General features: G+C 40.0%; 3 protein-coding genes across 3 annotated transcripts; 2 read left to right on the forward strand and 1 right to left on the reverse strand.

Moving 5' to 3' along the window:
- Positions 1 to 4,625: 4,625 nt before the first annotated feature.
- cdo1 (cysteine dioxygenase, type I) lies at positions 4,626 to 10,460 on the reverse strand. Its single transcript, XM_073465683.1, has 5 exons — positions 10,205 to 10,460; positions 8,961 to 9,038; positions 8,089 to 8,246; positions 7,396 to 7,565; positions 4,626 to 5,678 (listed from the first exon to the last, which is right to left on the reverse strand). Exons 1-5 carry the CDS (start codon positions 10,372 to 10,374, stop codon positions 5,649 to 5,651), a joined length of 606 nt encoding a protein of 201 aa, XP_073321784.1. The 5' UTR covers positions 10,375 to 10,460; the 3' UTR covers positions 4,626 to 5,648.
- A 4,139-nt stretch (positions 10,461 to 14,599) lies between these two features.
- On the forward strand, positions 14,600 to 25,258 carry ap3s1 (adaptor related protein complex 3 subunit sigma 1). Its single transcript, XM_073467314.1, has 6 exons — positions 14,600 to 14,875; positions 18,326 to 18,417; positions 18,768 to 18,879; positions 18,980 to 19,051; positions 19,608 to 19,715; positions 24,419 to 25,258. The coding sequence occupies exons 1-6, from the start codon at positions 14,807 to 14,809 to the stop codon at positions 24,545 to 24,547; spliced, it is 582 nt and encodes a 193-aa protein (XP_073323415.1). The 5' UTR covers positions 14,600 to 14,806; the 3' UTR covers positions 24,548 to 25,258.
- A 1,570-nt stretch (positions 25,259 to 26,828) lies between these two features.
- Positions 26,829 to 90,158, forward strand: commd10 (COMM domain containing 10). The gene is made up of 7 exons (XM_073466444.1): positions 26,829 to 26,964; positions 28,760 to 28,850; positions 30,256 to 30,366; positions 31,498 to 31,653; positions 34,484 to 34,594; positions 89,166 to 89,225; positions 89,558 to 90,158. Exons 1-7 carry the CDS (start codon positions 26,936 to 26,938, stop codon positions 89,594 to 89,596), a joined length of 597 nt encoding a protein of 198 aa, XP_073322545.1. The 5' UTR covers positions 26,829 to 26,935; the 3' UTR covers positions 89,597 to 90,158.
- The last annotated feature ends 51,368 nt before the right edge of the window (positions 90,159 to 141,526 follow it).

Below are 141,526 nucleotides of genomic sequence, written 5' to 3' on the forward strand. Positions count from 1 at the left end.
CGTTTGATTTTCTCCTGTTCGTGTTTACTTGGTGTCTTGCAAGGATGCCATGAACATCATAAACTGCTCTGCAAGTTAAAGTTTGCACAAAATGGGCAAGACTTCAGAAGCGGGGACAGTTTCTTTTAGTTGTATTTGCATTTACGTGTACATCAGCAGGGGTGGACTGTGTTGTCCAGGGACATTGTGTAACAGCTGTCTGTGATGTGTGAGGGCATGATAGGAAAACAATGTCACAGTTTATGCACAGTTGCTTTAGCAGCCTGGATCACTGCTGTAGCTGTAGCAGTTATCTTAAAGCAAAATCAAGTGAATCTACTCCATTTTTTTACCTGTCTGTTGGTTGGTTGGTTGGTTTGTCAGCTGGATTACACAAAAATTACTGAGTTTCTCTCTCTTTGTTCAGGCTATGTGCAGACGGATTGTCTGGGGTGACCATTAACTCAAGATATCTCATCAATCAATCAACTGGGTTGCCACGTGTCCTTGAAATCCTGGAAAGTCTGTGAATATGAGGGAGTTTTGTGCAAGAATAGAGGATTAAATTATTTTTTATATTTTTTGCTGCTGTCACGTGTGTCTCTGACAGCACCACTCAACTTAAATAACATTGTTTTGCTGTGCTGTGTTAGCGAAGACTAGAGACCACAGTCCGTCGTCCCTGTTCACACATTCAAGCCTCTCTCTGTTTTGGATTGTTGTCTGTGAGCTTCTTTAAAGCCTGCTGGTTCTCATTATAAAAATTCTCAGTGTTGTAACTGTAATTAATCTTGATCGGTGTCCTGTGTTTTGTGTCCTGGAATTTGAGAAAAATGGGCCTTGAAAGCCCTTTAAAAGTCCTTGAATTTGGTGTTTAAAAGGTGTGGGAACCTTGTCGCAAACTCTAGATAGATATTGCTGTAAAATGGACATTGCTATTTCAGTTTGTTGGGTTGACCTTTCTCTTCTTGTGTTATTGTTACGTAGTGTTTTGGCACTGACCAGCAAAAATAGGGACAAGGAAAGATACAGAGTCAGAGTGAAACTTAACATGTCAAATGTCAGAGCCTCTCAGAGCCTGAGAGCTGTGTTTCCGGCGTCAGACCCAGGCTGGTTTATGGAAACACAGAGGACGATGAAGTCATTGATTGCAGGTTTGCACACTGGGGTGTGGTGCTCCCCGTGGTTTTCTGCAATTTTGTAAGTGAGGACATTTGGTTATAATGAAAGAAAAGTTCCTGCTTTCAGTTTCTCTATTGCTCTTTTTTTTATTATTATCTAAATGTTAAATATTCTATTTTGTCATTTGGAAAAACAAAACACAAATGGAAGCAGCTGAAAAGAACAAAACACCTCATAATTTAATTGTCAAAGGATGTGAATATAAAGTTAATATGGATTGAAAAGCTGAAAGGCCCTGATGGTGTGGAACAAGGCCTTAAAACAATGGGCTGTCATGTTAGTTCAGCAGATGTGCTGTTTGCTTTAAGAATAGGCATTCCACTATCAATGTACTTGAGGACTCGTCGATAAGTGATTTATCAAAGCTATCCCGCGTCTTTCGGTGTCATAGAAGATTCTACAACACTGGCTTATTGTTATCATCACAGGACGCTTTCCCAGACTCTACTTTGTACTTTCAGTCTCAGCGCTGCCAGAACAAAGGAAGGGGTTAGGGAAACAGTGTGAATTGCTATCGTGTTTTATGATCTCCTCTATAACTACAGCTGCTCCACAGATATGGAGATGGCCGCGGCAGAAAACAACAGTGTGTTGGTGGTGAGGGGAAGGGAATGAAGAGAGGAAAAAATCCACAATGAGGGAGCAACAACGGGAACACCACAGGGAAATTGAAACACTTCCAAATATTTCAGGAAAACAAAATCAGTGGACCATTGTCTCTGCTACAAGGCCAGGCTTCTTCCATCTGGGCCAGAGGTATCACCCAAGATCAACATCTATACTGAGAAAATTACATTCTTTCTGTCCAAAGTGACTTACAGTGAGTGCATTCAAACTCCACATGAACAACAAATACATTCCAATGAAATGAAGGAAGCACCACATGAAAAATGAAACTTGACGGACATAGGTGAGCTATATGAGCAGTACTGTGTGTGTGTACAGGTCTGATGACATCTGCTCAGTTTGTCATCTCCAGTAGTGCCAGATGGTGCAGTGCAAAAACTTCAAGTAACTTAAAGGTGCAATACGTATGAATTTTAATTGAAAATACATTGGGAATAACAGTTTTGATGTTATAACACCTATGTATTGTGTTGCAGGGAAATCGACTGAAGTTAGCGTGCTGACCAGCTAGCCCTGTCCTGGTCCAAAGCTCCTGTGCTAGCGGTGTGAGCGCCAACACTTTCCTGGTGCTCTCAGCTCCCAGTCCGGTCCACTAGCTGCATGGCTAACTGAGCTAACAAGCTAATCGTAGCTACAGTCATTTACAGAATACAATTAGCAACATCAATCACATGAAGATATTTGCTCATGTCAGTTGAAACACTGAAAGGACAATGAGTTTTATGGCTGAAAATTGCAATAACTGTGCAGCTTTAGCACTTTGATTACAGTCAGTTGAGAAACAATAGCCGCCGTTTACACCAGTTGACAACCATAAATAAGTAATTACATGCAGAAAAGCAGAAGGGTAGCAATTTTAAAGTATTAACCACAATCATCACCATTAAAACATGTGCAAATGTGCACAATCATGCCCTTAATTGATTTCTAAAGTCAAACTTCCTCAAAATCTGCTGCATGTTCAAATCTTCAGCATTTCTGTAAGCAATCCCTCTGAAAACAGTATTTACTGTTGGATCCCACAGCTGAAGCCAAGTTTATGATTCACATCACACTGTAAAAATATCAAAGTGTAGTATTTTATTCAGAAGAACACCAATGTCGCACAGAAGTAGTGATGTGCCTCGTAAGAGTCCCCTGTAAAGGAAGTGTTTCTGGAGGTTGATACAGATGATATCACTGTAACCTACTGAGAGAAAGGTTGCATTTATAAATCTAAAGAAGCTCAACATCCTTCTGTATTATTCCTGTTAATGGATCAACAGTCAGCAGTGTTCCAACACTGGATTGTTCTTGTTTTATTGAAGGATAAATAAATGATATTTATCATCAGATGGAGATAAAAGTCTCCAGGAAGAGCCTCAGTCCAGTCTGGGACACGGTAATCATGTCCTCTTATAAAACAGGTGTTTTGTTGGGGGCAGTTAAAGCTGTTGCTTCACTGTTGCATAACACTGGCTGCAGGCCATCCCATGGTTGACCTGGTACTGGGAAAACCTGAGGAGATTCAGCAAACATATCTCTGCGACACGCTGTGTGGTTTCAGTAGAGGCAAATAATGATGAAATGCGACAAGTGACGTCTGTTTGTTTTTTGTCCAAACCGTCCAAAGAGGCTGGAACTTAAAGAAACTGTCACGAAGAAGTGGGATTAGTAAAAGCTGTGCGTGTGTTTAACGCATTCTGGATGAGTAGATATATAACGGTAAATAAATTCCCTTGTGGTCAGTACAGACTTTATTCTTAAACATGTATTTATTTTTTGCAAATAAAAAAATGAAAAACAGTTACTGTCCAGTTTACCAGCAAAGCAATGCCAAAGACAATTAGGCAGTCTGATTGAAAATCAAATGCAGGCTGATATAGCTAAAAATCCTTCATTATTTTAATGGATACTCCGATACTATTCAACCTCTGTCCTCATCCTCAGAGAGCACCTGATACTTTACACCTACATCACTCCATTATTACTCCTGACACAGTTCAGCACTTGCCTTATTTTTTCATCGCTAAAAATGATGATCAATGCGAGCTTACTGTCCAAATACAGTTAGTTTTGCATATCAAAGCACATTTAAAAAGCCCCTTTTTTCATATATGCAAACAAGTAGAGTAAAAAACAGAAAAAAACATATAATGGATGAGACCATAGGTTTTTTCAGTGGACATCCCAAAATACACTTTAAAGGAACAGATTTAAGTCTCACTGGATATATATATATATATATATATAGTGTCAATAGTTATAGTCACTGTAGCCGCAACCATTATGTGTTTTTTGTACTAGAACACGGAGACTTGTTCGTCAGGCCTTATCTTTCAAATTCATTCAGTAATACACACACTCCACGACTCACTTAACACACTTGTTTGCTTGTCAAAGAGATGCCAGTCATGCACAGACGTCAGACAGATATCTGGTACTTTAATACCGTTATCAGTGCACTATTAACATAATCTATTTACTGGTCAAGGTAATGACCGATCAATAGTCCCCTCAAGACAAAGTACAGATAGAGAATCACGTATTAGTTCGCTTGCCAGCCAGGCTGAGGCCTGACGGAGCTTATCTGTTAATAAATTGTGGCATTTCCGCAATTACTCTAATGTACCTTTATATGACCATCAATGAACCATTATGGCTTGTTGGCCAATAATCACTGATTAAATATTAATAAGAGGAACAGCAACAGACACACATGTATCAACTCTCTCTTTTGCAGAGCTGTAGCTGAAGTTTATTGCTTGTTGCATTCAGTATGAGACGCATAATGGATTATAAGTGTTTCTGATTACATAAGTATAAAAGACAAAAAATGAAGACAACACAAATCCAAGTTCTGTGAAAGTATAATGGTGTTTAATGGTCTAGTTATGGCCAGATTTATATTTACTGCATCACAGGAATCATGCATGCATTTGACAGTTCTATGAGAGGTGCTAGCTGTCCAAACTACACACTATATAAATATAGCTACAATTAAAATATGCCAGAATCCTCCTGAGAAAAAAAGTATGAGCTTTACCTACACATACTTTCTGCTAGTAATACAAAATAGTCCCTCTCTTGGTCAAAACTTGAGTATGAACACATTCAGGAGTAACAGGGTCGCTTGCTGATTTAAGCACTCCTCCTGCTAATAAATTACAACCATTGCACTTTAAAAAAAAAAAAACAACAACCAACAACACAACTCTAAAGCTTTACATTTCTTTTTTTGTTTTCCAAATGCAAATGGAACAAACGTCTTTTAATCAGATTATACAAACAATGTTACATTTCATCACAATTTTCAACAGGTGTTAAGACAATTTTGAGTGGTATAAATCGACGCTAAATACAGCTATAAAGGTGCTCCACTGTTAACAAAACTCGATTGCAGAACTGTTTTCCGTTTCTTGAGATATACAATTTAAGAGAAACTCTACAACAGCAATATTTTCCGCCTTTTTTTTTCTTCTTTTTTTTAAACGCTAAAGCTCTATTTTTTGACTACCGGCCATAACTTTACAAAAGTGTGGTTACGCAGGTCGTGGATAGACAGGAATGTTGTTATTGGAAAAGGGTCTCCTCAGGCCCAGCAAACAAAAGGCAGATTCTATCCATGTCCAAGCCTATTCATGCATTCGTCCTGTGCTCATCAGTATTTGCCAAGCTCACACTGGGCAGCGATAAAGCCATTCTAATTACTGGGTTGTCCTTTTGAACCGGCCCGCTGCTGATTTTTAAATGGGTGCTTAGTCATAGTAGGTCCACATTTCGCTTCCCCAGCAGTTTCCCTTGAATCATTTTCACAAACAATGTCATGTTTTTAAAAAAATGCAACTGTCTTCGTCACCTGCAGCTTCCTTTGGTGATGACTAGTTGTTCTCTTGTGAAACTGTGGTCTCCTAAGAAAAGCGTGAGAAACAGAACATGTTAGGTTGTTGTCAAACCAGAATTATTCATACTCAGGTTCTTTATTTAGACTTGAATTCACTTTTCCAAACTAATATAGCACTTGATGGGTCATCCATTCAGAAAAACAACCTCAGACCACAACAACTGCGGTGCTCTGGGGGCGTATGGTGAGTTAAGTTCGCTGTGTACTCACTTACGTGCTTCCACTATCTTATCTCCTCCGTTTGGTGTTGCAATCCAATGCATCAACTTGACAGTGTTATGGTCAAGGTATGCTTATACAACTTGTAGATTTCAGATAAGATCTATGTTGTTGGCAGGTTGGCTAAAGAAGGCAGAGGTCCAATACTTGTTTATCATTATCACAATGTATTTTAACATGTGCACGTAAAAGGTTAATCGGACCTAAATCTTCTCTCCCTGAAGACACGGTCAATAATTAACATTTCTTGTTCAGTCGAAACAGCTGCAAATGGAAACACATTTAATGGATATGAAATGGAAACTTTCAGCTGAATTCCTGAATCTTCAAGGGGTGCTGCTTTGGTTGCTTAATGTGAGCAGCAAGACACTATAAAAACTTCCCACTTCCTGCCCATAATTAAGGCAAGGGGGTGAGGAAGTCTGTGTGTTCAATTAACTGTTTGTAGTAAGCCTGTGTGTGAAAAATGACGACATTAGCAGGTGTGTACTTTTGTGTGCTGACGTGTTGATTTGAACTCTCACAATATGCATTTTATGCAGACGTATATAAACTTTATAACTTTATAATTATAATTCTTTATAATTAGTCTATGAATTGAATCAGTTATCTTCAACAAGAGAGGTTTGAAGAAGCGTATCTTTGTCGCTCTCTTCAGTTGTTACATATATAGTTAAACTACGAGCCTGTTTTGAATGCAATGCTATAATTTAAGGGTACAATGCTATGATTTAAAGGTGCAATGCTATGATTTAAAGGTGCAATGCTATAATTTAAGGGCACAATGCTATAATTTAAAGGTGCAATGCTATGATTTAAAGGTGCAATGCTGTGATTTAAAGGTGTTTGTTGTTCGAATCATCTGTCTGTGCACTAACTTACGTTGCTAACGCTCGCTAAAATGGAAAGTGTTGGCTAGTAAATGTTAGCTAACGTGGCTACTGCTGTTAGCAAATGTTAATGTTGCTACTGCTGGCTAACGTTGCTCTCGCTAGTTAGCTAACATTAGTGCAGTGTCGTATGCAGGGTGCATACTGTAGAAATGAGCCATTCTTTTGGGGGGGTTTTCCCACAAACTGGCAACTACCAAGACTCTTAGTGGCTGACGAAACACAGATACCACGTGATACCAATGCCGTTATACTAATGGCTCACAATCGTTGGTAGAAGCTGGAACCATACTCAGATTTCTTACACAGAGAGAAACATTTTAAAATGAATGATTAACAATTAGGAAAATAGTTTTTTTTATTCTGCACCTTTCTATAAGCTCTGTAGCTGTAGATGTATTATTTTTAAAAACCTGTTTTGCCTACATAAAAATGTTATCAACATGAGCTTTAAAAAGTTTCATAACTCATAACTTTCACCTACAGAATTTGACTTGCAAAGACCAATAATTACTCAAGGTAAGGGTTTTTTCTATTCTTTTCAAAGCTTGAGTCATTAGAACAGATTTTTCATTTTCTATGTATTAAAGTCATTCAAAATAAAAAGTCTCTTACAAATGGAGTCCTCTCTCCGTATTTGCTCCAGAAGGTCATCTTGACAGTGTTCTTGTGCCCCGTCCTCTGGTCAAAGGTCTGGCAGGTTTGGAAAGGGGGGCTGTACAGGTGCAAGCTGGCTGCGCACTCTGTGTGGCTGACATTTTCCACACGATGCAGGCCAATGGAGTCTAAAATATGCACACAAAAAAACTTTTAGACAGACAGACGGTGTATGCCGCTGGAATGCTGTGAAATGAGGCTCACAGGCAGTTACTGGCAGAGCTGTAACCAACAACTGAGACCAAACATCACACCAGGGCTCTGTTGGCTTTGGGGAGAAACTCAGTCAGCAGAGATTTGGGGAGAGACCTGAATACTTTTCATTGTGAACTGGCTGTTAACTCCTATGAGACCAATCTGACATTACATAAGTGCAGCGTTTTGAAACTTTGGTTTAACTGTGCCGACGCAGACACAGTCATTTCTGAATCACATCAGCCTATCTCATGTGGGACAGAACATGTGAAGGATGTTTGTTCTGTTGTACTGAACACAGCATGATTATGTTTCACTGCATTAAGAACCAGTTTCTCAACTTGCCCCCGCACACAAACATACCAGTATTAATAGCACTAAGTGGTATTAATAAAGGTTGGGCTAAACTCTAATTAAAAAGAAACAAGAGAATGAGAACACAGTCTCCTTTCTCACCATTTATGTAAGCAACCTTGTTTTCCTGGAGGATTCTCTGTGACTTCTGGACCATGTCTCCGTGTGATTTATTGTCGGGCCATTCGAACAGCGTCTCCTTCAGCTGACCCTGCAGCAGCTTCATGAAACAGTGGGAGTCCGTGTGGTCGTGGATGCTACTGTAAATCGTAAAGAACACACAAGCCGACAATGTCAGAAATGTGCCCTCTTTAATGACCCCCAGGGCAAAAGCAACATTACAAATCTGTGCTGTAAAGTTTCAGCCAAATGGATCAGACGCTCTGGATCTTCTCTTCTTGTTTCATGAAATTCAAACTGTTTTTCTTGACTGGTTGATACTAGATTCGTGCATAATGCCATTTGTAGTGCCAAAAAAAGGCAGAAAACTTGTTTGGCAGAAGCAAAGATACATGTTTGGACCTGGTAAAACAAATTCTATCTTTGTGAAAAAACAGCTGTTAGTCAAATAATCATATGAAGACATCAAATTTAACATCTTGATATCATCAGACTATATCAATTTCAAATGAATCTCCTCTATTTCTGTGGGCTTTCATGTGTTCAGGAGACATTTGCTGACATGGTGCGACATACGACAGATATCATCATCAAATAATGTCCGTCCGTAGCACATTGGACTCTCTTATCTCTATTTACTCGTTACATTTGCCAGAGAATATCACCTGAATATACAGCCTGTAACATCTACAGGAAGTGCTGGGCCGGTTACATAACGGGTCTGATAGGTTTAAATCTACGGTGGGAATCTTTGAGACCTCGCTGACACAAAATAAAAATTAGCAGAAGGCGGTGATTATATTAAAGCTCGGTCTGTCAAATAAACTATTAGCTTGCACGCTGGAGCTTCTCACCTGCCGTGGCCTTCTCCCCAGCACAGAATCATGAGATTGAACTTCCCGTTGCCCTCATCAACCAAGTTTCGAGTGTACCTGCAAAAAAGAAAACAGCTTGTTAAATCATCAACAGGACATGATGTCGACGTCGTTCCACTGAGTTATACAAAATAGTTCAGGGGAGGACTTGTGGTGGCAGAAATGTGACTGGAATGGAAAAAATGTAGGGTAGACGAGGTTTTTGGAAAAATGGAGACATGAACCGGCTAAAGAATCAGAAGAGAAATCTGAGTAATATGAGTAATATTTTCACACATAATGACGTTTATTTGATTTGAATGCCTATCATAATTTCATTTTAGAGATGCCAGAGAAGATATGATCTAAGCTGGACCCCACACGGGCATCAGCGGGGTCACTGGTATTGAAAATCCCCACCACTCCCCTTTGAGTCACAGCCAAGTGGTCGCTACTGGGCACGTTGTCCAAATGTTTTCGAGGACAGTCAACACCACAAGCATCCATCCCTGCACTGATCAGCGGGTGTGTATCCGCTCTCGCTGTTGATTGGACGGCTCGCGCCCCCTCCCTCCATTGACCCCTCACTAATCAAAACACTGAGACACGGCAGCTTTAGAAAGACTTGTGGAGACGAAAGCCATATTTTGTGGCGGGGAGGCCTTTTTTTTCCACTGCGGGAATAAACATATAGGAGGAGCTGTTGTGTAGGAGTCCCCAGTAGGCTCTAAGTGGCGTTTATAAACAGTCTGCATTGATATAAAAGATGCAAATACGTTGTTTTTTTCATTATTCAAATGAGGTGTGACGAAACCTGCTGGCCAATTCTGAATGGAAACAACAGCTGGTTTTCATTCAAATAAAATCATGTTTTTTAAAGGCTGCACTTTTTTTAAAAAAACAAAAAACTGATTGATTGATTTGAAAACTACTTTATAACATTATAAAATCATAAATTCACGTTTTTTCTCCACTTTTCATTTTCTAGAGCAGTCATCATCAAGTGTTTTTAGCAATTAAAAGCAAGAGAATGACCATGAAATGCAAACAAAATGTTAACGAAAGTTGAAAGAAAACATGACTGGAAAAATAATAAAATGGTTGAACCCAAATAAAAAAACAAAAAAAACACACACACTATATAGGCCAAGGTGACAGACAAGGCTACAGAACAAGAGTGCAAAGTGCATCAGCAGCCTAATAAACCAGTAATATCTGATTAGTTATGAAACGATGTGTTTTACCTGTACTGGTCAAACTTTGCAAACTTCATCCACTCCTGAGGGTTGCTCTCATATGCTTCCATTATGTTTTGGACCTCCTCAACATTGATGCTGTCACTCTCGAAGATGTTATGCAGGATTTTTATCAGGTCATCCAGAGTTTCTGGCTTCACTACCTCGGTTTGCTCCATCTCTGATGCTGTCCTGAAGGCTATGTATTTTTTTCTTTCTTCTTCTTTTCCAGATATTTGTTGTCCAGTTAAAACAACAGGTTTTCTCCTTCCAACTTTGTGCAGACGTTTACTTTTTATAGGCCAGCGCTGCAATTTGGGGGCGAGCTGGTGACGGACTGTACCATTTTGGGAGGAGGTGACCGCCCACAGCTCATAGTCTAATTGAAATTAATTATGTTATGAGCGCATGATGAAATATTGCAAAAGAGACGTGGCCGCACTTTCACCACACTTCATCCATAGAGATTATACACGTTTTGTTTTCCATTTTGCACCTTTTAATCAGTCATGTCGCACATTAAGAACTTGGACTAATCCTCTTTGAATCCAGTTCCACCACGTTGTCAGAAACATAACCTCCCCCTTCCCCTCTCTCTTTCTCACTGAGGCATTTCTCCAACAATAGCTGTGCAGCCTCTTTTTGTGAGCTCTCTCCTCAGAAACTCAGATCATCAACACGATGTTTAAGGTGTGCACAAACCACAGGCTCACAAACAAGTGAGGATGGAAGAGAGAAACGTGGGAAAATAAAAGTTTGAATGGGATCAAGAATGCTTTGGGAAACACAAGATTGTGTTCTGGTTGGATATTGTTTATTTTTAGGCATTTAATCACCCTTGTTCCCCTGTTTTGGTTTGCGTTAAATCAGTGATTATAGCAATGCATGAAAGAATAGATGCAGACGTATTCGACTATGCATGTGAACTTATTAGAGCCAAGGCGGAAAATGCTTAGTATTAAGGAAAGGATCTAAAAAATAATTTGTCTTTCTCCATTCACTGCCATGCATATCTTTCCAAAATAAGCTCAGTTAGCCATAAAGCTAGAACTGGAAAAAACTCCTGCACACTGTTCACTTCAATTGCAATGAATTTTAACAACAGCGTTTTGGCACTCAGAACCTTCACCAGGTTGATGATGAGGGTCTGAGTACCAAAAACATTGTAATAAAGTTGTTTTTACTGCTTTTGTCGGCCCTTGGTCATCTCATACGCACCTGTAAATCCACAGGTGTCCAAAAGCTGTACTCTGTGAATGCTTTCAACTATAATTCTTACATTTTGCCCCTTTCATACCGCAGATAGCCTCCCTAATGTTTTACTAAACTGAAGACGGCCATAACTTTGGGGGGACATAGAGGTTTTGTAGGTGTGAATCATTAGTGGAAAGCTACATAAGTAAGTTGGCCTGTGTTTTGATAGGACAATAGTTAACTCAAAAGAGATCATCATCTTTTCAGTTGCTGATCATTCAGTAAGGGGTGAAATGACAATGATTTTGTAAGATGACCCACATTTATATGACTTCCAACCTGGGACACAGCAACAGGACACTAGAGCTTCCCACCCTGAATGTGACGTCAGAGGTAAATGGTGATTTTGAAACAATTTTGCCCATAAAAAGTGCTTGAAAAGTCCTTGAGTTGTATCATTTCAAAAGAGTAACAACACTGGTTGTACTAAAACATAACTTCTGACATGTTTTCTGGACCTACTGTAGTTTGCCAGTGACATTATCCCCACAACTTTTCAACAAAAAGTGACGCCATTGTCTAAAAAAGTGAACTGTTTCTGAAATGTGGTAAAGGTTTACAGATCAAAATTCTCCAGTAAAGTACAGCCTCAGATGTCAGCCTCAATTATACCTCAGATCAGTAAACAACAGCAGGCAGATTGAGCAAATGCCCTGACTTTCCACCTACCTGTGCATGTGTGCATCATAAGTGAAAAAACAACTGTTAGACTTAGAACCAGACACAGACAGACTGTCAGACACAAGGTGAGGTGCTTTTATCTAAGTTTTTCATGTCCTGTCCAACATCATCTGAAAGGGATTTTCTTGCAGATGTGTGTCAGCCTGCTCTTTCAACTAATCATATATCATTTATCTGAATGTAATGCATTCCTCTACTACAGGCCATTCACTCATGGAGATCCACCCATTTCCCTCAGATAAAAGAAGAAGACTCACCATGAAGAAAAACAACATGTCAGTGGAAGCCCATACAGTAGTTCAGGGTATTTTTGGTCACATAAGGTGCAGATAAAATGTACAAAGTGTTTGTTTTTGCAGGCCCGTGAGCAGCAGTGGCTCAGAAACACAGCATATCAAGTAGATAAACAGATGTCATAGTGTTGCAACTTCGAGTACAGGGCCTTACTAAAGGACACTTCGCAGGCGCACTTTTCAGATACAGATAAGGTAAAATTGTCTGAATGTTACGGCCAATCTAACCACAGCTGATCTGGGATATTCCAGCAGCAAAACTCTGCATTTGTTTACAGCCTGCCAACATGATCCAGTCTGCCAAAGGAAAATCCTCTCTGGCAGACAGAAGATATTCAGGCCTTCATGTTTACCAGCAGCATAAAAAGTGGAGAATGTTCTTTGAATCAGAGGTTGTGGCAAGTTTTCATCTGAGCTGCCACATCATCAATAGCAGATGTGCTGTTGCTCCACCTTGTGGCTCAAACTTAAACCGACCTTGCCCAGCTAATAGATGTGATGTGGTATAAAACTGATGCTCTTTTAAGGACAGTAATTAATATCAACAGGCTTAAATGAAAATTTCCTTTGAACAAGGTTGCACAACATTAATATAACATTTGTATCGTTTTTTTATGATTGATTAGCAAATATTATGGAACTGATGATGAAAGGGAAAACTGCGTCTCAAATGGTTTTGTCTTAAATCTACTCTATAGGCTGTGAGCCAATTTATACAATACAGATAAATCATTTAGTCTCAATCTACACTCAAGATTTAATGTCAACTAATCCACAGTTGTTGACTTGTGGGAAACCATCATTATCCATAAATCAAAGATCAACAAAAAGTATTCCAAACTTCAGATATTTGACAATTTATAAACCATCTCCATCTGCCACAAAAAAAGCATCAACAAATGCCACTCTGCTGGGACACATTGTGAAGAACATTTGATGTTTTATTAATTGTATTTCATAATTTAAATTATCATCGTTATTATTATTATTATTATTATTATTTTAAATGTAGTATTAGGCACAATTGAGCCACGGTGTGTTTATTGTGAATGCAGACTTTTGTCTATTTGTTCCACTGTTACACGATGTTTGATCATTGTTATATTATTATTTCCCTACCAGTAGTAGTAGAAATAAGTAATAATAGTTCCTAGCAGTATATTGTCTAGCACATTTCATAAACACAATGCTCAAAGTGTTTGCATCCAACAGCAGCTTCTGTTGTAATAAACACTAAAGAATGAGACCAAGATCAAAAGTGTAATAAAGTGACTGCATGTGTCCCTTTTAAAAGATGAAATCTTCGCTTTAGCAAAAAATGTCTTTTCAAAACACTTTGGGATGGGATATATTTTTTAAGGGTTTAAGTCCCCATTTACTTCTGTTGTTTAGGACAATGCTGCAACACTGTTTTGCTGTGAAGCTCCAGAAATGTTTTGTGAACTACGACACTTCACATGACTTTTCATCGGCCTGGGGCTCAGCAGATAATGACTGACTTTTCATTTTTGTGTGAACTTATTCTTTAAGAACAGTAGCGATTCTGAAATACTCTGTTACAGATAAAAATTATGCATTTACAGTTTTTTCTAAAGCAAATGCACACAAGTATTGGTATTATGATATCCCTTAAATACCAAAAGTAAAAGTACTCATCATGCAGAATGGGATATCTCCAAAAAATAAATGAATATTATATCAGGTTATTAGATTATAATTATTTATTAAGGTTTATAGCTACTTTATGTAGTGTGTCTGCTAAATAGCTTGTGTATTTCATCTTGGGGATCAATTAAGGTTTATCTTCATCTATAAAATAACATAATAATAATAATAATAATAACATTTAAACTAATGTTGCAAAGTCACCACTAACTAAATGTAGAGGAGTTAAATGTAAAATATTCAGGTGTAAAGGTGTAAAGAAGCAGAAAATGTCCCTGAGTACGTTTGAGTATTTTCACAGTGTGGTAAAATTACTTTTACTGAAATACTTCCTCTGTCACTGCCCTTGAAAAGCATGTATTTCTTCAATCTGACGCCACTGCCCGGATGACTCGAGTATAGCAGAACATAAACAACAAATCACTTTTCTTCCTCTGTGGTTTCCAGCAGCGGCGGACGGCGGAAGTTTGTCCCACCGCGGCTGCCGTAGCGGGAGGAGGAGGCGAGTGACTGGTCCTTTGACGTGGAATATTTCCGTAAAGAGACGATGGAGGAGTAGCAGCGTGCACCTGAAAGCTATCCCGTATTAACCTTACACCGAGACGGGGTTTAGCCGTGAATCCCGGTCAGGTCTGGGTTCACGGGAGTCGACGGACAACAGTCTTTCACAGACTGATCCCGTTTTTGTTCCCCCGCCTCCCTCCGTTCAGCTACAATCATGATTAAAGCCATTTTAATATTCAACAACCATGGGAAACCGAGGCTGTCTAAATTCTACGAGCATTATGTGAGTAACAGGGGATTTATTGCACTGCTTTGTACATATTGTGCTGTTTGTTTTGTGTGATCGATGGGCCAGGATGTAAAAGTCAATCCGAAATATGAATGTGTGGCTGTTATGATACTTTGTTTAATGTTTTCTCATGCAGCAGAGCCCTCTGCAACACTGCACACGTCCTGATGTTGTTGCACACAGTTTGAATGGGTGAAGGTGTTGACTTCAAACAGCCCAGCGATGCGCAGTTTGTTTCAGATCTGCTGTATATAAGATGTCAGTCTGAGCCCACTGTCCTTTTAAATATGAATAATTGAACGTGTGCAAGCCGAAGCGAGGCTATCCTATTCCTGCCGAGCCTGTGTGAACTGGACCGAGCCCACTTTTATTCCTTTAGATCCAGCTGTGCTGACGCTGGACTCACAGTTGACTCTGTTTGTGTCACATGACTTTAACAACGCCCTTGTGAGTGACTCGTGCTCATTCATTCAAACCTCTCACCACTGCTGGCTCAATGAGCTTTACTGTCATTAACTTACCTACATGTCCTGTCAGAAAACACAAAGAATAAGCTCCATGTAGGTAGCTAATGACAGGTTATGTAATATCCTTTCACTGGGCAAGCTGTGTTGGCTTGTTCTCATAATTGGATTTATATCTCAAGGTTGGCCGCCTGCCCCCCTTCTTTAATATTGCTGCTACAATAGCAAGGTGCCCCAGCCAGGCAGTTTCATTAACTCTCTGCCCCCTTTACCAACGTGTCACATGTGAATTTTGGCCTTTTCACACGTGAAAAATCACTATTTTATTTCACGTGGATTGAAAAGGTTCACGTGTGATTGTGTGAAAGTGTAAGAATGTCACATGTGAACTGGACACTCTCACACATGATCGGCTTTTTACACATGAGAAATTTGTGAATTTAAAGCCCACCTGATACATGATTTTTGGGCCGATGCTAATATCGACATCAGGGACTGAAAAATTCTGATAGATACAAGGTACAAGGTAATTTATTAGTCATTATACAACACAGGATTGCACACACACACACACACACACACACACACACAGACATATATACATATATATATATATATATATATATATATATATATATATATATATATATATATACACTTAGTGCATCTTTTGAATCTGCGTCAGGTTGAATGTAAACAGCAGCAACACGATGGTGATGATAATGTAGTCGGCATCTTCATATCAAAAGTTCGACTTTGGGGCGATTTCCAGCCAAGATGTTGGTAATGAAACCTTGTGAGATGTTCAGCCTGCTTTTTGGCACCAACAAGCAGGTGTTTTAATCCAAAACAAGATCTATTCCTAACCCTAACCAAGTGGTTTTTGGACAGTAGGTCGAGTAAATCAAGATGTTTAAAGATGTCATCTTTAGGAAACAGTGCTGATAATTTCACAATGTTTTTACATTTTAGAGATTAATCAATATTGTAAACATTGGTTAGTTGCAGTCCTGCTGTCTGCAGTCAAAACAGTGTTGCTTTATTTAGCCTGTTGCATTGTCTATTGAGATTGCCATGGCTGTATTTGTATTTCAGTAGGATGAATTGAAATTGATTGGATTATAAGAAGGCTGTATGCAGACACCATCTGTTATATTAAAAGCTGAGGTGTAGGCTTAATGGCTGCATGGCAGGATATAATATTTCACACATGCTGCTAGCTGTGAAACCGTCTTTAGTGTTCAGTTTATTTAAGTAAGTTTATTGTTGAGACTGAGGGCCTGCTTTAGAAGCTGTGCAGACAATATGAGTGTGTGTGTGTGTGTGTGTGTGTGTGTGTGTGTGTGTGTGTGTGTGTGTGAGAGTCTTGTCTGTGTGTGCGTTGTGTTGAGAAGAGGCGTTGTCTTGTTAGTTGGAGCCGGTCTGCTGGCTCCGACCTAAAGGTTAAGCATCCGTCTGATATAAGGGCGACATGTTGGGCGGAGAGGAAAGTGAAATATGTACACACACAAGTGTCCGCAGTGCCCATTCAAAACATGCTGTTCAGCATAGATTATCTGATAGTGATATACTGATATTATCTGGGCCGCCTTGTTAATATCACACATGTTTGTGTTTTGTTTAGGGTTGTTTATTTTAAATCTGGATGATTACCTCTGTATTTTCTAAGCCTGGTCACAACAGCTATTGAGAGAGGCATCCTGCAGCTGACGGTGCTGCCAAGCAACAGTAAACATTCTAGCTCTTGATGCTAACATTAGCGACCATACTACTGTTGACAGAAACTTAAACTCTCACCTCCAGCTTTTGCTTTGCTTTTTTTTTTTAGTTACTGCAGTGTGTAACTACAGCAAGATGTTGCACCATGCAAATCTCCATTTTGTTTAAGTCTGCTTCCCCATGACGTCACAGGAGAGGGCTCACATGTGACCTCAGCTTCAGTCGGTAGACCCTTGAAGCAAGAAGTGTAAATAAACCAAAAGAAGAAATCTGAAAAATCTGAAAAATAACTCAACCACGTAAAAACAGATAATGAATGAAAATGTAGCCAAACATAGTTGCAAACATAAGAGAGGTGTCACTGCTATTAATACTTTGCCAAAATTTACGGGAAATCTGCATGTCCAGAATACCAAATGTAGTTAGTGTGTAGGAACCACTAAAACAACACCAAAAACATCTTTAATGAGAAGTTTTAAAAGACGCTCCTGTTGTGCTTAAAAATGTGAGTAACCCTGCTGGTGGCATGCTACAGGTCACATGACTGATTCGGCCTTCCAGCCAGCCTCGTACTGGGCAACCTCTTCTCTCCTTGTGCTCACTGACCTGTTATGCTCTCCTAGGGGGTCATTAGCGCTCTTTGGTGAGACTGAGTCAGTGTTTCTGTTTCTTTTGATTGAGGATTTTGAGGTCAGACCATGTGTGTTTGGAAGCTGGGTCTGCATTTTCATTTTCTTTTTTATTATCGAAAATATATCTGCCTGTTTAGCCCTAAAGCAGTCTAACGCAGCAGTCGGATATTTATAAACTTGGTGTATTCTAGCTTGTTTTGTGGCCCTCTATTAGTTCAGGAAATGTTCAATTTTGATCTGCTCTTAAAGCCTTTTAGTGAATGCTTGCAAACACGCCTACAGCTATTTGAGGGTTTTAAACAGAATCTCATCCATTAGCAAACAATAAGATAAGCCTGCCTCGATTCAGCGTCTACAATGAACTGATTGCCTCTGTAGCCTGCAGGCATTAGTGTATGTTTCAATATGACAAGGAGAATGGTTGGTGTATAAATCCTGCTTCTTCGCTCAGAACTAATACATGTATTCAAGAAAAGGAGAGGTGTGTTGAACCATTACTTTAGCTGTCGGCCCAGTCTGCTGGCTGGAAGTAATGAGATTGTTCATGGGAGGGTATTAAGCGCACAAACAACACATTATTTACCCTCTTCTCTTTGTCTAACAATCTGTTTTCTCATTTCCTCCCGCAGTCTGAAGACACAGAGCAACAGATCATCAGGGAAACCTTCCACTTGGTCTCAAAAAGAGACGAGAACGTCTGTAATTTCCTCGAAGGTGGAATGTAAGTTGTGAGGTCTGAGTGTGCTATTGTCAAGCGAGTGTGTCTAAGTGTCAGTGGAAGTAAATACTCAAGTAGATAATTTACTCTGGAGCAGCATTGCAGGATTTTGTTAAGGAAAGCTCAGAGGGCTTTTTGAATCCCCATCAGTAGTAACTGTGTCTCAAAGGTTATTTATCATTCATGAATGAGGAGCGGATCAGGTGTCGTTTTACTCCGATTGCTCTTGCACTTCCTCCCTCTGAACAGTCTCTGTCATATGGAGTTGTGTGACGACAAAGCCACATGGTTTCCGACATGTATCCAGTCAGGACAGGTGCTGGTGTGATGTTTCCTTGTCCCCTGTGTTTCAGGTTGATTGGAGGATCAGACTACAAGCTGATCTACAGACACTACGCCACACTGTACTTTGTGTTTTGTGTGGACTCCTCAGAGAGTGAACTAGGAATTTTAGACTTAATCCAGGTAAAAGCCTGGGAATACATTGTGCATCTTTTGCTCCCTTGCAGTATACTTTTAGTGTCTTTCTTTCTTTTTTTAAACAATAAATTCTTTCCATTTTCAGGTATTTGTGGAAACGCTGGACAAATGCTTTGAGAATGTCTGTGAGCTTGACTTAATTTTCCATGTAGACAAGGTAGGAAATACTCTTGAATCCGTTTGCCTCTTTTTGATGTTACCTATCTATAATACTAATTGATGGTTTAATCCCATAAACTTTTAGGAAATCAAGAATCAGTTGCAATATTCTGCCTGAGCCGTTATTGCCTCATATTATAGTGACACACTCATCTGATGACCTAACCGGTGACTTCCCATATTTTGTTTTCAGGTCATGATTGGCCTGGCCTCTTATAAAGGAACTTGAATATATGATACTGAAAGAATTAGCCCTTTAATTGATTAATTAATTACAGTCATTTTAGCTCCTCAAATGTGATCAAATAATCTGCATATTAATCAATAATTAATTATATATATATATTTTTTAACAACGGCCTTACTGCAGTTTTGATTTCAGCACTTTTTAAAATATCATTATATCAGCTTACTGTGTAAATAAAGCTCTTTATAAGCCATTTATAAAATATTTGAAGACTCCTTACAGCTATTGTAAATGCTAGATAGGTGTACTTGAAAAACATGCAGTTCTATATTTGTTTAATGAATGAAAACGTCTTATTTTTCTTTAGGTCCACAACATTCTGGCAGAGATGGTGATGGGCGGGATGGTCCTAGAGACCAACATGAACGAAATCATCACACAGGTGGATGCCCAGAACAAGATGGAGAAGTCTGAGGTAAGCCTGTCCCTGCGCGTCCTGTACTGTATGTATGACTTGACTCCTCCTCCATACTCTCGGAGGTATCGTATGCAGTATGCAGGCATGTGTGTATGCTGCACCCTGCATGCTACTCTCAAGTGACCTTGTGGATGCTCCCTACCTACTCTTGAGTGTTTGTGCTCTTTTTTCGGCCTCTCCTCTCGCTGCTGCACTGCTCAGTCCCGACACAGGGTCTCAACATATCCTCTCCTGTATCCCTCAGTATAAAGTACAGTATCATAGTCATCACTTTTGTCATTATTATGGAGACTTAACTGTATCATTGTCCAGTGCATCTCTGGCCATTGAGTCGCTCAACCACCATCTTATAATCGACCATATATCCATGATAACAGGCTGGTTGTAGGTTGTGTTTTACATTCTTATTATTCTAGTGAAGAATGTGAATTTATACAAGCTGTCCATGTTGGCGTAAATGCTTTTCCAATCTGTTTTGTAACATCTATAAGCCAGTGTCCTTGCTTAGATATTTGCTCTGTGCAAGGACATTGCTTTGCTTTCCATACAGCTTCTGCGAGCAGATAAAAACATTCATTTTACTCATCGGAACATTTTTAGACAGCCAGAGACAATTTGATGAAATCATTTCTGTTTTCCACAATGTGGATTTTAGCCTCTGATAGTCCAAAAACGTAAAGATTCGGCTCTGTTTAATATCGAAACATTGAGGTGATGAGCCCCTCTAACTTTTGCAATGACAATCGCTGACAGAAAGTCACAAAGTTGTGCAAATCTGTTGCCAAGACAACAGTGAAGGGTTATGTCGTCACTGACATCAATTGTGTGCTCTGACATTTGAATTGTAAAAGCTTCAGTGTTAACGAACTACACTTTTTTCTAATAACCTAAGCTGCATTTTGTGCTTTTGACGAGACAGAATCTTCTTTTTCGATTGATGTTCTGTAAGCAGAGTATTTTACTGTTCTACAATCATCAGAGCTGCTCTGTCTTTCCCTCTTGGACCTACCCTAGACCGCAATGTGTGTTCACTCACGCTGATGCTAATTCAAAACGACATTGTCCATTTATAGGGCAGTCTCTGGGGAACAAGGAATGAGCTGTTCTCCTTCCAATCTGACTGATTAGGTGGCATTACTGTTCTTACATCAAACTTTCTCAATCTTTTTATTTTGTTTTTAGCTGTGAAAATAAATGTGAGAGATGCTTTAAATCATTTTGTTTGCTTTAAAGATGTGGTCTATGATAGGTCCTATCACTTTTTTTCTGTGGAGATAAACTGTAATTACTTTAATCTGCTTTAACATTCCTCATTCCTCTTTTTCCTGACCCTGTCTAGTTCTTTCCATTCTTCTCTCTCTTTACAGACGTTTATCTTTCAGTCTACCAGGCAGGACAGGTAGACACAGGTACTGCTAAATTTACAACCAAGTACTGTAACCTTAACTGAAGTTTACTTCCCCCCCAAGTCTCTCCATATGGCCCTCCATGTAATAGCAAGCTGACGTCACTAACATACAGTAGGAATCTTTAATGGCAGACCCAAAAATGTTCCCGTTCCTCTTCAAAACTCACAATAGTTCTTATCACTTTGGTGAATGTACACAGGGTGGGCTGAATAATAGAAACAGCACACAGTATAATGCAATCTATTACACTAGATTTGTAAATGTTGAGACTGCCAGAGAGGTAAGCGTTCAACGCTATAATCATTTCTGAAGCTGCAGTTTGTCGTGTTGCATTAACGGTATTGTCAGGTGTACCTATTATATTGTAAATCCAACAGGCTACAGACTTTATTCTCATGAAATCATATTCTGATTTCTGTAACGCGACTTCAGAACACAATATTTTAATGTGATTTGTCTCTTTGTGTGATAATCACATGTAACTGTGACACTGTGTCATAAATTCTCTGGCCTCTCATCTGTTTTCTTGCAGAGAGTTAGATGAGAGGATCGATACCACTCTGGTATCTGTATGGTAGATATGTAGCAGGAGCTAATAGCAGGATAGCTTAGTTTAGCCTAGCTCAGCATAAAGGATGGAAACAGGAAGAAACAGCAAGCTGTGCTTAGGTAACAAAATCTACCTACGACGACCCTAAAGCTTAAAGTGTAAAAAGTACAACTTGTCATTTTTGGGGAGTTGTGTGTCAGTGTATTTGTCGGCCAGGACCGGTTGCCAATCAGCAAGTGGAAACAGGAAGTTACTAGTCCTGGCAAAGAAATAGTTTGACACATAACCCTTGGTAAAATGGCAAATTCTTCTTTGTACACTTTGGTGTTTGTGCAGGTTTAACAAAGACATATAGCCTGTTTATTTGTGTTCTTTAGGGTTTTTTTAAAAAAAAAAAATTTTTTTTGACACAACCAGGCTAGCTGTTTCCAGTTTTTGTGCTAAGGTAAGATGAGTGGCTGCGAGCTACAGCTACGTATTTACCATACACACCTAAGAGTGATATCGAGTTCTCATCTAACTCCCTGCAAAAAAGCCAATAAGCGTATTATCCGAAATTATGCGTTTTCCTTTAAAGATCTCACCCACTAAAACACACACAGCTGTGAAATAAAAGCCCTCTACTGTCGTCATTTATCACGTTTTATTTTTAGGGGTACTGCTCCAGCCTTTAAAAGGCTCTCTGACTTAACATAGACCAGAGAATCAAGCCATTGTTGTGTGTTTCACAGCTGGTGTTACTATTTCTGTACATATTAGCCACCCAGCGTTTGATTAAAAACCAGGCTTCCCACTGAGAGGCAAAAGTATCTGGAGTCTGACAGTCAGCATTCCTCTCAGTTAACGCCACGGTCATCTTTCCGTCCAACACAAGTCTCCTTCAGTCTTGGCGGAGGGAGGAATGCCCACAAGACAAACGGTCCATTGAAATAACCTTGTGAAACTACGTGAAGTGGATGAATGTACATTCCAGACATACTTTGTGTGCCATATCGCTAAATGATTTACGAGGGTTTGTCCTCACAGAGCCAGTGAACATACAGTTCTGCTGTGCCTCAAACATTTTGGTCATTTTTGGGTCTTTCTGCTAAAGATTCAGTCGGGGGGGTGAGGGATCTCTAACCGCAGTGATTCTCAAATGTCTGCTCACACTTGAGATGAAAACATCAAATCATTCACTCTCTGCAGATGTGTATTATTGTTTCAAAAGAGCTAAACTACCTTGGTACATTACTTCAAAAAAAATGCTGAATTGCTTTTATACAGTTTTGCATTGAGATTCATTGTGTTAGAGTTAAGTGCCTCCTCTGTCCCTGAGAATAGATCTCCCATTGTAGTTTAGCACTACTAGACTTACAACCTCCTCATGTCATCAGTAGTTACACTGTAGACGTGTAAATGACACCATATTTGGTAACGCTTCATATTAAGGTAATGAGCATTAGTTAATAGGAAATCAGGACCTTATGAGTCTTTTAAGGTGCTTATTGATATTATTAAAACTATATAAGTGTTAACAACAGCATGATAAACAGACTTACTGTTAGTTTATATATATGACATTTATAAACACTCAGAAACACAAAAGAGGAATGAAAGGAAAAAGGTTTTTTAGAAGATGATAAAATATACATTTTACAAGTTCATGTAACTAAATGAACAATCCCAGTTCATAAACAAAGATGCAGTTGTTCTTCCTCTTCCTCATAATAAAATCTAATGAAATAAAAATAATAAAAATTAAGCAGTGATTTTATAGAATATTCTTATTTCTTTTTTTTTTTTAACTCTTAGCTATGCCTTTTCCAGCTCCCCATCTGGAATGAACGCTGCACGTGGTCAAGGTTGATAAAATGTGGATAAATATTACATATAAATACAAAATTTTTTAGCAGTGAAGCGCAAAACCAACATTAATACAGTTTAGTAGTGCTTATAAATCTAACAATGAATGTGTTTATTGTGCTATAATTAACACCTGTAGTCTTTTTAATGTCTATAAGTTTCTTATTATAAGGACTTAATTTTGCCTATTGACTAACAGACTATTAATATAAAGCGTTACCCAATATTCTTGTTCCTGTGTTCACAAATATGTATTTAGACAGTCATGCGTAGTCTGTCCAGAAGTAACTCAACCCACGAGAAGAGCAGAATCATCTGTATTATTATGTACTAACATTACGTTGACATGTTCCCTTGAAATTTGACGCACACATTCTATACACACCTATCTATCCAAACATCATTTCCGTCTTCATATCCAAAATCCATTTTTTCTGCTTTACCCAATTCTCTCCATGCATTTTTACCCTTATCGGTCCTCAAGAGTCCGGTGGGTTCACTTTCCAAGCAATGCTGCCTTTTGTCCATTTGATGAATGTCCAGTACTGCTCAGTATATCCAAATTAGTGAATGGTCTAGTACAGTGTGTCCTCACAGTTGATTCATAATTGGCTCTGGTTGTGGTGTAAATCATTATAGAACCAAATAATGCATGTGCATATGAAGCTATGAAGGCATCTGAATGTACATTTTGCACATGTTGTCTGTCCGAGTAGCTGTCAGTGCTTTTGCATTTTGTCAGCAGTTGTTTGTCTCTGTTTAGCACTGTGTGTGTATGTGTGTCCAATGTTCACTGTTCAGTGTGTGTGAGTGTCGTGTACAGCATGATTTTTGATTTACTGATTTGTATCTTATCATCCCCTCCATGTGTGTTTTGTGTGTGTATGTGTGTGCAGGCCGGTATTGCAGGAGCGCCTGCTCGTGCCGTATCAGCTGTAAAGAACATGAACCTCCCGGAAATGCCCAGAAACATCAACATTGGTGACATCAGCATAAAAGTGCCAAATTTACCCTCCTTCAAATAGTGGCAGCGAGATCCTGAGCCTGCAGATGTCAGCCAATGTTTACCGTGATGCAATCTGTTTACCAAAACCTCAAATTACTAACTTTTATCAAAACTATACATCTTGAAGGTACTGTGTGATTTGACACTCCTTGTTCTGGTGGTATCTCTTTGTTTTTCCTTAAAAAAAAAAGAAGTGTTTTATGTGATTTTTTTTTCTGTTGGAAGGAAAAATTAACTATTTATTTATCAGTGGTACATTCCTTCTGCCTCGATGGGGGTTGGCCCTTGACGTTTAGCTGCTACAGTACAGATCTGTGTCAGTTTGTAACTGAAATTATTTCACTGACAATTGTTTACTTAAAAGAGAAAGTGTGGCAGGTGGTGACGTTTTGGGAAAGACTTATTGTTTTGGTATTCCAGGCTTGAGAAATCAACTAGCGGAGGAAAGAGCATGAAACCATTTCGAATACCAAATTGGAACAGGTCTGCTACAGTATTGAAAGTCATAATTACAGCTCGCTGGTAAAATCAGTAAACAATATTATTATATTGCAGATATGCTGTGTGATAGAAATATGAATATATGCTGAAATGATTTTGTTCTTTTCTTATTTGTATGCAAAATATTTTTAAATGATTTATCATGTCTTATCAAATATTTCTCTTAATTTTAATCTGTGCATGAACTTTTTTCTCTTCTTTTTCAACATAATAAACTGTCGAAACTCAACCAGTGTGTTCGTCTTTTTTCATTATTACTATTGTTTGATATTGTCAATATGTGTATGATACAGTACATTTAACAAATAGTCGAAGATGCACATATCATTATTTTGTCCTTGGAGATGTTTCACTAATGAGATCTTGTTTAAAAATTCATCATGTGGCAGGCCATTACTTAAGATATGGATCATGTAGTGAAATAAATGTAAGTGGTGACTGTAGTAACGTAAAAAAAATAAATGCTGATGCTTTACAGAACACTTAAAAGCAGTTAAGTCAAATTTTTGCTTGTGAAAAGTCTATTCCTGTTTTGACTATTTGACCACTTATTCCAAGGAAACGGCTGCAGGTGATCTGCTTGTTAACACCTGGTTAACATGGTTCACTTAACACCAGTGGTGTCACAACATGCCGATAATGACGATAACCGTGATATTAAAAATGTAATATTGATATTGTGCTGATAACACACATATGATAAGATCATGTGAATAGTCCTGTGCAGATGTTATGCCTTGTGGATCTCTTTTTTATCAGTTCATGGTTGCCTTCTCACAATTAAGTGTAATTGGGGTTTTTTTGTGCACTTTTTTTTTACAGTTGTGGTTACAGACTCTCTCTGCCTCCGTAGCCTCGAATTTTGGGTAGTGTTTGTGAGATTTATAACTGCGAGATACAAACAAACAGTAAGGAAAGTTAAAGATTTTTTGTCATAATTTTTATTGATATCGCAATAATATCGTTATCATGAATTTGTTTGGACATGAAAATCATCTGATATCACGGCAGCCCTGCTTTACATGTTACATTAACCCAAGTCTAATGACTATTATTTTGCACATTTTATGTATTCGTTATCCTGTGATTAATGACACAATCCTTTGTCCATATTTTACACACGGCGTCCTCTTTGTTTTCAAATGCTACTACTATTTTCACAGAAATAAATAAAATAATTCATTATTCATATCTTGTTATTATAAGTTTCTATTTTATATTCATGACTCTTGCCTTGCAGTACTTGTTTTTTCTTTTTCTTTTCTCTTGCTGTGTTTATTTTGACCGTTATGCATAAAATACAATGGCAAATGCTTTAATATTTTATTTATTTATTTATTTATTTATTGACAATATATAAATAGTCTATATAATATATATATTATTTTATTATATTATTTATACTACTACCTACTTCTGAATCTTATACCATAATAAAAGCATTGGTTATATAGTATAAACTTTATAAAGGGTTCCCTGTCAGAGTGTGGGTGTAAGCAGCAGTAGACTAATGCTTTTGCCTGCGCGTTTGTCGCCGGCTCTGTTTGTCCATTCCGTGTTCCGTACTTACTCTTGTGGTAGAAGCGTTGTTTGTGCGCAGCTTTTACGCAAACACCGCGCCAACGGATTCAGCTGTATGGTCACAGTTACTGTGAAATTGATTGACATATTATTCTGGACACTGTTGTGTTAGGGTATTAAGTGACACTTAATTATCTTATCAGTAATTACCTGTAATTCGTTCTTCACTGCGCATGCTCGCCGCAGCTTTGACGGTCACATGAACCGCTGTCTGTCTCGTGACAACAGGAAGGAGGAATGACAACAGTGAGAGGATGCTGCTGCTGCTGCTTTAACACTTTGACACAACTCTTCATTTTTCATTCATAGAAAACAACAGACAACAATGACTTCAATTATCAAAGAAACACAAAGGTGGGCGGCTTCTTTCTTTAATTCCGACACAAAGAGTATTTCCAGTAACTAACGTCAAGCTAAGTTACCTGTAGCCTAACGCAGCTTTATGAACGTTCTCGATATTTTGATGTGGTGCATACATGAACATTAGCAAACACCAAGAACTAGCTTGAGAATGATTTATGTTTCTGCTGCCATCGTTAAGCTGCGTCATTATCACCCTTTATTCCTCTTTTTGAGGGGAAAATGTGCCCTGTGTAGCTTCCTTCTTCCACTTTCTTCTAACAAACCTGTGCTGTCATTGTTGTGGAGTGAAGTAGCTACATGCTTTAGTGAGATATTGACAGTCCACTATTGTCTTCTAGTAAGACTCGGTACAATAACAATACTGCCCTACATTTGAGAAGAAAATGGGTAACACTGTATAATAACCATCATTAAGAAATGGCAAATTTATACTTAATTAAACAGGAGTTAATCGTTTTTTTAGTCTTACCTGCAGTATCTGGTCTTTATAAATACCAAAGACAAGTTATTAGATGCTCTCTGTTAGTGATATTATAGGCTAATTTATCAAACCTGCAAAAATATGACAATAAATTGAATTAGTATTATAATTATTGATATCCAGTGATGTAAATTAAATAAAAAAGTGAATAATTTTATTGAAGCTTATTTATTAAATCATTTCTTCATTGGTCACTTTTAAACTGTAAAATACTGATAGCCAGACCATTTATTTTCTATCAACTCAAGGTACACCGCATCAAAACAGTGGCTGAGTCCAAGTCACAATGACTCACATCTCTCGGTAGTGCTACTTCTTTGCAGTGCTACTGTAGGTTTACTGTGACCTTTTTTTAACTGGTGGAAAAAAAATATTACAAGAGAGTTTATAATCATTAGTCAAGAAGGTAAATCACTGTCCAAAAAAGGAAGATAGAGTATATACATGCGTACTCACATAGTCTTAACTGTAAAACCAGTGAGCTATTATGTAATAGGGAGGTTGCAATATACTGGTATTGACAATAAGCTTGAGATTTAAAAATTAGATATTGATATTGTATCAATTATGATAATATTGTGTAAATAATCCAGCACCTCTTAAATTATTTCAGTTTCATTCTGTCCTTGCTTTGTCATGACCTAATTTGTAATTTATTTGGCAAAAAAAGAGACAAAACACACAATAAACAGTTAAAGTTAAAGATCAATTTGACTGATAGCATCCGTATTTGTTTTACATTTTCTATAGATATCACGATAATATCCTCTCCATGAATTCTTTAAGCCAAGATAATTGCGTAGTGAAAATCTGATATGACATGAAAACATAACTGTCATATAAGATGCACAAACTCGACCTAAAAACCACTATTCTTCAGAACTGGTCATTGTAAATAAGCAGTACTTAGGTTTTTGTAAAATTTAACTCAAGTAAAATCTGGAAAGTTCTCTTTTGATGGATATTATGAGGTTTGGTTACTTTGGCTGTGTGTGTGTGATAGTATGTCCACACACAACTTCATTTCAGGCTGCCATTCAGTCTTCACACAGATGGTCTTATTTATTCTGTGGAAACCTACTGTCTGCTGATGCTGTATGTTGTCACTGGGATATGTTTGTATGTGTCTTTGTTGTCATATATACATTGCAGTTACCTTTGAAATTCACTGACAGCTAGAGTGAAATGCCTTTCATCTACGACATGACACTTGGTCCGTAAAGTCTTATTCTGTTTGTTAACTGAAGGATCTGAGTACTTTCCACACCGCTGTCATCAACGTTCATGACTCTTCTTTCCAAACAGCATAAAAGAAGCGGTGACTTTCATCAACGCAATTGATGCGAACAAATTCTCCAGGCTGATCTCCCGCATCATTCAGAAGCTTCATTTGAAGGTACAGAGACTTCACAGTGCTACCTGTGACAAAGACAAGAGGCTTTTGAGGCTTTTGCAGAAAAGCTGTAGTGCCAGAGAGAGCAGTGCATGCATAACGACTTATCGGAGCATCAGTCAGACTTGCTCTAATGAATGTGCACTCATGCCTGGCCCTGTTGACCATTCGGGTTTTTCATTAGACTTAGCTGGTTGTTAAAAGGTGTCAGCCATTCATTCTGAGAACAATTAGTCTGTTTGATTAGATTTTTTTGACTTGCTAAATGAAATTAATTTTGTTTAATGATAATATGTCATTTGAAAAATATCTTGACATGTCAAATAATAATAATGATAAAGAACAGATGTATCTTATGACTTTTATAATGACTGTTACATGATTGCTCACTGACATGGCTTCCTAGTTGATGGAATGGAGCCACTGTTACGTTTTCACCTGTGTCCATTTGTTGCTTGGTTGGTTTGTCAGCAGGGTTACACAAAAACTAAAGAATAGATTTTCACCAAACTTGGATTGGGGATGTGTCTCGGCCCAGAATAGACCCCATTAACTTTTGGGGCGGATCCAGATAAAGGGATGAATCCAGGAATTTTCTCTCACTTTCTTTAACAGTGTGAGATTTTTTTAACATTGTAGGGAAAAATGCATAGATTATGATGATAAAAAAACAGATTTATAATTTTTGATAAGGCTTGATTCAATTAAAGGGGACTGTGGGGCCTATGCGGAGGTATGCTCTCTACTCAGTGTCATTCTAGTTGATGTTAATTGTTTAACCTTTGCTTTTGCTGGTCTGACAAGCCCAATTGTCTGCTGTGAATAACCTGTGACATTGGGTCAATTATTTAGTTTTACTGTAATTTATGAGATGAAAAGATGAAAGTTGCCTGATATAAGTTAGTCGAGCCTTAAGTTTTATCCTAATATATATATATAAGAGATTTCTTACTTTACTGCAAAGGCCCATTGTATTCTTTTCTCTACAGTGTCATTTAACAATAAGAATAGAGACTCAAACTCAGCATTTTTCATGATGTAACTTGATGCTGTAACTAAATATTGGGTAATTTTACTTGATTATTGACCATAATGAGAAATTGATTATCCAAAAACTACTTGGTCAAGATTAGATAATCATATGCTGCTTGTGAGTACACAAGCGCCTACCAGTGAAAACAACCCTTGACACATTGATTAAATTTAATTTGAATGGTTCCTCTCATAACATGGCTCTTGATACCCACATGGTCCATTCTTAAACTGTTTCCTAGTTTTATTTTTAAAAAGTTGTTGATCCAAAATCAGAAAGAAGCTTTTTTGTTTATTCTTCAGCTCCTGAAAACAGTGATTGTGCGATGACCTTTTCACACTGACACAGTAAATTATGTTGTTTTTATTTTCACAGGGAGAGCGGACATTCAGTGAAGAAGAGGAGGAAAAGCTTCAGGCTGCTCTCTCGTTGGATAAACAGGCTCTTAATCTAGTCCTGGAAACTGCTGCCTTTATACTAGAGCAGGTGAGTGGAGGTCATCAGACATTAGTATAAGGGTTTTACCTGATTTTTGTTTATAACATGATTTGAAATACAGATTTTTCTAGGTTACCATTTCTTTTATAAAAAGCCTTTTTTCTTCAAGAAAATTCAATAATTTTAAGTGGTTGACATTAGGTTTTAGATGTGATGGAGAAGGCCAAGTAAGAAAAAGGCTCTGCCTGAAGGTTTCCATTGATTTAGATGTGGAAACGAAGAAATATGATAAGCCCAACCCATTTAGATATGTTACAAAATAGTCTTGCTTGACACTAAGTGGTGTAGATAACTATGGAAAGTTATTCCTCAAGCACATGGGCAATCTAACAGACCAATGCATATCAACTCTAGGTCTTCATCACCTGGAGACCAAGAAGACCTAGAGCTGATCCACCTAGAGTCGATGGGTAGAATCCTAGAGTTGACATGTGTTGGTCTGTTTATATGCATGACAATTTCTTTCCCCCATGGTTGTCAGCACCACTTAGTGTCAAGCAAGAGTTCCAGGTTTTTTTTTACTCTTACCTGCTCCCCCAATGAGCACCTGTCGGATCAGTTACTGGAGCCATGCAGTGCATCCATCTTCCATATGTTATTTCAGTGCAGAGAGAGACTTTTCCGTCCAGTTTACATTTTACCTTCTTGGGTTGCAAAACACTAAAACAAAAACAAAAAGAACCTGCACTAATTGACCGTACAAAATCACTATTATTATCTCCAGGAGCTGTGCGGATGCTCCCAAGACAATTTATGATGACATAGGACACAGTTTACAAATGCACTGTATGCATCGCTTTGCCTGCCATAACCATGAAGAGAGACATTACCATAGATAGAAAACATTTGTGCAGGGGGAATACTTTGAATAACTCAATATGTCATCAAATCTTAAAGAAAGATAAAAATTGTATCCGTACAGTAGTTGGATTTATAGCTTTAGTGTGAATCACATCATGAGCCTATTTCTCCAGCTGGGGTCACTGTTGCATTGTGAAATGTTGTATTGAAACAATGCCGAGTTGAGCGTTGGCAGTAAATAGGAACAAGACTGTAAGAATGATCTGTTACACCTGTAAAACATGGTTAATGGTAGCATTTGTCTCCTCTCCCCTGCAGGCAGTGTATCATAATATGAAGCCAGCCTCTCTGCAGCAACAGCTGGAGACAGTTCATCTAAACCCAGAGAAGGCTGAGATGTTCTCTCAGGCCTGGGCCTCAGCTGGACCTGAGCTGGTGGAGAAACTGAAGCACAATGTCTTTGCCCCAAAGAAGGTAAGGCTGATACATAAGTTTATTTTTTGGCACCAACTCTGAACTTTTTTTCTACACCTGCCATGACTCCGCTTTAACCAAAACCCGACAGTGTCTCGAAAGTACAAGATGAATCCACTCACAGACACTAATGTAATTGTGGCCTTCATTACAAAGAGTTTTTCACAGCTCACACAATTTGTCACCTTAATTTTAAAACTTGTTCCTCTCTAAAACTTCATTAAGCAGTGACACCTCAAACAGTGTTCCTTTCATAGTCAGGGGAATTAATATCCAACACTCAGTAAATAAGCAGCATGTACGCATCGGTCACATTATGCTGGAGTTGTTGCTGCTGTTGTACATCAACACATCTCACCTGTCAGGATCTCGCAAGTCATCTTCCTCTCCCTCATGAATTTGTTGCTGCCGGCAGAAGGTGGTGACAGCCATTGATTGTCAAGACGACCTCTGCTACTGCTTTGACTTTGGGCTATAGTCAAGTCACTGAAGAGATCGTAAATAACTGGCATGTATACAGTGTATGTTTACATTTACATATACAATATATGTATACATATACTTAAACTTTGCTATTTTACAGGTTTTTGCCATGCAACACACCAGCAAACACACTAATTACCACCTTCTTGTTTCTTCGACATATTATGCGAGCATGATGTGTCACGAAAATCTCACCCATTTTCCCACCAGCCAGCAACACTATCAATTACAGGCATACAGGTTGTGATCACACTAAAGGTGAACTATGAAGAGCAGTGAGTCTCTATACTGGTGATAAAAGCATATATTTAATGATCTAAAGAAAAGGAGATTCATAAATGTGTTTCACAATTTGTGATTGATTTATTGTGTCCACAGATGCATTCAGCCTGCATACGAATACCAACGTATTTAAACAAATGCAAAACAATTTTACAAAGTGAGTGAGTTTTGAGACTCTTTCTACAGCCTCCGATCTACAAATTCATGTTGGGTTTAAGTGTTTGGTGGAAGACTTAAACTTCCAGATTTGACGCACTTTGATGTATCACCAGTATTGTTTTTTTTATATTACATAAAACCAAGGCTATGGTGTAAATATTGTAGCTTAGAGCTCGTTTTTCTATACGGGGACCGTATTGTGCAACAGCCTTCCACTTAGCATCAAACTATTCGAATCCAGAGGGGTTTTTAGAGGTCAGGTCTCAGCTCACATAAGGTTTTAATGATGCAATGATTGTGACTAAAAAAAGGGACGTGCTAGGTCAGGGATTGCAGTTTGTGGATCCTTGTTGTTTATTTTAAAGGAATCTATAAATGATATGTGTTGTTGTCTGTCCTGTTTCATGACCATGTTAGAAACAAGTCTTCTCACCTTTATTTGTTATCCCTTGGATTCATTTTCATCTATATCCATAAATGTAAACAATAAATCAATCACTGACTCTTGTTTGGGCCTTTCTGCGTTTGACATGTTTTTAGCGTCCACCGTAGTTTCTCTATGTGCTTGATGAGACGAGGGATGTTTAGCTGGTTGCAATCTGGAACACTGCTAGCCGCATGAAATCCTATGCACCTGACCTTTTAAAATGAGGGAACATCTGCTGATTGCTGTAAGTGCTAGACCACACATCTACCAAAAAATATTAACATTTACTGAAGCAGAAAATACATAATTAAATTAGATGGGTAATACATTAATAAGATTCTGTACAATTTGCTTTATGACTCATCATTACTTTATGTATTTCCATATTACCAAAATACAGTTTATTAATTTGTGTTAACGATTCATTTGCATATACTGAAAGGAAAATGGGATGTTTATTCTTGCTGGTGTGGATGTTGTTCCAGTTGTGAATAATGAGGCCCAGCCCTTCCCCGCCTCACACCTGTCCTCAGATACTGCAGACGCATCCAGACCCAATAAGTCACACATGGTTTATTATTATGGCCTCTCGCTGCATCATAAAACACTTAACTGCCCTGCCTTGACTCCGTGCTGCTAATCTATCACCCTGCTACAGCTGACTAAGACTGAGAGTAATAGTCTGACCACCTGCAGCTCAGAGGCAAGTTAACTTAAACTTTGAAGAGATTAAGCAAAGTTCTCCAGTAGTAAATATTGTTATGTCTATCACAATTATCATATTTATTGTGACAATACAGTGACTTCTACTAATCATGTTGACTATAGGTCCGCAAACAAGCCATTTATTACTTGTGCAGATGCAATTTTCAGCTAAAGAAACTAGTTATTCTTATTAGACTGGGTTTGTAATCTCTTTTTTCATAAAAATAGTGGCACAACAGTGAGAAAGTTACAACTGATTATAAATAAACCAAGAGAAGGTCAAGAAAATGTAGAACAAATTAATTAGTTGATGAATCAGTTAGTCAGCTGAAAGAAAAATTGAGTTCTGCAACTATTACGATATTTAGTTTGATTGGCAGTGTTTCTTTTTTCCTTTCTCATTTATAATAATTATATTACGATAAAGTTGATAATAAAGCACATGTCAACTCAATGACTACAAAGTGCTTTTTAAACATGAAACAATTAAAAAACTATCAAAATAATCCAGTGAAAAATCTAGGTCAAGCACTGAGAGTATAATGAGGATAAAGGATGAATAAAATATCAGTATACGCATAAATACACACAAAACTAGATATTTCTTAAGAAATTCTGCCTCCACTTGTATTTTGTGGGAAAAGTGCCATCTTAGAGTTTTTTCATGGAGTCTTTGAAAATGTGTCTGGGGCATTAATTAAATGAAAGTGAGAGACTTTATTGAAATAGCGTTTAATATTAAAGAAAGCCTGACTCGGTTTGTGTGTGTTTCAGCTGGAGTATGTCGGCTGGCAGCTAAACCTGCAGATGGCCCAGTCCAGCCAAGCCAGACTGAAGTCTCCCAGTGCTGTCCTCCAACTGGGGCTCCGCAGGGAAGAATCTGAGGTGTGAACAGATTCTTACACACACACACACACACACACACACACATACACATACACATACACATACACATACACACACACATACACATACACATACAGCACAGTGTGCACGATTGTCATTATTTGTCTTGGTCTGCTTCTCCTACCATTCAATCAGTTCAACAGTTATTACCGACTGTAATCAGAGAACTGTTTTGTGTTCATGCCAAATGAGAAGCAGCTCCAATCTGTCCCTCTTTCTTGGCTAATAGATGGTAATCCCACTGGTGTCTGTCTTGACCCAGAGGTAGACGTACATCTGGCTCCAGAGTAACTGTAGTGTAAAAGACCAGAGATCAGGGAGCTTGTTATCTGAAACCTCCAGGGTCTCTTTCTCCTCTTGAGAGACCAACTCTGTGGCTAGAATTGGAACTAGCATTGAACTGTGTCAATTTAAGCACAGTATCCAGGCTTGTTTACGATATGTTTTTGATTTAGTCTGGATGTCTGCCTTATTCAGGTCATTAGCATTTAGTTATGGTTTCCCTATAAATATAAGTAACATAAAGGATTTTGGTGCAACTTCCTAATGAGGCCGAGCCATGAATATTTGTATCTATAAAGAAAAAAACTCCAAGAAACATAATACAAATATGGTCTTTACTTCCACTGTAGCGTTTCTGTGCTTCCATTCATCTGTATTCAGAGTTTGTTTGGATCCCAATTAGCTAATGCCATGTAGTTACTCTAATAGCCGAGACCTCATGAGCCTCCCTCGCTCATTTCTTTCTTTTCCACTGGGATAAGGATTGCTCTGTTGTTGTGGCAAAAAAAGGAGTGAGAACTCAAAAGACACATTTTTTTCACATTAAATGGTTTTTCAACCTTTGAAGTATGTGATTTGAATGAAATAGTCCATTGAGACTTGATTCTTCTAACAACCTCAAATGTGAACACATACTAGTGAGATAAGATTAATCAAGTGCTGTTGATGTTCGACAAATATTTGAAAGATTGTAAATGCTATAATACACAGGACTGCAGTTTGTTGGCATGGATACTGAAAATTCCAGTTATGACCTTCAGGCACTGGTTTTGTTTAAAGCAGTTTTTGTCTCAGAATGGTGGGACTGATTATCCCTCAAGCCTGGATAGTGTTGTTCCAGCTGACTAGTCAAGTGTCTTTCTTGCATGCTGCTTTGTATTCAGTCCCTGGAGAATGCCGGCTCAGCCTAAATGTGGAATTAGGCATGACATATTCAAATTGCTGCCTTCTTAAATGTAGGCCTATAGGCGTAAGCCAGAAAAAAAATGTATGTTTTTCTTTATCTTTGTGAGTGCCAAAGCAGTAGGATATATATATATTTTTTTTGTTTTAGACTATTTTCTGCTGTGTTTTCCCTAGGCTTGCAAAAGAGGCATTAATTTATTTAAATCCACTTACACAATTCCCCTTGTGGGAGGAGATAGCTTGGGGGGGGGGGGGGGCTAAAACAAGGCTGGTTAAAAGTGTAGAGGGATCAACTTCACTTAAGATACTGAGGTGCACATCCTCTGGTGGGCTGCAGGGGGCACTGTTGTCTCACAGGTTGGAAAGCGTCCCCTCAGGGGCAGCAAAGTATCTGAGAGATGGATAGGATACCTCGTTTAACTTTGTATTAAAGCAGTTTTGTGTGGGCACAGTTTTTTTTTTAAATTTCCATCGGTGTTTCCTGACAGGAAGTTTGTTTTCTTCCAAACTCTCTGAAAAATTTCACAGCACAACTTCTGCAATGTCAAAACATAGCGATGACTGAGAACTAAATTAGTTGCGAGTAGAAGTGAAATTCAGCTTCAAGTGTCATACTAATTGCAGCGCAGATTTATAACAGCGTCAGTGAGAGGGGAAGGCAAAACTGCAAATATGAGAAATTACAGGATTAAAGGTGACAGAGGTCAGGGAACAGGAGGGAGGGGAGGTGGAGAGGAGGTGAAAAACAAATAAAAAAAGGCATAAGGGAGTAAAATAATGAAGATGAAGGAGGATAAACGAAAGAAAATGAAAGAGAAGGAGAGGAAGGCGAGGGTGACCGCCTGTATATTATTGATTGCTTGGAACCCAAGTGGAGAGTTACAGACTCTCCCATCTGACCAGCCTCCTGCTTCATTAGCACTCTCCCTGAGGAGGAGGAGGAGGAGGAGGAGGACTGGCAGGGAGCGTCTTCACCAAACAATATGTGACATACAGTATATCTACAGTACAGTGGGGGAGATTGTAGACGACATATTTGGAGCAGTGAGTGGACTGCTTTTTAGGATATTTGGATTTTTTATTCCTGCTTTCATTAAAATATTTACTGAAAGATTTATTTCATAAAATGTCCTCCTCTGCCTCCTCAAAATGTGCTGTATAACATAAAATGAGATTATACATCACTGGTTGTGCCTCGATGCAGCAGTCAGTGTGGCACCCCAACCAGAGGAGCTGCTATTTCCCTAAAATGAATTTGTATCGGATTCAGGGGAAAGTTGCTATTTCCTTTATGAAAAGTGTACTGAGGAAGCACTGCAGTTCATCTGAGCACAGGCACATGTCCTCACACTCACCCCCAGTTCCATTTCAAGACTGGGTTTATCCTCATAAGGATGCAAGGTTCCCACAGTTCCTTGAAATCCTTGAAAGTTTGAGCAAAAACCCACGCTTCAAAAGTTATTGAAAATAGACAGAAATATTAATGGACCATTGAAAGTGCCTGAGTTTATATATTTTGTACGAGAATAGAAATTAAAGTTTTTTGATACTGATTTTTGATATTTTTTTACTTAACATTTACAAATAGGCTACACACTGCTGCATCACTGTTTCACATGCTACCTGCCCAAAGCAAGTGTGTCCAGCTTGCAAAAATACATTATTTGTTGTATTATAATTGTATTTGTATTGTTTTGGGACTAGACCTTCAGGCCTGATGAAGTTAGACAGTGTGCAGGAGTTTGCTTGCGACTTTAGATAAAATTTCTACCTTCTGACCTCCAAGCGTTTCAGGTGCATGACGCCAAAAGTAAACAACCGTAACAAAAGGATGTCTCTTTGGCAAGTGTATAGACAGTTGAAGCCTCTACAGTGCCGCTTCCTTACATACATGCATGAAAAAGAAGAGGAAAACGACACATGAAGTAACAAACACTGTTACACATTGTATTTTACTGCACTTTTATATTTGAAAATGGATCTAAATATTTCATTCATTAGCCTAACACAAATTATTTTGTCTACATACACATCCTACCACCTTCTCATGGGTGCTGCCATTGTTGTGTGACGTCAGACAACTGCTTCTTCATGGATTTGCCTCGAGCTTACAAGTAGGCATCCCGACTGTGAGTGGCGTTCCATTGTACTTTTTCAAGTAGGAGTTCGGAAATTTTCAAGTTCCAAGTTGCCTGGAATGCAGCATAAGTCTCTGTCTCTATCCCTCTACTCACACAGTGTATTGTTTTGCGGTGCTGAGTTAGAGAAGACAAGAGACCGCATAGTCTGTCTTCACTGTAACACAGCAGCACAACTGAGAATTGTTCACACAGTCAAGTTAACTCTCTGTTTTTATTTGTTGTCTGTGAGTTTCTCTAAAGCCTGCTAGTTTACATTCTAAAAATGATCAGTGTTGTAGCAGTCATTAACTAACTAACCATGTTGGGTCCTTAAATTTGATGGAACTGGGTCTGGAAAAGTCCTTGAAGAGTCCCTGAAGTTGATGTTCAAGAACGTGTGGGAAACCCAAAGAAGCATCATTCAGTGTAGGTGTGAGATGAGACTTGTGGCACAGCTTGTTTGTTATTCCGAAGGAGGAGCAGCTGAGACCAAAAAAGACTTAAGTGTTCTGCTCTCTATAGCTAAAAAAAGTTAGAAAAGAAACAGGATCTGAGCAGGGGGTTGAAGCAAGAAGACAAGGACGCAGGGGAAGGTGATAAGAAGGACGAAATGTAGCTGGAAGAAGAGGAGAAAAAAAGGAGAATGACAACTGAGAGATGACAGTGGGAGAGGATGAAGATGAAGAGAAGGATGGGGGAGGTGACAGCAAAGATTAAACATGTAGAGCAGAGTGGGGGATTCCTCCAAAAAACCTTTGCGATTCATTTTTTGTGGTAAGAATAATAGTGGGCATCAGTTGCAGTTATTAATGGTGCCCACAGATTCCCATTCATCGACACACAAAAAAAGCACCAAAAACTGCTTTTATCTCTATTTTAATAGGGGTTCTGCTAAGCATGCTATCCACACTGCAGATAACCAGGTTTAATTCTCTTCCGAACATGCAGACCTTGAAATAGTACACAATCCTTACCATTGTAATTGTGAGGTTTTGTCTGTAGAGGTTTATGTGGGATAAATCTGTGCTTGGAGAGAAGCAAGGGAAAACACCAATACAGGTGGCTTTCTGGACCTGCTGGAGTGTCGAGCACAGACATCTGCTCTACACTCAATCTGAAGTTGCTGTGTAGATTAATACTTGTTGCTTAAGGTCTCTGGCTGAGGTACAGACCACTGCAGAATATGACGCACAAGAATGATTCAAGAGATAAAAACTGAGAGAAAATTACTGGTTGTGTAATTTTAGATGTTCGCTCCTGTGGTGAAATTGCCAAGAAACACAATAAGTGGGTAGTTGAAAAAAGTGAGTGGGTGTCAGATTAAGTCTTTGCAACTCACATGTCCTTAAAATTGGGCTACACCATGTAAAAGCCTACATTTTGGAATGAGTAATATAGTAAACATGCATTTACTGATATTAAGACAATCACTGTCTTTTTGTGATCAGCTTCATTGAACATTAAAAACTTTGAACATAAAGAGAACTAGAGCTGCAATTAACTTATGTGTATATTATATTATTGATTAACCCTCTTATTAATCATTAAGTCGTTAATCACAATTTCTGAGAGACCAAAGTTACGTCTTTAAATTGCTTCCTTTGTCCCACCAACACTCCAAAATATTTGCATTTCAGAAGCAAATGTTTGACATTTCTCCTTGAAAAATGACCGACCACAAATTCATATAGTTTCCAAACATTGTTTTGATTGACTAATTGATTAACTAACTAATCGCTGCAGCTCTAAGTAAAAAATCTGTTTCCAGCCTCTTCAATGTGAATATTTGCTGTTTTTCTTCTGTGATAGTAAACTGAATATGGTCAAACAAAACAACCTAAAAAAACCTTGAAATTCTGATGTGCATTTTGTTTTTTATATTTTTGTTTTGACTTTTTATTGACCAAATAATGACTCGATGTTTTGAGATAATTACTTATTTTGAATTTTGAAGCCTTAGATATTATATATTTTTCCCACCATTTCCTCTCTGTCCACCTGTTTTATTTCAATTTTAAATGCTTTTCTTTATTCATTCCCCTTATCGTCTCTTTTCACTTTCGATCAATTAAGGGACTAATTGTTTCAGCTCTATAGAAAACAAAGCTTTTGGAGAACAAAGATTAAAAGAATTCTAAATTTTAAAAAAAGCAATATTTGATTGTTGTCAGCTATTACAGGACCATTAGTCATATTTCAAAATATTTGGCCACAGCTTAGTGTTCATAATATATTCAGTTTCATCATTAATTTGTGCAGTGGAAAGCTCCAGGTGTAGTATATATGACAGGCAGGGAGAGGATGAGGAGTCTTTTGATGAATGGATATCTTATTTTTAGCATTACTTAAAGCAGCTAGCACAATCTGTCTTTGTTGTGCTGCCTGGCGTTGACATATCATTGGGGGGAAAACGGATATGGTTGTGGGCACCGTCATGGACTACAGTTGACATCTTAAGAGCTACTTTGTTCCAGAAATATGCAAAAGGAGTCATCAAGCTCAGTGGTTCCCAACCTTTTTGGCTTGTAAACAAGATGTAAAAGTCATAACCACTCATCAAACATCAAAGGTTACATATTTCTGTTTTACCTTTTCAGCCTCTAAGTTTTAGAGGCCTGACCAGGTAAAGCTGCAAAGTACATTAGAAGAGAAAAAGATGTTTTCTTCTAACCTGTGGATCATATTGAGACCATTCACAAGCTCAGTTTCTCTCTCCGTTCATCACATTTGTGTCCCTCTCCGACTATCATTTTAGCCCTCTTTCCCCCAGAGTAATCATCTCCTTTTTTATTCATAAACATGCAACTAGACACATGTCGCTTTGATGAGTCTGAAAGTTTAAATCCCTCGCTACTGATGGTGTCTCTCTCGCTGTGTCTCTGTCCTGTGGCATTAGAAAGAGCCGCCGCTCCACCGACCAAGGCTAGGGTGACATTTATAATACAGAACATCCACTTGCAAGGCAGACACCGCCGATTTCAATATTTATTGTGGACACGCCAGGCTGCAAAGGCAAAGGGCAAAAGCTAGTGAGCTAATGTAGCTTCCACATACCGGCTCGGACTTCAAAGGGTATGTTTAGCTGAAAGCTTCAGACAGACTTGATGAGAACTGATAAAGTACAGCTCTTTGAGTTTCAAACCATGTACTAAAGCAGCTTTTAGACAAAACAGATTTTTATTATGTTTCTCACTTGGCAATAAAGTTGTTGATAATGAATTTGAGAATGATTTTGATTTAAAAAATGATAGTAAGTAATTTGGCAAGCTAGAATGACAACAATTGCTGTTTCTAGCATCTCATGTGAGGATTCTCTGAATTTGTCTGTTTTTTAAGCAGTTTAAATTGAGTATGTTTGGAGACAAAACAAGCTATTTAAATCTTTCGTTCTGGGTTCAGGGAAACTGCGATGGCCATTTTCCACAATTTATCACCTAAGTTTGTTAACTGATGATGAAAATAATTGTAAGTTACAGCCTTAATCCACCACTTGAGACAGAGGTCAGAGAATAAAGGTCAGGGTTAGCGCCTCTGAGCTGGTAGAGATACAGTGTTTGGCTTCAGGTTATCTCAAGATACTTTCAGCCAATGATTTCTGACTCAGAAGCTGGTGCCCTGGACCTGTGGTCAATGTCTGGTTTCCCTTTTGCATAGGGATGGGATAAGATTTTAATGATACCATTGCCTTTCTCGATTCTGCTTATCAGTCCGATTCCCTTATTGACTCCTGAACAATTTGAACTTTGCGTGAACATTTTTTGTTTGCGGGGAGCAGATGGACAAATCAAGCTGGCTGTAGCAACAGTCATTATCTAAAACGGACAAAATTAGAGAATATTTGGACAACATTTATCATCATTTAGGTTTTCATCCTGGCCTGCATGGCTCTAATTATATTATAACATTATTTCAGGTTAATTACCCTTGGTAATGGATGTGCTGCTGAGTTGGAAATCAGTGACACTCATACAGAGTGACAAATAAATGGCATTTTTGGAGTTTAAGGCCCATGTTGCGCAGAAAGATGTTTAAGGATATTGCTGATGTATCCACCCTGACTTGAAATGATCATTTCACAGACATTACAACTAGCACTGTTGCCTTGTTGTCATCTTTCTTCGTGAAGCAACGCTTTGGACTGCTTTTTCCACTCCGCTGTGACTCCTTGGAATTTGATACAAGGACTTGGAGAAATACCTTTCTGATGTATTGGACAATGTGGAACTGGTTCTTGATTCCCGTTTACTTTTGCAACATTTCATCTTTCTTTATTTTAAATGTCATATTGTGCAACCAAATCATTATATGGAAACACAAAACTGTCCATTTCTTGTGGCCCCTGATCAACAAAAATAAGTTTACCTTCCCATCGCTGTATAATACCAAAGTAGTTCAGTATGCTGTCAGTAAAATTGATAAATAGCTCCAGCTGTATCCCACATTTCTCATTGGAGGAGTGTCTGATCGCATAGAAGCCCTGCTGTTAATTGTGCTCATTCATACATAAGTGCCTCCGAATTGTCAGAAAAATCACATTTCTGCCAGATCAGAGCGTAACATCGTCTTTGACGCTTTCACATTTGTGGTTTTCTACTCCAACACATGCACTGCTTCTTTTCCAGTATGTTCAGTATATTAATCCCAAAAATAAATGCCATAACGCAACTCTTCCTTTCTTTTCGTCTAATTGTGACTTATTCATGAGCGACTCTTCCATTCATTGTTTGAAATTTTTGTGTCAAGTTGTCCCCAGCTAGCTCCGAATTATAAGCCAACGAAGTCTAGTTTGTGGAAAACCTGCTTGTTTTTGTTATCAAAGCATCAGACATGAAAGACCTTTCTTCTTGTGATTCTAATTTATTTTCTCTGTTCTGGCTTACAGTGCCAGCTGTAATCATGGAGGAACGGAGGCTCTTTGTTCAAATGCGCACACACTTGAAAACACACAAGCACGTACACACGCACACATTGAGCCTTCCCAGTGAAGGCTGTGACTTTATTTATTAACATCGTGTGATGAGGAAAGCAATTAAACATCCCATTTTGACTTCTGCGAAGAGGTGCTGTGATCAGAGGCTCCCTGAACATTCCTCCCTGCCTCACGTGTCTCTGTCAAACTGGCATCTCAAGCAGTGGGCCAAACTTTGAATGCAACTCAAAGCTTCCCTGAAGAGTTACATAAAGCCGGTTCCTGCCTCCCACATGCTCTTGTCATGTAAACCCAACAAACAACGTTCCCCAAGTAGATCCAACCTTTTCAGTCATCATTTGAGGGATTACATGGCCCAATCAATATATCGGAGAACTCTGATGTAAATGCTGCCGCGTTCAAATCCTTCACACCAAGCCACCCACCAGCCAGGAGGGACAAAGGCAGCTTTGTCTCAATCTCTACTTGCCTTGCTCTACATGTCCCAAGATGCTTTGTTGCTTTGTGCGCACATCTTTTTAAGGGTCTCCCTTTCTCTCTCCATCTCTCTCTCTCTCTCCGTCTCTTTCTCCATCTCTCCCTCGCCCTCCCCCTTTCCCACTGGTGATTTGTTTTTCTCCTGTGGGATTTGGGATCCCATTCATTGAGAGCGCATTGTTCGGCTCTTATCCATTGCAGAGGATGGGCCCCGAGAGGCAGAATGGGTGACTGTGGGTCCTCTCCCTTCTCCCTCCCTCTCTCTCTCTCCCCTCGCCACCCCGCTCCTTGCTCCTTGCCATACGATGATGTCATGGCTTTCATTTGCTCCAGGGGTACCCATTGATTCTCTCTCCGTGTTACACACTCTATATCTCTCTCCTCCAACCCTTCTACCCTCCCTAACCTCAGCTCCTGTTTTCCTCAGCCAGTGCCTTTCCCAGATTCTTTTGCTTCTCAAAAGGCGCCTGGGGGATTTGGGGATGTTTGGATGTTGTTTAGCACACCCACGTTACATGCTCGACACCCAGATAGGGACGCCATCAACCCCACAAATCCAACTGCAACTGCCATTTAAATCTCATTGATTTAACATCCCGCTTTTATTCTCACATCTCTCACTCCTGTGATCAGCTTCTATTTCTCTCCGGTTGTTCAGTCTGTTGTGTTTCACACCCAGTTTGTGAAGTAATCATTAATCCCCTGATAATGTGGTGCCATTTTTTGCCATAGCCGGTAGCGATGCTAAAAGAGTGCTTAAGAATAAGATTTTCAGATGTGTGCGTGTGCGTATGTTTCATTTTTTTTGTTTGGAGTTTATTTTAGAGAGGCTGCTCTGCCTCTTGGCTGAACTATGCCAGGGTGAGGAATCTATTTCAGCTTAAACAAGACGCACTGATTGCAGAAGCACACAGCCAAATCATATCCATTCACTCCAGTGAAAGTTGGCTGATAGGCATACACATGGTAAAAAGAGCTGTTTTTTTGTTCAAATGCCAAATATTTGTAATAGTACAGACAAATTTTCACATCATGAACAGGTCTGGGTCTTTATTAATGTGGCTGGGATTATTTTAGCATTCTTTTGTTTTTTGTTGAATTGTGCTGCATTTCATGTTGACAACAGTTGGCTTTGTCAGCTTGCACGGTGCTGTGACGTGATATAATGGCAGTGAAAGGATATGAGCTATAGGCCTCTTCCCTTTGAAATAATGATTTTAATGAGTGGGTTGGAGCCTGGCACTGTTGTCAACCGACATGCAATGATAGGGCACAGAGAGCTTCCTCCGCCTGTATCAACAAATTGTCACCAGTGTGTAACTGAACACCCAACCTCTTTGATGTGATCCTGGTATTTTTGACTGTTTTGCTGAAAGGTTAAGTATTGCTTTAGAAAACAGCCTCTAGGTTCAGAGAGGCATGCATCTGGTGTAAAAAACTAGATTACCAGGTTACAGTTATGAGCATAAAGTGCAAAAGAATCTAAAAAATACTGTCCCTGTGTCGAAAAGCTGTCTTGATGAAAACAGAAGCGTATCCGTGTAAACAAGACTTTATTATGAGGAATATAAAGATGATTTTCTACAAGAAAACGTTTTTTTTATTTAGAAGAGGGAATCAAACTCCTCAATATCAATTATTGGTTAAACAAAAGCAGCAGTAAAAAACTTTGCCTGAAGAAAAAACTGTCAAAATGTGCAAAATGATTATTTAAAGGAGTGTAGGGTTTGGGGGGATTAAGGGCAGTAATTAAATATAATATTTATAATTATGTTTCCATTAGTGTGTTTTTTTAGTCCTGTTCCTGTGGGCTCCCTGCCCTGCATGTTTGAGATGTTTCCCTGCACCAAAACACCTGATTCAAATTATCAGCTCATCATCAAGCTGTGCTGAAGCCTTATAACGACCCATTCATTTCACCATCAGGTGTGTTGGTGCAGGAACTGGATTAAAAAACACGTGTATAATCACCTGAAACTAAGAATTGTTGTGTTTTTAGTACCTTAGAATGAGTCTTTCATATCTACAGAGGGAGCCAGTCCTCTTCCGCTGAGTCTGCCATGTTGCAACAGTAGCTCAAAACGGACAAACCAAACACTTGATGCCACTAAATCCTATCTGTTGAACCTTCGAATCAGTAAATATCTCATTTAAGGATGAGTAAATTAGACTAAAAATCTGACCAGACATATCATGCCAACTTTTGGTTCTTCATCTTAGTTTTCCAACCGGTGCTGCTCAGTGAACTGACTTTGTATTTTGGCCTGAACTGAACAGTACTGCGAAAAAATGGAAAACATCATTTTCTCTTATCATGACAACAGTATGTTTGTTGATGGCACCATATTGAAGTTTGGCTCTGTGTTGTTGGTTAGTGATGAAATGTTTAGGCTTTATTGGAGGGACAGCTGACGTCGTCTCCTGCAAGCTGTTCTGTAAACTCTCCCTAACTCCCTGTCTCTTTATATCTCTTTCACACACACACACACACATTTCAGTTCTCCCCTCTCACTCTCTCCTTGTGTATGAGAGCGACAGTGTCTGCATACCATGGGGGCACAGGCTGGCTGCCTTGGCAATCTTCTAGCTCTGCCACATAGTGGAAAAAACGGGCCTTACAGTTGTGAATAGCAGCCGTTACTCGTCTTGTTCAAGCACTCTCTCTCTCCTTCACACACACACATACACATGGATACGAACCCACACACGGCTTGGTTGCCTATGACCCCCACTCCAACCTTGTGCCAACCTAATACATTAAAATGCATACTGTTTCAAAATGGAGGTCTTGGCTGCAGGGGTTGAGTGCCACTTATCCTCGAACCTGGCACACCGATGGTTAGTTAAGACTCACACTACAAGATGTTGGCTGGCTTCAGCTCTTATTTAAGTCACCCCACACACATTTAGAAGATTAAGGTTTGACACAGCTTTTTCAGATGCTTTCTCAGAATCACGTTGCAGTAAGCAGAATCAGGTGAATGTGAAGTTTGAAAGAAGAAACTTGTGAAACTTCGGTGTATTCATCACTAGAATAGGCCAGAATGCAAAATGATTATCTCTAGTATGAGGTCACATCATGCAATACTCGATTCAATACCTCGCCGTAACAGCTCTCTCATGGTGGCTGCTCTTCAGTGAGAACATCATTTCTCAGCCCTGTTGGAAAGCAGTCAGAGTTTATGAGCTTGGCAGCTGAGGCTGGTACATGACATGGCACCTTCCCTCTTTCTCCGTATCAGGCAATGGTAACTAGCTGCCACCACCATAATCATCTTGTTATGGCTCACACACGGCTCGTGTTCCTTGGCTTGTGTATCTTGGCGCTGGAGCTGTTGAGTGTCTCCATTCTCTCTGGCTCTGCAGCGTCAAGCTTCCTGAATTAGAGCCTCTTAAACATGAAGATTTATTTTAGGTTTAAAAAAGACCCAGGGATGAATTTTAGGAAATGTTTTACAATATTAGATCAGTAAATGAGTTTCACTTCATTGATTTAAAGGTGATGAACTTTTAAGATCAAACACACACCAGCAAATAGTATTTATGAACATTGATTTTGTTGAATAGTCTCCAGAGTTGATAAAATAATGTTGCGTTTCCTCTGTACTGCTAAATATTACAAGCCATCCCCGCTCTGATAGTACTGCAAAAACGTAAACAGTAATCTTAGCAGCTGATTTTGTTCATTCTTATCATTCTCTCCATCTTCTGACGTGAAAGTGAGCTCATATACATGTAATCTGAACGTAATATGACATGTATTGTAGAAATGTCAATATGGCCTGAATTTGAACGTATCTGTAGCTTGCAGAAACACAAGGTGCGAGTATTTAACATGGCATCTGAAAATGAAAGTATGAAATGCTAAAATGGGTCGCCAAATATGCTTGGGTTGCCATTAATATACCTGGACCCTCCACCCAAGCAAAGTCTATGTGTGCGAAACACTCGATTACATGCCTGCATTATCTCCTGTGAATCCCTTGTGCGTGCAAAGACAACCTGAATCCAGTCCATGAATGGCAGACCCTGCCACTACCAATGAAAACGACTATGTAGAGAGATAATCACTGAATGAAAATATATTGATTGGCTATTGCAGAAAAGTTTAGTAAAAATGGTATCAAAAGTGTGGCTTGAGTACAACTTTAAATATCCTACATTAGTTGCTGTACAGCACCGTTTTGTTGCCACTGTTATTTAACTAATGAGAAGGCGGAAGACCGTTTAAGATATTTTGCTGTTGTTCTGATGTTTCTGTGTGAACAGCAAGCTTTTATAAAATGACTAGAATTTGTTAGCCATTATTCCAAAACCTGCTGTACATGTTGAGGGAATTTTCAGATGTATCCTCACTGGTGTGGGCATGGCCTCAATTCAAGAGTTAAAAGGCTTGAGGGTTGAGCGGAAAGTCTTGTAAACAGTAAGCCTTGGATAAATAGTCCGCAGAGGCAGAGCTCCCTCTGCCCACGGATAAAATGCCAGCTCTTGTCATCCCAAATCAGTTCGACAGTTTTTAGGTGCTTAATGTGATTTGTCTCCTTTCAATGTTTGCACCTCCATCGAGGAGGTGTGGGAGGTGTGAACAAACAATGTGAAAGCACCAGGCTATTTCTAGACATTACTCTTTCTTAGCCAGGTGCCATTCAAATAGAACATACTGTACATGTTTCAACCTCAAATCAGTATTTTCCTCCACTTCACCCTGTCTGTAAGTTTTTTTCTTGTTATTCTTGTGTCTCTGTTTATTTCTTTGCTGATGGGCTGTACTCCATCTCTGCTTTGCCTCAATGTTTCTAACAGCCTGATTATGGTTATACATTAAAATATGGCTGTAGCGAGGCCTCCTGGTGGCCCAATGGATTTGGGATGCATAACGTGTAACCACAACAACCCCAGCTCAGTTCTGGCATCAGACCTTTGTCACATGTTGCTATAGGCTCTGACGACAATGTAAGCATTTATTGTTATTCCACATGTATAACGCAAACAGAAGTAGAAGTGTTTAGATTTTCTGAAACAGAAAACCTACATGTAAACAGAACAATAACATTGGCAGCAGATATTGAGTCTGAACCGGAAATAGAGTAGCTTCAGTATGAGGAACACCCATCTATTACGTGTACATAGCCATGATGGTTTCATGCTCAACAATTATTAAACGTAATTCTCTTTCTATTGACGGCATTATATGCCATTTCCTGTGCAAACTCCCAACTTTTCAATTATTCCTCTACCTTCTGTTGCTCATCCTCTGATTGTTGCTCATTGTTTGAGTTGAAGAGAAAATGACTGAGAGGGGAAACATCCTGCGTGTCATTTAGTGAGAAAACTATTTTTGGCCGCTCTGAAGGATGACTCACAGTGACATATGAATAGATAAGAAATGATCCTCCATCAGCTACAAAAAGCCACTTTTCCCACTCAATCATCACCACGTCCACACTGTTTCTTTGTGTCGTTATCCTGCTGCCATCTCTGCCTTCGCTCATCTTTCTTTTATCAACATTACCTCTTTTTTACTGTCTCCACTCTTTTTTTTCTTCTCATCTTAATGAACATCCCCCCCGTCTGCCTGGCTCATTTGTCTCTGTGATAATTGGAGCAAGCGTCACATTGATAGCTAAAACCCATGACAATTTGTGTGTTTAGAGCACCACATGTGTCACCTGCTATTAACAATATGTAGCATTTTAATTACAGCTCACATACATGTCCCACCCATAATGGAGGCATTGAAACTGCGGCTCACAGCAGCAGATGAAAGGTAGGCCCTGTGGAGCCGTCACAACATCTTAATGTACTGAATAAATAGAAGCAACAGCAGAAGCATCTGACAAATGTTGTCAACATGATGAGTAGAGGCTGTTTTATGAAGAAAATGTGGGAATTACAGTTGATGTGTAGTGCACCAGTAGATTTCTTCTAGCAAAGACCTATCTAACATGTTGTGGTGTAGATATAGGGATGCAGTAAATCGAAAGATAGAATTTCTTTATTGTCATCGTATAGGTACAATGAAATTAAGTATGCAGCTTCTGTATTCACTGCTATTAAAAAAAACAATAAATTGGTAAGAATAGAATGAAAAAACAAAACGATAAAATATCAACTAGAATGGCACTCAGTAGTCCGCACATCTCCGAAAGTCCCATTAAATTCAATCAAGCCTAATCCCATATCAAATAAAATATATTTAAATCTGCTTGATCCAGATTTTTATTTGGATCTGCATGAAATTGTACTCACTCATAGATGCCAGCCACCTAAATACGGCTGATTATTAAAACATTTTTTTTTAATCAAGTTCGATGCATTATTCCGCATTATTATAACGCCATCTCGCAATGTTAAAGGAAGTGAGAAAAAAATTCCTCTTTCGGGATCCGCATTAAAAGGGGTCTATTCTAGGAGACCCATCCTCCATCCAAGTTTAAAGGAAATGTGCTCAGTAGTTTTTGTTTAATCCTGCTGACAACCAGCAAAGGGACACAGGGGTGAAAACATAACCTCTTTGGGGAGGAATAAAATAACAATAAGGTATTAAACATTATAAACATAGTCCTGCAGTAGAAAGAAGTTCTCACTAGCAGCATTAGCAGTACAGCAAAGGAATGTAGACCCTTCATCAAAACATTGGATTAAATTTATATATAAAGAAGGGTTTAACAGAATGTAAAAAAAAAATAGCGCTAAGGTATTAAACATCAAAAGCAGCAGAGGGCTGCACAATTAATCAAATTATTACTGAAATCTTAGTATGACCGAGCACAATATCTAAATCACAGAAGCTGCCATTTTTTTTTACAATGGTAAAATATAAGTACTGTTGTGCTACAGAGATGCCCCGACTTACAGATCTTCTTCTCCAGATGTTAGAAAACATCTTTGTTTAGTAGTGACCTCAACAAATGTCACACAACATGATTTATTTTAGTGAAAATATAACAAAAATGAAAATGATTCTCGCTCATTGCAAATCGTATCCCAATCTGAAAAAAAAAGTTTAACCGTCATGCAGCCTTAGTACAGTAACAGTAAATAGCGCAATCACATTTTAGAAGCCAGAACCAGCAAATGAAAAGCAGATTTTTTTAGCAATTAACCATGCCCTTGCTTATATTCAGTACTAATCATTTAAGTACTACCGCATAGCCTGAATCACCTTTTATTATATTCAGCCAGCGAGGACTAGGACTCTTTCAACCACCACACTTTTTGGTTTAAAGAAAAGGCACAAAAACACTTTTCCACAGCCATGAGAGGTGAGTATGACTAATTCGACAAGCTTCAGCCCATGTAGCAGACGAGACAAACCTCAACAGACAGCGGGTATAAATGTTGCATCTTTCCTCCGAGAATGATCGGAGCTGGGTTTCTTAATATTGCATGATTGTCCTCTTAGTGAGTGTGGGGTGATTATAGGTGTCTATCACAACAAAAGAAAATTAGGGCGGCATTGAAAGAGCCTTTGTTTCAGTGTAGACAGCACACTGAGTCATATTGGGACCTGTTTACATGTCGGCCTGTCTGTTTCCTGATAATGTGGGTCAGAGAAAACCCATCTAGGCAGAGAGAAAAAGAGAGAGAGAGCGAAAAATGTATCCCTTATTCCACATGTGGCTGTCAGCATGCCTGCCTGTCAGTGTGTGCACTCTTTTCTACTATCACAGTCTGTAATGCCTCTTATTTGCTCCAGGTCCTTGCTATCCAGCTATATTTTGTTTGCAGCTTTAGCAACCGTGTCGGTTCCCCTGCAGCATGTCTGATGGGGCCCGAACACTCTGTTCTTTGTTTAGAGCCTGCACTATGAATTATAGATAGAGGAAGCTGCTCCGATATGTCACTTTCTTAGGCTTGGTAGAACACACACACACACTTGAGAATGCTAGAAATGCAGGCATGCATACACACATACACGCATATGGAAAGGTATACAATTTGATGTGAATGTTTAGAAAATGAGCCATATTCATGTAGATGGAAGATGACAAATACACATGGATCAAACACAGAAACACACACCAGGTGGCATCCTGAAAAACTGATCTGTTTTTTATTCTGAAGGCTTTTCAGAGTTGCCCACAGCGCTGCAAATACATGCACCCCTGGAAATCTACTCTGTGCTTCGGTTGCCTTACTGCTGTTGTCAGATCCATATTCACTACAAGCGCGCACACACACACACACACAAACCTGCATGTGTAGGCTGTTATTGACTCTTATCTAAAAGAGCACATAGGCTCACTTGCAATATAATAATGATATTGTCACATTAGCCTATAGGGAAGATAGTCAAGTCTGTGCTATCTTGTTTTCAACTGTTTCTTGTGTTTTTTTCTGAACAATAGAGAAACCTCACACACATTCTCAGCAGGAGGTTTTCACACATATTTTCACAAACTGAGATATGGCCCATGGTGTGTTCTGGTGTCTACTGAGATGTTAATTGGTCATTGCTCACTCTGCGTCTCCTCTGCCATACTACCTGTGTGTGGGTGTGTACCCATATGCGCGTGTGTGTTGCCGGAAGTTAATCAGTGCATGTTGGTCCAAAAAGGGGAAATTCCTTGGTCTTATTCTCCTAGTTTTTCCCATCATTCCTCTTGAAAAAAATTATAACACTGTAGGCTACTCGCCGAGTGAATTGCTGAGACTTGGGAATTTGGCACAATCACTAAAAACTGAACGTTTTTGAATGTGATAAGAAAAGCAAACTTATTATTAGATTAGAAACAGATTGTTAGAGCTGTTACTACCTTTATTTTCTCGATTAATTAGTGAATTGTTTAGTCTGTAAAATATTAGGAAATGATTAAAGACAAAGACCTTAGTGATGTCTTCGGTTTGCTTATTTTGCAGGAGTAACAGTAAAAAATGTTAAAGGTGACATATTTTGCTAATTCTTAGGTTCATATTGTATTTTAGTAAACTAAAATAGCCTTTAGTATCCTGTCTCTTTAAAAGCCCCTCTCCTGAATACCCAGCGCTGATTGGTCAGCTCACACATACCTGAGCGAGCACTGCTAACAGCAACAGAGCAGCTGTGCTTAATTTATTCTTATATGCCAAACTAGCCGCTAGGCATAAATTATGTTAATGTGTGACTTTGTGATGTAGTGTAATGCTACCAAGTCACAGAATTAAAGGCGGGACTACCGACGAGGTGTTTCAGGCACTTCAGGAGCAGTCTTCTTGCATTAGAACCTATATAATACATAGAAGGAAAAAAAAACAGATAAAGCTGAATAGATCTCCTTCAAGATATTTGATTATCTGTCATATATCACACAGAAAAACAGCAAATTGTCACATTTTAGAAGCTGGAACTAGGGTATGTTTGGCATTTTAGCTTGAAAAATAATGAAACAAATAATTGCTGATCAAAATAGTTGCATATTAATTTCCTTCCAATTGGCTTGTCAATTAATCGATTAATTGACTAATCATTGCAGCGCTAAAGTTTGCTAAAAACTGTCTACAATGTCCTTGTTCAGCTTTGACCCACCATAGTTGCTATAACTGTGCATGCACAGTTTTCCGGTGTAATAAATGAGTATCATTGACCTTTTAGACACATTCACATTTGCTTTTTCCTCCAAATAAAGTGTTTTTAATAAACTGACCCAACTTTTGGCTTGTTTACAACCGATCTGATCGCCTGACTGCTTGTGCTTTTGTGTTTTTATTTTTACTGTTGTTTTTGTTTCGCAACAAAAAAATTCAACAGAGGGACGACGGACAGGGTCATCATTGGCGAGATGAAAAACTGGCAGTGAAAGGGAGGCTTGGTTACATCGCAATGTTCATGATTATCCTTGTAATCGTAGAGGGATCTTATGATTCACATGAGTTGTGTAAACTGCTTCTGTTTTTTATGCCCCATCAGAAATCAATGAACCAGTGAGCACATTGCTGTCATAGCCAGCCAAAACTATAAAAATAAGACCCACATTTTAACAAAGTGGAATTTTTCTTCAAGGAGGATCTCCTCTCAGTTTATTCCTGTGTGTTAGACCTTTGGTCAAACAGACACCAGTCTATACTTGGAAACATGAGGAAAACACTCCCCTAAAGCCTGAACTGAGTGAACTTAGCCTCAACTACATGATGTCACCAGGTGTCCAATCTGGATCTTCTCCAAAGATAATAATTTAGAGATGATAAATGCGTCTGGAAAATCACCCAGGGGCATTTTCTGGGAACACAGATACATGTTTTGGTTGAGAACTGCCAAAACTCACTAGGTATGAAATCTCAAACAAAGCAGCTGTGAGCCCGTAATAGGAAACTCAATCCTGAGAGCAACTCTAGGCCTCCACATGTCTGACAAGTCTGAACTGTTTCTTCATTTCTGTTTTTAATTTGGCATCTAGTTGTGGAGTATGATCAAAAATATTCATTGGAGCTAGGTAGAGAAGCGAAACAACAAATACATTCTTAAATGTACTTATGTCCGCACAAATTGAGTAATGATAAGTGTTGCTTACTTTGGCAGGGGTAATATTGTACGGCCATTAACCGGCCATGATCTGCTCCTGCACTGCGACTGTTTTCTAAATGATATAGGAGGAGTGCGGGGAGAACGGAGGAGTAAGCACTTTTGTTATCGTCTCCTTGTCAGATCCTCACAACCACAGCCCTCTATTACGCTGCTAATAATAGAGGCAGGCTTTATCGCTCAGAGCACAATCGCAGTAGTAAAGGCAGGGAGAATGAAAGAGAGGCTCCTCTGCGATATTGACAAATCTCATATTGTGATTCTTTTCTTGCAGAATATTATAAAGAAGAAAGGAAACAGACAGGCAGGTAGAGAGAGATGTTGTTGTTGAAAGTCCAAAAGTATGTTGTTATGAATGTTTGATTGGCAACCTGGAGAGGAGACATAGCCTGGGATAAAAGAGTATGCGTGCGTGCGTTTGCAGTCTTTGTTGTGTGTAGCTGAACATGTGTGGGTGGGAATTGTTGGAGCCAGGTTCTCTCCTGGTTTGAGCTGTATCCAGTAGTGCCAGTCTGGTAGAGATTGCGTACCATCAAACAAGAAAAACCGGATTCAGATAGGAGCAGATAGCTTTGCCCCACTGAGGCCCCCCGTATCAAAGCCAGACTCGATCTCTTATTCTATCTGGTGTAGCCTTGATGGCATTTAGGGCAGGTGCTGTAGGCAGAGATTAGTGGAGATGGAGATATGTGTTTGGTCAAAACAAAGCTCGGCTGCAGATGCACTCATGGAAGGAAGGAAAGGCTCGCTGTTTGTTGTGGTTTTAGTTGTTTCTTCCGATGTTAGCTGACATCTTGATGTGAAAGAGGCTGAGCAGGAGGCTGTTTGTTTAGCTGTGTGAGGAGTTCTTGAAGTTTGGCCTATTTGTGGAGCTGGAAAAGTCATATTGAGGCAACCGAGAGCTCAGGAACATGTTTTTACTGTTTGTTCTAGGCTTTGTGTCAAACGCTTGCGTGATTTAAATTTAACATTTAAGCCTCCGAGTCCATTATGTGTTTGACGTTTATTTTCGTGCACAACAAAGTTTAACAAGAATTTATGAGCCTATTTTTAATGGCTGGGATTATGCAGTGATGTTTCCTTGGGTTATTCTGCAACTTTGATCACTAGCATGAGCCTTTTCTGTATTGTTTGGAGCAAAAACTCCCACAGAACTTGTATCAGTGTTTGTACTTCTGCACTGTCAGAACAGTTGTGCAGAGTCTGTGCAGAGGCGAGATATGAAGGCTTTGAACACGCACACACACGCTCACATGCACACACATTAAGTCTGTCTGTCTCTTTTTGAAACACAGATGCAAACACACACTGTCCATCTCCCTTTGCAAACACACACATCCACAGATGCTCACACACAGGCACCCTTTGGTCATATATTCTCTTTGCTGTGTCAGGGTGTGCTGGCTGACTTGCCCCTCTTTGAATGCTCTGCTACACTGTGTGTGTGTGTGTGTGTGTGTGTGTGTGTGTGTGTGTGTGTGTGTGTGTGTGTGTGTGTGTGTGTGTGAGTGTGTGAGAGTGTGTGAGAGCAGAGGAAGTGGGCATATGTGATCACCTAAGAGTTCCTACAGAATTTGTCTGCGTGTACTCTTGTCTGGATCCTCGTCTGTATATCTGAGAATTTCATAAAGTTTGCTAGTCAGTTATAAATAATAGAGAGAGCAGAATCTGAAAGAGAAAGTAGTCAAACTGACAGTCGCGTCTTTGATGGTTTGGTCTTTTAAACACTGCAAACCAATTAGGTGGGTCAGGGGCCTGGGGAGCACGACAGAAAAGAAGCCACTGCCACCGTTCTGTCATCGGCAGCTTCAATCAACACTCAGGGACGGCTAACACACTCTTTACTTCTCAAACACACACACAGACTCGCGCATAAAAGAGGTTTTTACACACACACTCAGGAGCGACGACAGCATTGAACAGTTTAGTTATCTGGGTGGCTCTGTAGCTATGTTTTCATTCAGCTGTCAAGCAAATTAAATGGGAGCTTTTGAAATGTAAGAAAAAGTAAAATGTAAATTAGATTTCTGTCAGCTGGATTTAGTCATTTAAGTCGATGTCCTCATGGCACACGGTGCGGCTTCGACGGAAAATAACTGTGAAAACAAAACCAAGGAACACCTTCAAGAATGGAGCCGTTTTGTTTTCTTGTGCTGCTTTTGGAAACAAAGAAATGCATTTATTATTCAATATCTTAATGCACAATTGATTTGGCTGTGCCTTTATGATGCCCGCCCAATACCAACAGCACAGCTGACATTTTCTTGAGGAAGTCAGATATTGCTTTTTCTGGGTTGCCCTTTCTTGCAGTCTTACAGAATATCAAAAGCCACTTTGAGCTTTTGTGACACTGAGCTGTTTATGAAGCCCATCATTTCACACAATTGTCAACTCTTTTCTGCATACTTTATCAATAGTAACATTAATCTTATCAAATTGATTGTGTGAAAGTACTTGAGTGAAGCCACAAAAAGTGACTGTGACAAAGAATCTTAATCAAAGACACTTGCAGATTTACACAGGATTCATTTTCACTTTACCAGGGAAATCAATTTCTAAATTCTTTCTTTTCATTTTGACTCACTCTTTGTAAATATTGTATAGCCACACTAGACAATGTTGTAATGAGGTTTTCCAGCCAGAATAAATTGATGGCATCATATGCTTCTGCAGACCACAGATACCATTACATTTGTACGTGTCACATGTATCTAATCAACATTTCATCACACTTTCCCATTACATGTTTTTAAGCTGACTTTGGTGTCAGGAGCTGAAGTTACAGGCGAGAAGGCTGCCAAGCCAAAGACTACAGTTTGAGACAACATTTCAACATTAGTAAGCATGAAACCACTGGAAATTTTTTGATGAGACTTCAGGTGAGCCAGAAAATGATCTTTTCCTAACCCTATCCAAGTGGTTTCAGCATGCTTCCCTTTGGAGGATTTCCTGGCATGACCAACTGTGAGGAGACCCCGGGGAAGACCCAGAACTTTGTGGAGAGATTATAGGTCTCATCTGGACTTGGAAAAGCTTGGGATCCCCCAGGAGGAGCTGGAAAGAGTTATTGGGTCGAAAGACGTCTGGAATACCTTGCTAAGTCTGTTGCCAGCAACGAGCTGACGATGGATGGACGCATGAATGGATGGATGGATGGATGGATGGATGGATGGATGGATGCATGAATGGATGAATGGATGGATGGATGGATGGATGTTCAAGAGATGAAAATGGAGAAAGTTCAGTATTTCTGACACATTGCAGTCGTTGCAAGTGTGATCAGGTAAAGACCTGCACAGTCACTACAAAACCATTGTCTAATATCTGCTGAGCAGCTGAGATATCATTAGCCTTCTCTCTTTCTTCCTCAGCTGTTAACTTTGTCTAATTTGCTACTATTTTTAAAGAGGTTATTTGTCACTGACTCCTGGGAGCGGTGCAGGCTCCTTCTTCAAAATCTTTCACCGCGAGGACAGTTGTTGGAATCTTAATGATAACCTGCACTATGTTAACTTTGGTCGCCTCTGAGGTGAGCTGGGTGAAAGCCCAGTAGGTTGCGTGATAAGGCCCAGCCTCCAGACAAAGCCAGTGAACCGACTACACCCTGAGCTGCTGAGATAGCAGTGGCCTTTTTCCTCTTTCCTCAAGCTGTGTCAGTTTGACCATTCAGCCGGCCAAATGTGCCAACCTCATCAAGGTGCTCAGCTTTGCCCTTTTCAATAATTCATCCCCAAATTTGCAGGGAGGAGTCGAGGTTTGTCTAACAGCTTGCCATACAGGGGAGAGTTTCTCCTAATTGGAGTGACATGCAATCCCTATCGGTCAGCTCCAAATGTCATTAGAGTCAACAGCCAAATACCACGTGCTGTTTGAGGCTAAGTCACTGCTGCTGGATCGGAAGTGGCTGAGTGCAACAAGTGCAACAATCACGTACACTCACTGCCAGGCACACTTTATAAACATGAGCCATTCACTCGTGTTCACTCATACAAATACAGCATAAGCCTGTGAGCACGCATATTTCATAATGTTGTCTTTCTCTTTTCTCCCTTTCTCTCACATGTTTTGCATGTATCTTTATTCACAGACACACACACACACACACACACACACACACACACACACACACACACACACACACACACACACACACACACACACACACACACAAAACCACTCAAATTCTAATGAACCAAGGCATTTTGAGCCCTGCGCTGCCTCCTTCATCCACAGCTCTAACTAATGCTGCTCTTTAATAGCCACTGCTATTCTCTTGGAGCTAATTAGAGCGTATACAAACACAGACACACACACATACACACACACGCACACAATGCACACAAGTACATACATGTAAACTGCACCCATAGTGCCGTGGAGAGGTGTAATTACAAAGTCTAATTCCTGCATCGTTTTACATTATTTATGAAGTAGTGTTGCTGGTGTCACACTGACCTTCCTCTAATGATGCTACACACACACACACACACACACACACACACACACACACACACATGCACTCTCATGTTGTACAAGCTTCATGTGGAATCAGATGTGCAACACACAAACGCACTCACACAACTGCATCCGCAGTGATCTGAATACATCCCCACTTTTTAAACCAACTTTAAAAACCCTCCAAGTTGCTCCCAGCTGTGACTTGGTGGTGGTTCAACAGCTTGAAGGTTGCATTCATTTTCAGTTTGAATAATGTGTTGTTTGGAGCATAATAAAACTGACAGTGCTGCTTTGGAGACAACCTAAAACTTATTGTTTTAAGATGGGTGGTCGCTGTTGGCACTGCGTTTGAACATTAGCATTAGCATTGTGCATTTGATGGGAATGGTGACGGACTACCGTTGAAGATACCTGACAGTGGCGCTGAGGCATACAGCTCTATATTTGATACAGTAACACCAGTGTAGGTAGATTCAATACAAATGTCTTTTGCTCGGCTGTTCAGATGGTTGCCAATGGCAGAGATTATACACTGCAGTGTGACGTTTTGTCTTAAATCTGTGTTATTCTCCTACACAAACAGTTTTTGTTCGTACCATTTGTGACGATGCAATAGCACAGTGGGAACAATGCTTAAGATGACAGCCTGTCAGATAGGCCAGAACATGCCAGTGGTGGTGGGTGTAGAGAAATAATCCTCATTGTTCGAAGTCCTAGTACAAGTGTCAGAACCCACTTGTTTATGTAGGCGTCATCTGCCTCGATGTTTCAGAGGCTTTGGCCCCATCGTATACATATGGAAGAGTGTGTGTGCAACAACACAGAAATACTAATACACACTCTTTCTTGAACTCGTACCATATATATGTGATATCGGTGCTCTCATACAAACATCTCCACTGATGCATCCTGCAGGTGATTTCCATCCCATCCTGTTGTGTGTATCGGGGCAGCTGCACTCTATGCAATGTAAAACAGCTGGGATTTAGCTTTGCCCGCAGCTGTCTGAGAAAATCCACAGAAAACAAAGGTTAACAGAGGTAAATGTCACACGCATCGACTCACTAAGGCAATATTTTTCTTATTTTGGATACAGTGAGTATTTTTTCATTTTTGTCTGAGAAGAAACTCTCAAATATATATAGTCTCTGCTATATTCCCAGTTTAAAATAAGCATTGAGAGAAGACTCACAAGCTTGTTGATCATGCAGGATGGATCAAGAGCAAAAGGAGGACAAATAGAGGAAGAAAAGTGTGAAACATCTTTTGCACAACATTTTTTGGAACTGATCTTGTTCTCCCTGCATTTGCTGCCTTTTGTCTGGGTGTGCTATTTTCTTCTACCCCAAAATGATATTGGGAATACTCCTGCTGTTGCCCTTGACCAAGGAGGTGAAGTTGGCCACTGGGTGCTGCGCTGCAAGTGCCTGCTGCTTCTAATTAGTTAGGATGGGTCAAATGAAGAGGAATGAATTTCCCCGAGGGGAGGTGTAACATATCTAGCATTGCTTAAAGCCTTATGGAGTCTCTAATGATTTCACACATCTTATAAATGTTAACTTAAATTAAAGTCTCTTCATATTAGGAGATGTTCTCAGCCAGGAAACCTTCATGTCAGTAAGATATAGATTGATGACCCCTGGCTGATCTTTCTGGCATGCTTTTACATTTTTAGATGCTATCTGCTAACCGTAGCTCATTTTCGGGTGTAGGGAATTTTAATATGTGGAAATGTGTTTATCCGTCATGCTACGGCACACCCATCTTTTCCTCCTTCCGACCCTCACACCCTCCACTGACACACAAATCTTTCTCATGTAGTTTTGCATACTTTAACAAGAGAGCAGTGAAATGTCTTCTACTCCAAGCACTTAATAAGTTATTCAGTGTGTTTGTGTGTGTGTGCATTCGATTCTTTGGTCACCAGTTAAAACAATGGGGGTGGTTCATGTTGTTGGTCTGCTAGTCACACCTGCAGAAAGAGAACAATGGACAAAGAACTAAACAGCCTGCATGTCTTTTCACGTCGCCCATCCCGTCTGTCACCGATCTTACGCAAATTTGATATGCTGGAATGTTGTTTTAAATATCTGATGGCTCACCGCACAGTCTAGGTTAACTGCTCTTCAACAATAAACAGTCGCCGTTTGTCGATAGTGTTCTTGTCTAGGACAGTTCGCAGAGAAATGACTGGGGGAAAGTATGAAAAACAAATAGCTTTGTGGTTGCTTTATGATTACAAAACAGTTGTTGACAGATTGAAAATTTATTATTGTTTATGTAACAGTGAAAGATGAAAGCACATTTAGCAAGGTAGCTGTTCATTTAAAGACCAATCCAATATAATCATTTATTACTTAAAATCACTTTGGCAATAATGCACTTCATATGCATCGCCTGGATAGGATTTAGATGTGTTCAGCATCTTATTTGAATAAGCTGTCAGCTTGTTGTCAGCTTCACCCAGTCTCTATTTACTGGTCTGGTTCCTCTTGACAGTTACCATAAAGCATTTTTACAATTATGTCCATTAAGCACAATTTTTCTTTCAGCTGCAGCCCTGTAGGAAAATGACTCCAGTCTAAACCAGACTTTTGTTTGGGGATGATAAACCTGTGTGTGTGCGCATTTATTTCCATGTGTATCTGTGTAAATGTGCTTGCTTGAGTATGCATGTCGGCCTCATTGTGACTGCCACGGGGCTGATAGCAGAGAGTGGGGTTGACAGTAGCTTCTACTCATCCTTGCCCGTAGACCTGGGGAGCCTCGATAAGACACCCAGTCTCTGAAGCCTCTAAAAAGACACATCGGTGTGGAGAGCAGAATGAAGAGATAGGGTAGTGAGGAGGAGGAGGGAGAAGACATGAACAAGAAGGGAGGAAGGTGGGCTAGGGATGGTGAGGATGTTAAAAAAAAAAATCCTCCCCTGCCTTTTGGCTCCCAACGAAGTTTTCTCTCTCAGCCATTACGTCAAAAATCCCCACAATCCTTTTAGTCACAGCAGGGATGGGAGAAGCCCTCAAAGGGAGACAGTTAACCATACACACACACACACACACACACACACACACACACACACACACACACACACACACACACACACACACACACACACACACACACCTTTTTAAGGGTTCATCTTTGTCATGAATGGTTTGTAACTTGGTTAATTCTATCTGAAGGCATGTTTCAGTCTTGCCAGCGGCTGCGTTACTCATGCGGTTTTAAAACTCAAAATTATCATGAATATCCCAAATTAGGTTTTTCTACCATTAGAAGGGGGTTTTGGTTCACATACCTCTAACATAGGATGGAGTTTATTATTACTCAAGCGCCACTAACAGTTTTAAATTTAGATGGCACCTTACCGTACCCCCACAGGTAAATGGAAAAGCTTCAAGCTTGGAATTGCATCTCGAGCGAGGCACTTAAGTCGACAAAAGTCATCCATTTTTGAGAGGAGACAGCACGCAACCTCGACTTGAAACATCGGAGCACCTTGCACAGACCTTTCCAAAGTTTGCAAGACGATGAGCTTCCTTCAGCAGAAAAGCATTTTGACCTGAGAAAGTGAAAGCTTGACTCAAAAACAACTCTTGCGTTTGAGCAGGCTTGGCAGAGGCCATGCCTCCACTGTCTCTCACATCCTGGTGGCTATTACGACTTGAGTGTGGAGACGGGAAGGGTTAAAGGTGGTGATGATGTCTGTCGGTGTATGTGTTCGTATGTGTGCAGGTATGTGTAATATTTGTGTAATCCCAGCATGCGCATGAGTGTGTGTATGCTTTCGGGTTAGAAAAACATGCGTTGATGGATGGATGGAGGAGCAGGGGCAGGGGGAGAGGCAGTAAAGGGGTTGACAATGAAGACGAGAGACGCTGGGTATGTTTTGATTTGGTCATGAAAGACTAAAGGATGGCTGTGGAATCTAGATGACACCTGAAGCTTCTTTTCCACCGTTTTTTCCCCCCTTCTTTCGCTCTCTTTGCTGTGGCTTCGTTTACTTTTTCACACTTCAAGGATAAAGTACAATCAAAGCTTTCATATGTGTTTTTTTCCCCTCTGTGAGATGTTGAAAGAGAGAAGAAGAATCTAGGCTACTGCATTGGGATGAGTTAGGTCTGTGATGTTATTTCACAGGGTTGGATTTTATTTCAGGAATGCATTATAGCATCCAGATACAGTGCCTATTGCTGCCACAAAAGTGTGACTTATGTTCATGTGACTAGTTTAAATGATGGAAATTATGTTTCGTCTTACATAGGGTTGTTGCAATTCACCAATAACAGTGATATTAAACAATTAAATATTGATATTATGTTCACAATACACATGTAATAAAATCGTGTGAATAATCCAGTGCAGATGTCAGGCCTTGTGGATATTGTGTTCAACACACAGTAAACAAAGTTAAGGGCGAATTTGACCCATAGGATTTTTTTCAAATTTTTCTGATATTGTGACAGTCCTACTTTTACACGCGGGCTTGCTAAAATGGTTGAATCTGGGTTAGGGGCGCCTCTAAAGCTCATAGATTTAAGTCATACACAAACAGGAAAATAAAAATGACATTTGTGGTTTTATGGAGAGTTGTGGGCTCGAACAACCAGTCAGACAGTGCTAGATGGAAAAGTGGGTTTCCCAAAATGTCTAACTATTCCTTCACTCTTACACAACATGACAGGTCTGCATGATTTCTTGCTTCTACCTCAATTGACAGCTCAGTGGCTGACTCTGACACCTAAGATATACTGCAGGCTAATAAGAGGTGATTGTTTCACATGTGACTGAGCCTCACAGCACAGGTTGAGCTCATTATGCTGTAATTCAGTGTTCTCACTGCCCGTAATGCTCCTGTCTGTAAGGTTCATTTATTATTTAATCCTTTCTGTAGCCATACCGACATACTGTACTGTACAGGTGTTTTAAGGAGAGGAGGGCAGTAGTGTACGAGAGGAGTAGTTAGTTCATTCATTCAAGCATGAGTAGAAAGTGTTAGTAAAAGGCATATTATATACATTTTAATTATAGCTATGTAAATCACCACAATCTTCTAATGAGTTGTAGTTGGTACGTTTGGTAACACAACATTAATAAATACTGTGTAGTTCATCTACAGTGACCTCACTACTAACTTATATATAACTATATATTTACCATTTATTAAAGGGGCTCTGTGGAACTTCTGTGTTGTGCTGGAAGCTGGTCGTTTGTTTATGTTAATGGGCTCCATTTCTAAACTAACGTTAGCTACTGTTGCTCTCTGGCAGCAGCGCGGAGAGGATGAGGCACGCAAAATTGTGCATAAAGTGACATTGTTTTGACTGTCGTGGAAAATCCAACCCAAGTCCTTCACAAAGAAATCCACAGTCCAGCAGCTTTAAACAAGCTAAACAAATTGTCCACGGATGGGGAAGGTCTAATTATTCATGTCACGTTACAGTCTGCTCACATATGGGCAATAAAAAAGTTATCAATTCATGTTAATTGCCACAAATTGTGACATAGAGCCCCTTTAATGTTGGGTATTATAAAGTGCTATGTACATTTTGTATATTGCACATTAATTGCATGCTGTAGCAAAGTGTCACCTTGCTCCAGATGTATTATCTCTTGCCTTGGTGTGTCAATTTGACAGTTTTGGTGTCATTTAAATTTACTCAGATATCTCGCTGGTTAGATGAGTAGCCTCCTTTTAAATCTGCTCAGAATTATTCCAAACACCAAAGACTCTTGGGGCATGTTGATTTTTTTTTTTTATTCCAAAACCAACATTTGAAAGTCAATATCGAAAAAATTGGTAAAAATTGGATGACAAATAAATAATGCAAAATACTGGAGGGAAAATCGGACTGTTTTGAAGGGGAGAAATTTTGATAATTTCACTGTTTATTGCATTTTTAATGACTCAGAGGGTTTATCCAGACCATCATTTTTCTCCCTAATTTTCTTCTTTTCATTCTTCATTCAAAGTAACATGTTACATTAGTGGATTAGTTCTTTGAGACAAGGCATGCTGTAGCAGCTCTGTCCGATATTGTACACACTGTGTCACCACTTGTCTCAATCCAGTAAAACCCTAAACTTATTTCTTTGCTTCTATCTCATGTTCGACCTTTGTTCTTAGTTTAGACTTAAGTAAAACCTGTGTCAAGGTATTCATTTCAGAGAAAAAGTGAAATTGTGACAGATTTTCCATGGCAATATGACTCTCCTGTAAGGTTAATATAAGATTGAGTTCACAGAGCTCTGACACCTTTTCTTTTCTTTATAGAGTGAAGCACAGCTCATTAGCCCAGAGCACATTGCTCAGTCCGAGTGCCTCCTGCCAAAGTCCGCTCAGACTGTGTAGGTAATAATCACCTCTCCAACCTTTAGATAATCGGCGACCCCCCAAAGAGCCCAGGAAGGAGAAAAAGACATGGTGTCAGTCGCATACAGGTGGACACAGGAAAAAAGGGCAATGTATTGTATGACGAGATGGGGAACTATATTATTTAATAACAGCAGGGGACAAGAGATGAAAGAGAGGGATTAATGTATAGGCTTCCCATGGTTTCTTTTATTTGTTGGATTCTGGAGGCAAACTGTTTCACTAATTAGATCCAATCAAAGGTCAAGATATTAAAAAATAAAGATTTTTTGTTTCACTTTGCATCAGGATAATTCAGGATACAGGTATAAGTAGGAGAGGATGTAGGACAAGTAAAAATCTTCCTAATTGTAATGAGATGGAGTGTGACAGGATGTCTCTCCCTAATTAAACACCTTTGAAAGGTTAAAATATTTAGTTTTGTGAGAGTCAAAAGTTACAATACAAAGTTCGAGGTTAGTTAAGTTCATTTCTCCCTCTCTCCATGGAAGTGTCCTATTGCAGGTAGCTTTCCTAATTGGACACGTCTTCAAGTTAAGTTTTGTTTTTATTCAGTGAGATTCAGGATATTTTTTGCCTTCTTATGACAGGTAGTTTGACTAATTAGGCCCAATAAATCTAAAGGTTAAAAACACTTCATTGGAATTTATGACTTAGAGATTAGGACATGAAGAGGTGAAGGGCAGGGGAACAGTGCTGGAATTCGTTGCACACAATGTCCAAACGTATTTGGAGAATTAGCTTGAGAATCCCTAATCACAATGTTTCTCAGAGGCTCTGTTTGACCATTTTGCTCTTTTTTTCAAACTCTTGCACTGCTGCAAAAGGCTAATTAATCTTTTCTGCAGAACTTGCTTCATGATCTCTGACTTTTGAATCTGAAGAGACAGAGCTACCGCATTACAGTTGGCATGTTTTCCAACTTAAATGAACATCAAATCATCTTCTTAAATGCATTCTTGGTGTAGTTTAAGGAGCTTATTATAAATAAACTTTTGGATTCGTGGCTTTAGTTTGACCTGCCCTGCCAGCAGGTTGACTTCTTTGAAAGCCGGTTCATTGTTCAGCACACTGTCCTACTGGGTCTCCCTCCCCTTTAGCACCAGGCTAATTAGGAAAAGGGAAGTCTGGCTTTGTTGATTGCGGGTGGTACAGGGACTTATGGTATTAGAAAAAAAGGACCAATACATGCCAGGGCAACCACTCTCATTCTCTTCTAACTAATATAATGAAGCCCTGTCAGGCCTCTTTCTGAGAAGCAAGGGGCAGTGGGAATAAAAGACGGATTGACAAAGAAATGAAATAAATATGGGCACAGACAGACAAAGAGGTAACTCTCTTGCACAATCACGTTCAGAGACATTCAGGAAACCTTAATAGCAAATTTTATACCGTACATCGATTTTTATCTTTCTCCAAATTGAGTCCATCTTTTCCCCACCACTTATCTCTAACTCTGGTCTTTGCCTGCCTTTTAGACTGTGAAATGGAGAGTGGTAATTTCCCCCGCTTCTTCTCTGTATGTTAATGAAGCGCTAATCTGTTCCTGAGCGAGTGCCTTAATGAGGGCGACGTGCCCCTCGCTCAGGCGGCTAGCTCCCGTTAAGCTACCATTATGGAAATAGCTCGGCACCGCGCGTCGTCCTGGGACCGGACTGAAATGTATGCCTTATTTCCACTTTTAAAGCTTTCTTCTCCCTCCTTAACAAGGCTGGGTGTTCCTCTGAGGGAGCGAGCAGTAGATAAACAAACATGGTAATGACGAGCACGGGGAGAGGCTTCACGCACTTTAAGGTCTGGTCGTTTTTAAGATTCTGGATGTTGGTCGGGCTAAATAGGCCACATAGGACAGATTGTTGGAGATAGAGAGCACAGTGTGAGCCACGTATCAAACCTTTACTCTCAGATATAGACCCCAGTCAGCGGCTTTATTATTAATCAACACAGTTGTGTTTGTATTTTATTGTTCTCGCAGGTGCTGCTCTATGCATGGCCTCTGACAGTCACTGTAAATACTGAAAGAAATTAAGTTAAAAGGGATTATTGACCTTATTTTCCACCAAATTAGTGCATTCCATTGATCACGTCCAATCCTTGGATCCATAACGCCTGCTGATGATGATAATACTTGGCTGTATTTAGAGGAACACCCTAACCAGATTAAAAGGAGGAACAGATGCTGCTCAGAGCTGAACACGTTTCAAAGACTTGTATCAAAGGATATTATGGCTTTATTCATTTTGCATGTATCTAGGCCAGCCCAGCCCCTGCCACTCCCACAGACCACATATGAAGGGCGGTGTGGTGGGATGACTATGAAATGGATTAACTTCTCTCGCTTGCTTCGCTCTTGAAATGAAATTGCTCATCTTTAGGCCTCTCTCTTTGTCCCCCCTCTCATTTTGTTCTCCCATATTCTTGTGTCCTTTCCCATCATCTTCCTTGTTCTGTCGTTGTCATTTTTCCAGTATTTAATGTTTTGAACTGTATTCAAATACTGCACTTAGTTATTTGTAGGACTGCAACTAACAATTATCAATCATAATGACCAGTTTCCACACGATAAGATATTAGTCTGCCATGTTACAATCACTAGAGACTATATCATCTGCCCATTTAACACAATCACTTACAGAAGAAGCTGCCACCACTTTCTTTTCTGCTTTTGGTTATAAAGAAAATAATAATACATAAATAATTGTATCCAGAGAAGTGCAGTATTGTTTACTTTAAACTGACTCCACTAACACACATTAAACATAGCTTAACAACAAGAACATTTAACTAAAGTATAAAATACAGCTCAATAATAACTGTCAACGTTGCTCGGTTGTCACGATTGTTAGCTAAAGCCTATGGCATTTAACATTTCATAAATTGGCCTAGCGACTAGCAGATGTTTTCCCGTCCAAACGCACATTTTTTCAGCCGAACATTGAAGAAACAGATCAGCTGATATTGCCGTAGCGAGAGCAACAAGTTAGCACACTTCTGAGTGAGACTCTGTTTGACTTTTCTATGAAATCCAAATTATTTCTGCACTGCTGATTTATTCCAGAGAGTGGAGTAAATATCCTTGTTGTCTTTTTTGCCTGCTTGGCACTAGAGCTGTTTGAATGTTTTGGAAGGAGGTACGCTTCGATGGAAAAAAGTGATGCACACATGGCCGGGGGGAATTTCAAAATAAAGGCATCACCTAAAGAAGACTTTGCATTGATGGTATTAGATCATTGCGTATCGGTGGATTGTTGCACCCCTACCGATCATTTTCACAATTATTTTTAATTACTCATTTAGTCTCTAAAATGTCAAATGTGAATAAAAGCTCATTACAATTCCTTACATTCAGGAAGCTGGAACCAGAAAATGTCCTAGTTATGGATTGATTGAGTAATCGTTGCAGGTCTTGTCTATGGGAGTCACTTTGTTAAATAAATGTTGAAAAGGAGGTCAGGTGCGGACAAGCTCCTTTATAGTTATCGCCCTTATTTTTCACAGAGACTACCTGATGCTGAAAGATGAGATTACTCTCATGTTAAGCTGGCACTGAGCTGACTTTCTTATCTAGAGCAACTTCCCATCAATGCACAGCTTTTTGTGAATCCCTGAGTCATAAGCACCACGGGAGTAAAACTGCATGCCTGTGTATAACACACTGAGAGTAAAATTTGTACGTTTTTTGAGAAGAAACAAGTGGGAGGTTAGGATGGATGTGGGAGAGAGGTGTATCAAAAAAAAATGGTGCACTCTGCTGCTCACATTACACAAATTCACTACAGAGGCTGAAACCTCAGGATTCCTCTTAAGATGATGAAAAGATGTCTGAGCCTTGTCTCAGATGAGTTTTTAAGGGTGTGCTTGGATTTAAAGACTCTCTGGAGGCTTTTGTTACAAGTTTTCAAGTTCATACATCAATGAAATAGTCATGAACTGCGGCAGTTTGTCAGATTAAGATTGTCAAGCTTAGGTGGTTGGTGGACTGGTTTGATGTTGGCAAAGCTTAATGGCTTGCACTGCTTCCTTCCTCCACCCCATATGGAGAGGTTTAATCAGAAATCCAAAAAGACTCCTACGTGTAATTCCTTTTGTTATGAGTAGTTATCAGTCATGCATCATGTGTGTGGCTACAAAAGGTGAAATGCGCCCAGAACAGAATTCAGACGTGCTACAATAGAAAGCGTGGAATATATGTATTATATATAAAGCTGTTGGGGACAGTTTTGATGTCAAACATCAATAAGTATCTCTGAGTCCTCTAAAAGATGAAGAAAGTGCCCCAGATTCCCTTATTAAAAATTTACAAACTGTTTTGTTCATGGCATGGTGTGTGTCAGTCACGTCTTGGCGCTGTTGGCTCAGCTTTGGGCAATGCTGGCTGCATCTGTAATAGAACCTGGCAGATACATGAAGCTGGATCTAAGAGTGGTTATTAGTAGAGAAAATGACTGAGAAAAAACTCAACCAACCTTAACTGAGTGAGTGGTGTTTATTTAAGTAAAATACTCACGATTTAAAGCTTGAATGATTGATTTCTGTCAGAATCTTCAGGCACCAGAAGTACGTATTGACATGAGCCAGTGGCGATGCATCGAATAAATGAGAGGAGCATTTATTCCACATACGTGTATTGGTTTAGGCTTTTAGGCTGTGAGGCCATGGAGAAACCAGCAACCGCAGCATATGGCAGATGACGCATTGCAGACGCGCCGACTAGAGGGCTGATCTGAACCAGACTCTGTTTCTGTTCAGTGCTGACCACAGTAGGGAGAAAGAGCACAGAGGGGTTGAGGAGCTGTCATAATTCCCCCGGGAAGGGAGGGAAGGATTCCCGTGTGGTTGAAAAATAATGTGGCTCTGCCTCACTAGAGAGAAGTTGGACAGAGCGTGGCTCAGAGAGGGAGGAGAAGAATTGGTCATAGAGCATTTGTCATAGAAGTTCAGAAGTGTCACTGGCACCACAAAACCTCTCCAGTGCCTTTAACTCCATAATATTTGGTTGTGTGCGTGCATACGTCTTTTATATGTAAGTGTTTTTCATTACAGTTAGCGAGAGGCTAGCATGGAGGATGTGGCAGTGGTGCGGTAGTCCCAGTCATCGTCAGTTAGCTCACAGAGGCCACTGATGAGCGCAGATGGTATCATGCTGCTTCTAAAGCACCACAAAAGCACGCACCCAACAAGATGTAAGCCAGATTTATCCCAAATTATAGCTTGACACTCGCCCTGACTAACAATATATTAAAACGCCTAAGTGTGGAGGAAATGAGAATGTTTTTCTACTGAATTTGGTGGTTTGTTTAGTGTGACTTTTATATGAAAACCAGTTGAAACCAATAGTCTCATCACTAGTTGACAAATGTCTCTTTTAGAGCTCGTATTTATCTTGGTGTGAAATCCAAATTGCACTTTTGTACCCACGAGCTACAGCTTCAACTTATTTTTGGAAATGCTGAAGTCAGATCTTTCCGATCAAGTCAGTACACAAAAAGACCCATTGATAATCTGCCTCAAAGGACTCTATATTAGATGGCACCTTTAGTATTAAAACTAGGATTTCTTTAGTAGACTTTTTATTCATTTAACAAAACAATGTGAGCTATTTATAAAGATACCTGCTTGTGGAGTATTTAGGCCTTCAGAAATGAGTTTTGTGGCCAAAATTGTCATTTTTCTGCTTAGAGTTGGTACATTTTGTGACCTGTTTAGAATAATAAGTGTAAACATTGGGCTGGTTCAATTATGAATTATATAAAGTATATATACATTAATTATATGAAGAATAAAGGCAGCCATGTAGAAGTTATTTTGATGGTTTTGTAAATAGCCTACACAGGCGGGTTCACAACAACTGCTTTCAGTTATTTTTCAGTAATGCCACTGTAACTAATGCATTTAAGCAGCAAAACTAGAAGCTGTAGTTAACTTGACAGGAAACAAAATTGAACTTTCATCTTCTGAAATAAATACTTTTAGACAGACAGACGGCGCTCTGGGTTAATCGGGAGGACTGATGCTTCAAGCCAAACTATTTTACTGTATGAATCTGGACTGTGTGTGTGACCTTTTGATGTGTAGAAGAACACAGGACATTATTAACATGAAATACTAACTGATCCTGTCGTTGAGTCAGGACTTATAAGTAATCAGTGAAGTTTATCCGCTGTTCTTCGTGTGCAAATGCGCATGTTAATGGTGAGAAACACATGTTGTTTCTGCTGCTGGACGATCGCTGCAGGTAATTTCATTCATATTTTTCTCACTAAAGGTGACTTCACCCACCTGCATCCCATCTGCTATTGATCAGAATGATAATTTTCATGACTTGTCCCGCCTGATCAACGGACTGAGATCCGTGCATCACTATTATACACAGAGGGACGCACAGCAGCGCTCCTCCTCCTCCTCCTCTTTCTCCTCCTCCTCAATTAAATGTCATTATTACCATTGTTTAACTAGCAACACAGAGTTGGACACTTCCTGAACACACTTGCTCTATTTAGACCAAGTGCCACAGATTGTTTAAATAGGGCCCCATGTCTTCACTTTTGTAAATACAGTTTTGTTGTTGTTAATTCATTTAAACAATATATTTAGTCTAACTCTTGTTTTTTTGTCTTTTGTTATCACATTAATTGACATTGTGGTCCAGTACTGTGTTCACAGTTTCACTTTGCCTCCAGTGAAAACTTCAACTTTATTGGAAGTGTCTTCCGTTTGCTGCATAGCTGTGCACCAACACACATACTGAGGGCAGAAAGGAAAATACTTGACAAAGGTTATATGTTATAAGACTAAACTAGGGGTGTAAGCTGACAGAGGACTTGGAAGAGAAAGGAGGAAGACGTGGAGAGAATGAGAAACACCTTGGAGAAAGAAAGAAGAAGCCTCTTCCTGCAATATAATGCACAAATCAAACACTTAAAAGTCCCGTGTGTGCGCATATTTAAAGGGAATGCAGCACATAACACTTTAAAAATTCAATTACAATAACTGATTGTAACTAATTTGCCTCTCTGGACTATTTATTCATTGTCTACATGTACATTCCCTTTTGGCACAGTGCTATCAGTCCTTAAAGAAACAGGCCATGTTTAAGTGAGAGAGACAAAGAGTTTTTATTTCTGCCATAGTTAATAAAATAAGCAGGACAGAATATTTTATTTAGAAAACAGTAAGGAGCATTTAAATGTTTATCTCTGTGAAGTCCCTGTGTGGTGGCCTCAGCTATTATTTATGAATTAACTGCTAAAAATGCCTCAAAAAATCTCTTTATGAGACTACAGGGGGGACATCAAGCGGAACAGCTGAGCTTGCATCAAACAGCATTTTAACTTTGCAGGAGCTCGATTGCATGCTGATAATAGTAATGTTTAGACAGAAATGGCTCTGTTTGCAACTGAGAATTGAGACCAACCCAAGACACTCGTATGTACCTAAATAACTTGACTGTAGTCTCTTAAAAGTTAGTCAGTCAGTTAGTTAAAAAGTTCCTCAGATAGAACTGAATGTGTTTTTCTAGTTGTGGAGCCCAAAAAGACAGAAAGTTAGCTCTTGAATCTCTGAATTCAGTGTGTATATGTGCATGTGTGTGTGTTCAGCCATGTCTGTAGTGAGCCTGTGCATGTATCTGCATCAGTGCTTCAGTGTGTTTCTGTCATTCTAGTTCAGTTAGTTGCCCACTGGGTGCAGACAAACCCAGCCTTTGTGAGCGTGTCCTGCTGCCATGCTGTGTACTGTACTGAATGGACTCTGGGGAGCAAGGCGTGTGAAAATCCCACCCTTGCCCACCTAGAGACTGTCAGCTGTGTGTTTGTGTGTGTGTGTGTACAAGAGAAAGACAGGCACACAGAGAAAGAGTGTTCTTGTGTGTGTAGGGTGGGAAGTGGTGGGTGAAACGAGACACTGCATCCCGAAACAAAAACTCTCTGTGTCGGACAGTACAGAGAGATTCTTTATTATTCTTTTATTTCATTAACTGGAGAACCTAATGACCTGACGAATGACCCCCAGCAGAGGCCACTCTGTTCTCTCAGTTTCACTGTCGCTGTCTGTCTGTCTGTCTCTTCTCTTTGTCCGTGTGTCCCTCTCCATCTCCTTGCATTGCGCTCGATAATCTGAAAATGCCTTCAGACCATTTTCACAGCAGACTGAATTTGACTTGACATACTGTAGCCTGACATGTGCAGGTGTAACTAATAACATCCATGATGGCTGCATTAAATTAAGGTGTCTCAGTTCCATATGTTCCTTATGTTGTGCTTTAATAGGATGGAGTCATCATTAATGTAATTAGTTACACCTGCTATGACAAGTTGCAGTGATAGGGATGAATATTTTACATACATTACATGTTTTTATTTTAAATATTTACATATCTTCATTCATCTTCATGCGTCTTGTTCCAGTCTATTTTCATATAGTTTTCAATTACATTTGCTTTGAGTAGGATTGATTGACTATTGAAACCTGTTTAACACACATTTGTGCCGTCACCAATCAGTACATAAACTGTTGTTTTTACACAGTATTTATACCAACTGAGCCTGAAAAATATTAGTCTTATCAGTTTTAAAGGTTCTGCACATTGCTACACGTGTTTTTAATTAATCTGGTTGATGAGAACTTTTAGTCAGGTCCAAGTTGTTTGGAGCTGTGCTGGAAAGACGTCACCAAGTCTGTAAATTCATACCAATGCCCAAACAGTGCAACAAAGCTAACAGAAACACAAGGAAGCTGTCAAGTTTGTCCATACAGGCTTGAGAAGAGGTGTAATCAGGCAACATAATTGAGAACACCTTTGTGAGTGGGGAGGCTTTAATTAAGTGTTTGCCACTACCACACTACATTAGACAAAGAATAAATGCTGTGTGTTGATCATGGAAACAGTTTTGAAACATAAGATGTGACTTTGAAGGGAGACTTTTCAAGTTACATGACCCAGGTTTTGTTAAAATAGCTGGAAAGTGCTTGCGTGCCGAGGGCAAGATAACATGCTGCTGAGTGGAATATTTTGGTAAGCTGTCTAAAGCTGCAGCAATTAATCGATTAGTTGTCAACTACTAAATTAATTGGCAATTATTTTGACATCCATTTATCTGTTTGAGTAATATTTTAAGAAAAAAAAGGTCAAAATTCTTTGATTTCAGCTTCTTAAATGTGAATATTTTCTGGTTTCTTTACTCCTCTATGACAGCTTATTGAATATCTTTGGGTTGTGGACAAAACAGTATATTTGAGGACATCTTTTTAGGCTTTAGGAGACATTGATTGTCATTTTTCACCATTTTCTGACACTTTATAGACCAAACAATTAATTGATCAATCGAGAAAATAATCAGCAGGTTAATTAACACTGAAAATAATCGATAATTCAAAGACATTCAGTCACCTTGTACATGCAATAAATGTCCTGTGTTTCATACTGTGGTCTTGCGTGCCAGATGCCATGTACCATGCAAACACTTGTTGCTCTATTAATAACATCTGTGTCTTAAATCATCATGGAACCTTTCCAGAATTGATGCCTGAGTATGAAAGGCAAAAAATAATTACTATAACAGACTGAGGAACCTTTGGGTGTCTCCCTGTCTTCCTGTTTCCTCCCAGTGATTAATACACAAATGGATTTCTCACAGGGAAATCATCATCTTCCATAATGGTCACTCGTGTTCGTGCTGTACTGGTTCTTGCTGCATAGCATGTGAAGAGTCAAGAGGCGGATGTTGGAGCTGTATGCTCTGGTGGAAGCCTAGTCTTGTTCCCATTGTCTCTGACCACAACACAGGATGTGGTGGATTGTAATTGGGGAGGTGGATGGACAATACGCACACACAAACAAATAACGAACAGGCACACACACTCACACTGCACAGACAGGACATAGGTGACCTCATCCATGTGAGACAAAACCAATAGGCAAAACTGTCGTTGTCCTATTTAACCCACCACCGAGGATGTTATTTGTTTAGCCCCGGTAGCTACCTCCTGCTGCTCATAAATGTCAGGCCTCATCATTGAATGAGAGTTTGCTGTACAATTTGACTGTGCAGGGTGTCAAAGTGTGTTTAATGACTTGAATACAAGTGCTGTGTTTTTATTAAGCAAGTTTGTTATGTCTCTTTTATTCACAACACAGTTATTGTCTTCTACCTTAGTCAGAGCAGCCATTTAGCACAGTGGGTAGTGTTCCCATTTCAATGAAAGTTCACTGTTCATTTTGTGTTCCTGGAGGGAGATTGTCCTCAGCAGCTCCACTATTAGTGAGATATGTTCAAACCCTGTCTCACCCTCTTTTTCTTCTCCTCTATTAATTCTCCCTCTGCCTCCATCTCATCCTCAAGCCATCCCTCCGTCTGGCTACCGTGTCTGTTTGGGTGTTTGTGTTTGTGGCCTTGCCTCTACGAGCATGTAGACATATGCCCCGTTCCTCTTCTAATTGGTCCTCTGTATTCATGTGGGGATGCAGAGAGAGGCAGGCAGACTGCAGGCAAAGCTGACTCTTAATAAATGTCAGCCAGCAACCTGGTTACGGATGGACAGCTCACTGATGGGCTGTTTATAAGAAGGCATCACTTAATGCAAGGGGAGACAGCAGCCGAGGTGAAGTTACAGAGATAAAGAACAGGAATACATCAAGAGAGGGTGATGCATCTTACCAACGAGAGACGGAGGAAGGATGAGAGAGGGGAAGGCAGACATAATCACCTCACTGGGAAGAAGGAGACATAGATGAATGATTGTGAAACAGCATGGTGTGTGTGACATGAGGGAGGTCGCAGACAGGAAGCAATGAATATCTGTCTGTGAGTGTGTGTCAAGAAAGCTCAGCTAATTATCTAGTATATTTACATCAACTGCCCATCATCCTGGGTCATACAGCTTATTAACATAACATCTTTTGATTGAGATTGCATACAAACTTGTTAGCAAGCAAGCACAGAAGTTACAATGGTTAGCAAAAAGTTAAGAATAAACAGTTGAAACAGTTGGATAAAGTTAATGGATATGTGGTTCAATTCACCAGCTAAAAGTAGTGTATGGAAGCTGCTGTGAGCGTTGTTGTCCTTTTAGTTTCCTGTCCGTTTAGCAGTTGGCAATCACCTCTCTCCTCTCTGCGTCACCACACTTTCACAACTCCTTTTATTTTTTTGAGGCAGCTGTCTTTGCCTCTTTCTTCTCTTAGGAGGTACCAGAACAGCAGGGATAACAGAAAACACTCTATAACCTTGATTACTGTTGCAATATAGAGCTATTTAACACTCATTTTGAACAGAAAATAATGCTTACAGCTGCTTTAACAGTTGAAGTAGCTAAAAGTAACGGCTAAACAATAAGTAATGATAAATCAAGTAAATAGTTTAAAGGTAATGGATGAAATAGTTAGCTATAAGCAGGCTATTTGATAAACAGTTGAATAGTATCCAAAAATAATGGATAAATGAATGAAATAGTGAGCTAAAAGTAAGCTAGCCTAATTGATAAACAGTTAAAATATTGGATAAAACTAATGGATAAACTGATGAAATTGTTAGCTAAAAGTAGACTAACTGACACAGTTGAATGGCTGGTTTAAAATAATGCATAAACTGGTGACATAGCTAATTAGAGACTGTCTTGTGATGGGATCACACCAGCCACAACGCCATTCAGCATGTTCATGTTCCGACCCCATTAGTACCCAGTAGTCATTACTACATTATTTCATTAGTGCTCAGTCCTGATGGATCTGACCACACCAAGCTTTAATCTCGCCTTCATTTTGATCTCAACTACACCCCTGTGAAGTTTTGTGACTGTATTTTGTGCGGTTGAAATGCTATTGCGCTGACAAAGATCTGTCCACAGACCGACAGAAAGGCAGACAGACGAGTGGGTGTTGAATAATATCCAGTCTAAAGCCTTGTCCAGTCATGAGAACTGATTTGTTACATGCTATATGCACATCGAGTGTATGTTAATGTTTTGTTAATGGGTGTGTGAGCCTTTGTAACTATGTATACTGTACAGTATATGTGCAGCTTTGTGTGTGTGAGTGTGTGAGTCTATGTGTGTGTGTGGGGTGGAGGTGTTGGTGGGGGGTACTTAGTGATGTCTGTGTGTGTTTTGACGAATTCATCCTGTCAGGACTGGAACCTCATCGCTCCTGTCTCCGTACAAAACAAAGCAAAAGCCCCGTTTGTTTATTGTTTTTCCTGCCTTGTTTTTCTTTTGATTGTTGTCAAAGTTCCCACTGTCTCCCCTTGGGTAGCAGCTGACACTCCACTCTTCTATGCTATTATTTACTCCCTGTGGTTTATAGAGTTTAGATTGAATGAGAGCACTATCAAAAGGCCTGTTGGAAAAGGAAGAAAAAGTTAAGAGGGCTAAGATATTCCGACTGATGGAATGTTTCTAGGCCTCTTCTTTCCCAAGTGCTTTTTTCCAAATCATAGAAATGAGAGACACTGAGTGACATGTTGGCCCCTTTACATATATTTGGGAGGCCCTTACTGTACCGGAAGGGTTTTCCATCATGTCACAAGTCGTCTCTTCTCTTCTCTTCTCTTCTCTTCTCTTCTCTTCTCTTCTCTTCTCTTCTCTTCTCTTCTCTTCTCTTCTCTTCTCTTGATATAATTTAGAGAATAGGACAGTATCTGTGTGTCTTTGTGTGGGCCTGCATCTCTGTGCGCACATATCTGCTTTTGCTCATTCCTGTTATAAATACCAGAGGTGATTGACGGTTTCTAGTGTTTGGCTTTGACAGCTCTTATTTGTTGTAGTCGACAGGCTTTTAGTGAATGGCTGACGTTTTGAGGTTCCATGTCTGTCACTGTGTGATGGCTACAGGGCACTCTTGTGGATGCGGATACCAGTTCATGGTGCCCCTCTTTCAGTATCAATGCACAGTGCATATGTGGCTCCTACGGGTCTGTTTTTCTGAACGCCTCTCGGCTCAAAGGGTCATGGGAAGATTAAACATGGTTGTTTTTGAGCTATTGATTTCTTTTTGTTGTTGCTGACTGGCACCAGTGGAGTTTTGTGCAAAGCCACTGGCTACAGTGCTTGTCAAATGATTCCAGGAAACTGACACATAAAAGGGGGTGAATATTGTTGACTGCAAATTTAAAACGAAAGATCCAAAGCTATTGAAGATTGGACTTCAGAACCAATTTTAATGCACACTGGTACATTTTATCAGCCAAATGGATACCCGCCCAAACATTTTGTGCTCGATTTTGTGGATTGGCTACTCTACAGTTTAGTTAGGCATAATTTTACTAATTTTACATTATGCTGATCACGTGTAGGAAAACTAGTCTCTTTCTCTTGATTTGAAAAATGCTCTGTGCTCTTTCCACCTGCATTTAAAGTTAAATGCATCAAGTTCATTCCAGTTTTCTGTGTGTTGCAAAGCATTTTGGGAAATGACAAAACAATCTATACTTATAGTATATAGTTTATAGGCTTTTGATCCTATCACATGATCATTGCAGATGAAGTTTGTCAGGTTACCATGGAAATGTAGATTTCTATTTTTCCTTTTAATTTTTTTTAATAATTGGATTAATTAGACCTTCAGGTGAGATTATTTTGTCTGTAGTTTCACTGTGTAAGAAACCAAAAGTAAAATGGAGAGACTTGAGAAAGGTTAATGGAAAGTGGGTCAAACGAAAAGTAAAGGTAGCCTAATTAAGTGCAGTAACTGCTGGAAAACATAGAGAAACAAATCGAGACGCACGAACATGAGAATAATGAAAACGTTTCTTTCTTGTTCCTACAGTTGAATGTTTGAGCTTCACTGTGTAGAATGATTTATGTGCAGCGTTGTGACAGAATGCTAATTTCACATTCATCTGCTGAAAGCGTAAATTTTGTGTGCTCATTGAAAATATGTTGGTTTGGAAGCTAAGTCCAATACTCAGCATGCACAAGGTGCGATGTGGATACTTGAAGCCTCCGGTGCACAAGACATCTTGTGTTCAGAAGTTAAACTTTTGAACTGAAAATATATTTTCATATTCATATATTCTGGAGTTTTTAATGAGGGAGAAGAAATAGATGCCATACAGAGATGTTGTATTCCTTAATAGATATGAGAAATTGTTATTTAAGGACATTATTTAGACATCAATAATAATAATTGAGCACTAACGTGGAAATTAATCTGAGTTCACACTAAATCCTGATCAAATGCTAATAGTCTCTAGTCTTTATACTGGAGGCACATACCTGTCAGCTAACAGGCTGAGGGGATACCCAGCAGCATGCCAAAGTTTGAGAGATGCAGTTTCTAATCAGTTGTGTCGTTTCAAATGTTTTGGGGGTCAACAGTTACCGTACTGTAATTACCTTCTTATGCCATCCTCTTCCTGTTTGTAAAACGTAGTCAGAGATCATATTAGACGTATGATATATTACATTTACTTTGATTAGTGCACACTAATGAGTAGAAAGCTATTAATTAAAGTCAGCATAATGTTTAGTCCAATTTGGTACCTGTTATTCTCCCCTGATGACCCTTCGACCTGTCTCCAATTCCCCATATGCGTCCCTCCTCCACAGTGAATGAGGTGGCCACAAACTAGCCGATCCTCAACAGTGTTGATGAGGCAAAGACAGATGGATAGAAATGCTCGGGACATAAAAGAGGAGGCAGCACACCTGTAGCACCGAAGCAAACAACAAAAATCTTTATTGAGACATTAAAGGACTGTGTTTTGACAGCACAGCTGCCTTTGTATCTGTTTTTAGTGACAGACAGCTATGCAGCTGAACAAACACGCTCATATACAAACACATGCATCCTCTCAAGCACACCAAACAACCTTATTTACAAGAAAAGGTGCCCTCACATTTGCTTTATGTCTCAGTTTCTCTTTTTACAAATTGAACTGAAATCCAAAAACAAAGCAAAGTCGAGTTGTGAAATACATTTACATCTTCTTCTTACTTCATCTCTGATACTTAATTGGAAAATACTACGCTGTGTCTTCATGCCACAGTTCTGTTTGTGCTGTCACCTGCATGCATGCCCACTGACAGTCAACCGTCCTCATGTCCTCATAAAATAACTCCCGCTGATCATCCTTCAGCAAGATGGCAGAATGCAGCTCAGACAGCCAGGGAAGCTTGTGAATGTAGGCTGGCACAAAGACAGAGAGGAGGACAGGCAGACAGGTTGGCAGACATGTGAGCATTGTAAGCTAACTGACAAACAGTAATGACACACATACTGTGGTAGCTGCGAGCTGACCGACAGACAGAGAGACAGAGAAGCAGTCAAGCATGCAGACGAGTTGATAGAACAGATAGGAAGATAGAGCAGCAGTCAGTCAGTCATCTGGTTTTTGTAAAGATGTGTGTACCCATGGCAACACAACAGTGTGACAACAGGGACTGAAGTTTTTTTATTTTCATTAATACAGGTCAGGATGTGTGGTGAAGCCAAAAAAAACATGTGTGAGTGTGTAAATTACAGTAAAGTAGCAAGGAAAGGAAAAGGAAGGGTGTATTTGTTATGAGTGTGTGTGTGCTGTGCTGTGAGTAGGAGGGATAAGGGGTTGCCACAGTCTGACAGCTCGGCCTCCTGTGCACTCCGTCTCTCTCTCCGTCTCTTTGTCTTTCACTGTCAAGATTTCTCTCCGTCAGGAAAAAAGTCAACGACCAGGCAGCTGCCAGAAAGCTCCAATTGGACAAACTGTCAAAGAGCTCATAGTCAGAGAAGACACATAATGTAGCAAAGTCACAGAAGACCTATAATATACCATATCCTCTCTCTGCAGAGCACTTGAGCTGGGGAAATTACGGTAACCCTTTCTTTTGATGCTGATTTAATGCTGTCCTGGTGTCATATTGATAGGAGCAGAAAAGCGTTTGAGTAGAGTAGGTAGAATAAATATGAGTTTGATTTAAAATTCTCTGCCAAAATGAACGGATTCAGTGCATGTGTTGAAACATTTATGCCATTTGAGGTGCCAAGTGGGATATATCAAGGTCTAAGAAATGAACACGCTTACTGTTGTGTGTAATTAACAGTAGGACGTGGATCTGTTTTTGTTTTTATGCCACTTTTATGCCAAGTATGTTTTTGGGTTGCCAGTCCATACATCTGAAAGTCCCATTTTTGTGAATGTGATATCTCATGAACGTCTCGAGGGAATTTCTTCAAATCTTGCACAAATATCCTCCTTGACACAGGTATGAACTGACTACAATAGAGTGCTGTAGGGATAAAATATTCTTGTAGGTTTATCCGAAAGTTAGCATCGCCCTGGTTCCCTCATCAGGAAAGCCAATGGGATATGCAAATCGGAAATTTGGATTGTACTACACAATTATTATACATGTTTTCCAAGTCGTAAAGTTTGAGGCCTGTAAAGACAGACAAGTGAGTAGATGAGTCTCCGTGTTCGGCATGATGACGTTTAATATCCCTGACAACTTCTGTAGTCTCATTTAGCCACTTGTTAGCAACCGCCGCTTTTTAAGACAAGTAAATATTTTTTAATTCAAACGTGGGGTATTTACTGAGGCATATTATGTCGTAGAACAAACTGTGAAAATCTCTTAAGCTTGTGTTGACCACAGACCTTATTACATTTCATTCATACCATCATCATTACCATCATAATGTTCTGAAATGTTCTTTTCTGACCATTATGTAACACCATAACTCAGGAACAGAAGGAGTGATTGTGACCATAATTCACATGTTGTCAGCCACTGAAGTCGTGACACAAATGTTTGGCTGCCCACCTTGAAACTTGTGATTGTATAGATCTTCTGTGCTGCTGGGGTGAAGATGTGTGTGAAGCATACACATTTCAGAATCAATAATTCCCTCGTGTTCTGTCAAAATCAGCTTTATTGGCCAAGCGTGTGAACAAATACAAATGATTTAACTGATTTTTGCTTCTCCTTTGGACTTCACCACAAGCCCAGTAGTTTTGCTGATACTGAGCCTCAGGTGATTGTCATTGCACCATGTGATGAAGCTCTCTATCAGTCCTCTGTACTCCACAATTCCTGAATTGTGCTGTGTCGACCAGTCAAGAGCATGCAACAGCACATGCTTGGAAGATTCCCTTGCAATATGAACAGCATGTTCCCTGATTAGTTCATTATCATCACTACTTTACATAGTTATGAAATAATTTATAGTGTTTAATAGTATTAGAAATCATTGTCCAGTGTTTTGGTGTCTGATGCCTGAAGCCTCAAACCCAAACTTTTGATCTCCTGACTGCTCGCTGTAGCAACACACCCACACCAATGCTGCCCTTTTCATCCTCTTACTGCAGGGCTATTCACAGTACTAATGCCTGTGTCCTTCCTCCTGGACAAACTGCCTCCTCAGACTAAAAGGAGGTTGGCAGCAACTACAAAAAACTAAAAAAATAACTGCTACATTTATGCAAGCAAACAAACCCTCTTAATGTTTCATAAGTAGAAATTACAGTGTGCTTTCTAGGAAGAAGATAAAACTAGTAGAATTGAACATGAAATGAAAGGTACAGAGCTAAAAGAGAGCCAAAGAAAACTTTATTATAATGATTCTACATCAGCCGCACTAAATGTAAGCTGCAGTAGAGATTGGCTGAACACAAGTACACTACTAAGACCAACAACCCTGGCACACTGAGCACTACACTGTACCCAGTGTCTACCCAAACACTTAGAAAGCCATTAAAGTCATTCCAAAAATGCAAAGGGTTGCGAGAGACTCGGACGTCTCCTTCAACAGGAGGCTTTTTGAATTGATGCCCTCAGGGCCACTTCCTTCCCAGGCCTAAACAAAGAGGGTTTTTTTTGTCATATAGAGCAACGACATATGTGAAACTTTACTGTAATGTTTTACAGTACTATACTGTGTGAGTCCTCTGTGATTCAATATGATTCTTCACTCTCTGTATGCTATCATTATATTTTCCTCTAAGTACTCAATATAATTATAGTCAAAATAGTTTTGATCACTTGTTTTTTTTGACAAACACCACTGAGAGGGATTTATTATGAGTATTTCCACATTGTTGGGTCCTATTAATGTCACATTGTCTCTTAACTTATACTCTTTTGATTTTTGATTTTTGATTGAATATTGACTGTTATTTCTTCTCCTTTCTGCCATTAGGTGTGTGAGTTTTTTAAAGTATACAGTACGTTTGCACTTGTTTTGTTGCTCTTACTATCATGTCTTGTAAGTGGTCTGTTCAAGCACCTAGATGAAGACTCTTAAAGTCTTGGTGCCTCAGATTCCTTTCAGACTGCCAACCAGTACCATGGACTTCATCATAGCACAGTTTCTTATTTTTACTAAAACAATATTGATGTTCTTTAATAATGGTAAAAGAATATGAAAATAAGAGTACACAGCAGAAGCAGTTTCTGAATTCTCAAATGGTGATCTACGCAGCTGATCTACTTTTCTCCAAGCACACATGTCATTTCAGTATACAGCACAGGATTGATTGGCACTTGTTGTCGACACTTGAGCCTGATTTGCTTCACTCTGTGTCTGTCTCTGGTACGAACTTCTCCATGCAATTTTTAAGATTACTTGCAGACAGTTTCACACAGACACTAAAAAATGTCATCCCATTTCTCTTTTCCTCTCTGTGTGAATTTACAGGCAGCCTTGTTGTTATATTAGATTTGATATTACATTTCTACACATAAGACAAATTCCTTCTGTCAGTGAAGTCTTTCTAGTTTGATGTTTCAGATGCTTTTGGTTGTTAGTTACAATGCAAGCTCTCTTGGGTTCCCACGATTTTTCATGATTTTACTTAAGCCCTCATTTTTGTCAGTGTGTTTCTTCACGTTCTCCTCCTCTGTGGCTTTGCCACTCATTTGTGTCATATCTATTTCTCCCCTCCCTTCTTTGTTTTTGTCAATCTCTCTTGCTTGTCATCTTTAACTCACCCTTCCTTTCTTTATTCCCTCCCTGCCTCTTTTTCTTTCATCAGTAAAAAGTAAGAAATTCAGTTCTGAGAAGCACTCAGAAAACTCAGGGAAAAAAATCACTACTTTGACAAGTGTTTCAAATCCACGGTATTCTTTATGCACTGAGGCAAATAATTAATGAAGAGTGCCTTTTTGCGTCCAACCAGCCCCATTCACACATACTCCTCGTGGTATCAGTATGCCGCTGCTCAATGCAGTACACCATGGTCTCATATAAACTGACATTACTGACAGTAACCACTGAATAGGATAAAAGCGCCTTTTATCAATGGTAATACACTGATCGGTCCACTCAAGAACACAAAAAACCTCTTTAAAGTGTAGAATCAGTCTCCTTTTGACATGAAAGCAGCGGTTGCAGGTTGTTCACAGAGATGACATCAGATGAGTTGCTCTGAGCTGGAGACAAAATATACTTTTTCCGTTCTGAACTGCATTTGCATTTATTTTAAAGGAAAATTATCATTTATCATACTGCAACTATAATTTAAGTCGAAACCGTGCAAAACTCATGCACAAAGTCAATGAGACGGGTTTCACAGGTTGAACTAAGCAGGCAATCGGACCGAAACCAACCCTGCATCAAGACAGTGCAGGGGACTACATTGATGAGGGCGAATTGGTGAGATGATTGAATACAATTCAGGAAGTGCAGTTAGTGTAACAGATTAATACATTGTTTTTAATACTATCAGACAGGATTTTACAACTGTTATGACCCCAGAGGTCATATGAACATTTTCATGTTTTCATATTCTTTAGTTTCCTCTGATTTAATCTCTCTGTCTTGTTACCTGTGTGAGTGCGTGATTGGCTGCAGGTGTGTTTGGCTGAGTGAATGGTGAGTGTGTGTAGGTTGTCTGAGGGAGCTGATTGGTTCCAGCCTCCAAGCCAGAAGTTCTAAGGCTGGCTCCTCCCAGTTCACATGATTAAAAATTATAATGGCTGCAACTGTTTTATCCTTAGCCATTACAGTTGTGAAGAAACCATTTGAAAAAAGGGGTATTTGATTGACCAACAGAGCCTGGTTCAACTTCCGGACAATGTCTACAGTTTTTCATCCATCCAGTACCTGGTAAACATTTTGCTAAAAAACAAAATTGTCACCCAATTGGTGGGGCTCGAGGAAAAGTTTGGGAATCAATGAAGACAGAAGGCTTCATCCTCTGGGGACCATGAATGTCTGTAAAATATTTCATGGACAAGTGGTGGACTGAGTGACTGGCCATCAGCTGCATTTACATAGTCCCTTATATTCCACTTATATTCAGAATAATAGCCCAGTGAGAATAAATGCTTGAAGGTAAAGACCTCAGTTGGAAAAAACTCCTCTAATCCAGCCTGATTGAATTTTCAATCGAATTGAGAGAGGTGGTGTGAATTTTTGATAATCCATCAAATAGAAAAATGTAAATGTAAACTCTTAATTTGATGGTTTCTCTCTCCTTAAAAAACATATATTCTTTCTGCACTTGTTCGTCTCACATGGGGGTAATATTAGGTGACATGAATGAGCTTAAGGAAAGGGGAGAACATGGGTAGCAAAACAAGCTGTTCTGTGGCTGATACGTTCTTGATGAGCTGTGAAGGACCTCTTGCACTCTCCCCATCGAAAGATTGCAGGATAAGTACAGTACCTGCTGCTGCGATTGCTGCTTCATTAGAAAGAACAGCAGAAACACAAGCACTGTTCCCAGGACAGGATGTTGGTCCATCTTGAAAACTGTAATAACATGAACCACTTATTTTTCTTTTGTTGTATTTGGCAGATAAGGCGCTTTACAGAGAGGTGGATCCACTTTGTGCATGTCATTAAAGTTATATCATGAATAAATGCTTTGGGCCATGTAGACACACATCTTATCCGATCACTTTTTAAAAGAGCTAAGTTGGAATCTCTGATCAGAAGGATTTCATTCAGGTTGAGGTAATGTTGTCCGTGTAAACACAGCTACTGTTGTCCATCGAGCTGCAGCTCAAAAAGCCACAGTTTGGATGGATTATCCACTGCTTGATTGAGTCTTGAGTAAAACTTGAAGTCAGCACAAACTCTAAATGTCTGTAATAATCTTTATAATCTTTGTTTTCTCTTTCAAATAAGTTTGGATAACCTTGGGGTTTGTTTAAAGCCTGACTCTCTGTGTTTTTCCTCTTGTCAGACGTCTTTTCAGCTTTATTGTAACTCTCACTTCAGAAGATTTCAGAAACCAACTTCATACCCTGGTTGCAATAAACCAGAATTTTCTTAACATTGCTGTATCCTCAGTTTGAGTGTGAGGGCTTATGCTGAAATCCATATAGAGCTTTGACAATTATCCTCCCCTGACTTTGTTGGCTCATCTGGGGAATTGTACGAGTAACCTTGTCGAAAGCTATTAGGTTTATACTGAGGGCTGCAACAGAAGTTTTAGTCCCACTTTTCAGCAATTATTGAAGTTGGGAGTTTTTTTCTATGTTAGTTTATTCTCTCTCATGTGTTGGTTCTCCCTTAGTATGTAGCCTATATTGTAATAATACTCTCTAACATGTAGTGCATGTGGAACACCAGATGCAAGTGAATTCATGATTATCTTCATGTGTTAATCCTATTTTCTGTATCTTGACACACAGGATTTTGGCACTGAGACAGATAAGAATGTGTGGGTGTGTGTGTGTGTGTTTGTGTGTGTGTGTGTGTGCATGATTACTGGTTGTATAGGGCTGTGATGATGAGGATGATGCATCCTATCCCCATTAGTGTTAGCCTAGATCTGTCAGAGCCTTGTTGGGTTACTGCCTGGCAAAATCTCAACCCCGAGGAACAATGGGATGGGCTAAACCCACACATACACACACACACACACACACACACACCCTTGTGCCTACGTTCCCATGACAAAACACTGTTTCCCTGTTTCGCACACACACCCAGCTGTACCTGGAAGTACTCGTCAAAATCCTCCGTCAATCTCACAAATGCGCACATGCACGCAAACACACTTTCATCTTCAACCCCTGTGTAACAGACAGGAAGTGTTACGGCCTGGTTTGTTGTCTTCACTTTATTATTGCTCAGTTCTGATCGACATCACATTTAACGCGCTCAAACTGAATTTTTTGTTGCCCTCAGTCTCACCTCTGTAAGACTACAATGGAGACACATAACTAGTGTTCGTTTCTGTTTCAAACTTTTCTGTTGCTGTTCCTGTGACCCCAGTGCACCAAAGACCATCAGCACAGATAACTGATTATGCAGCACTGGTTTTCTCTCATTAGAATAGTGTTTGCCACAGTGGGGATCAATAGAAAATGGAAAGGAGTGAAGGGGGCCGCCGTTGGAAGCACAGGGTGTGTTCATCGCTCAGCTAATTTAGCTGCACGCTCAGTTCTTAGTTCAAATCAAATAATTTCCTAACTGCAACTTTGTAGATATACTTTGATCTGCATCGTCTTTTCATTAAACACCTTAATAAGTGGTTTCATTACCATCATTCAGAGGCTGTCCTTGCAGCTCTCCCTCTGCCGCAGCCAAATTCAAGGCTGTCCTACATCCTCCTTGTGCCGTGCAGCTGCTGTGGAGTGGAGGCTTTGACAAGAGATAACATTTTCCCTCTGCGCTCTCCTTTATGGACTTTTAACGTTGCTTCTAATTAATATCTCTGTCATTAATTTGCTGTGACACATGGCCTCCTTCTCTTCATCCATCCGCCCGACCAGCGAGCCAGTTAGATTCAAGCCCCAGAGCTCCGTTTAGTCTCCAAGAGCCAAACTGCAGGGAGGAGAGCTGCAGATGGGAGCGCGCAATCAGACAACTCCCATGTGGTTTAGACTTCTTTTCTTTTCTGCTGTTTCTTTGTGTCTTTCTTTCTGCCTTCCCTCATAGTTGGTGCCAGAAGTTCGTTGCTATTACCAACATTCAGCGTGACGGTGCTGAGTGCACTTCTCATTCTGCGCTACCTAAAAAGCATTTCACACATTTTAACGATTTTCTCAAGGATGGTTGTTGATAAATTGTCTTGCTATCAACTCCACTCATGCTGTGGATTATTGTCCAGCTTTCTTTTCTAATGGCTTGATGATGACGATGATGGCAGTCCAGCAATGGTTGCCCTTGTTTTCTTGTGTTTGTCTGCGGAAACTATTTTCCCTCAATAGTTTGTCAAGTCTGCTGTCTAGCAAAAGGCTCCGTGGTAAACCTGTAAGCGTGACACAACATTTGTTATGGTACTGAAAACGATTATAACTAACTTAAATATATTGGAGCAGTGTTCACAAATCTTGATTATAGATCCCACAAGACACAAGCTTCCTTATCCATTCCATTGCTGTAAAAAACTGCTCACCTTTAATTTTTCTTGTCACTGTTGTTATATTAAGTTACTTAATTTTAGCAGATACGTGGGGTTTTACTTTCTGTAGCTCTGATTCAAAGGAGAAAGGGAAAAAGAGACAGGCAGAAGGAAATAAAGAAGTAAAGAGACATTTTTTCTCTGCATCAGACCTGTTTTCATATCCAAAATAGCCTGTTATCTAATCGCTCTGTACATATTTATTTGTGGTTCCCTTTTTATAGGATTTCTTTGGGGTATATAAATTCCCTCTGTATTAGGGAATTAATTTATACAAAGGAAAGGAAGGAAGTAAATTAAGAACTCATTAATAATTGTTGTATAGTTGTATATTGCAATAATTGTTGTAACAGCAAAATCCCAAGGCACACCTGGACTAGCCTCACCACGTCCCCTCAGAGTAACTGTGAGGCAAGAACTGCTCATCACTGCAGTCACCGCTGTTTCCCACTGTCACTCCGACCCATCAATCTCACCCAGCTGAGAAAACTGTCTCCTGTCACCACAGACATACATCTCCTAGCCAAGTTTAAATGGGTCCCCGTCTCTGCACCACATGTCAGTAACTGAAACTGTCTACAGCCACAGAAACTTTAAGCTAGCGATACAGAGGAAGCTAAGCTAAGGATACACAAATAACCACAGCACACTGAGAGAAAAGGAGAGAAAAAGCTGCCTGTAGTAAAGAAACACTGGTGACTTTAAGCCATGGGCTGCACTGGACTAGACAATATGTGTTTAAAGCAGGAAATTAGTTTGCCATAATGTTCCATGTCGGCCTTAATTTTCCATATCACATCGCATGCCTTCGCAAGGCTACTTTTAGTGTCAGTTGTGTTCATGGTGATGACATTCATGCTACATAGCACAGGCTGCACATGATGCAGCCAGTCTCTTTTGAAAGTAATTCAACGAGAACGGAGAACAGAGTGGACAGTGAGTATGCCTTCGGTGTATTTTTAAACACTCTGATGGATAAGACTTAGAGGATTGTCCGTACTGGCCAGAGATCAGTAATAATTAATGAAGGTTTTTATAGAAAGCACAAGACTGGAGAAGGCTTGTTTCATGACTCTTATGCATGTGCTCTTATTGCTGCTTTTTTATCCTCTGCTCCGTCGATCTCCTACATCTCTTTGCTTCTTATTTGTGAGGTTGTTTGTTCCCTTCCGCTTTTATGTCTCTATAGACCTTTTCTAACCCACATCTCTCTCTTTCTCTCTCTCCTTCCAGGTCCAGGAAAATGTCTTTGTTGATTTTAACCACCAGGAGCTCCTTGAGTTCTACAACAAGGTATTGCAATGTTAGTGTGTGTGTGTGTGTGTGTGTGTGTGTGTGTGTGTGTGTGTGTGTGTAAGCACACGTCCTGTTTGTGTCCACTTTGATGTCACGTTGTATATATATCTTTGTATTCAGTGGCTATCTTCCATCGCCTGACAAAGTCCATCTGCCTGCCTGTCACCCCCATACTTTGATACATTTTGTTTCCCTCTTTCGTTTTTTTTGCCTGGCTTCATCTACCCTTTTCCTGTGTGTGTTGTGTGTGTGTGTGTGTGTGTGAGAGAGGACTTCTTTTATGTACTCTTTTCTTCCAAACACTCAACCTTTTCTTCTCCTTCTTCCAGCTTGAAATCGTGCAAGGACAGTTGGATTCCCTGACTTGATGCCTGGTGCTCTTTGTACAACCAAACACACAAACGCTCTCTCTCTCTCTCTCTCTCTCTCTCTCTCTCTCTCTCTCTCTCTCTCTCTCACACACACATTGTTAGTGTTTTGCTGCCAGCTATGCCAGCTGTTGGAGGCCTAGAAAGTCTGTTCTTGCTCTGATTTAGTCTAGAAAAATGTCAAACTTTGGTGTGAAGGACTTTCTTAACCTTCTGATCACCATTTAAATCAGATTTGCGCTCATAACTTAGAGATTCAAGTATTTTTATGTCTCCGTCAAGGAGATGGTGGGAAAATTCACCCTGTCGATATAAATTGTACTGAAACAAGTCTCTCTGTACCATTTTTCTATGTCCTGTAGTGAGTAACTCCATGTATGATTGCTCTGTAAATTAGTTATAATAAGATGTTTAAATATGTGCCAATCGTCAGTGATAATGACAAAGGAAATACAAGGAGATTAAATGTGATCCTGAGCTGAAACAAATGGATTTTTGTAACTTGGTGAATGAACTAGTGTCCATGCCATTCTAATAAAATCTGAAGTGGAGGTGAAATCCATCCAAGCTGTTGTTATTTAGTGAAGGCTCATTATTTCTCATTAAGACCAACCTGGACTGCTGGTTCAACAGATGGGAGTTCTGGGAGGCGCAGCGGACCTCCAGCGAGTTTGTGTGTGTTTGTGTGTGTTTGTGTGTGTATGCATACTCTTGCATGTGTCTGTTGGTAGATGGATGCACACATATGTCCTTGTTCATACATCTGTCCTAACTGTGTGTGTGTGTGTGTGTGTGTGTGTGTGTGTGTGTGTGTTAATAACTTCTCTCTTCCACTCTTTGAATTCAAACTTGACAGGTTCTCAGATTCCCAGGTGTTATTCTCCCATGCTGACAACCCATCTCCATCAGATCTACCCAGCAGCTCTGGTCTTGGTGTACTGTTTCTACTGTTTCTACTGTTTCTATCTGTTATTTTAGGCTTTTTTCTAAAAGAATTGTCCTCTTACCTATGTACAAACACATTACACATACATGCATTCACTCCTAATGTACCCACTGTTACCTATCTACTACCTATTATTACTTTTGCATAAAGTTGTGTTCAAAATACTTTATGCAAACATCCAAACACAAAACAGCTGATTTACATGTGTAAAAACAATCTAAAATACAAAAATGAGTCATGTAAAGATTAAAAGAAAAGAAAATGTTAATAAACACAGGGGTCAATTCATTGCTTACTCACCTGTGTACACTTACTTCCAGACTTGCTACCTACCTACTTTTCGTCACATGAATTTTTCGGATTATTAGTTACTTAATAACATAAGTTTGTGACTTATATGGAAAGAATCTTGAGGTGGAGGGTTATTTTTACCTCATTTGGCACTCTTATGGTTATGCAAGAAAACTACTTGGTTAGGTCTCATCATGGTTTGGGTCAAAATCACTTGGTTACTTCTGTAACTTCCGTTACAAAAGTTACCTAAGTAAGTTACCTTACATCACGTACTGGATGTTAATTCATGTTAGCAAGTTAAAGGAACTGACTGTTGGCTTGTTTTAAACCGGCCATCCATCCCCGACCTCGTCCCTCTACAGGCTTTTCACTCTTTATATGACTACTCACTTCCTCTTTTGAAGCTGTAACACTCACTGCAGCCACTAGAGGACGCCGCCTAACAACAAACTTCAATATGTCGTAAAGCTGCTTGTTTTTCTGATGAGGACAGGCTCAATAAAGTCCCAGTACGTCAAGGTCATGTTCATTAGCAAACCTTACATCAACAGGTGGTCTGTTTCTTGGAGTGTTGGCAGACGCAGACATTTTACGGGGCTCATTTTTAGGCCCTGAGAAACTCAGAAATTTGGAAGGAGCGAATTGAGGTGGTTTGGAGATTGGATGAGGATGCCTCCTGGATGTTTTCTTGACACGTCTTATTAGGAGGCAGAAACAGAAAGTACCAGAGATATTGTATCTCCCGGCAGCCTCTGGATCCCTCTGGAGGAGCTTGAGGTCATGGAGAAGGATATTTAGGCTCCTATTCTTAGCCTGCTGTTTCACAGCTAGATAAGCAAGATGGAAGTATAAGATTATACTGATTTATTCTCCTGTATGGTCTTGGGTCTCCTGCTTTATGAACCTTGAAAGTTGTTTACAAGCTAGATTTTCATTTCAAAAAGTAGAGCAGAGCCACTGTAGATAACTTTCCCATGTGGTTTTGTTACTTTTTATGTCTAACCTTAGCAGGTGGCAAGCTGTGTTAATAGGATAATTGGCTTGTAGAAACACATAAAAACGTAAACGCACACGCAACCATACAGCACAATCACTCCCACTTCCACCTTGTAAAATGGATGAATTCACCACTTTACTATGGGAACCCTACTTACAGCTGGCACCCCCAGAGATACTAAAAATATACAAACATAGTGCAACACAAGAAGAAAAGAGGCTAACGTCAGCACTCTCTTTGTTTTCCTCCTACAAATCCGTAGTCTCAGATTAAACCTTGACAATGTTATGAATGGAGATGAAAATAAAACAAATTTGGACAAAACAAGTGGCAAAAACACACACAGACGCACTAAGAAAAATAGGAAAATGACTCATTGGGTGACTGTGTGTCTCAAAAGACAATCTAAGCCATGTCTTGAGTCACTTCTGTTTCTGAGTGCTTTCTTTTTTAACTCCAATTGACAATTTTTGCCACCATGTGAAAACGCCTGCAGCCAGAGGGAGCGCCGTGTTCCACAGCATGGAGAACAGATGGCGAGGCCGAGCAGAGATGGCCGCCTGGAAAAAAAGAGGGGAAAAAAAGAGACTCACACACTGAGGCTCACACTGAGATCCGGCAGAACACAGCACACACAGTCCCGATGAGAGCGATAGGGGGAGTGTGTGTCTGAGCTTGTGTGTATTTATCTCTGGTGAGTTGTGTCTCTGCATGTACTTGTCAAAGCTGTTTGCATGCTCTGGTGTGTGTGATGAGGCAAACTAAGTTCGGATGGACACCACACAAACATACACACTGGTTTCTGCAGAGCGGCCAGTCGGGGGGTGCTGTGCTTTTCCAGCTTTAGTGAGTGTCTGATGGACTCACCTCACCATGTGGCTGCGGTCCTACAGGGCTGACAGAGCTCGGCCACAGATGACTGAAACTGATAGTTGGCTTCTAGGATGCACACAAGCAGGCGAACCATTGAATCCTACTATTATAATGTGGCTGTATCTGAAAATATCCTTGTTTTTACTCACTCTGGCCTTCCATGTTAAGCAGGTGTTTTCCAACAGTGAAAAAATAGTTTCTGAAAACCCCCTCCAGGGGTGCCTGATGTGGATGGAGAAGCTTTTTTAAAAGTAAGATGTATTCATAGTAACAAAAAGACACCCCAAATGAGCAAACATAAAGAAATTCAGAAGCAAGACAACAACGCTTTACCCTATTAAAGGTCCAGTGTGTAGAATTTAGGGGTTCTATTGGCAGAAAAGTAAGAAAATATTAATTAATATGTTTACATTAGCGTGTAATCACTGAAACGATTAACCCTTTTGTTTTTGGTACCTTACAGTGAACCTTTGATATCTACAGAGGGAGCTGCTAATAGATTTTAAAAAGAACTAGTTAGTGAACCAAAAGTCCAATGAGAATTGCTCGCCTGGAGCGTATAAAGAGCGTGCACACTAGAGACTCCTGCCGACTGAGCCGGCTAACTTCCAGTTTAGTGCCCGGGCTAACTTGAATAGAAATAAAAATGATTCAGTCTTTTTCGCTCTTCTAGAATTTCCTAATGTTATTGGACCGAATGGCTCAAATTATGAGAGTCAAACGAGTCATTTCACAGGGTTTGTGACGCTCCAAAAAATGTATCCTCCATTTTACAGCCGCTTCTTTCACAGTGAAGTATCTAATATCCAGGTCTATTATACATTCATGGAGCAGCTCCTCTTCCAAGTCAGCCATGTCACATCGTTTCTACAGTAGCCCAGAACAGACAGTCCAAACACATGGTCTCGAGAGAGCCTTTCATGTTTTTTCGAGTTTATGAAACCACTGTAGGGAAAGGTTAGACGAGGGGTATTTTCTGAGATGCAATCTGCAACCACACTGCTGGATAGCACTAAATCCCACACACTGGTCCCTTAGGTGTTTGGTCACCAATGAATGAGGCCAATTTCATTTGAGGCAAATCGGATAAGAATGAGAACGTGCTATTGATTCAGCAAAACATGGGTGCTTTCTCAATTCTAGACTCTATAGCTCTGTTACAATTGCTCAAAGATTTATAGTCACTGTCCATGATTTTCATTCATTTCCTGATCACATCACCATTCAAAAGCACTTCAGTGATTGAATGTGTCACTCTTCAAAGGCACTCTCAGGTACATTCAGCCTGTTTTTGGTCCAAGCTGTCACATTTTGTTCAGTGCAAAACTAGCTTTACCAGCAGTGTTCATCAAGTCTAATAGTTCAGCCAATTATTTTTTACGACTAAGTTATTTGATTATGATCAGCTTCCGCTGTCTTTTAATTGGCTTTTAACAAGGACGTGTATCACAGCTGCTTTAAAAATGGTGCTCTCAGTCCCCAGTGATGAGCTTCACTGCTAAACGCTGCTGATATGGTGACTCAGTCAGTTTGAAGATTCGGTGTTCTCGTGTAACATGTACTGAACACCTCTAGCGTTAACAGTTTTGGTGTTTCAGTGTGAACAGTGAGCTCATCTTACAAACAGCTTTTTTAAATGTGTCCACGTTAGAGAGGACATCCTGCCATTGACAGAACATTTAATGCGCATTTGTGAGCACGTACTTGTTAGGACTGTGTGTGGACTATAAACAAAGTGCAGTACTATGTGTGTGTTTGTGTATACATCATGTGCATGTGTCTATTCTCTATCTCTGCAACGGTGCTTGTCTCGTGCCTGTTTGACAACCACTACTTTCAAAAGACAAAGGAGACATGATCATGAGTGTCTTTTGTGAAAAATGAACAACAGCTAAGAGTCACAACAACAGTATTAAGCTGCACAGATAGCACCAGTCCGCCTTTATGAGGAACAACCTTTCACAATGGACAAGCAAGCTATGAGCAGCTAATAAAAAATGAACAATAGCAGAGAGGTAGTCACAATAAATCTGTGTTGTGCCAGGAACAATCTTTTTTTTGCCTGCCATTGTCTCTTATGTGTGCCTGGTTATTAAAATATTTATTACTGTGCTCTCTAGCAGAAAGAGGTGCTATAATAGGACACCAGCTGAATAAAAATTGGACCAACCTGCTAAACCTTTGTCAGCATTTCCCAGATTTTTTTCTAAAACTCCATGGTGCAGTCCGTTTCCAGGCACATTATACACACTATACTGTGAATAACCAGATTAATGTAATAGTTCATTTAAAGAATTTTCATGGTTCACAGGTTCCCAGGAATCCAATTTCCCCGTTTTCCCAGTTAATATGATTGTTTGACAGTTGAGTTAATGCCCAAAAGGAAGTATTGTAGCCTAAAGAAAGCTGCATATAGAAATATTGCTTTGCATTTATCAGCATGTGAAAAAAAAAAATCAGAATAAGCTGTACAGTATGAGTGTCGCTGTAATTTGAAAGACTGACATGTAAGCCAAGCCTGTTAAACGTGTTACACCAACTGTGATTTAAACTTTTTTAGTCAAAGTTACTTGACATGTGCAATAATAAGAGTCCCAAGTTCAGGCAGGTATTTCTAAGTCAAGATCAACAAGTTCCAAATCAGGTCCAAGTCCTACACTCTGAACTGTATATCTGTTATATCACTGCGCACTGTTAATGTTTGGGCTTGAGGACAATATCATCATTGAAAGTCAAAGGGTTTAAAGGTCCAGTTGTGAGATAGTTGATTGTTGAGTCCCATTCTTAACTCTTAACTCAAATACTAATGCTTTGTGTTGGTGGCTGGCCCAACCTACCAACTCAAAGCGTCAGTATTTGAGAAGTGGGGGAGGAGACTCAACAATCAACTATCTTACAAGTGGACCTTAAAAGGTAGAGAAGGCAATTCTGGAGAGAGCTGATAGTGAAATCTCATTCCCTGGTCGTCCGTTACCAACACTTTGGGTCGGTATTCGGCCCGAAACTGAAGGAATGAGTCTCATTAATCTACCATCTTTCTAGCTGGGTGCCAAACCAGAAGTTAGCTGGCTCGGCTGGCGGAAGTCTCTCATGAACACGCACTATGGTCACCACAACACGGAAGATCTAGGTGATTTTATACCTGGGAACTCAAGCTTTTTTGGCTCCAAGCGCCACTGAGCATCTTTCATAGGACTGAATGGGGCTAAGCCAACAACACTGTACCCAGATCTCATTATACATCCATGATTGTTTAGTCACGTTTGCCAACTTCCTTCTTCTCAAGCATATCATCTTTCTTTTCTCAGGTGGTTATAGCGACAGAAATGAAACACTAGTTTTTACACTTTAATGCAGAAATGTTGCAGATTATATGTTCAAGCAAGGCGATATGATTTAAACAGATGTAAATCCAATTCCTGTCCCGACTTTGATTCTTTCTTAAGAGGAAAACTATTACCCAATCACATGACACTAATAACAGTGGGGTGATTGTGTTACAACTAATTACAGCGGTAGGTGAGGTGCATATAAATCATTAGTAGGTTTCTTTGCTGATCTGTGCTGTTTCTTGAGGCGTGTTAAGACATGGTGTTGCAAAACACTTTCAAAAGCTGACACTGTAATCAAATTTTTCCTGAGGCCATAATACTTTCAAAGCATTTTCAGGCACTTTACAGTATTTTACAGTAGATAAGCATATTTACCTGCGGCTGACATAAAACTATAGCTACCCATCATCTACATTTTTAAACACTTTCTCTCTACTGTGATAAATGTTTTCAGCAGCATGCAACGTCTACTAATTATTTCTAAGAGTGGTGCCAAACAGGGAACAGCTTGATGAGAAGCAGATTTTTGTATTTTTTTTTAATCTTTCAAGGCGATGATTGTACTGAAAAAGCAGCCTCTCACATCAGCACAACCATTAACCAGCATCAGTGCTCTGTCAGAGCTCTATATGAGGGCACATTATTTCATGTAAGGGAAGAAGAGGAACGCAGGACTAGGAAGGGAAGAATGTTATCTTGTTGCACAGAATCCGAGTGTAATGCTTTTTAAATTGGATGACTAAATTATTCAGACACTGAGTTGCCAAGTTTTTTGGCACCCAACAAGCTCCGTCCAAAGAGATTTGGAAAGTGGTTGGCACTGTGATCACTGGAGTTGGAGTTATGTGGATACTAACCTCGATATACTTTATTATTAAAGTAGTTGAAGGCACCTCTTTTGGTTCTCAACCACAGCCCGCGGTCATGACTTTGTCGCCTATTTGTTACATATTTGAGGTACTTTGTGGATGCAATTAAAGCCTGTCAGCTCGAACCATCAGAAAAATGTATCAACACAGACTGATCCCAGGCCAACTGGCATGGATCAGATTTTAATCTTCAGTGTAAATCCAGAGCAGCAGATAAACATGAGACTATGAGACAAACATCAAACCCCAAGATGGATCATTAAAACAGCAGTTGAATTGACAAACTTACTAATCTGTGCTTTTACCAGCGATTTTGTACCAAGATGTGTAATAGTCCATTCATTAGGGCAGCATTGCACTGCTTTGTCAAAGCTCGACTTTAATGATACACCCACTCTCTTTTATTTTAAAATGTGCAGGTTGATAGCTTCTCATGAAGTCTTACTTCCCTTTGAACTTCACACTTCAGTCACTTTTGTTGCTTTATTAACTCTGCAGTTGTTAACTCAGACTCCTCTGTGACACTTCCTCACCTTCTGACTTTTTGTCATACACACTTCATATCACACACACTGTCTCCAGAGTAGGGACTTCAAAGTGCAGTTCGTGGGCCAATGGCAGCTCTCAAAAAGTTTTCCTGCGGCCCCCAAACATGACCTGAATATTTTTTTAATATTTCAATATTATCCTGCTCTTATTCCTGGAAATGCATGTACAATTATCCTGAACACCTATCCCAGTCTAGCCCAAAGTAAATTCAAAGCTGTTGTTGAACCATTTGGAGTACAGACATGATTGTGGGCTCCTGTAAAAGGTTATAAGTTGAATCTTTTCCCCAAGCTGTCAGAAGCTCTGTACGTGTTTCTGGCATTAATCTAGAGGAGTTTGAACACACAGAATTATTTATTTGTTTTTCTCAACTACATTTTTTAATGCAAAAATAAGCCTGCGGATTACCCGTAAGTTCTTAAGTTTAAATGAGATAACAATATCACTGAAAAGTAACACTTAGGCACGTTAGGCAAAAACTCTTTATAGTTTCCTTAATTACACTAACTTTGTGTAAATAAAATAGTCAAAAACAAGTGCTTAAGTGGAAAAACAGCCTATTCGCAGGGCAGAAGGCATAAAACTACACAAGCTCACCTTGGCTACATGATGCATCAGTTATCCGGAGGTTGGTGTGTAAGTGGCTCAGAAGAGTGAGTGGGTCACCTCTCTACACGATCACTCATTGGCTGTTGTAGGCTCTAGGGTGGGCACAGAAGCTCCTATCTGCTCAAATTAGCTGTCAATCAAACTGCTGCCATCTCAGGAAATGAGAGGAGTGCTTTTACAGTTAAAAGCATGAAAAAGCATCTGTGGTTGCAGTTGTTTTTGCCATTTTGTCACAATTTAATCATGGAATACTGTGTTTTGGACTAAAAATGTTACTGAAATGAATCTACTGGACATTTGGGAATGAAAGAAGACAGTTTTGTTGAAGTTTGATGCACTACTGAAACACCCAGATACTTAATTGGTGAGATGGCAAACCTTCGTACTAGCTAGTTTGTTAGCTTGTTTCTTTGATTGTACCTTGCTGATTTGGGTTTTATCTCGAAATTGCTTGCATGAATAGAGTTATGAGAATCTAAGCTTAGCTGTGCTTGTACTGTTTGGCCAACTACCTTAACAGGACACGACTCCAATGACAACTTGTAAAAAGGTGCTACGACGTTCTGTCATCAATGCTGATACTGCTGGCTTAAGTTAGCAATATCAGTGGACAACTTGGTGCTTTACCATAAAAAGGAAATGGGTATAAAAATGTTGTGTGGCTGAGGAGAAAAGGAATTTTCAGCAAAAATGGATCAACTCTTACTCCATCGGACCTCGGGGGACAGATAAAGTGAGCTGCCTTATCTGCAAACAGGTGAATTCAGAGCTCAGGGAATGTAATATTAAACGCCATGGATTTTCCTGTGCCACCCTCAATCATATGCTGGCTCCCCAAATTGGCACTCAATCATGAAAAATTCGAGAGCCCCCTGCTCTCGAGCATAAGCCATACAATTGGCACTGCATGCAAAAGTATGTCCTCACTCCTCTTACAGTGGGATGTCTGAATTTCAATGACACAAGCTCAGTTTTTGATAGCGCCAGTGGCGGTAAAGTGGTCACATATCATTCCTCTGGCCTTCATCTCTCTGCACCAGCGTTTATTTCCAGCAGAATAGCCTCATCAAATATTCAGCGCTGCTCTCAATTTGTTTTTCTGCCAAAATGACCATTCTGCTTTCAGTCCCAATAGCCCACCTGTGGTCAGTCCTCACATAAACAAATGTTTTGCAAATTATCAGCCTTCCCTTCTGTTCTAAACTTGTATTCTTTTAAAAAATGCAGTTGCTTTTTTTTTTTTTTTTTTTACACTCTGTTATTATCCTTGTAGAGTTGCTTCTTGCTGCAGGGCACAGACGGAAAAAGTTATAACCCCAGTGTCTTCCCTGCATGTTTATATGAAGGTTGCTGACTTGAATGGAGTTTCCTTTCATTTTCTTGAAATGAACTGGGACACCTAGCTTCTCCCGGAAACTTGTCATCTTTTCTCGCAGCCTTATGATCCTACAGACACTCTCCCGCAACTTTCCAGCTCCAACTTCACTATCTTCTTCACCCAGCCTCGAGACCCACTTGACCCAGCAGCCTCCGGTTCCTGTACAGATAAAGACACTTTACCCCCAGCTCTTTAAAGCTTCTTTTCTCCTCTGTATCTTAAGGTCCAAAGTGTTCCTCTGGACACGGGGGTTATTATAACTCTTACTGCCAAACTGACGAGGACGCAGAAGCCCCCTTTTTATACCTCTCTACACTGTAGTCTTTAAAAATAATTGGAGACTGCTCTGACATGTAAAGTTTAGTTTTGTCTTTTGAGTTAGTTTCTGATATGACCACATGCGACATCTGCCAGTATCGCAAATATATTTCAATGAATAACAAAACCTGTCACCAGCATCAGTCGTCATCTCATTACACAGAAGCCTGCTTCTAATTTTCTGTGGCGTTTTGCTTTGTGCTGCGGCATGTCTAAATTTAGCCCACGCCTTTCTTTTCTCTGCCCCAGGAGCTGCTTGTCCATCTTCAGATCGGCTGCTGTGATGCTTTGTGGAATTCGCGCATACGCAGAAGCATGATGCCTTAATGTCGATACAGCGAAAGCCAATAAAATAATGTTACCTTAGTAATCTATGCAGCATGTTGGAGTGTGCTAAAGGCGCGTTTTTTCCTCCGGTGGAAAGCATGAAAGGACTGTTTCAGCCCATTAACTGCACATCACGAGTACTTTATGTTACTGCCAAGCTTCTTCAAAACATGAATTTGTTGATTTGTTTTCCACCTCGCAGGTAGCTATTGATTTCATTCACAACAGAACAATATGAAAATGAACCAAAAGGCCGGAAACTAGCATGAGATCCTTCACACTTGGCAGTGAGTCACCACTCTGACGACTCTTTCATGGTGCTGCTTCTTTCAAGGATGCTCTGCCTTCCTCCATCTAAGGGACAGCAGCCAATTCGTTCTGCATTTATTAGGAATAGTTTCAAGAACTCAGGAGACAAAAATGGGCAAACATGGATATCATTAAAAAAGTATCATATGGATCTAGGTTCTTGTAGGCTATTAAAATATTAAAAACTCAGAGCTTCCATGAATTTAACATGAAGTTTTCAAAACATTCCCAGCTCTTAAATGTATCGATCGTATCACCCTACGCTGTTAACAGCAAAAGTCACTTCAAGGTAACACTGGTGGTTGATTTTCAATGCAGAGGAATGGAAAATGGGCGCATACATTTGATATTGATCGTTCTGTTGTCATTTTCATCCGAAACTGTAATGTGTAAAGTCACAGTATATAGTTAAACATGGTGGTGTGATCTATATGATGTCTCTGCTATTCTTATTCATGTATTTTTACTTCTGTGGACTAACTTGTTGTACCTCCATTGGGGATGTAATGTTGATCTTTCAGCGGTGATGCTCTGGGCACTGCCCATTGATTGGACTGCCCATTATTCCAAAATCCCAATAGTCCAGAAAATGTCCCCATTTGTCTAACAACCTGTTATCCTGAAAACAAACGCCCATAGCTTTGAAGGCCCATTGCTCCGAAAATACCCACTCTCCCTGCAGTTAGTTCAGTGACTGCCAGGACTGTCCATGGTGCTCAGTGGAGGGTTTGCTTTTAATAGGCCATCTTTCTCGCCAAAATGACAGTGATTTTACTGTGGCAGGCAAGTTTTCAATGTCAGAATAAAATCCAGAGAGTTTTACCTCAGTTGATGCATGCCCCTGTGACCTAAGTTGTTAGATAGAGGCTGGTCTAAAAGCAGCAATTTAACACACTGATGGAAACAGTAATAAAATTTCGCCAGCTGGACAATAACATTTTTGGACAGAAAGGGCCAGGGGGTTAATCTATGCTTCTGTGAACCAAGTTCTTCCAGCTCATCTTTACAATTGCTTCGGTCAAACTACTGTTTACGGTATTTGTCTTTTTCTGTCTATTTGTCAAATTTTTATTCTGTTGTCAATTAGGCCTGTTGTTTAACACAGTTAAACATATGCCCCAACATATGGGAATTTCTCTGCGCCCCCATACTTACATGTGTTGCCCTTTATATTTTTGTCGCCCCAGCCCCTCAAACATCCTGAGGCTGCCTCTACATGTTACGTTTTAACGCTAACTTGACCGCTGAGCCCTTCACATGTAAAACTGACGCTAGAGGGAAACAGGGTTTTCTGTGCATCTTCCAGCAAAATGCAGCTGGATCAGGTACTTTTCAGCTCAAGGACGGCAAACTTTCAAAGAAAAAAATGCACTGGAGCACACAATTTGCAGCCAGAGGGGTAGGTAAAACAGCATGGTCGGTGACCAAACCATATTTTTTTTTAGTTTGGAGTGAGACCATTTCGCTCCTGACATGACCTGACAACAATAGCCACTGGTGAACGTATTGTATGTTTTGAATACTATGCAAAATGTTTAGTAGTTCAGTTAAAGGCCTAGCTCAGGCACCACTACCACACAGGCTTTGTCATTCAGAGGTCATATCACTGCTGTCGTCCTGCTGTCCCCGTTGTTTAAAGCAGATACTTCATTATCTCTTTCAAACCAACTTGCTGTCCTCCCCTCCATTCCTCCTTTCTTTTTTTCAAAGTCTTTGCTCTTCCAAACCCTCCCAGCCATGACCATGATGTCTTCCTAAAGCTCTCATCTTTCTCTGTCTCTCTCTGTTTCTGCTTCCATGCTCTGCTTAGCTGGCTGCACAGTTGGCAAAATGAATAGGCATACTCATTCAACTAGCGCCTCTCTGTTGGTCCACTGCCCTAGGTGGCAGTGCTGGGCATCCAGCCTAGTCTGGCTCAGTCTGGTCTGCCTTCCAATGTAGAGCCAATCGGGACCTGCCAGGCCTTACTCATGATTCACATCGTTTGCTTTCCACTCGTTCCCCAACATTATTTCTTTGAGTCATCTTTTCATCTTGCTGCCAGCTGAGATGCTTAGCCAGATGGGCAGATTTTCCAGTAAACAAGTCACAGTTTTGATCTTGCGTTATGATATTATGGAGTCGACCTTGGCGCAGGCAAAGTGCACCTGGCCCAAATGGACTAAGTTTGCTACTGTGGCATGAGAAATGTTTGTTTTTCCCTGTTTTGTCTCTGATGTATTATATACTGTTGGGGCAGGTTAGTCTGACATACTGTGGTCTGCATCAGTCACTGATTTGGAAGCCTTGATACTGCATGTACCCTTGATTTTACTGGATATTTATCTTTAGTTTCAGCTTCTGGGCATTCCCTGAGATTGTGTTGCTGCAGTGCTGCTTTTCCCACATTTTTCTTGTGCTAAATGGCAGATACTTACTTACTTACTAGTTACTACACCTGTCAAGTTTTCCAATCAAGCACAGCACTTATGTTGTTTGCAGTGAAAGAGGGGGACGATTTACCACTCAAAAAGTGTAGGGTTTTCTGCCGCAACCTCACCCACTTCTAAGGAGCATGGAGAAGGGAAAAGGTCTAAAGAGGTCAAAACTCTTTATGACAACTTTATTGTCAGACCAATATGTTTCGGCTTTTGAGTGTTGCTGGAGTTTTTGACTTCATGGTAATCTTTGAGGCGATGGTTCGGGAGCTTCAAAGACATGAAGTAGACAGTTTGGTGGCAGGCTGCCTTTAGCAGATTTAATTATTTGTTGCTAGTTAAAATTAACTCTCTGAGAATGAGAAACCTGTATAAGGGTTTTACTGACCGCTACATACACAGTTCTTCAGACTAACTTTTTACACTGGTTGCACTGGTGTGCCTATTTTTTTGATTCAGGTGCACCAGCGCATAATTAAGGTGCACTAAATAATATCATCCATTGATGGTCAATGTGGAGGACATAGACATAAAGATGCAGCTTCATTATAATAATATAAAATGCTTTGGGGAATACACATGCCTTTATCTTTCACCGCCACCTCCCTCTGAACATTTGGTCTGTTCTGGTTCCACACAAAGAGGTCACGTTCTGAGCAGCCAGTGTCTACTGAAGACGTCTCCAGAGACTAACTGGCACCGCCAAGACACGGCAGCGCTGTCAACACGCACTAGACTCTGTCTGTCTCGCTGGTCATTCTCTCATGGCTGCCTCTTAGCCCACTTGCTCTGCCTCTTTCTCTCACTCTCGTCATCCACCCTCCTCATCATCATGTCTTGCCTTGTCTGTCAATACGTATGACATCACTTCTGTTGTTTGTTCTTTCTGTCTTGTCCTTTCTTTCTCACTCTCTTGCCCCTCTTTGTTCTCAGCGTTTAGCTGTGGCAGATACTGTGTTGGCTGTGTCGTGGTTCATTGTTTGCACTTCTGATAAATGTGAATTTGTTATGATTGGTGTTTGCATGGGATTCTGGGCCTCGTGACAGGTAACAGTCACTGGCTGTCATTGCTGTTTAGGGTCATGTTGTGTTGCAGAGTGGTGGCGGCGACATGCTGCCATGTTTCTTTTCTTTCATTTTTAATCCCCCCGTTCTGTCACATTTGATTGTTGCAGGCTCTGCTGTTGCATATAATTAAGTCCGTTAAATAACACATTATTGTTTAATGTGAAACTTTAAATCCCCTTTTGCTTTGTTATTACTTGATGTTTTGTAATTGCGGTGTTTGGTGTCACACGTGTGGCCTGGCCCTTGCCTGACTTTGTGTAGTTGTTGTCCTGTTTTTGCTGTAGTTGTTGTTTTTGCTGTTTTCAGTGCTGCACAAAGTGAAGCATGGCAATACCCTGCCCTGTGATGTCCTAGGCAAGGTGGTATGGGGTGTGTGTCTGGAGGGCGTCTGCAGCAGTGGTGTGTTGCGTAAACAGTCTCAACACAGATGGTGCAGCATGCCTCTACACATGGCAGGTTCACTGCCCGGGGAGCTCAGCATCCTCCTCCATTCCTCCCTCTCGCTCTCTTTCTCTCTGTCAACGTCTGTCACTCTCTGAGTTTCTTTCTGTCTTCTGCACCTGCTGCCCCTATCTCTGTTTGTCTGTCTCTCCGTCTGTCTGTCTGTCTGACTGTCTGACTGTGTCTCTATCTCTGTTTGTCTCTTTCTATGAATGTGCGCTGTCCAGATGCAGCTCATCACAGTTAAAAGATGTACAGTTATTAAAGCTGGACCTTGGCCACTGTTTCTACTTGTTATGATAACTCTGTATCCACCAAAGTAATTGTTGGGATCAGGAAACACAGCAACATCGCTAACACTTTGTTAATGGATAACAGGAAACATTAGTGCACCCAAAAGGATGGTTCTGTAATAACCTCTCATTTACTGGAAGAGTTCTCAAAATAACATTTATGTATCACAAATTGTTTTTTTGCCAGCTATGTTTTGGTGGAAATCATCACTGCTGCCTGAGTTATGTTCACTGCCTCAGTTTATTCAGTGAAGTGAAGAGCTACATAGGGCACAAGTCATAGGGAGGTAGTAGGGGTAGATGGATGGGTGTGAAAGCACTTTGACACTGTAGAGCATCCTGTCCCGTATAAAAAGTACTGCGGTTCGGTTTACTGAAAAATCGTGGTTTAATTTGCATGTTTTAAAAGTAAACACATCAAATTTTAGAAACATTTTAAATAAGGTACACAGAAATGTGAATAGTTACTAAGGAGCGAGTAAGGAAATAATCAGGAATTGGTGATTGTTATTCAAGGAGCATAAACAGTAGATAATGATGAGTTACTGGGAGATACTATATAAATAAATCATACAGTAAGGTAATCATTTGTAATAATAAATAAATTAATAAATAAATAAAATGAGTTGTCACTGAATAATTTGCAGCTACGTTGAGTATCAACACATTCATACCTTCCATCCATCCGTCCGTCTGTCCGTCCGTCCATCCATCCATCCATTTATTCATTTTCTTCTGCTTGTCCATCTCCCCAGCTACGTTTTCCAGCTCCTCCTGGGGGACCCTCAGGCGTTCCCCAGGCCAGATGAGGTATGTAATAGCTCCAAAGATTTCTTGGGCCACCCCGGGGTCAGCTCCCAGTTGGACGTGCCCAGAAAACCTCCAAAGAGAGGCACTCAGGTAGCATCCTGATCAGATGCCTGAACCACCTCAGCCTCCTGAGCGAGTTCCTCACCCTGTCTTTAAGGATGAGCCCAGCCGTGCTTGTATCCGCATTCTCATTCTTTTGGTCACTACCCAGAACGTAGATCGACTGGTAAATCGAGAGCTCAACTCTGTCTTGACCAGATCAGTCTGGTACAATACCCACATGAATGCTGACCATGCACCAAACTGGCCGTACCTCATTTCCCCTGTATCTAAAACCTGTATAATGAAGCCTGAACCTGTACCATAGGGGTTAAAATGCTGACCTTGAAAAACAACGTCCCTGATTGGTGTCTGACAGGGGATCTTTGTTGTGTCTCTGTTTCGATTGTTTCCTGTCACCCCTCTGCTCTCTTTACTGTCTGAAAATCTACGATCTGTGTAGTCACTGGTTTTATAACTTGCACTCATGGCCTTCATTGCATTTCTTTTTGCATTTCAAAAGCAATATGGGAAAAAAAAATATGGGGTTGGCCATGGCCCACTTGATGTTGGAACAAACAATATGATCAGGGGTTACACAGTCTCAAAACAAATGAGATGAGGAAATGGAAAAAGTGGAAGCCTGTTTGCTTTTCCAGCATGTTCAAACTGAGATCAAATGTTTGGAGGTTGGTTTGTTTCATACTGTTTGGATATCCTTTGCACGTTTAATTTCATTTTGCATAATTCAAATACTGCACATATGAAATGGAAACTCAGGACTGTTATGGATAGCTTAATAAGTGTTTCTCCTATCACGGGTGAACTGTAATTGATGATATCCAATGATCCAAGCCAGCCAGAACAGCTTTCAATCCTGTGCTGAATTTTCCCAGATACATCCAGAAAGTGGTGTTTTTATTTTTATCGATGGCACTTTAAAGCAATCAGACCAGTGGTGCTATTTCCTTTCTGCGATGGAGGAGTGAAATGGAGGGATGGAGTTATAGAGGGAGGGAAGATATGAGACCACGAGGAGGAGGAGGAGGAGGAGGAGGAGGATGAAAAGAGGGAAAGTAGGACAGAGACATGACTGACTGTTACAGCCTTCTGGGTAGTTTGTAGCCGTGGCCTGTCTTGTGTTGGACCTGATGGGGAAGTTCTGCTCTCCAGTTCACTGAACACGGTGTGTTACAAACCAATTCAGCCGATTCAGCACAGGTGTCCCGGCGTTACGGATAGGGAATTAAGTTTTCTGACGAGCAATGATGACTTCTCGTCCAGCAGAGCTCGCCAAGTCTGATTAGATGCTGTCAAGACGGATCTTTTATGTTGCTGTTGACTCCTCATCTAAGACAATTGGAAAGATGGAATAAAAGACTTCCTCCATAAATCATTTTGAAGTTACAAAAGCAACAAAGATGAATTATAAGCAGTTTGATTTATATTCAATAAGAAATACTGAAATACAATGTTTATATCTATTATGTATAGTCCAGGTTTTCAGTGCCTGGCCAGCACAGAAAATACAAGCACACATCATACTCACATTTGACCTTGTTCTCTGCTCTACCAAAGGGAATAAGGAATAAGATAACTTGGTGGTTATTTATAAACAGGAAGTATATCAGCTCAACAACCAAAGCTCTGAATCATCTGATGAATTGTTCTGTTTACCACCTGTGGTGACTTTGGAGCCTAGTTTCGATAATCAACAGAAGAGTAAGTGACAATCATTTTGGTAATCGGTTGCTCATTAAGTCATTTATTAAGAAAAGATGTCAACTATTTTATGATTCCAGCCTCTAAAATGTTTGGGTTTCATGCATTTCTCTGTGTTATATGATTTTAAGTGGATATATGGCCTTTGAGTTCACCTGTGGCTCTCTGATTGGAATGGCAACTTTAGTTTCTCCTTTTTAATCAACAAAACAATTAAATTGAACCATAATCTAGAGATGTTAAGTTTTTATTGTCATTGACAACCCATATGGCTAAAAATGACACTGTGAATATCTGAATATCTATTAAAAGGGAGGCTGCATTTTAAGGCCATGTTGCTTTGCAGATTTGTAGCAAAAATAAGATAATATAAATAAAATAATTTAAGATAAACAGTTACCATAAATGAAGTATTATGGTTGAATAAATGTAGGCTGGTTCCTTAATGTTATGTGACCAATCTAGCCACAGGATGTTTGCATATTAAGGGTTTTAAATATGGTGATCATGATGTTGATAAGATATGATAAGATAAGCCATTATTAATTCTCAGAGGATAAATTCAGTTGCTGCGGCAGCAAGAGCATAAAAACAGTATAGATGAATGAGAAAGTATAAAATGTGTCTCGTGTTTGTAAACAGATTGCACCAGTGTAATAAATAAATAAATAATAAATAATAGATAAATAAAGGAATGATACTTGGTGTTCGTCTGAATCAACTTTTCTTACAAATAGAACTTTTAATATAGAAATATAATAAGAAGATGGTATCTGTATAATATAATAAGCAGTGTCAAATATTAGTATAATATGGTAATGCAGGGTAGTATGGTATTAGTGTAGTAGTAGTATAGATACTGTATAAGATATAGTATAAGGTGAAATGGGCAATATTGTATAAGAATATATATTTATACAAATATAACAGAATATCAAATATAATATGGTATATGAGTAGTATTGTGTAATATACTATAGTCTAGTATAATATATTTAATATATATGATATATTGATGCACATGTTGCCTCATTTTCTATGTGGTGAAACATTAGTAAAAGTTTTGGGGCAGTTTTTGGCAACCCAATCACCAGAATAAATGTGAGCTTAGTACGTTTCTGCAAACCCAGATACAACATACATGTTGCAACCTACAATTGTTTAGGTAAGTAAGTAATTATGTGAGTAATTTGGTTAACGTACAACTTGTTTCATGGCTACTCAGGAGAGAGAGTTGAACTCTGAAACAGAGTTGTGATCTGGAACAAGAGTAGGCTTGTAGTCCAGACAACATACTGAAGATATGAGATGACAGATCAGAGGTCAAGGCTCTAAGCAACAACGAAGAACTATTCCTTTTCCAACCTGTCACTCCACATCTGTGTTCAGCTGGATGACGGTACCGCAGCTCTGCAATGCTTGAGCTCCTACCGTCTGCTGTCTGGGAACAATGCTCTCCGTTTCTCCTGCACTGACATTAAATGAAGCACGTATGAGGAGAAAGGTAGAGAGGATCCAGGGACAATCATATAACTGTTGTCTAGACCACAGTAATGCAAACTGACGTGCCTTCATTTGTTCCTCCCCATTCATCTACTTTTATTCTCCTCGTGCCTGTATTTGTTTATCTGCAGGTATCTTGAGGTGAAAATGCAGCAATATCATATTCTTGTCATATTTTATTATATTTGGTTCAAGGCAGAGGCAATAGTAAACAGAAATATGAAAGAGGATAGTCGATTTCTTGAGATCAAGAATTCTAAGACATTGCAGTTTTATTAGGTTGTTTTTTCAGTGGAATAAGATAGGGAAATATCTGTATAGAGAGAGATGAAGGTAGTAACATGCAAAGGTCAAGAGTGAGCCGTGTCCTCCTGATTTGTCTCCACAAATCACCCTGTGTCACACTTCTTTGGTTCATCATCTGTTGAAGATTGAAATAATTAAATAAAAGGTAGTCTGAAAGAGATGTTAGAAAATGTATTTACAAGAAGCCTCTTTTTAATGGACTTCATAAGTTGAAATCATGCCAAACAGGTGCAACAGGAAACTTAACTCTTTTTAAACCTTGTTTATATTGATTTGTTTTTAATTAAAATGTAAACAGACACTTTTGTCAGACACTTGTCTTTTTTGACAGGTACCACTTCAATTTAAAAAAAAGCTATGATGTATTTAGTAGCTGAATTTATGCATTCAAAGTGTCCAGTGTTCTTTGAGTGTCTCTGTTTTGAAAGTGGTACTTATCAGCAAAGGATCCAATCTTCCTTAATGTCTCTAATTAGCTTGAAGAGCACTTAAAGTCAGAAAGGAACAGCTTGTCGATGGGGTATATTTTAATACATTTTCCAGTTGAATTAAAAGAGTCCTCCATGGGTCTAACATTGCACTCCTGTAACGCTGTGGGACTCATGAGGGACAATAAAAGAAGGGCAAAGTCCTTGTCGAAACCTGCCGCTGCATTACCCAAAATAGTGGAGTTTGAGATTCTGTTGTGTTATGCTAGTAGCAGCTAATGAAGCCTTAAGCTGCTAGCCTTAAGCGTAGGTGAGGAGCGGGCTACAGAGGTCTGGTAATACCACTTTCTATCTTTTTCACTTTCAAACTTGTAGACTTCAGACCTAACCGACATTTATCAGACTTTATCAACAATTTATTAGACTTCCTTTAGCGCCCTGTGGAGCCCCAAAAGGCTTTATAAACCTTGTTTCACACATGCAGTAATACTCCCCGAGACCTGGAAACAGACTTTGATGTGTAAAATCTGTGGAGAGCCCCTTTAAAAAAGAGGAATTTGTAGCTTTAAACCCAGACAATCATGCAGCTACACATAATAAATGTAAAGCTATGAATAAAACTCAATAAGAAGCATTACAGAGCAGCCGGAGTTTTAAAGAGGATGATCCAATGGGGACGACAGCAAGAACAACTAAAGCTATAGTGATGATGGAGTACTGCAGAACTAGCTGTGCCAAAGTTTTCTATGTTTCGTTTTCAGCTTTTATTGAATGATAGGAATAGCTGAGGGTTTCTGATATATTCTGATATTTTTTTGCCTGCCTTTAAACCCTACTGAGCAGGACTTTGATCCTCAGGAAACCTAACTGGCGCTGAAGAAACAAGATATTTATTTAAAAAAGATCTCATCATCATCGTGTCTGTTGGACCCTTGGAGGACCTTGGAGACATATCACTGCCATACAGCTTTGCAAGCTTGGACTGGCAAGCTGTCAGTGCTGGCAAACGCCAGATGGGGCAGCCCACCTAGTGGTCTGCAAGGCCACCAAAAGCAATGTGGGGGAAAAAAATGGGCTTGGCCATGGCCCACTTGATGTCGGAACAACCAATCTGATCAGGGGTTACACAGTCTCAAAACTGTCAGTAGGCTACCTGCGTATACTGTAAGACAGGTGCAGGAAGTGGTACTGACAGTTGTCACCTCCCCAAAACATCAAGTGGATCTGAAGTGGAGAAAAACTTAAAATTGTGTTTTTTCTCTAACCCCTCTTTTATTTTGCTCCTGTTTTTACCCCATGGAGAGTACCGGTGCAGTGTGTCAGATTTGCAGCCTTCTTCCTTTAAATAAATCCAGGGAGAGACCTTTTTTCAAAAACTAGCAGATGCCTATCAACCGTGAATTCTTTTCTGGGCATGGGGATGAGCTTCTAAGGCTGAGGTCAATGACGGTGTCTGCAATCCTGTCTGTAATCCACTATGGGCCAGACGCACCAACTTATAGTGTAGTGCCCTCACCACCAATGCAGTTGCACACTTATTTGTACGGACAAGATTTCAGAGGAAAAAATTATAAACTGTGTAAATAAAAAAACGTAATTGCGGCTCCTGCAGGATGCGTCCATCCACGTATTGTCGGAGGTCAAGCAGGAAATAATCAAAATGAAATTTAGACAGAGAGAGTCGTGCCTCACAAACAAAGGAAGAGGGGGAAGTAGTCAGAAATAGACAGATAAGCAGCAGGCGGATTCCAATGGCAAGCAGGAGCGAGAAGATTTTTTATGGATACATAAAGTTTAAACAGGAAGTGGGTTAAAATACGGGGGGGGGGGGGGGGGGGGGGGTAAGACTCCACATGGCACTGAGCCCAGATAAAGAGCCTCTTTACTGCCACCTTGATATCTATGGCTTAGACTTTATGAATATATAACCTGATAATGTGGGGAATGTTGGAGAAACATGGGGTCAGTTCAGATCAAAATTGCCAGTGTCGAATTTGACCTTGCAAATTAAATAAATGATGCTCTGTGCGAGGAATGAGGTCAAAGTTATTATCAGTTTGCATAATAATTAAACAGACAATAACAGTTTAAGATTTAGATTACATTTTTGTATAAATTTTAGGAAATATTGAAAGTTTTTTGTGTATTTTTGAAGACATTTCATGATTGTTTGTAGCATTTTTTCCCACCGAATGTGTCTGTTATGGTGTGGAGAATCAGCAGACAAGGGGAACAAGATATTATTCATTTCATTGTATATTTAACAATACTGATTATATGCTTAGTCCTCTTCTCCTGAGGACTATGCCTGTTAGTGGCATTGTGTTGATTTGTGTGTGTCTGTGTGTGAATAGTCCCACAGATCCGAACCCCACCAGCCACATTCACGTTTCATTACAACCCTCAGCACTAAAATTAGGATGTTGCATCCAATCTTTAAACTCGAAGAGAGAAGAAGAAGAAGATTTTATTCTTTGGACCCTCCTAATCCCTTTGACTGCTCTCTTCAACCCCCAACTCCACACACACACAAACACACACCACATGGGCTGACTCTTCTGAGCACGCTGCCCCCATCACATCCACATTATTACACAGCAGCTAATCCTGTTTCCCAAATCCCAGTACCTTGGACTCCTCTGAGAAAATCCTATTGGTGCTGCGCATCTCTCCATACGCTTTAGCATACAGGAATCCACTGTCCTCCAGACTGCCTTTGTCTCCTTCAAGCCTGCCGTCCCGATGTTTTCTCCCGTAAATCTCCCTCTAAATCCATGCACCCCTTCCATAATCAACAATGTCTCAAGATTATTATAGCATGCATTGTTGCGCCGAATATCTCAGGCAGACAAACAAATAAAACCCACACAGACAAAGGAGACACTCTCGCTGCTTGCCAGCCTGTTGTTTTGCTGTAACTAACTTAGTGGTTTATTTATTGCTCTTTTTGTTTATTGATAGAGTTTCAGTTAAGAATTCATGAGGCTGTATTACTTTGCTGTGAAACTCGAGTGTTTGTTACTAAGAGAGAAGAGAAGATGGGCTGTCAGATCACCTCTATCCAATCTGTACGGCTTACTTCATAATTAATTGTGTGACGTGCGTGCTCGTGCGTACGTGATTGTGCACGCACAGGGCAGGATTGTGCGTCTGCCCAAATGTGTGATAACTGACAGGCTTTTCTCAGCAGCCAGATGATGCCTACTTCGCCGTGTGTTGCAAGGCAGCTGGTCCAAGACTCCTGTGCCAACAGCATGGATTAAGTTGTCTGCGTGTGTAAGTGAGAGTGTGTGATGGATATTTCGTGCTCTATGCTCAACTGAATACCTGTAAGTGCTTTAGTGGCATCCTGGGATTTCAGGAAGGTTGCATGTTTAGTCGTGTGCTCGCAATGAACCATCTGCTTCTCAGTGTATGTCTTCCTGTAGCTGTCGACATATTCTTATGTGTGTGTGTGGAGATGGAAGGGAAGGTCTTATGGGTAGAGCTTAAAGAGATGCTCTAATGAGATTGACTACAACAAATGCAGGAGCCACACTGCTGCACGCTGAGCAACATGTCACACACACACAGGGGTGTCGGGAGAGACGGGAGAGACTTCATACGAGTGACCAAGTAGTAAAGATGAAAAATGTCAATAGTCTTTGGCGATCAGACCCCATTATGACATCACTGTATTTTAAAGGGGCAATGAAGCAGTGTGTGGTACAGGATCCCCCTGATGGAGTCTAGACACCGGTGGCCGTGACTGCGACTGACAGCAGCGGGGAGGAGAAAAGATTTAAAGTTTGGAAGAAGAAGAGGGAGAGAGAGAAGGAGGGAGAGTTTTCCTTATTGAATTTTTTTGCTAAGCTTCATTAATAAAGCTAAATAGTAGTGTTAAATTAAATGCCAAACTGTGAGTGATAAATCCAAAGGACTTTCTACACACATCGAAACAGACTACACTTCTGGACATTGGACTTCTTCAAGCAAGGAGAGCTATTTCACTGTGTTGGAAGAGTATGGACGCCCCTTCACTAAGATGTGGATAAGGGAACTTTCTGACTTTCGAACAACCTGAAATTATTAGTCTACTTCAGTCTTTACAGTATATTATATGTCACTGTATCATGATATCATTCTTATCATGGGCAACGCATCAGGATCGTATCGTATCGTAACTTTCACTGTGATTCTCACCCCTATATTTTTTTCCAGCCCTTAGTAGTGTCTGCAGTCATCATCACACACTGCTTGTCAGCCAGCTTGTGTGTTGCCTGAGAGGCAAAATCCAGGGGAAAACAGGGCTGAATAACATGTAATAACTGAAGATCAGGGTTTTAACATTTTGATCACCTCAGAGCTTCTCCCATCTGGACTCTGGCGCTTAGAGGACACAGTTTAGTGCTCTTTTAGTGAATGAAAGTGAAACTATAACAGGGAGCATGCCCGATCATCACCAGCTGAAATTACTCACTTAGACACAATATACACAAAATACACACTGAGGCACTTTCATTCTCCCTCCTTCATTAACCTCGAGTCTGACCCTCTCAACTTGTTTTCACTCAGAGGTCTCAGATAAAAACAAGTGCCACAGGTTTCATCTCAGTATAATCCTGCAGATGTGGTTGATTCTTAAAAAGAGGAAATACACATTCACAGACTTTGACGTACCAACTTGTTGAAGCTAAAACATTTCATCGACCTCTGCTAAATTAATTAATTGGGTGCATGGCAGCTGCGATGGAGGTACAAAAGCCTCGCTGATAACTGGGGGCAAATTGAGGAAGATAAATGGCCGTTTGAACTAAATTATATCGAGCAGACTTCGCCTCTCCATCATTAGATCGCAGCGACACTCGCCGGTGTCAGCTATAATCAAGACATCACTTCCTTCGCATTCGGTTGTTACAGATTTATCACACGTGAAGGGACCAGTCAGTGGTTGGGGAGGCTGTGTTTGTGTGTTTGTCTTAATCAAATTTGAGGAAGAAGGATTCTCTGAGCTTCACCCCATCCATCAGTGCTACCGTGCTGCGGTCCTCTTCACACGCTTGTCACAATATTTAGATGATCGTGAACTGTGTGAGAGCTGGTAAAAGCTACTCTGCACTTGTTGTAAATGAGCTTGTCTCAGAGGAGTAAACATTACTACTGAGTCTCACTCTAAAGCTGTGTGTGCGAGTGTGTGTGTGTGTGTGTGTCTGTAAGCCTGCCTGTCTGATCGAAGTGTTTTAGACGGAGCCATTTGTTCTCTCAGGCTTAGCAGATGTGTGGCGTGCAAGTAATGCAGGGTTCATGATGATGAAAAACACTTTGCAACATGCATGATTACCATCCATTCAACCGGTGTGAACTACTGTAATCGTGTGATCTATCGACTAATGCGCAGCATGTGCAGGAGCCATGTGTGCAACCCGAAGGGAACGGCTGCTGATGTGCCGCTATATGCTCGCAAGATGTTCTAGACTCTGCTGTCAGCTGGTTAATATGTTGAGGAGCTTCTCGGTGTCAACCTGCCAGGTGAATGTGTTTACAGTCATACATGCCTGAACATATGTTTCCCTTCATAAAATACGGACGGGGCTTACGGGTCTGAAAAGTGAGGTGATGCCTTAAACCTGCATTCTTTTCCAGCAAGGTGAGACTACACTGGTTGCAAAAAGAACTCTGATTGTATGGAAGCCTATGCAAAAATGTTGCTACATCTCACTTGATTTATTACCTCAGTGAACAGTTTCTGAATGAGTTTGACTCACCAGTTTCACATCTTTTCACATTATGGTCCCATATACAGTAAAATAGACATAAAAGCAGGGTATGATTTTGGGGCGTGGCTACCTCATGACTAGGTACTAAGCAGTGATGGTAGAGGGACAGCTACGCCATCTGCCAAACAGTCCGACGGGTTGCTGTCGTAGTGGAAACGAACATCACTAAGCAACATTTAAAGGTCCTATTTGTAAGAAAAGTTGACATCTGAGTTCATTCCCAACTTGTCAAATACTGACGCTTTGGGGTGGCGACCATCCCGACCTACCATCCCAAAGAAGTCAACTTTTCTTACAAGGAGGACCTTAAACTCTTACAACAGCTTCTTCTATAACTATCCTCTAACACTCTTTTGATGTATTGCTGGGTGCAGCAAAACCAGGCTCCAAAATCAGTAAGTGTTGCACCAGAATCGTGCATGCACAGGGTGGAACTTTGTTTTTTCTCGAGCGCTGTAGCTGTCCATTCAACCTTCACAGCTTAAAGTCGCTATTGACAAGTTGCTACCACAGCGTGTCATCGGGTTCTTAGTCAGATCCGATGAGTATCCTCCCCAGCTCCACTCACTCGTCCAAATGTGGTCACCTTTGGCTAATGCCATACTCGAGGCTTCAAAACAGTATTCCAAAAACCAAAGGATCACTTCATGGTGGGCTTTAACATACATTTCTGAAAACTTTAGCAACAGATCAATAAGTAAAGTAATATACTGTAGAGGCAGCCATAGGTACTAATACTGAGGCTTTTTAATGTATAACAAGAAAGATCCATAGCAATGTCTTTGTTTTTACTGTTGAGTGAAAGAAATGTTGATTTTTCGATTACATTCACGTCCATTATACTTGTCGCCGACTTGTGTTTTCAAATTCAATCTCTTCAGCATTAATAATAGTATCACATATTCAGCTGATTGGTTCCCAGACTGGGATTTGCTCAAGAAGCCCCTGAAGGCAAAATTAATTTGTTTTTCTGGCATTCATTTAGATGGTTTAGAAGTAACATTTGCGCTTGAGTTTTTGAGTCGCTGTAGTGAATACTTTGTTTTTTGTTTCTTCAGTCTGTTGTCATGATGAGATCAACCGTTTGTCTTTTCCAGGTTGGTATGTAATGTTCTGTAGCTGGACTGAATCCTTGTAAAAGCCTCTGCCAGAGCTTTTAGAGACCAGAAAACAGGAGCACTTTGACTCAAAACAAATGGTCTCTTTTTGCTTTCTCAAAAGTGTTTTCTGCATGTAGATATTAGTGTTTCCATTGCTTTAACAGACATTCTACTTCAACAAGACTACGACCCCTTTCACACTGGACAAAAACAAACCTACTAACACCCACCAACATCTGGATTTTGTCTTCAGTGGGAAAGGGTACAATCGGTGTTCAATCCCAGGTCAAATGACTCTGCAGTCATCACAGGTATGTATCGGCTCCAGCTCAGATTGACAGTGATGGAAACATGACACTCAGGTGGACGTGTTACTTTTTTTTTTTTTTAAATCCCGCTAATAAGTGGAAAGTTTGGTGTATTTTTTGAAATATTATGAGAATGTGAAGACTTTGATCCTAACATTCGTTCAGTCACCTGCTCTTTTCTTTCTTTTCTTTGCTATATACCAGAGCCCTTGAGTAGAGACAGTCGCAACAATGGGGAAGGTTCAAAATGCCCTTCATCATGTGATTCACGGAGACTTCAGGAAGTTTTAAGCAGGTTATTTAAATGGATGAATGCAGAGAAACAGAAGTACAGTGTTTGGCAGTTCGTAGTTAATACATGATTGATTAATTTAAAGAAATCGTCCATTGGAGTAAACAGAGATGATGCAACTCTCTCTACTCAATGGCTCTTACCCACACCTGTTGTCCATTTTCCTGGTTACTCTATACAGGTCCATCTCCCCTTTTTTCTGCCAGATTGTTGCATTTGCTTAGCTTTCTAGGGTTCATTCTGCTTGCCTGATCCACAGTTTGATAAATATATGCGTAGCCCCTTATTGGATACATTTGCCGTATCTGACTGTTTACCTTGTTCTGACCCCTACCTGCCTTTTGACTCAAGTCAACTTGAACTTTCATCTCAACCTGACTGTCTGTGTGTGGTGCCTTTGGGTTCTAAGCTGTTTCTGAACAATTACAAAGAGCCTGCAGCCATGCTTGTGGCTCTGGAAAACTGTAACTGTAGTGCCTTGTGCTGAATGCTAGCATCACTAATAACGACACGTGGAACTAAAAACTTCAACTTGCTGGTGGTACTAGAAAAGTCAAGGGATCACCAAAGTCTTCAGAATACTTCCTCTGTTGACCATGAATGTCTCAAAAATGTGTAGATAATTTAATGGAAATCCATTCAATAGTTTTTGAGATACACAACATTAGTAAAAAACTGCTGGCGGAAAAACATTCAATTGCTGGACTTGTTATGTGTTCTGTAGTTCTGATTCAGTATTCATTATAATTATTAACAAACACATCTGAAACCATTTTGTTTGTATCAGTGATGGTGGTAAAGTGGGCACAGCTGAACACCATTTGCAGGACCAAATTACCCATGAACACAGCCAGAGAGCTGGAGGATCCGCCTGATGATAAAAAAACAAAAGAAAGAATGAGTGAAAAATGAAAAACAGATTAGCAATTATGAAATCAGCCCTGTATGGGCATTTGAAAGCCATCACGCTCTCAAAACTTCAAATTGCCCCAGCCATTCTTTACCATTCATCCTATCAATCCTGTTGGCCAAAGATGATCACATTCAATCACATCATTTTGTATGAAATACAGACTGAAATACAGAATAAAATACTGACAAAAGATGTTGCTAACTTTCTGAAAGCAAAAGTTAACACTTCCTGCTCACCCCAGCATGAGTTCTTCCTGTTTTGACAGAGCAGACCTCATGTTTAATGTGTACAATGTAAAGACATGTACTCTTGGGCACTGCTGGTTTGATTTCAGCCCACAGACTCTGTTTCATGTCTCCCTCTGCCCATGCTGTCTGGTATTAAAGCAGAGATGTCTCAAAATAGTCCATCTCTCCTGCCACATAAAATCACTTCAGTATATCCGCTGCATGTAAATCCATCCGCTCTTTTCTTTTTATTTCTAGGTTGTGATTCATGTGTCGAAGACCTTGTGTGTGTGGAAAGAAAAATGTAACGCAGGAGGAGTCAAATAGGAGTCACATCCCTATGTTTTATTCATCGTTGGTGTGCGGCCGTGTTTTCACTTACATCGCTGTTGTTTTCAGAGAGCATTTTAGAGGGCGGTCCACGCCAATCAGTTCTTCGTCCGTCACCATCTGCTGGTTTGGTGGATGGAGGATGGTCGGATGGTCCCCAGGGAGGGAGCAAGGGGGGACTTCTTTGGGCTCCGGGCCTGCCTGCGAGGCACCCTAACCAGACAGAGCCACCAGACAGCCTCCTCAGGCTACTGCATGACCCCTAGCACACACCGTAGACCATATTCACAAAGCGGCCATTTTCCTCTGATTTCATGCTCAGGGTGGGGAGCTTATATGTTATGTTGCTTTGTTCCAAGTTGCTTGACGTATAAACCTCAGGAGTCTGATAAATCATTTCTAATCAGCAACTAAAAAGACAATGGTTGGTGAAAATCCAGAGGAACATCAGGCCAAATTAAAGTAAAACAACATGTTTGATAAACCATTCGCAAACGTTAGCATTCAACCACTTCCTGGCCAACTATTTGATTACATGCATTTGTCCAAGACGTGCATTGATGTTTTAGAATTAATTTGTGCCTTTCCTTTCGTATCACGTAACACTATCAAACAGTAACGTTAGCCAGGAAGTGGTTGCATGCTAACATTTGCTTTTGTCTGACTGAAGCTGATGGGATATTATCAAATATGTTGTCTTACCTTGAAATATGGCTTATGTCCCTCCAGGTGTTCACTATTCTTTGCCTTTTCAGTTGCTGTCCAATCAGGAAAACAATGAAATGATAAGAATTTGTCAGATTTCCTACGTTTATACGACCTGGAACACATTCGTACAACATTTGAGCTTCCCACCCTGAGCATGACCTCAGTGGAAAATGTCCGCCGTGTGAATCTGTGTATGGACTGGAGCTTTGGCTTGAGATTTTTATGTTTGCTCATTTTACGGAACTTAACAATCATAACACAGACATGATCTACATTTAATATTCAGAAATCTTAAAAATCACTTCATTAAGTTCATGATAGTATGATTTTAATCACCCTTTAATCACCCCTGCAAACTGATTATTATTCAGAATTCCACCCTATTACATTCCCTAAAACCCTCTTTAGGCATTGACGTCCGTGTCAGGGTAATAAAATAAAATATTCTGTTCAATATATGAATAGCAGAGAGAAAAAAAAAGACCTACCTTTTTTATGGGACAGTTGAAGTGATTTTATGAAGTGTGTATTTTCCCCCTTTTTTTTTTACTTGAGCAATAAAAAAAATGTTCCGTACCAGTAACCTCAATAATAAATCCAATAAAGATGGATTTAATGCAACATAAAGTCACATTGTGCCACGATTACCTAGAAACAGTGTCTGAGTGTCATGTTTGATAAATTGAGACACACTGTATGTAAATTCATTATATGAGGAGAGATATATTGCCTGTGCTGTGTATGAGAATATAATATTACCAAAGGGTGACCAGCAAGGTCTGAGCTAGTGTGAATGTGTGTCATAATGTGTGTGAATGTGTGTGTGTCTTTTCCATTAGGAGGTTCTGATGGTCTCGCGGTAATCCAGCTTTTCCCCTGCCATACATCTCTATCTAGTGTGTGTGTGTGTGTATGTGTGTGTGTGCCTTCTCCTTACTATCTCAAGCAGCCAGGTAGACACTTAACATCTGGAGAGGGACCCAGGTACGGTGTGATAAAATCCTCTGAGGGGAGAGAGCAAGAGAGAGAGAGAGAACACAAGGTGTGTGTGTGTGTGTGTGTGCGCCAACTGCAAAGTGAGGGTTTTGTGTGTGCGTGGGGGAGGGTGGTTGAATTTGCACTGAGATACAGATGTAGATACGGAGACACACAGGAAGAGGGCAAACGGAGAGGAGGTGAAAAAGAATGGCGCCTTGGCTATGAGTGGTTTGCTGGAACCGAACCGCTAACCCCCAGCACTCCGTCAGCACATTAAATGGATGAGGGCCAGCGGGCATGTAAATGGGTGGACAAGATGAAAGGCAGGGGATGGAAGGGCGAAATGAAAGACGAAGAAGAAGAGGGAAAGGAGAGGGAAGGAGAGGAGAAGGTGAGCAGGAGACAGCCAAGAACAGCTGGGGAAAATGGGAGAGATGAAGAGAGAGAGAGAGAGAGAGAGAGAGATGACCCCTGGGGAGCCTCATCTCCCACATCAATTATGGAAGAATTGTGTGTGTGTCGGGGGGGGGGGGGGGGGGGGGGGGGGGGGGGGGAGCAAGAAAACACTTTTGCAGCTGGAAAACTGCTCAACAAATGCACTGGTCATCTCCAGCCAGCCTTCTTTGTGCAGACACAAACACACTAATCAACCTCAGCCCAGCATCAGACTCATAATTTGAATGACTGCACAGAGACACAACTGTTAAATTTGCTATTATATGTAGCGATGGAAGTAAGATTAGGAAAACCACATTGAAAATACTGGAATAGCACTCAGGGGGCTCATACCTCCGCCAACGCCTCAGTTCCCTTTTGTACTCACTCATAGATACCAGCCACTTAAATACGATTTTTTTTCATTAACATCCATGCATTATTCCCTGAGAAGTGAATGAAAATGTTGAAAAACGCTCTATCTCCGAAAAAAAAATGCACCGGATCCAAATCTCTTGCTTTGGATCCACACCAAAAGTTAATGGGTTCTGTTCTGGGCTGAGATCCATCCTCCATCCAAGTTTCATGGAAATCTGTTTGGTAGTTTTTGTGTAATCCTGCTGACAAACCAACCAACAAGCAAACATGGGTGAAGACATATCCTCCTTGGTGGAGGTAATAAACATTATCTGTGCTTCAAGTATGAAAAATAAAAGTTCTCATAATGCAGAATACTAACATTGGATTATAGTTACTGACAGTAGTGGGAGGTCAGGTACTGATTTTAGTACGATCCTGAATGCTTTATTCAGTTACTTCCATTTTATGCTGCTTTAAAATTCTACTCGCTTCACATTTTAGAGCCAAATAATGCACTTTTGACTCCATCCCATATATGAGTATATTTACAATTACAAGGTACATATAGGTAACATATATTAGCCTTATAAAATATGACGACAAAGACGACAAAAAATTGTGTCAGATGCTCTTAGAAATGGAAAAACAAGGGTACTTCAAAATCTCGAGGCAATCCAGGCACTCCAAATACAAGAAAATGTATTAAACGAGAAAGGAAATATTAGAAAAGCCATTAATTAAAGTGGCTAAATCATCAAAAAGCTTCAACAAGTATGGTCTTCATCATGGCTCCACACAGCAAACAACACAGTGTGGCCTCACGTATATCGTAGCAACAGCCATGAAATAGTGTTATTTCATTATTTTCTAGTCCTAGTGGTCAAAACATGTTTCAAAAACATTTCATTTATTTTTATAATTTTTTATAAATGGCCTTGATAATGAAGCCTTTATAATATTTCCTTTATACATCTTCTTATGTTTGGAGTGCCCGAATTGCCTGTGGTTATAAAATATTATGTTTTTATAAGTCAAGCTTATCAACATTAGTCGATATTAATAGTTTTATTTTGTTTCCAATCCGGCCAGCAAACATTCAAATGCTGCTATGCTAATAGAAAATGATAGTTCATCATCATAACACACAGGTCAGAGCCATTTAATTTTATAAAATGCTTCCTTACACTGTTCTTTAAGTGCATTTTGTGTTCATAGGTTTTTACAGCAGAGTTTAGCAGAACCTTTACTTGTGATGAAGTCATTTTATTGGGTGGTATTGCTGCTCTTACAACTACCACTCCGTGATCAGTGACTGCACTGATCCTGTAAATATTTATGCTGCATGATACTGTATAATTGTATTATATGTCTGTCTATTTGTGTATTGTGCATTGTGCATCTTCTACATATCTTTTTATCTCATTAGTCTTATTGATTCTTATATTCTTGTATTTTATTTATTGTAAAAACAGCATTCAGAGTGGAAGGCAAAATAAGACTTTTATTGGACGTGAAAGTTATGTTTTATTTGTGCATATGATAAAATAAATGTTTTGACTTTGACTGTTTTCCTCTGAATTGTAGTGGATGTGAAGTAGAAACTAACTTACTCATGTAAAATGCAAGTGAAACTTTTGGACAAGAACACAGTCCATACCACTGATTTTATGAAGCCAGTCTTTCTGAGCTTGTCAAGCCCCTGAGAAATTGACTAGTCATAGTCAAAAAATAAATAAAATTATAGAGTATGGATCAAATGCAACGGATTGAAATCCATTACATGGCGTGACGCCAAATTATGGTTTTCATTTAGAGTCCAGCTTTTTGCATAAATCTCAGGCATTGATTTCATCACTCATGTGGTTCCACTTACGCAGCCCTGACCTGTCACTGCAAACGTGGCTGTTAGCATGCCAATGAACAAGCCTTAATGGTGGTCCCCATTCACAAGTAATGTTTAAAGCCGGCAATCATTGCCTGAACTAAAAAGCTTTTTAAACGCGTGTGTGGTGTGGGGGAAGTGTGGGGTGAAATTGGAACGGGTGTGTGCGCACATGTCCATATAACATGCTTCTCTCTCTGCTTGTCTGCGTTTCCATTCGTTGCACCTTTGCTGATGAACTGTCGGCGCCCTCGCAGCTTCCACTCTCTGCAGAGGTCAACACCAAATGTCAAGTGTGACTGATGCTCCCCTCAAAAGATGTGCGACCCTTGACCCCTCGTGTAACAAGGCCAGGTCAGGATGGAACCCAAATAACATTAAAAGTCCATCCAGTGCAGCCGTAAATGCTTCTCATTATAGAACAATTGGTTTCTTGGTCCAATAATCGCAAATGGGGATCAGTACACAGATTCGGGCAATTCATCAAGTCTTCTCCTCTCATGCATATTAAGGGCAAATCAGATGGAGGCTATCACTCCATTCATATTCATGTGGTAAGATTGAGAAATACTGGGGAGGTGGTCATTTGAATTTCAATAACATGTCAGCCGATTTAAATTTGAGAATTAAAATTCCACATGAAACCTTTCCGATAACCTCATTTGACAGTTCATCCAGATCCCAGAGAATACATTTTCCAGCCATCCACTGAAACCACCAGTGACCTGTCAAAAACACAGCCTGATCCGGCACCCTTTAACCTCTAACTTTGGAATCATTCATCAGTTTGAGGATGATAAGTTTGTGTGTGAGTGTGAGAGAGACCGAGAGAGAGGCGGAGGGAAGGTCCAATCTGGTGTACAGTATGAATTTCCATCTGGAGTGACAGGAAATCAATGTGGAAGCGCAGCCGTTTGTGCTCCAAATCTGGATGCAGCTGAAGTATAATCACCTCTCTACTGACCTTCAGGACTTCGGAGAACACACACACACACACACACACACGCACGCAAGCACGCATCTACAGTACTACATCCTGAACACAGCACCTGGCACATGTACTACACACACATATGCTGGGCTGGCACAAATACGCAGGTACAGACACACACACATACAGATTATTGAGTTTATCTCTCTCTCTCTCTCTCTCTCACACACACACTCTCTCTGTCTCTCTCACACAGACAGGCACATATTGTTGGTTTAAGTCTCCTCTGGGGGCCACTGTATTGACTTATAAATTAAATCCCTGGAGTGAATTCACAGTAACTGACAGATACTCCCCTCTTATCGTGGTTCTCACAAGATGACACATTTATTACATATTTATTGCTCAAAAGCCTTTTATTATTAATATATAATATTAATAAAGGAACACATAGCTACTTGAATGAGAAAGGGTTGGCTCGTAGTGATGAACACACAGAAGATTATCAACCAAGTCTGCCCTACAAGGCGTTTCAGCATCTTTCAGCTCATTGTCTTGGTTTTCCCGCAACTGTGTTGGTTCACTCTCACCGCCCTCATAAAGTTTATTTGTTTATTTGTTTATTTAAAGGATCCCCCTTAGCTGATGCCATCGCAATAAGCTAATCTTCCCCATAATAACATTAGTTTCATTAATATACAAAAAATTACATTAATATGTATTAATATAAAAAAGCAACACACATTTTTATTCAAAAAAAGTAGTTTTTATTAACTAGGTTTTTTTTTAAGTAATAGGTAGTTTTCTGCTGCAGATTTTAGCAAAAAATGGAGCCTAACAGATATTCAATTTACTCCATGCCAACACTGAAGCGGGGGAGTTTTGCATAATTTGATATATCTCAAATTTTTGATCAACTGTAGAGATAATATTTCTGATAATATGCAGCTGAAGTCAGTATATTACTTCAGATCTACAACAGTTTGTCAGTCAGCTCAGTGTACAGTATAAATAAAGGTTCAATGTACGTAAATTTAGCAGGGCGAGGTCAATGGGGAATTTATTACCTATCACATTCTCTGTTGAGTCAGCCAGGCAGTCTGATGTGGGACAAACATCTACAGACTACACATTTTTAAATTATTTTGGTTCAGGCGCTTCGAGACTCAACGCTCCCACAGAACTACCAACAGAACCGAAGCTGTTTTAGCTCACAATGATTGCAGCTGCACTGAAAACAAATTGGCGACACAGGTTTTGTCCTTAATTAGACAAGCCGTCCCCAATCAACTGGTTTGAATTTCAAATGTGTCCCCAAATGTTCCACAGACACACACACACACAACATGCAGACACACCCTGCCATTGCCTCTGGAGGGCTGACTGATCCCTCCAGCCCTCAGAGAAGAGATGGCCAGACCTGCAGCTGAGACCTCGCTGATTACAGTCCAGAGAGGCGGCACCTGACAATCACATGTGTGTGTGTGCTCGTGTTTGTGTATATGTATGCATAGAGGTTACGCATATCCGGCAGCTGTGTCCCATAGCCCTGAGATTTAAGTGACAGGTTGGTGACTGAGCTGATGGGCAGGAGGAGAGAGAGATGGAGGGATTTGATAGCAGGGTGCAGGGGCGTGGACAAGACAGGAGAAAAGATGATGCAACGTTAGTGGGGGAAGGTGGGGAAGAAACAATAGATATAGATACTGTTATAGATATACATACCCCCCCCCCCCCCCACACACACACACACACCAAAAATGGCTCGATACAGCTCATCCGGTGTCCAAGTCTCCAGGAAGCCCTGAGATCCCAAATTGAAGGCATTACTTACATCCTTTATAAGCCAAAATCTTCACTGTAGCCGCTAAGCTACAAGCATTAGCACACACCCTGTCTGAAGTGGGTGACAGTGCTTCAGGGTCATAAATAGTGCAGTGAAGCTCCAGAAATGTTTTGAGGACGACAAAACTTCACCCGACTTTTCATCTTACAAAACAAATAACAGCAGAGACACAGAGAAAGTAATGACGAATTAATTAAGAAAAAGATCCACGTAAGCTCATGTTAATTAAATATGTTTTGGTGCAATTGCAGGGAATTACCCACCTTTGTTATTCTCCTCTACGGGAAAATCTTGGATGCAGTATATCTGATATGATCACAACATGATAAGATAAGAAGAGGTATGCAAAGAAGACACGCTTTCAGTGGAGCTTTTACAGATGTTTTGCAGTTTATGTAGCTGAATCACAGTGTACATAGATGTGAGGTCATCAGATTAGAGATTTTACTGGCAATGGACAACATGCAATATTTGAAAATATAAAAAAAATGGAAACATCCTTTTGATATATGGACATACTGTATGTGTTCTTCAAAGTGCATTTACAAGTTCATTTAAATCATGATACTGTACATTACTGCTGTTGTTATGTAAGCATTGCTTCTTGACACTGTGAGTCACTGTGTGTTGCCGGCTGGCTTGTATGCATACCATAAATGTGAGTGTGCGTGTGTGTGTGTGTGTGTTGGCTCAGTCTCACCCAGGCAGACCAGATGGCCTATGCTTTACCTTCCTCCTCGTCACACATCATGTGATTATGGCTCCAGGTAATCTGTGTAATTATTATCAACACAGAGTTGTGCAGTGTGAATTAAATATAGAAGCGCAGCATCATGGCAACAACAGCAGGGTGTGTGTGCCCCACCAAGGGCCACACAACGTCAGCGTGAGCACGGATAAAGGTGAACCTGCGTAATTGATGGAAAATAGCGCTTTTTTTCCTTTTTTCTTTTTTTTTCACATCTCAAAATAGAATACATCAGAACTGCTCTCACCAGCCAGATGTTTAAAGAGGCAAATTAATAACTTAAGTGAGAGCTGTAGGATTGAGTTTAAGATCTGTTTTCTCTTTCTGTGAAGATAGTTATAAGCTTCAGGTATTTAAGTATCACACCCAGTTAAATCAGTTATACAGTTTAGTTTGTTGTGAGTCACTCACATGTGTTGTTGTTTCATCCTTTTTTCTTTTTCAAAAACAGATCTTCAGCTGTTTAAGCAGTTAAGACGAAGACAAAGAGGTCTTGGTCTACAACCAAACCCAAACCGTTCTGGGTTTGCTTCATGTTGGTGGATTTTAATTCACCACTGCCCCACTATTTGACTAGCCTTATTAAAAAAAGTCCCTCCAGATGGCCGGTCCTCGTCTGGTTCAGTATCTGGCTTCCCTCCCTGCAGAGGGCTGTGATGGCTCTGACGGAGGCTTCAGCAATTTGCCAACCTCTCCACAAAGGCTCAGCTGGAAAAGGTAAATTAATTAGACAGACTTTATGACACGTAATCAATTTGTTCAAATCTTCAAACTCGACTCAGTCACTTCTTTGTCTTTATGCAATAGAAATATAGGCCCTGATTGGTCTGATTGCCTTTAAAGGTGACTGCACACTGGGTGTCTCCAGTGAAAGGATGACACAGTGATTGTCCTCACAACCCAACAAAAAGTGTGCAGCTGTGAGTAGCTGTTTGCTTCAAAGTAGGACACGTTCGTCTGCCTTTTCTCAGCTAGTTTTATGCTTTGTTAGACAACATATGGTGGAGTATGATCGCACACATGGGAAAGAAGGAAATAAATGAACCATTAACCACACTTAAACCCCATGACCTTTAATGTTACTGGTGCATACGTCAACTTGCCAACAAGACATCCCATTGGTGCTTCCCTCAACTCAAATTTGCATAATTTAGTGTACCTGTAACTTAATGAAGGGAATTAGCCGTGAGACGTGTGTTTTGTTTTGCTTTTCAGTGATGTGCAGTTACAACACAGACAGGCTGTAAGTGTCATGAGGATGTTTATGCAGTGTGTGTACGTGTGTCTGTGTGTCTGCGTGTGTCTGTGTGTGAGAGTGAGGCGACCTTGACCAACCAACAGGCTGTAAGTCACAGCTGTGAGCTGATGGATTGTACACAGCTCTTCATCCCAGCTGATATGAGAGCAGAGGACACTGAGCCAGCTCAGACACAGTGACAGACACCACACACACACACACATACACACACACAGACACACAGAGCAATGACCGTGCAAGGCCAAAATGATATGATAGACAACAAACTGACAAACTGTAAAAAAGGAAAATAGCTTATGGAAAATAAAGAAAAGCCCCCAAATAAGTCATCAAAGTAAAGACACTCAACATTAAAATTTCGGCACAAATGTTCCGACCGGTTGTCTAAAAGCTTTTAAGGAGCTGAAGGTGTTAATAGGACGTTGATATGCATTTATATGTTATTGTGGCAAGGGCAGGAAATACTAAACATAAAACTTGTTTTAGCCTGTACTGGAAATGGATAATAAGGCACACAGACTCTTATACTGATGTAAGACGGATATATTTTCAAAAGAAATCAAATATTTCATTGTAAATAAGCAAAAGAGGATTTATTAGTGCGGGGCTGGAGCTGCTGGGGATGAAGGATGGTTAATAGGCAGATAACGTTTACTCAAAGCAATAAGTGGAATTGAAATCCTTCTTTATTACAACAACAGCTAAAAAGGCCTAAATACAAAATCTAAAAGCTGGAGAAACCATTATTATTAAAGCTGCCAGTCCAAGGTAAATTAAACTGAACTAAGCCGAGGCCAATATCACTTACTCGCCTCAGGTGCAACACAGCAGACCTCACAGCAAAAGTGGTGCGGTCTGTGTTCCTGTCCCAGTGGTCTGAACAAACACGCATTAAGTGTATGGACCTCACAATGCTTGCTTAGCCTCCCAACAATATGGCACTCCGCTTAACTGAAAGAAAGAAACTAAGTCTAAGTCTTTGAGATTGTGCGTTAGGAGCTGACCCCTGTCTCTTTTTAAGTGCCCTCACCTGTTAAATCAGCTGCTGTAGCTGCTCGTGAAGTTAGCAGACTTGCCATACATGTCGCATGGGCCTGATACACTGATACAATAAACTTACCATACTATTCTAAGATCCATTCTTTATGCCATTGCAAACAAGTTAATAATTGTGGTACTAGTGTCCCTTTTAGTCTCCACTTAATCCTTATATCTGAAGCACTTAGGGCTGCATCTTTTCAGTAAACGTGTGATAAAAATAAAGTTATTAATATCGCAAACTGGGAAGCTGAGTAATTTGTTGTTTAATGGGTCTCTCTATAATAGCATCTACACCTGCTATCAACTGCTTCGCCAGCTTCTTCCTCACATTTCTTAGTGCTGCAGCACTTCTGCAGGATTTTCTAAATACTATTCCTCTGGGGAGCGGAGAGAGACTGCTTTCAGTGGCCACATCTGTGCCTCAGTAAGATATCCCTTTTTTTCATATCAGAAGTGCAGTTTAGGACGACAGCCACCACTACACACACACACACACACACACAAATACGTCTGCATACACACACAGAGTGCTGGGCTGATACCACAGAGTGGCTGTAATGTGTGAAGATATGGGAGGTGGTTCATCTGGCAGAGGGGAAGTGCTTACACAGGCCTGTGGTTCAAGAAAACTGTTTATATATATATATATCTGTCGGGGGAATGCGTTTTAGTAAGTCATGCGGTGAAAAAGAACTTGATAGTCACTTTTGAGGATATAAACTAAAACTGTCTCATGTGCACGTATACTTAAAGCGATGTAAGATGATAAAAAGATAAGTGTGTCATCTTTTAAGGCATCCATTATTCTGTATGTGGAGAGAACCATATTCCATTCTGACACATCATTTTTGTTTCATATGCACAATAAATCTGAGCGGTGGAGCTCTCCTTTCATCTCCCTTTATGGTAATCTGCATCATTTCTATTTTACACTATCTCTCTACACTTTAACAGCTCTCCCTCTCCGACATCTTTTTAAGCATTACCAGCGATAACATCACATCTCCGGCCTTTTGCATCTTCGCGCAGAATAACATCCGATGACCTTTCAACTCCTCTCTGTACATTGGAGTGAGTGCAGCCTTGTGGGCGTGTTTCAGCGCCACCTCGGTCCTCCTCAGTCCGAGGCCGACTCTGCTGCTCGACTGTGTCATAGATGTTACACAAGCATCCATTCTTCCCACGTATATTTTTCTCACCCCTGCTGCTGTTTAAATACACCAAGCTGGTGAACTGGCTGTCTCTTACATTAGCTCTGATTCTGGGTAATGACAGGATGCTTTATTCTGCATCCAGTCGGACATTGTATGTTTGGCCTTATTACCAGCAAACCAGACAATATGCAAAGTGTCTCCACCTTCCCCTCCACCTCATCAATTTAGATCATTTTCTGTGGTATTTATCTGTCTTACTGTCAAGGCCCATATCTCCATAACTCAGTAACTCACACTAAAGCAGTCTGGATGGATCAACAGCGCCGCAGATAAGAGGAACATATGTACTTTTTATTTTGGGGTGAACTGTCCCGTTAACAGCCTTTCTTAATCCAAAATGACATCATAGTTTAAGTCAGGACACTACTTTGTCTTAACTGGCTGGTTCAACACACACGTGTCGGGTCAGGGGTAACATGCTCACATATCCCCCTGTGATCTCAGTTGGATGTTCTTGTTTTCAGGGTATTGCTGCTGACAGAGAGGCGTGATCACACTCACTGGGCCAACATCTTTCACCTTACTTTTGTGTCCAACAAGCCCAGGCAATCCCCTCTGACAACAGTTATCAGCAGCCATCAGGCGCCATGTCTTTCAAGTTGAAGCCCTGGTTGAATGACCAGCATGCCAGATGGATGGATGATAGCTATCTTTAATGGCAAGATGACATCTTATCTTTTTCAAATGTGGGACCATATCAATTTTCAATATTATTCAGTGGAATTCCAGCATAAACGTCTCCATAAATGCTTCTATAACTTTATATAATTGGAGTTTTGGCAGCTAGCAACAATAAGGAAGACAATGACAGTCTGTCAGTACTCCACTTCTGTCCATAAAATTATTGGATGGATTGCCATGAAACACCATAGAGACATTTATGGTCCCCAGAGGATGATTTATAATGAATTTGGTAATATGCTGACTTTCCGTCTCGTGGCATTAGGAGTCAAAATGTTCACTCATCTTGTAAAATATCTTTACATCTACAGGATGGAGTTACACATGATAGCACAGATCTTCCTGGTTCCTCGAGGATAAAAATAACTTTGGTGATCCCCTTTTCCTTTAATATAGTTAAAGGTTTCTACACGAATATATTGCCACACATTTTTAATTCAATTTATGTTTTCCATAGGATGATTTGTAAAAACCTTGGACATTCCTACACCATAAATTTTGCACAATCATCAGATCAACATTTGAGTTTATCAGTACTTTGGGTTTTTGTTAAGATACCTGCAAAACTAACGGCATTCTCATCAGACAAAGATGCACATCCGGCTGACATGCTGACATAGATAAAACCTCCTCCACCTTAAGAAGTGACTGATAGCAAACAACGTTGACACTCCCCCGATGTTCTGAACTCCAAGTCCAGGCAGAGTTGACTACGACCTCTACCTTGACAGCTAACTGAGCCTACTAGATAATGGCAGCTACAGTTAGCAGTTCAAGTACAGCCACACGGAGCTGTACAGTTTCCTGTTCCAGACACTTTAGTTTTTTCTTTTATTTATTTTGTACAATTTAAAAAAACACACAAAGTAACAAGGATGACAAATGATATTCAGTGCAAGAAGAGGCAGAAAACCTGGTGGGCAGTATTTAAAGCCTCCGCCTCAATAATGTTAAGATATAACAAAGTCATAGAAAAGACTTCATTTACATGCAGAGGAGAATGCAAACACTTATATAACAACAACAACAAGTATAATACCAATGATGATTGATCATCATCACGATGCACTGCAGGTGCATATTTACAGTAATTATTACAGCGTATGACTCTTCGTACCTTTGTTGGCAGAATTTATTTGCACATTCAAAATTTCTGTCCTTAAATGGTCTTGAGTGAAAAAACATTATGTTCTGCAGAAACCACTTTGTCAGCCTGATAGTATGAACCATCTTTTCACTTCCACTTCATCCATTCATTACGGTCCGCTCTCCTGAATGACCAGCACTTAGGGAGAGGAGTAGAAAGTAAACATTCATGAATCTCCATGAATCTCGGTTGCTGATGGTGACACGCTCATTAATTTTCCATGCTTGTGTTAATCTGAACGCTTTTTTTAAAAACTCTCTGACGCAACAGCGAGGGCACCAGCGGGACAGCGGCTGCACGGAATAAATATGAAATGAACGATGATTTGAAATAAAGAGAAATGAGTGGACTAAAATAAACTCGGCATTAAAAAAGCAAGTGAGACGTTACAGGACATATCCACGGTTTGGAAAGGCAAAACAAGATGACAAAGTCTATCCCCTCATCCAGAGAAGATGGATGAAACCCCGTCAGCAAATTAACAAGTATGTGGCAGCTTTCACACGTGCATGTTTTCACTCCCGTCCTCTGTCACAGTGGCCTGAGAGGTGGGAGGGAGGTGAGACTTTCATCACACTACCCTTTTGACCTCCTTGTCTCATGTTTTTGATGGGTAAGGCGACACTGAAACACGTTCTGGGTCAGGGACCAGAATGGAATTTGTAATATTAAAGATGTCTTCACATAAGTGATTTTAAGTGAATACACCCCCATCAATACATGGATTAAGATTTAAACTGCACTTGATGAGAAATGCTCTGTATGCTTGACATATGTATTGTATAAAAATCTTCTGCTGGCTTTGGTTTGAATGAGCATACAGCCAGTTATATAGCCGGCTCTTCTCCATTGGTCTCACTTGATAAAGACTTTTTGAAACAGGAATGTGAAATCATTTTGAAATAAAAACCATCCTTGCAAAGAAATTAAAGAGTCACCTGCATGAAACTCTTATTGTCAAAAGAAACAGGATGAAAAAAAGATGAGTTTTAAAAAATTCATTGAATTATGTTTTATTCACTTACTTAAAAATTAACGCTTTGGATCTCAGAGAACGCCCAAACTCACCAATGTTTTCTGAATACTCTCGGCCATTGTTAAGCTGATGTAATGCTCCAAACCATCTCTTCAGATGGCAAAGGTTAGAAACATATAGAGTTTTTTTGGCATGTTGAAGGTTAAGCATGTATATCAAAAGAAAAGGAAGAAAAATTCTCAACAGAAATGAAGATCTTCAGGATATGATTCTTAGGTTTGCACACAAGGACACATCGTCTTTTGTGTTACATCTTGAAAGCCAGGCTTCAGCTTTTCAAAGTAGCTTTCTGACTTCGAATTGATCAGTTTTTTTTTTAGTAGTATAGTAGTTTTATAGTCATTCACACAAAATCAGTCCTGGACTCCCTTTTAACCAAGTAGCTCACAGCCTGGAAAATGAAAGTCTCCTCCAGTTTATGGCTTTGGGAGAGGGTTGTTTACACTCAAGCTCACTGATTAGTCTGTCCTGTGCTAAATTAACAACATATGCGAAGTCATAAATCAAATGTCATTTCCCATCTTTATCTTTGTCCCCGCAGTTGTGACTCTCTGGGCTCCTCGCGGGATGACACCATTAATGGGAGCCGCACCCCCATAAATTCTGACTTTTTGGTTCTCCGTAAATGATCACCACATTTTCCTGCCACTCGGCTGAACCTCCGCTGTTGGAAGGAGGCTGCATCACACGAAAGCCTTTTTGCATCTACAACTCACACTATTTGCTCCACACTATATATATACCCATATGGTGTTTTGATCGGGCCAATCGCAAGCTCTAAACTGTGACTATGAAAATAGCAAGCATGTTTACAGAAAATGTTGAAATGCCCTGAAACAGAAATAATTGGATGTAGCTGTGTTGTTGTTATTTTCACCCCTCAAAGAGGCTGACAGCATTGAGAAACCAGGTCACAGATTATTGTGGTATAAAGTTGATTGGCATCTCCTCTCAACTTTTGGAGGGTGTTTTCTCCTGGCCACTGAAACTAAGTTTTTCCACACAAACACAGTTTCACAGGATTATCCTTGCACTCCTGGCAATATCAGCCAGTTAGAGCCTTCTGCAGTGTGTCTGTGTGCATGGATGCGTGTGAGTTTGACTTTTCTCTCTTGGTGGTGTGCCCTTTTCTTTGGGTTATCTCTCCCTCTCTTATGGTCATTACGTTCTTAGACTTCCTGAATAAGTGTGTGAGCGTGTGCACATCCGAATGTGCACATGAGTGTCAGATGAGGAGCAGACTTCCCTCCCGAGTCCCTGAGCTCCCCTCCAACATCACCCACGGGCTTTGTTTTGATCCCCTCGCCAGTCATTCTCCTCAGCCACCTCTTAAGCCCAGTGCATATTGGAGGGTATGTGTGTGTGTGGGGCTACAGGGATGCATGCACAGTGCCCCCTTAAGCCTTTTGTGCTCCAAATTTACACCATCTTGCCCTTATTCCCAATGCCAATTTCTCCCCTGCTCGTTCGTCAATGTATGCAGTGCAGGGCTTATAACGGCAGAACAAGGATTGGCTCTTTCCCCTGCTCACTCTGCCATCAGAAGTCTCAGAGGTATACTCCTCTCGCTGCTTCTTCACAGCCCAAGGCTTTTTTTTCCAGAGTGTGAGAGACAGTTGCTCTCGCCCTCGTTCCTGTGAAACCTCGCTGAGAATCTTCTGCTGGATTCTTCTCGGGTTCTGAGAAGTCTGAGCTGACTGATGCATGCTTTAGTACGCTGGAATATCAGACAAGAATAGGCTGTTCTCACCAACTGTGTTGGGTGTGCCACCCATCGCCTCAGTGCATCTTGCTGTCTCAGTGAGCCATCATATCATGAGACCCATTCAGTGAAATTTTAATGGATTCCCGGTTAAAGTTCGCGGAACAAATGCAAGTTTATCACTAATGGGATACCAAAAATGACACACATTTTGAATTTTGTATGAATGCGGGCATTGCATTTTTCACAAAGACACGTGACGGTACACTTACACAATCTGAATGCTGCGTCATGGGTCATACAATGATTAAAGGACACATATTCTGCTCATTTTCAGGTTCAGAACTTTATTTTGGGTTACTACTAGAATAGGTTTACATGCTTTTATGCTCAAAAAACACATCCGTTTTCTCTTCTGCAGCACTGTACTCCCCCTCTGTCTAAGGCAGCTCCTGTCTCTTTAAGGCCCCCCCTCCCAAAAACCCAGTCTGCTCTGATTGGTCAGCTCACACACGCCTGAGCCAGCAGAAAAACAAAAAAAAAAGAACAACAAAAGAGTAATACTGGTCTCCTTTAACAACATTACACCGTGGTTTGTTTATTCTGCTCACTTTTATTCAGTATATCTGAAAAACATCATGATTTAAGTCACTGTCTCTATTTTTGATATTCCATTTTTCTCTCCTCTGCAGCTGCCAGGCACCATGACTCAATAGCAGCATCAGCATGGAGGCCTATTTCATTGTTTACACCTTCACAGGTCTCTTCACTTCACAACAAGGCCACCTGAATGCCTTAAAGGTACATTTAGCGCAGCTTAAGTGCTCGGGATGTGTTAATGCACTTCCTACAAGGGTAAAATGTCTCCAGTGTGCTTTTATGTATTCGACAAGGCAATAATGTCTGCTCTGCACTAAATTTTTGGCCCACATCCAGATTACTGCGAGACCTAAATCAGCTTAATATGAAGTGCGGCAGATATTGTTCAGCGCACAAGACATATGGTGCTGTGGGAAAGATTGTTGTTGATGATGGTCGTTAAACCACGGGGATCTTCAGATGACCACCTCCTTATTCTAAATCATTATATTCAGTATTTCACAGTGAGATGCAACGAAAGTTTGGCATTGTGTCGCATTATTATACTTAACAAAAGTGCAGACAGTAACAACAATCCAGTATTTCATTTTGTTATAGTCCAGTTCATTGTGAAGGCTAGTCTGTTGGGATGGGTTTAAAGCAACAATAAGCTCTGCATCTCCTCTGGAAGATTGTTTTTCCTCCGAGTCCAGGATTAGAGAGACGCATCCACAGACACACACTGACAGGGGAAAACCTCACAGAACAGAAGTTCCCCAATTGACCCAAGGCACTGACCCCCTTAGTTATTTTGCTGTGCCTGTGAAGCGTCCTATTTTAGCTCTACACATAGGCCTGTGCAGTTTACAGGGATTAACGGTGACAGACTTATTCTAAGAAATTCTTAGCAGTTTTTATAATAAATCAGACCTTGAGTTTCAGACAAAAGCTGATTCTTTCTAGCTGATGACTGTCAATTTCTGCAGAAGGACAACTACTGCTGGCAGATTTTATCAGCTGTACCAGCTAGCAGCTAATTAACTACCATTAGCTCCATGAATTGGTTCATTAAAGATAGATATGGAAAAGTATAAGACTAAATTGTTTTTTTCATTTTGACATAACCCTGTTTGGCAGCTCAGCTTACATGTGTTACGTTTTCACTTTTAACGTTACAGGAGAACAGGTTTTTAGGATGAAGACTAACCAATGTGTATGCGAAATATCATATTATATATAATATGTAATCGGGGGTAAAGTTTGAAAGAGTTGCTGTAAAATAAACTCACTCAAAGACAAAAAAGAGCAGGACAGAGCTGCTGAACATCTGTTGGACTGGATCCAGGAGTTGGTTTTCCTCGTCATAAACAGGCCTGACCTGTAAACCCCTCAAACCTTTAGTTTTTAGTTAGTTAATAAAGTGATATAGCCTTGGAAGTGTTTGCAATGCTATTGTAAGTAGTAAGCTAGTTAGCCAGACATGCTATTGATCACAGCGGATAAACACAGTTTAGTCCATTCCTTACACGTTTCCGAGTGAAACAGGAAAGGAGGTGGGACATAACATTGGGAGGAACTAAACTTGAACACCAACGAGCACTTTCCGTCAGGGAGATAGAGACACAGCCAATTATATGCTCCATGTAGTTGCTGAAGCAGTCAACTTGAAATGCCTTGCGCATAATCTGGAGCTGTCACAGTTATATTCCCCTCAAAGTAAATAACTTATAACCAGTGGGCCTGTAACCACAGTATTTGTGGGAAATGGAACAAGGTTTAAGGGGACGAACTCCTGAAGATAAGGTTACTAGCTATGATTTTAGCTGTTATTTTTTGGCTTTTATTATTAAAAAAGGTGCACATGGGATGGGATGTGATGTCAAACTGTTAAAAAGGCATTTTTCATTTCATCTTGATGTTAAAAGATTAAAAAAAAAAAACCCTCAGACTCTTTTAAATGCAGAATATCTCTCCTACTAGCCCCCATCCACGACATTTCAGTATATGACGACAACCCAAGCTTGACGGACCTGCCATGCCCAGTTATGTTTGCTAAACTACAGCGTGTTCGGACATTCAATGGCCAGCAGAGAGGTTTAGCAAACAGATGCACCATTTGCTCCCTTAAGGAAACAGACACCAAAAAGAAATCTCTGTTTTCTTATTAAACAGATTTTTTATGCATTACATTATCAGCTAAATTATATTTTCCGTGAAGTAAAATAATCTAAGCACAAATATTATATAATATAATTTGAAATCACTTCTTTAAATTTTAATTCCCTAAATGAAGGTCTAAATGTGGCCTTTACTGCCAGGAATAAACTGTTTGAGAAGTATTAAATCTCTGATTTATTTATTGGCCTTAAAGTTATCATATTTTACCGGTCTAAAAATATTGGAATCAGTTTATGAAATATCGACCGTGGGTACATATTTAACTGTAGAAAACAGACTCACAGAGCAGACGGACTACACACGCACACACATACACACATTTAGATGGCTGTAAAACAGACACAGAGACTCCACTATTAAGCTCACATATACTTATACCATGACACATTAACGACAAACCAACCAACATGGTGAATGACCATTAAGGGGCCTATTGACCTCCATTAATGACTCATAGAGACTCATATTTCACTAGGGACACATTACAATGGAGTGTGTTAATGTGTGTGTGTGTGTGTGTGTGTGTGTGTGTGCTCAAATATGTGTCTGTCTACGTCTCTGTGTTTTGACTTCAATTGAATCTCTGCAGGTTTTTTTGACAAGGCAGATAATTATCTCATCCATTTTTTTATTATTTTTTTACCTGTCTATCCTGTTGTGTCTCCTTCTTTTGTGTTTTATGGCAGAAAAAGGCAACCTAGTATGTGTGCCATTAAAGAGCAGTGGCGGATGTAGACAGTATCAGTGCAGGGATAATGGTAGCTGGATGGGACGGCGAGGATTAGCACACGACTAAGCTTGTTGTGACCACAGATTGCCGGGCACTCGAAATGAGCACTAGCGGGCCACGGCCAGGGTGGATTAGAGCTGTGTTGGACTGGTGGGGGCGGGGCAGCGTGAGTCACTACATGGTTTATTTAAAGGCTGGCTGAGGGTTTAATGGCTGGCTGACCGGTTAGCTGGTCAGCTGGTCGGCTGGCTGGTTTGTTGCTGGGATTGTTGACGGTCTGGCAGGCTGCCCTCAGTAGCTGTCACTGGCAGGGGAAAGAGCCGTCGAGCTCTCGGATCGACGGGTCATGATGTCAGATCATGGGCCAGAGCGATTTGCTGCTGATTCACACTAGAAAGCTTTGCAGCATACGGTATTCCTACATCAACTGCTAATCAAAGAGCATTTACCACTTACTTCTAGATGAATTAGTGTATGAGGCCACAAAACCATAGCAACATCACAGCTCTCTCTTTGTTTTCTTTGAGTAAAGTCCACACTCATGTACAGTGCACTGCACAGGGACAGTTAACATCAAGTAATTCTTTATCAACAGGTTTCTCTCTCTCTCAGGCAGTCTTAGTTGCACCTCAAAATGCGATAGATTATGTACAGTCAGAACTAATAGTCTAACAACATGGCAAAGGTTTGATGTCAAGTGTTTATTCAGAGGTGTTGGTGGTTTTCTCTGCCAGATTGTATTGTTGTGTTACACTGACAGGTGTTTCAAATAAACGCCTCTCATGTGAGAACACCTAATAACATTAACTCCAGAAATAATTCACCTCAAACAATAACTTTGAGTATTTTTACTGTAATGTGAAGTTTGCATCTAATTTTATTACATAACTTGTCATGAAAGTGTCACATTTAATGCAAAGTTTCCCTATCATGTCGATTTCAATGTGAATAAATTAAATAATAATAACTTTTTGCAGACTTATGCATAAACCTCATGTTTTATTCAACTATTACACTGAAAGTTAAGGGGAAATCCTACATCAACATAATGTGCTTTTCAAGTGTTCATTATTCAAGTAAAATGCATAAAAGTACGTAATCAAGTTGGTTATTCCATCTCATTTAATAAATTACACATCTAATTGTTTAATTTATACACATTGACACAACATGATAGAAACACTTTGCATTAAATGTGACCCTTTACAAAAACTTTACATGTAATGAAAATACCAGAGGTCACTGTTTTAGGGAGATTATTTTTGGAGTGTGGTAATGAGTGTGCATTTTAATAATATCCGAAAAGCATTTATAATTGTGTAATTAACTGCACTATGGTGATAGAAGAGGTTGTGTTGTGGAATCATTAAAATATCTGCACTAAAAACCTCGGACACTGGAGTTTGACTAAGGAGATTCGTGACATAAATTAAAACAAGTTATATTAAAATAATACATACAATGTGAAAAACTCTTGTCTCACTCACCATCTGCACAGAGCAATTAAAAGTAAACATTTTCCAAGATCCCATCTGAATAAAAGTAGGAAGCAAACAGCAGCATGATCATTTTTTATAAACTATGATACTCGTACTCTATCTGTATCCACACATCAAGTTCATTGTGCACCCTGAGCACACTTCACCTCTGTACATGCATTTAAAATCAAGATAACTGCAGATTTGCCAAGCTAAAATCAATAACATTAAGAGAACTTATAAATATATTAAAGACTCCATACACTAACACTATGATATCATATTGTTACCACTCAATTACATTAGGATTATGGCTTATATTACATTAGTATCGACACAGAATAAGTTTCATACACTGGACTACTTGTACAAGTCTGAAAGCTCTAACCCGATATCTCTCCTAACTGTGACATCTTGTCTTTTTATCTCTGAATCTTTCAACAAAGACCGGGTTCACCTGTTCTGACCCCATAAATTACAACATTTGAGGTCACCAAGCATCACTCTGACTAACTCTGTGCTAATACCAGCTCACACTAGTCACCAATAGATATCATTGTGCTCTTGTCACGTCGGAAAAGAGTTGGTGGTGAATATCTGAATCTTGATCTCCGTGCTGTACAACAACACACGGGTGCTCTGAATGGAGACGCACAATGCGGCATTGTGAAGGCAGCGACAGGCCTCATTAGCTGCACCACATCCTGGTTATCTGATCTCCATGCGCAGTCTGACTTGTACCAACGCTTGCAACTTATGACTCACCTCAGGATCAAAGGCACGAGTGTCAAGCTACCTGCCAAAGCCACATTTCCTGTCAAAATGATACCAAGGACGTGCTAACGTATGACAGTGGAGACGTTCATCTGAAATAGAAGCCGTTCTGGTCAGTGTTAGTCAGCGCTAATGCTCTGTGGGCGAGGAGATTTGCTCCTAAGATCTGTGTTAATCATCAGACATGATTTTGAGCGATAGCACAGGCATTCCAATGTGAGAGAGACAAAGGGATGCTTTGACTTGGCATTATCACTTTCTTATATTTAAACTTCCTCCTTTAAATTCCTCCTTTGCATTCAGTAGTTTATTTCCTCCTCTTGCCAAACCCTACAAGTATTGTTTGCTTGGTTTACATACTTCCTTTAGCAAAGAGCTACGAAGGCATGTACCATGGCTTGTTCGATTTGTAACACCGACTTAACCCTTCTGTATTTTTCAATCTCGACCCTATTTGATATGTTTCTGTGTTGATGTGACTTTGTTTAACCAGAAACAGCACATTGCAAAAGCCACCAGATACCATTTGCAGAAACATTAATTTTATCATCATAAAACACACTTCATTCAAACTCAAGAGAAAAACTCACTTTAAACATCTTGGTTCATCTTTCCACAGCTCCAACAATCACCAGCTCTGGTTTGGTAAAAAATAAAAAATAAAAAGATGTCTGATATCTCCGCCCTCCCTCTCACTCCTTTCCCAATATTTTCCATCCAACATGGTCAGTTAAGGGTTTATTTTGACTAAACCAGAGTTGGTAATTGTTGGAACAGTGGAAACACGAACCAAAGAAGTTTTAAAGTGAGTTTCTCTGTTTACGAAGATAAAATGCTGTTTCTGTTCACTTTGGCGAAAGCAATAGTGACTGTTTCTAGTTGAACAAAATGTATCTTATTCTTTAACCAAAAGGTCTATCTCTGCAGAGATTCTTTCCATAATGTTGTCAGACATGAAAACAAGCACTTTGAGTGGATGTAATAGAAGCAGTGCACAGTTGCTGGCAGGGATTATATTGTGTCTTGCAGGTGCTGGCTCCAGCAACAAGATCGAAATTATGGTCCCTTAGAAACAAAAACATGGGAAAAAAGAGTCCAGGTTGGAAAGACTGAAGTCACTAGTCATACTATTAGCTTTATTCCTCATTTTTTTGTCATAACTTACCTGAGCTGAACTCCATTAGGACTTAAGACTAAGTTTAATTTGTAACTGCTAAGAATATTGGCATCAAAACGACCTAAAATGATCAATCTGTCAGAAACTTGTGTTATATTTTACTCTTTTTTTCTCAAACATACAATAATATAATACATTTTGACCACTTGCGGGCAGCAGAAACAAGGTGTAAACACTTTATTGACATATAATCTTATAAAGTTGATATGGCAGGCTTGTTTGTGAACTAATGCTTATTAACTTTTAAATTGAACTAAGAGAAAAGAATCATCCATACTCTGCAATCCCTCCAG

This window comes from Pagrus major, chromosome 5 (assembly GCF_040436345.1).
Source record: "Pagrus major chromosome 5, Pma_NU_1.0".
Lineage (NCBI taxonomy): Eukaryota > Metazoa > Chordata > Actinopteri > Spariformes > Sparidae > Pagrus > Pagrus major.

What these genes read in the sequence shown, in the direction of transcription:
- cdo1 (XM_073465683.1), bottom strand. Translation starts at nt 10,374, where the DNA reads ATGGAGCAAACCGAGGTAGTGAAGCCAGAAACTCTGGATGACCTGATA. An exon ending in TGGGGAGAAGGCCACGGCAG is followed by an intron (nt 8,247 to 8,960) that starts GTGAGAAGCTCC and finishes TACGATTTACAG; the next exon opens with TAGCATCCACGACCACACGG. An exon ending in ACGGAGAGAGGACTCCATTT is followed by an intron (nt 5,679 to 7,395) that starts GTAAGAGACTTT and finishes CGCTTTTCTTAG; the next exon opens with GAGACCACAGTTTCACAAGA.
- ap3s1 (XM_073467314.1), top strand. Translation starts at nt 14,807, where the DNA reads ATGATTAAAGCCATTTTAATATTCAACAACCATGGGAAACCGAGGCTG. An exon ending in GAATTTTAGACTTAATCCAG is followed by an intron (nt 18,880 to 18,979) that starts GTAAAAGCCTGG and finishes TTCCATTTTCAG; the next exon opens with GTATTTGTGGAAACGCTGGA. An exon ending in ACAAGATGGAGAAGTCTGAG is followed by an intron (nt 19,716 to 24,418) that starts GTAAGCCTGTCC and finishes ATGTGTGTGCAG; the next exon opens with GCCGGTATTGCAGGAGCGCC.
- commd10 (XM_073466444.1), top strand. Translation starts at nt 26,936, where the DNA reads ATGACTTCAATTATCAAAGAAACACAAAG. An exon ending in ATGTCTTTGCCCCAAAGAAG is followed by an intron (nt 31,654 to 34,483) that starts GTAAGGCTGATA and finishes TGTGTGTTTCAG; the next exon opens with CTGGAGTATGTCGGCTGGCA. An exon ending in TCCTTGAGTTCTACAACAAG is followed by an intron (nt 89,226 to 89,557) that starts GTATTGCAATGT and finishes TCCTTCTTCCAG; the next exon opens with CTTGAAATCGTGCAAGGACA.